The 144,179-nt window shown below is 43.1% G+C and overlaps 1 protein-coding gene across 2 annotated transcripts; it reads left to right on the top strand.

Annotated features, from left to right (window-relative positions):
• Positions 1-27,573: 27,573 nt before the first annotated feature.
• Positions 27,574-90,538, top strand: RIPK3 (receptor interacting serine/threonine kinase 3). Of its 2 annotated transcripts, XM_040416790.1 has the most exons (16): positions 27,574-27,653; positions 28,555-28,626; positions 35,111-35,272; positions 40,043-40,364; positions 43,286-43,419; positions 58,659-58,708; positions 68,186-68,344; positions 68,489-68,571; positions 72,502-72,640; positions 72,944-73,026; positions 73,130-73,166; positions 76,177-76,265; positions 76,381-76,417; positions 82,822-82,862; positions 86,575-86,602; positions 89,617-90,537. In XM_040416790.1, exons 3-16 carry the CDS (start codon positions 35,139-35,141, stop codon positions 89,991-89,993), a joined length of 1,713 nt encoding a protein of 570 aa, XP_040272724.1. In that variant the 5' UTR covers positions 27,574-27,653; positions 28,555-28,626; positions 35,111-35,138; the 3' UTR covers positions 89,994-90,537. The 2 variants fall into 2 exon arrangements, with proteins under 2 accessions (XP_040272724.1, XP_040272725.1); XM_040416791.1 differs by lacking the exons at positions 27,574-27,653; positions 28,555-28,626 and adding an exon at positions 34,222-34,337 and having other exon boundaries at positions 89,617-90,538.
• The last annotated feature ends 53,641 nt before the right edge of the window (positions 90,539-144,179 follow it).

Genomic DNA, 144,179 nt, shown 5'->3' with positions numbered 1-144,179 from the left:
AATATCTCATAGTTCACAAGGCTGCCATTGACTTCCCTTGTATTAAATTGTATTTGAGCACCCGGATTTGCCAAGCATAGCAATGCTTGAGTCAAACAGGTATTCTGCTGAACATGCTCGCTCATCACTACTGACAGGGAGTGTTCCACAGGATTGGCGCATAGCAAATGTGGTACAAATATACAAAAAGGGTCTAAGAACAGAGCTCAGAAACTAGCAGCTGGAAAGTTAAACATCTGTCTTGTGTAAACTGTTTGAAGGTTTTCTAAGAGATCCTATCGTGGAGTACCTCAATGAAAATAAGCAAATAACGCCATATCAGCATGGCTTCATGAGGGATCGGTAATGTTAAACTAATTTAATCAGTTTCTATGAGGAGGTAAGTTCTAGACTAGTGATGGGAAGTTCGGCTCTTTTAGGTGAATCGGTTCATTTGAATCAGCTCATTCAAATGAACCGATTCATGAATCGGATCTTCGGTTCACTTGGTGAGTCAGACTGCTGAGCTGACTCGCAAGTGCCAACCCCACCCCTCCCCGCCACCAACCAATCACCGACCAGAGCTGAGGGGGCGAGGCCAGCACAGCACAGTCTAGCAGCTCTGACTCGACTCCTCTCTGAGTACTAGTACAGGGTCAGGGAGTCTAAATGAATCGAATGAGTCACAAGAATCTAAAGATCCGACTCAGTCAGTGACTCATTCGATTCATTGAGTTAAAAGAGCCGAGAGTCAGACTGTAGAACAGGTTACATTACACTGAGGCTGTCGGCTCTCGGCGCAGCAGTGATAAGGTTAAGGGACAGGAGCAGAGAGATAAGAGAAGGGACAGATGACACAGAGTTTAGATTACAGGTTGAATTAAATTAACCCTTTAGAATCAAATTGGCTTCTCAGGAGATATATATGTTAAAGGCATATATAGGCAGTACTACTGAATGAGATGCCTTTAACATATATATCTCCTGAGAAGCCAATTTGATTCTAAAGGGTTAATTTAATTCATCCTGTAATCTAAACTCTGTGTCCTCTGTCCCTTCTCTTATCTCTCTGCTCCTTATCTCTGCTGCAACAAGAGCCGACAGCCTCAGTGTAACCTGTTCTAGCCTCTGACTCACGGCTCTTTTAAAGAGGACCTTTCAACGATTCTTACCCTATGAACTAACTATACAGACATGTGGAGCGGCGCCCGGGGATCTCACTGCACTTACTATTATCCCCGGGCGCCGCTCCGTTCTCCCGTTATGCCCTCCGGTATCTCCGCTCACTAAGTTATAGTAGGCGGAGATACCAGTCCCTAAGTTATGGTAGGCGGAGTCTGCCCTAGCACTGGCCAATCGCAGCGCAGAGCTCACAGCCTGGGAGGTTATTTTCTCCCAGGCTGTGAGCTCTGCAATGCGATTGGCCAGCGCTAGGGCAGACTCCGCCTACCATAACTTAGGGAACGGAGATACCGGAGGACATAGCAGGAGAACGGAGCGGCGCCCAGGGATAATAGTAAGTGCAGAGAGATCCCCGGGCGCCGCTCCACATGTCTATATAGTTAGTTCATAGGGTAAGAATCGGTGAAAGGTCCTCTTTAACTCAATGAATCGAATGAGTCACTAACTGAGTCGGATCTTTAGATTCTTGTGACTCATTCGATTCATTTAGACTCCCTGACCCTGCACTACTCCGAGGGAGGACTCGAGTCAGAGCTGCTACTGTGCTGTGCTGGCCTCGCCCCCTCAGCTCTGGTCGGTGATTGGTTGGTGGGCAGGGAGTGGAGGGGCTGGCAGAAGCAGCTTCCACTCAGCCTAAGATCATATTACTGACTCCTCCCTCAGGCTCCTGCTGCCAGCGTGAGTTGAGCTGAGCGTCTCTGTCTGCAGTGTCTGTGTGCTGGGACTGAGAAGAGCCGTTTCAAACGGATCGGATCATTCAAGTGAATCGACTCCTCCGGTTCACTGAACTGAATCGATTCAAATGAACGATTCGTTCATGAACCGGACATCACTATTCTAGACTGGACAGTGGTGAATCAATGGATGTCATATATCTGGACTTCTCCAAAGCATTTGACACTGTACCACATAAAAGGTTAGTATATAAAATGAGAATGCTCGGACTGGGAGAAAACATCTGTATGTGGGTAAGTAACTGGCTCAATGATAGAAAACAGAGGGTGGTTATTAACGGTACACACTCAGATTGGGTCACTGTCACTAGTGGGGTACCTCAGGGGTCAGTATTGGGCCCAATTCTCTTCAATATATTTATTAATGATCTTGTAGAAGGCTTGCATAGTAAAATATCAATTTTTGCAGATAACACTAAACTGTGTAAAGTAATTAACACTGAAGAGGACAGTATACTACTACAGAGGGATCTGGATAGATTGGAGGCTTGGGCAGATAAGTGGCAGATGAGGTTTAACACTGACTAAGGTTATGCACATGGGAAGGAATAATGCAAGTCACCCGTACATACTAAATGGTAAAACATTGGGTGACATTGACATGGAAAAGGAGTTAGGAATTTTAGTGAACAGCAAAGTAAAGCAGTAAAAAACCAGTGTCAGGCAGCTGCTGCCAAGGCCAATAAGATAATGGGTTGCATCAAAAGGGGCATAGATGCCAATGATGAGAACATAGTTCTACCACTTTACAAATCACTAGTCAGACCACACATGGAGTACTGTGTACAGTTCTGGGCTCCTGTGAACAAGACAGACATAGCAGAGCTGGAGAGGGTTCAGAGAAGGGCAACTAAAGTAATAACTGGAATGGGGGAACTACAGTACCCTGAAAGATTATCAAAATTAGGGTTATTCACTTTAGAAAAAAGACGACGGGAGATCTAATAACTATGTATAAATATATCAGGGGTCAGTACAGAGATCTATCCCATCATCTATTTATCCCCAGGACTGTGACTGTGACGAGGGGACATCCTCTGCGTCTGGAGGAAAGAAGGTTTGTACACAAACATAGAAGAGGATTCTTTACGGTAAGAGCAGTGAGACTATGGAACTCTTCCTGAGGAGATGGGTAGTTGATCCAGGGAGTTATTCTGATTGCCTGATTGGAGTTGGGAAGGAATTTTTTCCCCCTTAAGTGGGGAAATTGGCTTCTACCTCACAGGGTTTTTTTTTTCCCTCTGGATCGGCTTGCAGGATAACAGGCTGAATTGGATGGACAGATGAAATATGTTACTAAAATCTGTAAAGTGTGGGTTGCATTTGTATTCATCCTCCCTGAGTCAATACTTTGTAGGACCACCCTTCACTGCAATTACAGCTACAAGTCTTTTGGGGTATGTCTCTATCAGCTTTGCACATCTAGAGGCTAAAATTTTTGCCCATTCTTCTTTGCGAAATAGCTCAAGCTCAGTCAGATTGGATGGAGAACGTCTGTGAACAGCAATTTTCAAGTCTTGCCACAGATTGTGAATGGGATTTAGGTCTGGACTTTAACTGAGCCATTCTAACACATGAATATGATTTGATCTAAACCATTCCATTGTAGCTCTGGCTGAATGTTTAGGGTAGCTGTCCTACTGGAAGGTGAACCCCCGCCCGAGTCTCAAGTCTTTTGCAGCCTCTAATGGGGTTTTCTCCAGGATTGCCCTGTATTTAGCTCCAGCCATCTTCCTATCAACTTCCCATCACCAGCTTGCTGCTGAAGAAAAGCATCCCCACAACATAATGCATACGGTATGTTCAGTGTGATGTGCAGTGTGAGTATTCTGCCACACATAGTGGGTCATTTACTATGAAATATACGGCAGTTCTCTAGCGTATATCTGTCGCACATTGCAGCACAAAGGTTATTTGCGCCGCAATCTGGTCAGACAACATAAATGCCAAAACGGAAAGCATGTACCTAGTGGTGAGGTTGTTTAGGCACTTAAGAGGAAATGTATTATGTCTTTATAACAGTTTTCTAGTGTAGAGAAGTTGCAAATTTTGTCACACATTACACCTACGTGTTATCCAGTGACAAATGGGGCGCAATTGTTAGGTTGGCCCCCCAACGCATGTAGGTCAAGGGAATTTTGCCTGTCCTAATAATGTTTGGCAGACTTTCAAATCCTAAAGTAGGACATGGAAGACCTGGTTGGAAGTTAGGAGATGCCCTGGGAAACTCAAGTGTTGTGGAAACTACTGGGAGAAATGAGAGGAAGGGGCATCTAAAGATAGCCCCGCTACAACAGCAACGGCAGTATTTTCCTTTAATAACTTTAAAGATAAGGAAGACTCAATTTCGACATTCACAGTATGGGGGAGTAATGAAGGGATGGACTTGAGAAATGGACAAATTACAGACCTATCGATTTGAACTGCGTGAAAAGGATATTCCAAGAATCAGAAAAGATACTTACAGTGGAAATAAAAAGTCTACACACCCGTTACAATATTAGGTTTTTGTGATGTAAAAAAAAAATGAAACCAAGTAGAATTATTTCGGAACGCTTTCCACCTTTAGCACTTATAGTTTGTTCAATGAAATCGAAAAACAAACTGAAATCTTTTAAAGTAGAAAAACAAAAATAAAGAACTAAAATAATGTGGTTGCCTAAATATGCACACCCTTAAACTAAAGCTACTTTGATACTAACGTTGATTGTATCTGTCCAAATCCCGGCAACAATGCCGCAAAAATTATAGTCAATGGGGCCAGGCACTGCTCTGGCCCTTTCCAGCTATGCCATACGACTCGTTGATGTGGAGGTATGCTTTGGGCCATTGTCTTGCTTAAAGGTGAAATTCCTCTTCATCTTCAGTATTTTAGCAAAGGCTTGAAGGTTTTGTGCCAAAATTGACTGAGATTTGAAACTGATAGTTCCCGCCCCCTTGACTAAATCCCCAGTTCCAGCTGCAGAAAAGCAGCCCCAAAGCATAATGCTACTTCCACCATGCTTTACTGCTGGTATGGTGTTTTTTTAGTGGTGTGCAATGTTTGCTTTGTGCCAAACATCAATTTTGGAATGGTGTCTAAAAAGTTCAACCTTGGTTTCATCAGACCATAACACGTTTTTAAACATGTTTTTTGCAGAGATGATCTAGGTTTTGGCAAAAAAATAGCCACGCTTGGATGTTTTACTTTGTAAGAAAAGGCTTCTGTCCTGGCACCCTACCCCACAGCCCCATACAGCTACATACCTCCCAACTTTTGAAAAGAAGGAAGAGGGACACTATGTGTGGCACACAAAGCGCACCGCTGTAATTTCTTTCCGCACTAGGCCACGCCTCTAACTCCACCCAAAACATAAGTCAACATCTAATCCCACCCAGTCCCCTAAATACCCCCACATAGTAATTATTCCCCCTTTATGCCACCACATAGTTGTTGTGCCAGCATTGTGCCTCCTTTACAGTAGTTATGCCCAGATATGTGCCCCCTCTCAGTAGTTATGGCCAGATATGTGCTCCTTCACAGTAGTTATGGCCTGATATGTGCCCCTTCACAGTTGTTATGGCCAGATAGGTGCCCCCTCATTGTAGTGATACCCAGATATGTGCCTCCTTCACAGTAGTTATGACTAGAGTTGAGCGGACACCTGGATATTCGGGTTCAACGGGTTCGGCCGAACTTGAGAAAAAAGTTCGAGTTCGGGACCCGAACTTGACCCGAACTTGACCCCGAACCCAAACCCCATTGAAGTCAACGGGGACCCGAACTTTTGAGCACTAAAATGGCTGTAAAAATGTCATGGAAAGGGCTAGAGGGCTGCAAATGTCATCAAAATGTGGTTAAGAGCATGGCAAGTGCTCTGCAAACAAATGTGGATATGGAAATGGCTTAAAATAACATAAAATATGTAAAAATAAAAAATAATAATCTTGATCTAGGAGGACCAGGTCCATATAGAGTAGGAGGTTGAGGAGGCGGTGGATGTGGCGGTGTAGGTGGAAGTGGCGGTGGAGGAGAAGGAGGTAGCCTACACTGCTTTTTGGTTTAAATTTATATTTTTTAAATTAGGGTACACCCCAAAACATTGGGAAATATAACCCTCCAGTCGTGCTAAACACACATTCAGACAATACACTGGCTGCAGGGCAGGCCAGCACCTCCAAGGGTTAAAGGGCAAGCTCAGGCCATGTGCCCAATTTGGAAACCCAGAAGTTGCAGGGGCTGACCCCTGTCAGTCAGTTCGTGTAGGCGTGTGCACACTTACTGCCCCACCATATTGCACGTCCCCGTGATGTTCACGACCCAAAAATTGGTGAATTTCACCAGAATATACAGTATAACTGACAATAATTTTTTTTTGTTTAACTTGTCTACTAGGTATAGCAGTGGTACTATACACCCAAAAATGTGTTAATTTCACCAGAAAATGTAACTGACAATTTTTTTATTTATTTTTTGCCGGTCCACTAGGTATAGCAGTGGTACTATACACACCAAAATAGGTGAATTTCACCCTAAAATGTAAATGTCAATTTTTTTTTTTAACCGGCCTACTAGGTATAGCAGTGGTTCTATACACCCACAAATTGGTGAAATTCACCCGAAAATGTTAATGACAATTTTTTTTTTTTTTTAAACGGCCTACTAGGTATAGCAGTGGTACTATACACCCAAAAATTGGTGAATTTCACACAAAAATGTTAATGGCAATTTTGAAATGCTGCCTCCTGCTAAGACGTTCCATATCAGCTTGTGGTGCTGGTTGTTGTGGTGTGCTGACAAAGCTTTTCCACATTTCGGCCATGCTAACCCTGCCTTCTGAGGTGCTGGCGGTGCCCCAGCTACGTTGGCGACCTCTTCCTCGTCCTCTGCCTTCGCCTTGTGCTTCCACTGTCAGGTGGGAATGCCACCAGCAGTGCGTCTACCAGCATGCGCTTGTACTCGCGCATCTTACGATTATGCTCCAGTGAGGAAATTAAGGACGGTACGTTGTCCTTGTAACGGGGATCCAGCAGCGTGGCCACCCAGTAATCAGTACAAGTTAGAATGTGGGCAACTCGGCGGTCATTGCGGAGACACTTCAGCATGTAATCGCTCATGTGTGCCAGGCTGCCCAGAGGCAACGAAAAGCTGTCCTCTGTGCGAGGTGTATCATCTGTGTCCTCTGTATTCCCCATCCACGCATCAGTGATGGCCATGAGCTTGTCTGGGTGCCACCCTGCTGTGAACATGGTTCCTCCTCCTCCTTCATTCTCCTCCTCCTCATCCTCCACCTCGTCATCCTCCAGAACTGTGCCTTGGCTGGACAATTGTGGACCTTGGATTTGTGGCTGCAGGAACCCACCCTCGGAGCCACTTGGGAATGACTGTCCGGAAACCCTACGAAATGATCCCTCTTCCTCCTCGTGTGCCACATCCTCCTCCATCATCGCCAGGAGCGTTTTTTCAAGGAGGCATAGAAGTAAGATAGTAACGCTGAGAACGGCATTATCGGCACTGGCCATGTTGGTGGAGTACTCGAAACAGCGCAACAAGGAACACAGGTCTTGCATGGAGGCCCAGTCATTGGTGGTGAAGTGGTGCTGTTCCGCCGAGCGACTCACCCGTGCGTGCTGCATCTGAAACTTCACTATCACCTGCTGCTGCTCGCACAGTCTGGCCAGCATGTGCAAGGTGGAGTTCGCAAGTTGCATATGAGGCGGTGAGCGGGAAGGCCGAAGTTACACTGTAGCGCTGACAGGCGAGCAGCAGCAGGGTGAGAACGCCGAAAGCGCGCACAGACGGCCCACACTTTATGCAGCAGCTCTGACATATCGGGGTAATTTTTAAGGAATCTCTGCACCACCAAATTCAGCACATGCGCCAGGCAAGGGATGTGCGTCAAACCGGCTAGTCCCAGAGCTGCTACGAGATTTTGCCCATTATCGCACACCACCAGGACGGGCTTGAGGCTGACTGGCACAAACCACTCATCGGTCTGTTGTTCAATGCCCGTCCACAGCTCCTGTGCGGTGTGGGGTTTGTCCCCCAAACAGATAAGTTTTAAAACTGCCTGCTGTCGTTTACCCCTGGCTGTGCTGAAGTTGGTGGTGAAAGTGTTACGCTGACCGGATGAGGAGCTGGTAGAGGATGAGGAAGCAGAGTAGGAGGAGGAAGCAACAGGAGGCAAACTAAAGCGCCCTGCAATCCTCGGTGGTGGAAGGACATGCGCCAAACTGCTATCCGTCTCAGGCCCAGCCGCCACTGCATTTACCCAGTGTGCTGTTATGGAGATATAACGGCCCTGACCGTGCTTACTGGTCCACGTATCTGTAGTCAAGTGCACCTTGCCACAGATGGCGTTGCGCAGTGCACACCTGATTTTGTCCACTACTTGGTTGTACAGGGAAGGGATGGCTCGCCTTGAAAAGTAATGGCGGCTGGGCACGACCAGTGGCGGATTACAATAGGGACGTTTGGGTCGGCAGCCCCGAGCCCAGCGCCGCTGGGGGGCCCAACGCCAACCCGAACGCCCACATACTGCGCCGGGGCACGGGAGCACATAGCCCCCTGTCCCGTCGCCGATCACCGCCATAGACTTCAGGCCTTGTAGGCCTGAGGCCTATGCGGTAGTGAAATCCCGGCGCAGGCGTGCGTGATGACGTCATCGCGCGCCTGTGACGGGATGCAGCACTGTGACGCGCATGACTCATCCCGCCTTCCTCTGCGAGCAAGCGCCTGGCCCTGGACATAGGTGAGTATTTATATTTTCATTTTTTGTTCTCATTTTATTTTTTTATTTCATGTGCCTACTTGGGGGGGGGGGGGCAGTATGGGGGCAGTGGTGGGGTGGGGCCGTGGGGGCAAATTGCTGTGTGGGGGCAAATTATTATGAGAGGGACTACACTATGTGGGGGCAAATTACTGTGTGTTGGCAAATTATTATGAGAGGGACTACACTATGTGGGGGGCAAATTGCTGTGTGGGGGCAAATTATTATGAGAGGGACTACACTATGTGGGGGCAAATTACTAGATGGGGCAGTGTGGGGGCAAATTGCTGTGTGGGGGCAAATTGCTGTGGGGGCAAATTATTATGAGAGGGACTACACTATGTGGGGGCAAATTGCTGTGTGGGGGCAAATTATTATGAGAGGGACTACACTATGTGGGGGCAAATTATTATGAGAGGGACTACACTATGTGGGGGCAAATTGCTATGTGGGGGCAGTGTGGGGGCAAATTATTATGAGAGAGACTACACTATGTGGGGGCAAATTATTATGAGAAGGACTACTATGTGGGGGCATAGTGTGGGGGAAAATTGCTATGTGGGGGCAAATTACTGTGTGGGGGAAAATTACTATGTGGGGGCAGTGTGGGGGCAAATTACTATGTGGTGGCAGTGTGGGGAAAATTACTGTGTGGGGGCAAACTACTATATGGGGGCAGTTTGGGGGAAATTACTGTGTGGGGGCAAATTACTATGGGGGATTACTATGTGGGGGCAGTGTGGTGGAAATTACTATATGGGGGTGTTGCTATTGGGGAGGCACTGTAGGGGCAATTCTATTATTTCTGGGGACACTATACAGGGATTATTGCCTGGAGCACAATAGAGGGTGTTATTATTACTGGGGGCACTCTAGGGGACATTATAGCTGCTGTGGACACTATAGGGACATTTGGGGTAATTTATCAAACTGGTGTAACGCAGAACTGGCTTAGTCGCCCATAGCAGCCAATCAGATTCCACCTTTCATATTTGACAGCTCTTTTGGAAATCCAGTTCTACTTTACACGAGTTTGATAAATTACCCCTATTATGTCTATTAAGGTCACTATTTTTTTCAGCAGTATAGTTCCTGGGGCATTGGGGAGCACAACGGGCACAGTATTGGGGATGGCAGGATGACACTGTGGAGGTTGACGGAAAAATTGAGAAATCTAACGTGTCTGTATTACAAACTGTAGAGACGAGATGCGGCTGAAAGAATTTGCCATGGTGGTCTGGGTCAAATGGAGGAGAAGAGGAAAGAGAAGGTCTACATGACAGGAGATGTCACTGGATGTAAGAGGTATGTGGTGCTGTATTATCCTCCATGTCTTTTTTATTATAATTATATGTATTTTAAATTTGGCGACCAAATTTTTCAGTTTAGGACCCAATTTGGGGTATTCTTTTTTTAGTCTGAAGATGTCATATGGCCTAAGAAGAGACTGTGGCGCCCATGAAGCACCGCAGCCTCTTCATACAAAAAAAAAAATAAACTAAAATGGAGGGGGGGGGGGGGGGGGGGGGCGGCCCAAGTTGGGTAGACAGCCCCGGGCCTATCATGCACTTAATCCGCCCCTGGGCACGACGTACTGTGTGACAGCCACCGCCATAAGGCCTTTAAAACTATCCCGTCTCCACCAGACGGAATGACAGCATTTCAAAGGCCAGTAATTTAGAAATGCTTGCATTCAGGGCTAGGGATCGCAGGTGGGTAGGGGGGGTACTTCCTCTTCTTCTCCAGCATTTGGGAGATGGAGATCTGAACACTTCCGTGGGACATTGTGGAGATGCTTGGTGACTCAGGTGTTGGTGTTGCTGGCAGATCCTCTGTTTGCGGGGTGGCAGTTGGCACTGTCACTCCAGAGGTGGATGAAGAGGCCGAGAGGCAGCAGAAGAGGAAGCAGGAGGAGCCAGAGACCTTTCTTAGTTTTTGAGGTGTCTACTCCACTGCAGCTCGTGCTTTGCACTTAAATACCTGGTCATGCAGGTTATGCTCAGGTTGAGAACGTTTATGCCTCGCTTCAGGCTCTGATTGCACAGCGTGCAAACCACTCGTGTGTTGTCGTCAGCACATTGTCTGAAGAACTGCCACGCCAGGGAACTCCTTGGAGATGGCATTGGTGTGCTCAGTCCCTTGCTGCGGTGGGCAGTAGGAGGCATACTGTCTAGAGGACAGCCACTCCGCTTTTGCACCCTGCTCCCTCTTCTGCTGTGCTGGTGGCTCTGTGCGACCACCGCCTCTTCCTCCGAACTACATAGGTCACTCGCATGACCTTGATTCCATGTGGGGTCGAGGACCTCATCGTCCTCCACATCATCTTCCACCCAGTCTTCACCCCTGCCTTCCTTGTCAGTCTGCACACTTTCGAAAGCCCCAGCAGTTGACACCTGTGTTTTGTCATCATCCGAGATGTGCTGCGATGGTCCTCCCATGTACTCATCTTGAAAGATAAGTGGTTGGACATCGGTGCACTCAATCTCTTCCACTTCTGGGGCAGAGCTAGGTGGATGGCACTGGGAAACCCTGCTAACAGAGTCATCAAAAAGCAGAAGAGACTGCTGCATGACTTGGGGCTCAGACTGCTTGGCTGATTTGCAAGGGGGTGAGGTTAAAGACTGATGGACATCGGCTGCAGGTGCCAACTGTGGTCTTTCAGCAGGAGACTGGGTGGGAGACAATGTGAAGGAACTGGATCCACTGTCAGCAACCCAATCTACTATCGCCTGTACTTGTTCAGGCCTCAAGATTCGTAGAGCAGCATTAGGCCCGACCAAATACCGCTGCAGGTTTTGTTGCCTACTCGCACCTGAGGAAGGGGTTTCACTTGTGCATGTAGCTGGCACAGATCGACCACATCCCCTCTCCCTGCAACAGGAGCTCCACCAGCAGCACCACGACCTGGGCCACGTCATTTGACACTCTCCTCATATTTTTCGAATTTAGGATCTTGCCCTAAATGGGTGTTTAATTAATAGTAGAATAGAACGACAGTATGTAAAGGGTGTATCTCACACGGCCTGAACCAGACTAGGCCTCAATTAAAGATTTTTTTCCCCAAAATGGCTGTATTTCAAATGCCTGAATCAAACCCCTGTATGTAGAGGGTGTATCCCACACGGTCTGAACCAGTGTAGGCCTGAATAAAATATTTCTTTGCCAAAAATGGCTGTATTTCAAATGGCTGTATTTCAAATTCCTGAATGAAACCCCTGTATGTAGAGGGTGTATCTCACACGGCCTGAACCAGTGTAGGCCTGAATTCAATATTGGTGCACCAAATGGCTGTATTTCAAATGCCTGAATCAAACCCCTGTATGTAGAGGGTGTATCTCACACGCTCTGAACCAGTGTAGGCCTGAATTCAATATTTATTTGCCAAAAATGGCTGTATTTCAAATGGCTGTATTTCAAATGCCTGAATCAAACCCCTGTATGTAGAGGGTGTATCTCACAGGCCCTGAACCAGTGTAGGCCTATATTTAATATTTCTTTGCCCAAAATCGCTGTATTTCAAATGGCTGTATTTCAAATGCCTGAATCAAACCCCTGTATGTAGAGGGTGTATCTTACACGGCCTGAACCAGTGTAGGCATGAATTCAATATTAGTGCACCAAATGGCTGTATTTCAAATGCCTGAATCAAACCCCTGTATGTAGAGGGTGTATCTCACACTGTCTGAACCAGTGTAGGCCTGAATTAAATATTTCTTTGCCAAAAATGGCAGTATTTCAAATGGATGTATTTCAAATGCCTGAATCAAACCCCTGTATGTAGAGGGTGTATCTCACAGGGCCTGAACCAGTGTAGGCCTGAATTAAATATTTCTTTGCCCAACAAGCCTGTATTTCAAATGGCTGTATTTCAAATGCCTGAATCAAACCCCTGTATGTAAAGGGAGTATCTCACACTGTCTGAACCAGTGTAGGCCTGAATTAAATATTTCTTTGCCCAACAAGGCTGTATTTCAAATGGCTGTATTTCAAATGCCTGAATCAAACCCCTGTATGTAGAGGGTGTATCTCACAGGGCCTGAACCAGTGTAGGCCTAAATTAAATATTTCTTTGCCCAAAATAGCTGTATTTCATATGGCTGTATTTCAAATGCCTGAATCAAACCCCTGTATGTAGAGGGTGTATCTCACACGGCCTGAACCAGTGTAGGCCTGAATTAAATATTTCTTTGCCCAAAATGGCTGTATTTCAAATGGCTGTATTTCAAATGCCTGAATCAAACCCCTGTATGTAGAGGGTGTATCTCACACGGTCTGAACCAGTGTAGGCCTGAATTAAAGATTTCTTTGACCAAAATGGCTGTATTATAAATGGCTGTATTTCAAATGCCTAATTCAAACTCCTGTATGTAGAGGGGGTATCTCACACGGTCTGAACCAGTGTAGACCTGAATTAAATATTTCTTTGCCCAACAAGCCTGTATTTCAAATGGCTGTATTTCAAATGCCTGAATCAAACCCCTGTATGTAGAGGGTGTATCTCACACGGTCTGAACCAGTGTAGGCCTGAATTAAATATTTCTTTGCCCAAAATGGCTGTATTTCGAATGGCTGTATTTCAAATGCCTGAATCAAACCCCTGTATGTAGAGGGTGTATCTCACACGGTCTGAACCAGTGTAGGCCTGAATTAAATATTTCTTTGCCCAACAAGCCTGTATTTCAAATGGCTGTATTTCAAATGCCTGAATCAAACCCCTGTATGTAGAGGGTGTATCTCACACGGTCTGAACCAGTGTAGGCCTGAATTAAAGATTTTTTTGCCCAACAAGGCTGTATTTCAAATGGCTGTATTTCAAATGCCTGAATCAAACCCCTGTATGTAGAGGGTGTATCTCACAGGGCCTGAACCAGTGTAGGCCTAAATTAAATATTTCTTTGCCCAAAATAGCTGTATTTCATATGGCTGTATTTCAAATGCCTGAATCAAACCCCTGTATGTAGAGGGTGTATCTCACACGGCCTGAACCAGTGTAGGCCTGAATTAAATATTTCTTTGCCCAAAATGGCTGTATTTCAAATGGCTGTATTTCAAATGCCTGAATCAAACCCCTGTATGTAGAGGGTGTATCTCACACGGTCTGAACCAGTGTAGGCCTGAATTAAAGATTTCTTTGACCAAAATGGCTGTATTATAAATGGCTGTATTTCAAATGCCTAATTCAAACTCCTGTATGTAGAGGGGGTATCTCACACGGTCTGAACCAGTGTAGGCCTGAATTAAATATTTCTTTGCCCAACAAGCCTGTATTTCAAATGGCTGTATTTCAAATGCCTGAATCAAACCCCTGTATGTAGAGGGTGTATCTCACACGGTCTGAACCAGTGTAGGCCTGAATTAAATATTTCTTTGCCCAAAATGGCTGTATTTCGAATGGCTGTATTTCAAATGCCTGAATCAAACCCCTGTATGTAGAGGGTGTATCTCACACGGTCTGAACCAGTGTAGGCCTGAATTAAATATTTCTTTGCCCAACAAGCCTGTATTTCAAATGGCTGTATTTCAAATGCCTGAATCAAACCCCTGTATGTAGAGGGTGTATCTCACACGGTCTGAACCAGTGTAGGCCTGAATTAAAGATTTCTTTGACCAAAATGGCTGTATTACAAATGACTGTATTTCAAATGCCTAATTCAAACTCCTGTATGTAGAGGGGGTATCTCACACGGTCTGAACCAGTGTAGGCCTGAATTAAATATTTTTTTGCCCAACAAGCCTGTATTTCAAATGGCTGTATTTCAAATGCCTGAATCAAACCCCTGTATGTAGAGGGTGTATCTCACACGGCCTGAACCAGTGTAGGCCTGAATTAAATATTTCTTTGCCCAAAATGGCTGTATTTCAAATGGCTGTATTTCAAATGCCTGAATCAAACCCCTGTATGTAGAGGGTGTATCTCACACGGTCTGAACCAGTGTAGGCCTGAATTAAATATTTCTTTGCCCAACAAGCCTGTATTTCAAATGGCTGTATTTCAAATGCCTGAATCAAACCCCTGTATGTAGAGGGTGTATCTCACATGGTCTGAACCAGTGTAGGCCTGAATTAAAGATTTCTTTGACCAAAATGGCTGTATTACAAATGGCTGTATTTCAAATGCCTAATTCAAACTCCTGTATGTAGAGGGTGTATCTCACACAGCCTGAACCAGTGTAGGCCTGAATTCAATATTGGTGCACCAAATGGCGGTATTTCAAATCTCTGAATCTAACCCAAATGTATTAAGGGTGTATCTCACAATGACATCTGCATCAAAGGCTGCCAACTACATTTTTTGGGCCCAAACGAGTGTTTGTTTAACAACTGAATTTGACAGCAGTATATAAGCCTGTAATTTCACACGTGCTGATGCTGCAAGGCCTGAAAATAGTGTTTTTTGAAAAAAAAAAGTGTGTTTTTAAAACCCCAGAAAATGATGGGTGTATTTCTAGCTTAAATTGCACACTGACTAATCCAGATGTTGTAGATTATCAAAAAAGTGTTTTGTTTTTTTAACAGAATATGAAAGCTCTATATATTAAACTTGAATTTAACACTTGCAGATCAGGAAAATACAGTTTTTTGGCAAAAAAGTGTGTTTATAAAACCCCAGAAAATGATGGGTGTATTTCTACCTTAAATTGCACACTGACTAATCCAGATGTTGTAGTTTGCCAAAAAAAAATGGTGATTTGCAATGTCCCAAAAGCTCAGATGTAGTGCTGGTGCACTGAGCTTGCATAAAATGGCTGCCGCCGCTGCCCGCCTGACTAACAGAATTATAAAGTTGTTGTTTTTTTGGTCAATGGGCTCAACACAACTATTTCTCTGTAGATCGCTGAGTTAGATTCTCTCCCTGAAATCACAAGTCCAGCAGCATCCTCTCCCTACACTTGTAACAGCAGAGTGACGTGCGGCGCTATGTGACTCAAGCTTATATAGAGCCTGGGTCACATGCTGCACTGGCCAATCACAGCCATGCCATTAGTAGGCATGGCTGTGATGGCTTCTAAGGTCAGACAGTTAACCGCTTGTTGATTGGCTGCTCTGCAGCCTTTCAAAAAGCGCCAAGAAAGCGCCGAACACCGAACCCGAACTGAAATGTTCGGGTTCGGGTCCGGGGTCCAAAAATCCTAAAGTTCGGTACGAACCCGAACTTTACTATTCGGGTTCACTCAACCCTAGCTATGACCAGATATGTGCTCCCTCTCAATAGTTATGGCCAGATTCGTGCTCCCTCACAGTAGTTATGGCCAGATAGGTGCCCCCTCATTGTAGTTATACCCAGATACGTGCCTCCTTCACAGTAGTTCTGACCAGATATGTATATATAGTGTTTGTCGGGCACTCGCAACAATGGTTCACTCAGAGAGCAGGAGCTTTAAATATAAAATCCTATTTTATTGTTTTATAAACATATATGTTAGGTTTGGCGATTACAAAAAATATATTTAAATATACATAAAATATACATAAAAACACTAAATAAAAGATAATAAGTAATATATATAACTTTATAAAACTTTAAAACTTCTATGACACACTGTTGGTATACTCCTATAATATACAATTGATAAAGTTCCTATGATACACTGTTGGTAAGAGTTGGTAGTATATTTTTCTTTTGACCAACTATTAGTAAAAATTGCTAGTGTACTATGTTTTGGACACTAGATGGCGCTTGTGTTCTACTTTCAGTTTCAGCTGCAATGTGTTTATCGGCTGCAATGTATTTCTTATCAGCAAGATGGCGATAGTCCTTGCAGTAATAGGTAATTGCTTGCAAAGTTCAGCTGTGTACAGATCCATCTTGTAGATCAGGGCTGGCCAACCTGCGGCTCTCCAGCTGTTGTAAAACTACAATTCCCACCATGCCTGGCTGTAGGCTGGTAGTTGTAGGCTGTCTGGGAATGCTGGGAGTTGTAGTTTTGCAACAGCTGGAGAGCCGCATGTTGGCCAGCCCTGTTGTAGATGATTACTTGCAGAGTTTAGCTGTGTACAGATCCAACTTGTAGATGATTACTTGCAGAGTTTAGCTGGAAATGTTATATGCATATCAAGTGTTACTCAAGATTGTTCAAAAGTCAAAACGTTGATTTATCCTCTATACAGAGGTGCACATATGCATTTTATATGGATCTGTCCATGGAGGTAAATGATTTAAGTGCACAGTCTCATGTGCTTTATAGCCTTTTAAAAGTCGTGGCGTCCCACATGTTAATATAATTTTAAATACCTCTTGTTGCCCTTGATGGCTTTGTCTTGATACCAGGTTTATTACTTCTCATTCCCAATAGGTCGGCTTGGCTTCAGGTCTCTATTGGTCTCTATTATTATATGTTCATCTCCCCAAACGTGTTTTGAAGTAACTTACTTCTTCCTCAGTGGTAGTTATGGCCAAATAGGTGCCCCCTCACAGTAGTTATGGCCAGATAGATGCCCCCTCACAGAAGTTATACCCAGATATGTGCCTACTTCACAGTAGTTTTGACCACAGTAGTTTTGACCATATACAGTCAGGTCCATAAATATTGGGACATCGACACAATTCTAAGATTTTTGGCTCTATACACCACCACAATGGATTTGAAATGAAACGAACAAGATGTGCTTTAACTGCAGACTGTCAGCTTTAATTTGAGGGTATTTACATCCAAATCAGGTGAACGGTGTAGGAATTACAACAGTTTGCATATGTGCCTCCCACTTGTTAATGGACCAAAAGTAATGGGACAGAATAATAATCATAAATCAAACTTTCACTTTTTAATAGACATCACCAGACGCTGGATTTCATCCCTGGTGATGTTCTGCCAGGTCTCTACTGCAACTGTCTTCAGTTCCTGCTTGTTCTTGGGGCATTTTCCCTTCAGTTTTCTCTTCAGCAAGTGAAATGCATGATCAATCGGATTCAGGTCAGGTGATTGACTTGGCCATTGTATAACATTCCACTTCTTTCCTTTAAAAAACTCTTTGGTTGCTTTTGCAGTATGCTTTGGGTCATTGTCCATCTGCACTGTGAAGCACCGTCCAATGAGTTCTGAAGCATTTGGCTGAATATGAGCAGATAATATTGCCCAAAACACTTCAGAATTCATCCTGCTGCTTTTGTCAGCAGTCACATCATCAATAAATACAAGAGAACCAGTTCCATTGGCAGCCATACATGCCCACGCCATGACACTACCACAACCATGCTTCACTGATGTGGTGGTATGCTTAGGATCATGAGCAGTTCCTTTCCTTCTCCATACTCTTCTCTTCCCATCACTCTGGTACAAGTTGATCTTGGTCTCATCTGTCCATAGGATGTTGTTCCAGAACTGCGAAGGCTTTTTAAGATGTCGTTTGGCAAACTCTAATCTGGCCTTCCTGTTTTTGAGGCTCACCAATGGTTTACATCTTGTGGTGAACCCTCTGTATTCACTCTGCTGAAGTCTTCTCTTGATTGTTGACTTTGACACACATACACCTAACTCCTGGAGAGTGTTCTTGATCTGGCCAACTGTTGTGAAGGGTGTTTTCTTCACCAGGGAAAGAATTCTTCGGCCATCCACCACAGTTGTTTTCCGTGGTCTTTCAGGTCTTTTGGTGTTGCTGAGCTCACCGGTGCGTTCCTTCTTTTTAAGAATGTTCCAAACAGTTGTTTTGGCCACGCCTAATGTTTTTGCTATATCTCTGATGGGTTTGTTGTGTTTTTTCAGCCTAATGATGGCTTGCTTCACTGATAGTGACAGCTCTTTGGATCTCATCTTGAGAGTTGACAGCAACAGATTCCAAATGCAAATAGCACACTTGAAATGAACTCTGGACCTTTTATCTGCTCATTCTAATTGGGATAATGAGGGAATAACACACACCTGGCCATGGAACAGCCAAGAAGCCAATTGTCCCATTACTTTTGGTCCCTTAACAAGTGGGAGGCACATATGCAAAATGTTGTAATTCCTACACCGTTCACGTGATTTGGATGTAAATACCCTCAAATTAAAGCTGACAGTCTGCAGGTAAAGCACACCTTGTTCGTTTCATTTCAAATCCATTGTGGTGGTGTATAGAGCCAAAAATGTTAGAATTGTGTCGATGTCCCAATATTTATGGACCTGACTGTATGTGTCCCCTCACAGTAGTTATGCCCACATATGTGCCCCTTACAGTAGCGATGCCCAGATATGTGCCCCCTCTCAGTAGTTATGGCCAGATATGTGCCCCCTCACAGTAGTTATGGCCAGATAGGTGCCCCCTCATGGTATTTATGGCCAGATAGGTGCCCCCTCACAGTAGTTATGGTCAGATAGGTGCCCCCTCACAGTAGTTATACCCAGATATGTGCCTCCTTCACAGTAGTTATGACCAGATACAGTCAGGTCCATAAATATTGGGACATTGACACAATTCTAACATTTTTGGCTCTATACACCACCACAATGGATTTTAAATGAAACAAACAAGATTTACATCCAAATCAGGTGAACGGTGTAGGAATTACAAAATTTTGCATATGTGCCTCCCACTTGTTAAGGGACCGAAAGTAATGGGACAATTGGCTTCTCAGCTCTTCCATGGCCAGGTGTGTGTTATTCTATCATTATCCCAATTACAATGAGCAGATAAAAGGTCCAGAGTTCATTTTAAGTGTGCTATTTGCATTTGGAATCTGTTGCTGTCAACTCTGAAGATGAGATCCAAAGAGCTGTCACTATCAGTGAAGCAAGCCATCATTAGGCTGAAAAAACAAAACAAACCCATCAGAGAGATAGCAAAAACATTAGGCGTGGCCAAAACAACAGTTTGGAACATTCTTAAAAAGAAGGAACACACCGGTGAGCTCAGCAACACCAAAAGACCCTGGAAGACCACAGAAAACAACTGTGGTGGATGAACAAAGAATTCTTTCCCTGGTGAAGAAAACACCCTTCGCAACAGTTGGCCAGATCAAGAACATTCTCCAGAGGTAGGTGTATGTGTGTCAAAGTCAACAATCAAGAGAAGACTTCAGCAGAGTGAATACAGAGGGTTCACCACAAGATATAAACTGTTTTGTAAGCCTCAAAAACAGGAAGGCCAGATTAGAGTTTGCCAAACAACATCTAAAAAAGCCTTCACAGTTCTGGAACAACATCCTATGGACAGATGAGACCAAGATCAACTTGTACCAGAGTGATGGGAAGAGAAGAGTATGGAGAAGGAAAGGAACTGCTCATGATCCTAAGCATACCACCTCATCAGTGAAGCATGGTGGTGGTAGTGTCATGGCGTGGACATGTATGGCTGCCAATAGAACTGGTTCTCTTGTATTTATTGATGATGTGACTGCTGACAAAAGCAGCAGCATGAATTCTGAAGTGTTTTGGGCAATATTATCTGCTCATATTCAGCCAAATGCTTCAGAACTCATTGGATGTCGCTTCACAGTGCAGATGGACAATGACCCAAAGCATACTGCGAAAGCAACCAAAGAGTTTAAGGGAAAGAAGTGGAATGTCATGCAATGGCCAAGTCAATCACCTGACCTGAATCCGAATGAGCATGCATTTTACTTGCTGAAGACAAAACTGAAGGGAAAATGCCCCAAGAACAAGCAGGAACTGAAGACAGTTGCAGTAGAGGCCTGGCAGAGCATCACCAGGGATGAAACCCAGCGTCTGGTGATGTCTATGCGTTCCAGACTTCAGGCTGTAATTGACTGAAAAGGATTTGCAACCAAGTATTAAAAAGTGAAAGTTTGATTTATGATTATTATTCTGTCCCATTACTTTTGGTCCCCTAACAAGTGGGAGGCACATATGCAAACTGTTGTAATTCCTGCACCGTTCACCTGATTTGGATGTAAATACCCTCAAATTAAAGCTGACAGTCTGCAGTTAAAGCATATCTTGTTTGTTTCATTTCAAATCCATTGTGGTGGTGTATAGAGCCAAAAATGTTAGAATTGTGTCAATGTCCCAATATTTATGGACCTGACTGTATGTGCCTACTTCACAGTAGTTTTGACCATATATGTGCCCCCTCTCAGTAGTTATGCCCTGATATGTTCCCCCTCACAGTAGCGATGCCCAGATATATGCCCCCCTGTCAGTAGTTATGGCCAGATAGGTGCCTCCTCACAGTACCTATGCCCAGATATGTGCCTCCTCCACAGTAGTTATGGCCAGATAGGTTCCCTCTGTGGGGATTCGCTCTGGTAGGCAGGGTAAGCGGACACAGTACAGAGGCAAATTACCAGTTCTTAAATCAAACTTCAGTGTTTATTCACACACAAGGCAAGTTCACAAAACAAAACATCACTTTGCAGTCTTGGTGTTAATTCACACACAATGGCAAGTTCATACAGCAAAAATCACCTTGTAGTTTTTTCGGTGTTGGTTCACATCTTGCTGCTAGAGATGGGAAGTTCGGATCTTTTTCATGAATCGGTTCATTTGAATCAGTTCACTCAAAAGAACCGATTCATGAATCGGATCTTCGGTTCACTTCCTGAGCCAGCAGAAGCAAGTGAACTGCAGATCAATGCGCATGCTCAGCTCATTGAATCTTCGGTTCACTTGCTGAGTCGGCTCTCAAATGAACCGAAGGTCAGGAGGGACTGGCTCCTGGCAAACACAGCTCTGCTGCAGTGAATGCCGTGGAGCAGACTGTGATGTAGTGGCTATAGTTATTGCAGGGACTCAGATAATTGTCTGAGAGTTTATTAGTTAAAAGAATCATGTCACCGAGTCCCTACCAGGCTTCCTGCTCTGCTACACTGCTGCATGCACCCTGTATACACACAGCTCTGCTACATGCTATACTAGCTCTGCTACATGCTACACACAGCTCTGCTACATGCTACACACAGCTCTGCTACATGCTATACTAGCTCTGCTACATGCTACACACAGCTCTGCTACATGCTACACACAGCTCTGCTACATGCTATAGTAGCTCTGCTACATGCTACACACAGCTCTGCTACATGCTACACACAGCTCTGCTACACTGCTGCATGCACCCTGTATACACACAGCTCTGCTACATGCTATACTATCTCTGCTACATGCTACACACAGCTCTGCTACATGCTATACTAGCTCTGCTACATGCTACACACAGCTCTGCTACATGCTATACTAGCTCTGCTACATGCTACACACAGCTCTGCTACATGCTATACTAGCTCTGCTACATGCTACACACAGCCCTGCTACATGCTACACACAGCTCTGCTACATGCTCCCCCCCCCCCCCCGGCGGACTTGTGGAGACAGGGAGCCGCAGAGCAGGGAGCCTGGCAGGGACTCGGTGACTCACGGTTCTTTTAACTCAAAGAATCAAATGAGTCTGTGACTCATTTGATTCTTTTAACTAATAGACTCAGACGATTCTCTGAGTCCCTGCGACTCCCCCTGTGCTGTGAGTCAGTGCTGGTGGCCTCTGATTGGTTGGAGGGCGGGGAGGGGCGGGGCTAGCGTCCACTGTCGGCTCCTATTACACTGCCTGCTGCTGCCTCTATGCTAATCTGACTGAGCTGTTTCTTTCGGATCAGTTCAGTCAGAGGAACCAACTCCTCCGGTTCAGTTAACTGAATCGGTTCAAATGAACGATTCGTTCATGATCCGGACATCACTACTTGCTGCCTCAAACAGTCCATAGCATGCTTTAGGGGGCCTGTTTCCCTGACACACGGGTCTCAGCCCTCCAACTCGGCAAAAGCCTCAGATCCCAACACAGAAATGGATTGCTGCTAAGCCCGGCTATCTTTAAAGAGGACCTTTCACCGATTCTTACCCTATGAACTAACTATACAGACATGTGGAGCGGCACCCGGGGATCTCACTGCACTTACTATTATCCCCGGGCGCCGCTCCGTTCTCCCGCTATGCCCTCCGGTATCTCTGTTCCCTAAGTTATAGTAGGCGGAGATACCAGTCCCTAAGTTATGGTAGGCGGAGTCTGCCCTAGCGCTGGCCAATCGCAGCGCAGAGCTCACAGCCTGGGAGGTTATTTTTTCCCAGGCTGTGAGCTCTGCAATGCGATTGGCCAGCGCTAGGGCAGACTCCGCCTACCATAACTTAGGGAACGGAGATACCGGAGGGCATAGCAGGAGAACGGAGCGGCGCCCGGGGATAATAGTAAGTGCAGAGAGATCCCCGGGTGCCGCTCCACATGTATGTATACTTAGTTCATAGGGTAAGAATCGGTGAAAGGTCCTCTTTAAGGACAGCTAGGTGTTGCCAAAACCCGGACCGGTACTTGAGATCCAGTCCGGTGTTTGACCCTACCTGGCTGCAATTCAGCCCAGCAGCACACGCTGGGAGGAAAATACCTGTCTTCCCAAACCACATCCTTCCCTGTGACACACCCCTCACAGTAGTTATGCCCAGTTATGTGCCCCTTCACAGTAGTTATGCCTAGTTATGTGCTCCCTCACAGTAGTTATGCCCAGTTATGTGCCCCCTCACAGTAATATGCCCAGCTGTGCCCCCTCACAGTAGTTATGCCCAGATATGTTCCCCCTGACAGTAATATGCCCAGTTGTGCCCCCTCATGGTAATATGCCTAGCTGTAACCCCTCATTGTAATATGCCCTGCTGTGCCCCTCACTGTAATATGCCCAGTAAAATGCTCCCTTTACAGGCAGTAAAAAAAATTAAAATAAACTCCACATTCTGACCTTGTTCCCCAGCAGCAACAACACAAACAGCAGGACACACGGAACTGCCGACCGGCCCTGCCCCCTGCCAGACCTGCAGTGTGGAGCGTTGGTAGGGGGAAGAATGATGGAGCAGGGAGCCGTCGGACGGCTCTTGCTTCATCATAGGCAGCTGTCTCTCATTAGATATTAGATATTAGTAATTAGAATATTTTTTAAAGGATAAACCCTTTAATAAGCCATTGAGAAATTTGAGGTGGAAGAGGGAGACCTGGTTGTGAGCCATGCATGATTAAATATGTGGAGTTTACTTGATATTAGTTTGGACATTTTTAATAATTCTTTGCACTCTGGAGAGGTACATTTGAGGTGTTTGTAAGGGTCAGCAAGGTCTTCTTGGAGGAGATTTGGTGGCTGCACAGCAGGATAGGAAGGGGCATAGCTAGAAGACCTGATTAAAGAGGCAGGGGCGTTTCTAGGTTAAAACATTCGGGGCCTGGGCCCCTGATGTTTTATCCCAGGCCCCAAATGTCCTGCCTGCCAGCTAGATACAACTGTATTGCCATCCTCAGGATGGCAATACAATTGAATATAATGCACTGGAAGAGCTGAAGGACCTTTGGTGACATCACAGGTCATGTGACCAGCAAAACAGGCAGTAGTTGGGAAGAACCTGCGATAATGTCACCATCATGTGACCAGTGCAGGAGAGGACGGCAGTGAAGAGGAGAAGAAGCTGTAGTGATGTCTGCTACATGAGGAGAGGTAAGTGAAGGGAGGGGCAGGGTAATGCTGGGAGTTGTGGTTATTTAACTGGGGCTGTATATTAGGGCTGAAGGGAGGGATGTTATTTATATGGAACTGTGTGTTGGAGGTGGCTGGGGAGGGGGTCATGTTATTTACATGGGACTGTATGTTGATGGTGGCTGTAGGAGGGAGTGATGTTATTTACATGGGACTGTATGTTGATGGCTAGTGTTGAGCGAACTTGTGGTTTAAGTTCGGCGTCTAAAGTTCGGCTTTGGGTTATCGAAGAATCCCGATATGGATTCCGAATTCCGTTGTGGTCCATTGTAACAGAATCAATAATGGGATTCTTCGATAACCCAAATCCGAACTTTAGACGCCGAACTTAAAACACAAGCTCGCTCAACACTATTGATGGCGGCTGTGGGAGGGAGTGATGTTACTTACATGAGACTGAATGTTGGAGAGGGCTGGGGCAGGGTGATATTATTTACATGGGACTGTATGTTGAAGGCAGCTGTGGGAGGGGATTATGTTATTTACATGGGACTGTATGTTGGAGGTGGCTGAGAGAGGCTGTGATGTTATTTACATGGGACTGTTTGTTGATGGTGGCTGTGGGAGGGAGATTATGTTATTTACATGGGACTGAATGTTACAGGGGTCTGAGGGAGGGAGTGATGTTATTTACATGGGATTGAATGTTGAGGGGGCAATGTTATTTACATGGGACTGTATGTTTAAGGTGGCTGGTGGGGGGATATATGTTATTTACATGGGACTGAATGTTGAAGGGGTGATGTTTACATGGGATTGCATGTTGGGGGTGGCTGGGAGGAGGTGATGTTATTTACATGGGACTGTATTTTGGAGGGGGCTGTAGATAGAGAGGGATGTTATTTACATGGGGCTGTATATTGGAGGGGGCTGGAAAGATGGTGTTATGTTATTTACATGGGACTATATGGCGGAGGGAGAGAAATAGTGTTATTTACATATATTGGAGGGGCTGAAGGGAGGAGAGTGAAGCTATTTACATAGGACTGTATTTTGGAGGGGGCAGGAGAGATGGTGTGATGTTATTTGCATGGGACTGTATGGTGGAGGGAGGAATATAACTACAGGGGGCACTGCAAATCCACGAGACACTATAGGCATTCTTATTACTACTGGGGGCTCTATAGGAGGGACTTATAGATCTGCCTTATTTCTACTAAGAGCAATATGGGGGGCCTTATTACTACTGGGGATTCTGTGAGGATTTTATTAATACTGAAGGGCTCTTCTACTAATGGGGGCACTCTTGGGGAGCATTATCACAGTTGGGGCACTGTAGGGGGCAGTATTACTAATAAGGGCATTCTAGAAGGGAATTACTATTGGTGGGACTACGTGGAGCACTATTACTATGGCGGCACTAATATTTCTTCAGTATAGTATTAGGGGGTATTGGGGGGCACAGCGAGCAGCAGGGTAACACTGTGGGGACTCCAGGTTGGGAGATAATAATAGAAAAGTGAGGAAGCTAAGATGTCCGTGTGTCACACTCTACAGAGACGAGGCGGCTGAAAGAAGTTGTACGGACCAAATGGAGAAGATGATGACAGAGAAGATCTACATCAGAGGAGACGTCACCTGGGAGGCCCCGGATGTGACAGGTATATATAGCAAGTACAGGAAAGTGCGGTGTGTGGGGGGAGGGGGGTTTGGCGACTTAGAGAACTGGGCCATATTCATTGGGGCTTGGGCCCCAGATCTTTTGAGACCTTAGCAACGCCCCAAAGAGGTATAGGTAACTAGCAGGTGACCAGTGACTTACCAAAATGGACTGGACGTGGGCAGTCAGTTTTATGACCCGACAGTGAGACACGGGGTCCTGCCAGTAACATAGTCTAGTTGAGCTGCTGTCATTTGTCCTGGCCTCTCTTACAGGGGTTCTCCACCTTTTGAACAAAGTTAGGGTCCTTCCTCCCCGCTGGACCTATGAAGGGAAGTATATTTATCTTCTCCCTGCTGCTTGGTTATGGCTCCTTCCATTCGTGGTACTGCAGTATGTCAAATTCTGCAATGGAATGGAAAGGAGTCAGAACTGAGTGGTGAGGAGCAGGTAAGTATATTTCCCTCCACAGGTCTAGACGTAAGGGAAACCCAACATTTGTTTAAAATTTGGAGAACCCCTTTAAGGGAGACCAGGACAAACCACAATATGTCAGGTCGAGCGTGGGGAACAAACATTTGATCAAAGGGTGGAGAACCCCTTTACTGTATAGAGGGATTGTAAATGAGTTAAGAAAGTAGCTTGTGCCACTGCCTTTCTGCCAAATCTTGTGTGCAGGTGTTATTCTGTCCTGACTGTTGGGAATATTACAGGAAGTTTACCATGTGTTACTTATTACTTATCAACAGTGTATTTTAAAAATATTGTGGAATTTCCTTTTTTACATCCACCCTCCAAAAACATTTATGGAAACTAAATGCTAACTTAGGGCTCTTTCACACCTGCATTCTTTTCTTCCGGCATAGAGTTCCGTCGTCGGGGCTCTATGCCGGAAGAATCCTTATCAGTTTTATCCTAATGCATTCTGAATGGAGAGAAATCCGTTCAGGATGCATCAGGATGTCTTCAGTTCCGGACCGGAACGTTTCTTGGCCGGAGAAAATACCGCAGCATGCTGCGCTTTTTGCTCCGGCCAAAAATCCTGAAGACTTGCCGCAAGGCCGGATCCGGAATTAATGCTCATTGAAAGGCATTAATCCGGATCCGGCCTTAAGCTAAACGTCATTTCGGCGCATTGCCGCATCCGACGTTTAGCTTTTTCTGAATGGTTACCATGGCTGCCGGGACGCTAAAGTCCTGGCAGCCATGGTAAAGTGTAGTGGGGAGCGGGGGAGCAGTATACTTACCGTCCGTGTGGCTCCCGGGGCGCTTCAGAGTGACGTCAGGGTGCCCCACGCTCATGGATGACGTGTCGCATGGATCACGTCATCCATGCGCATGGGGCGCTCTGACGTCATTCTGGAGCGCCCCGGGAGCCGCGCGGACTGTAAGTATACCGCTCCCCACTACTACTATGGCAACCACGACTTTAATAGCGTCCTGGCTGCCATAGTAACACTGAACGCATTTTGAAGACGGATCCGTCTTCAAATGCTTTCAGTTCACTTGCGTTTTACCGGATGCGGCGTGTAATTCCGGCAAGTGGAGTACACGCCGGATCCGGACAACGCAAGTGTGAAAGAGACCTTATATGTACCCCAAAATGGTACTAAACAACCAAATTGTGCTGCAAAAAACAAGTCATCACATGGCCATCATATGATTTTAAAAAGTTTTAAAAATAGAAATCTTGTGGACCTCAAGGTCAAATATAACATGTTCCTCAAGGGGTTGACAGCAGCTTTTTGTAGCATTTCTAGAGTGAGGAGTTTCAACGGTACAATTGTGGTAAAGGAGAAAAATGAAGATGATTTAGCCTTCAGTGATTGAGCAGTACATGATCTACATGCATTCAACACACATCTTGAAGAATCTCTTGCCTAGTCACTCCCCTTGTGGGAGGGGGGGGGGTGGCAGGACGTTGCATCACATTAACCAGAAGCTTCCCTGTATATGTGTGTGAAGTAGGCAGCAAGGTAAGTACTGTATGCCAGACATTTGTTGTAAGGTGGTGACATGTTTCTTTGCTCGAGGACATCTGCTCTATGTAGTCCAAGCGGCGTAGAATCAAGCAGGGGCCATCAGCAATCACTAGCTTCCAAGAAACTGTGTGAGACATTCCATTTCCTGTTTAGTCAGCACATGCTGTGTCTGAATAAAGTTCTCTGCACTGTGTGGTTTGTACATGAACATGTCTGCTAAACTGTAAGCACAACAAGCATATCAGAGAGCGAGACAAATATGTCTGCTTGGTTTTGTTAGTGCTTTACTTCTCTGTATGAAGTTCATTGTGAATCACTGAACATACATATATGTTTTATACAGGGGAAACTTGAAAAATTTGAATATTGTGCAAAGTTCATTTATTTCAGTAATGCAATGTAAAAGGTGAAACTAACACATGAGACTCATCACATGCAAAGTGAGATATTTCAAGCCTTTATTTGTTATAATTTGGATGATTATGGCTTATAGCTTATGAAACCCCAAAGTCACAATCTCAGGTACCCTTTGCTCAGGGGGTATGGATTCATTAGCTGACTAGAGGGTGACACTTTGAGCCTAGAATATTGAACCTTTTCACAATATTCTAATTTTAAGTTGCATTAATGCAATTCCTTTAAATTTGCATTACTTTTGCACAATATTCTAATTTTGAGTATTAATGCAATTCCTTTTGAAATAAATGAACTTTTGCACGAGATTCTAATTTGTCGAGTTTCACCTGTAGATGGGGTCTCGCTCAGGCATAGGCATGGTAATTATACTGTATATGGGTCATGCTCAGATATTTGTAAAAGTCCCCAGGAGGCACCTTGCACATAAAACTGCTGAAATTGTGCCAATCATGTTCATTTTTTTCTTTCTATCTTACAGGTCTTCCACCCAAACACCTATATGTATATGCATAAATACATAACCTGCAACTTTCTCACAACAAACTGTACTGTAAGTAAGCACTGAGACTGGCCACTTAAAAATCTTAAGCTACTATACATAAGATCTCCATCCAACAGGTATTTCTTCTTACTCCACCAAAGACATAAGCAGTCCGCTTAATGACAGGATATTTGTTACTAATGCCAACTAACTGGTTTGACTTTGGGGTAACCCTAAGGGGACTTTCCTGGTGATTCCCTGGTACTCATCCTTTAACTCCTGTACATGGATCTGGAATTCGTTGCAAGGGATCAACCAGACCGCTACCTCGTGGGATAGTCCCAGTATAGTTGGCAGCTGTCCCACTATAGTCAGGCACCAGAAACTTGGGGTGCAGAAACCGCACCAAAACTGCAAGAAAATTGCAGCAGCAGTCTAAACAGTCACTTAGACTTGAATGCTGGTTTCAGAGATCCAGACAGCACACTGGTAGCATAGATAAAGGCAGACACAGAATGGACTTGTAGACAATCCAATATCTGGCAGAAGCCTAATGCTCATGTATGGGATGAAATCCTGATGTTGCACATAGCAGAGAGTGCACGCCAAATAAGGGTGCCCTAGCCGAAGGCTGTTCAAGTTGGCCCTATATCAATTAATATGGCAGTGGAAACAACGGAGCAGAACGAGCTCCATAGAGACTACCCTCTGCGGTCTCTGCTATGTGCATCCAATAGTATGAATCTGCCGGCACTCGACCACGGCGTTCGCGCTGCAGCGGGAAGGAGTGAAACTCCACGTATAATTCAAGAGAAGATCCTGGCAGCCGTCAATTGTTATTCGAAATCTGTGCCACTCTGTGGATGACACTGTTAGGCTCCATTCAGACGTCCGTAACAGCGGCAATGTGCGGGTCCGCATTGTTTTTCGGGAACGGAATTGCGGACCCGGAAGTGCGGATCCGCATTTCCGTATACAGCAGCACGTCGTGCTGCCCTATAGAAATGAACGGGTCCGCAATTTCGTTACGCAAATTTCGGATGTGTGAATGGGGCCTTATAGGGAGAGGGATCCCGGTATGACACTGATATGGGGTGGATCTGTGGATGACACATAGCATAAGATGCTATAAACGGTATGTGTCATCCACAGATCCCCAGGCAGCTAGGACATGTTGAAATCTGAGTGATTGGGGTTTTTCTTCCCCATTGCGGTTTTAGGTATTGGGTAAAGTATCGCAGCATTTCTAAGCATACTTGTGCAAATGTATCGTTGTTATAGCTGCCATTTGTCATAGTAATATGTCTTATGACGCGTTTGGGCTCAACAGTCTTTATCAATAAAGTTGCATGCAGGTATTCAGTATCTTTCTTATATAACAATTACAAGTGATACACTGGTGACGTCAGACGCCCAGCTACGGAGGCAAGTGAAATAACACCAATCAGCAGCTTGGTTTCATTATGCATGCAAAAAACACAAATCCTGACAATTCCATGAACAAATAAGTAAATAAACTAAAATCAAATAAATGGGGATACTGTATCTTTCATCCGCAGGATCAGCGAGAGGATGTCTATAAAATAATATAATACAATGATAAGAATTAGCGATCGAAACATTGTTACAAACGCATAATCTCATAATCACGATTCAAACCTCTAGGGTGTATGGTAGTGGTAACAATAAATTCTTTGCTCTAATCGTGGACTTATGTTTCCCTATCCTATCCTTAACTGCCTGTATAGTTTTGCCTATGTATGCTAAACCACAATGGCCTTTTATCATGTAAATAACGTTAGTGGATTCACATGTAAAGAAGCCCCTAGTGTCACGGCCTTTGGTGTGCGCTGTGACACTTATGCCATGCTTGCTGTTGCCTGTGGCAACGTGTTGCTGTTTCAGCATGCGGGGGCAGTGTCATGGCCTTTGTGGTGTGTGCCGTGACATGGTTGCCTTGCATGTTGTTGCCTGCGGCAACGTGTAGCTTTTTATGCTGGTGTGTGCACTTCCCCTTTCAGTTGTTTCCTCCTCTGTCCGGTGCTGGAGGGTGGTACTCCAGCCATGGTGTGTGTTGGAGTTATGCTCCTGGTCTTCATGTTCCATGGGCCTCCTAGTGGGACATCGAGGTCTCCAGCGATGTCTCCTCTCCCTTACATGTGTTGTATGTTGGGTGTGGGGTTATGATTTGGTGTGTTGTAATGTCTAGCCTGGTGTTCCTTGTCTGGTATGTTTGGTGATATCTTCGAGCATGGTTGCTAGACTTCCTAGCCTGTATGCAGTGCCACCTGGGGCTGCCATGCACCTTGAGGCATGGGGGTCCTGGCGGAGTCTGGTGTGCTGGATACCTGTATGAGTTGCTGGTACGGTGTCCTGTTTGGTGTTAGGGCTCCGGTACCTATTCACGGGTTCCAGTCGTGGTGGCAGCAGCAGGTAGGTGTGTTGTCTTGTTTTCTTACCTGCCGATTCTCTAGCTTCATTTGGTCTTGGAAGAGCTGGAGTGTGGTTCGTGTGTCCTGTTCGTCCATCATCCTCAGAAGTTAAGTGTTCCGCTTGTTGTGTTTTGTATCCCCCCCCCCCTCCCCCCCCCGGTTGTTTACTAGGCCTCAGCGAGACGCTAGTTCCTTCACCAGGGAAGGAATGGGTGGTCTCTGCCCTGTCATTATCTTTAGGGCATTTAAAGGGTCACCAGGGTTTTCTAGGTTCCTGTGTATGGGTATCTCTACCATCGAGAGGTGCCCATACGGATAGGAGTTAGGGCCAGGAGCAGGGTTTCTATGGGTGGTGACCCTTTTCCTTCCCTAGCGGTGAGGCCTAGTGTCTTTCCCCTTCCTTCTTGTTGTCTTTTGGTGTTCTCCCCTACTACATCCGTGACACCTAGCTTTAAAGGCTTGTCCCGTATGTGGATGGTAAAATTCTGTGCCCTTGATGATATTAGAAACATACATAGAATGTGTCAGCAGATAAGAACCATTTGGCCCATCTAGTCTGCCCAATATACTGAATACTATGAATAGCCCCTGGCCCTATCTTATATGAAGGATGGCCTTATGCCTATCCCATGCATGCTTAAACTCCTTCACTGTATTTGCAGCTACCACTCAGGAAGGCTATTCCATGCATCCACTACTCTCTCAGTAAAGTAATACTTCCTGATATTACTTTCAAACCTTTGCCCCTCTAATTTAAAACTATGTCCTCTTGTAGCAGTTTTTCTTCTTTTAAATTGGAAACAATGGATGCAGGGCAATGTGCCCGTCCTTACTGTTCCCAATGTACTCTGTCTCATAGTCACTCTAGGACTGCCTAGATCCGCACGTACCAATTTGTCACGAAAACTAGTTTTTGTTTTTGTTGCAAATCAGGGGAGGATTTTTTTATTCCTCAAACCCCGGGTATGCTTCAGTCAGTATATGCCAGTATTTTCTCACTATTGTGTCAAAACCTTGTGGTTAAGCATACATAGGCGAAACTATACAGGCAGTTAAGGACAGGATAGGGAAACATAAGTCCACGATTAGAACAAAGAATTTATTGTTACCACTACCATACCATTTTGACAAATGCAGACACAGTATCACAATTAAGATTCCAAGTATTAGAACAAATCAAGAGACCTAGGAGAGGTGGTGACATCAAAAAACTCCTTTTACGGAGAGAAGCATACTGGATTCATACCTTAGACACCTTACACCCTAGAGGTTTGAATCGTGATTATGAGATTATGCGTTTGTAACAATGTTTCGATCCCTGATTCTTATTATCCGGCGGATGAAAGATACGGTATCTCCATTTATTTGATTTTAGTTTATTTACTTATTTGTTCATGGAATTGTCAGGATTTGTGTTTTTTGCATGCATATAATGAAACCAAGCTGCTGATTGGTGTTATTTCACTTGCCTCCGTAGCTGGGCGTCTGACGTCACCAGTGTATCACTTGTAATTGTTATATAAGAAAGATACTGAATACCTGCATGCAACTTTATTGATAAAGACTGTTGAGCCCAAACGCGTCATAAGACATATTACTATGACAAATGGCAGCTATAACAACGATACATTTGCACAAGTATGCTTAGAAATGCTGCGATACTTTACCCAATACCTAAAACCGCAATGGGGAAGAAAAACCCCAATCACTCAGATTTCAACATGTCCTAGCTGCCTGGGGATCTGTGGATGACACATACCGTTTATAGCATCTTATGCTATGTGTCATCCACAGATCCACCCCATATCAGTGTCATACCGGGATCCCTCTCCCTATAAGGCCCCATTCACACATCCGAAATTTGCGTAACGAAATTGCGGACCCGTTCATTTCTATAGGGCAGCACGACGTGCTGCTGTATACGGAAATGCGGATCCGCACTTCCGGGTCCGCAATTCCGTTCCCGAAAAACAATGCGGACCCGCACATTGCCGCTGTTACGGACGTCTGAATGGAGCCTAACAGTGTCATCCACAGAGTGGCACAGATCCCCCCCCCCCATAACCGTGTCATCTACAGATTTCCCCCCCCCCCCCCGTAACAGTGTCATGACATCCACAGACCCCCGATCCCCCTCCCTATAACACTATAAGAGTATCATCCACAGATCCCTCCCCCCTATAACAGTGTAATGACTCATGACATCCACAGACCACAGATCACCCTCCCCACCGCTCACATTTGAACATGATTTCTCTAAACGGTAAAGTAGTAAACACTGTAATCATCCAGGCTGCACTGACATTAAAGAGCACGCTCGTCCTCTGGCTGGCCCTGTCTGCGTTCAAAATCTGGCGCCTGCGCCGTACCTGTCCTCAGTCGGTGCAGGCGCACTGAGAGGAGGATGCTCGCTCGGCCGCTCCATCCTCAATGCGCCTGCGCCAATGATGTCACATCTACACCTGGCGCAGGCGCACTGAGGATGGAGCGGCCGAGCGAGCATCCTCCTCTCAGTGCGCCTGCGCCGACTGAGGACAGGTACGGCGCAGGCGCCAGATTTTGAACGCAGACAGGGCCAGCCAGAGGACGAGCGCGTTCGCTGGCCCTGTCAATCAACATGAGGAGGGGGCGTCTTTATGAAAGGAGGATGCGGCTGCTACCAGCAAGTAAACGCCCTACTTGCTGGTAGAGAGCTCATTTACATATTATAAAAGTCAGTTTTTTTAAGAAACTGCCCAACCAAAATGAGTAAGAGCACTATATATTGATATATCGCATTATAAGGAATTTAAGTTGCCAAAAAAAAAAAATGACTTTAGTGGGGTGACAGAAGCCCTTTAAGCAGCTGCTGCCAGTAGTTGAATGAATCAGAATCAGCTAGTCTCGACTAGCGGCGTGCCGATTTATGCACAGCACTGCCACTGAGTCTGACTCAACTGGTCAGGTCCTGGGGCCGGGACCGGAAGCGGGGCTGGGGACGCGGCGCGGCGGTGGGTGGAGACTAGAGAGTGAGACCGCAACGGCATTGAGTCCGAGACTCAGTCAGATCCGATCATCAGATGTGAAGATGATGTCCGGTAGGGCTGCCTAGTGCCTACGCAGTGCGCAGCACAGACCAACTAGTATCAAAATGAATGGGGGACATTTTAGTTGGGGGGGGGGCACATGGGGGGGCACAGCTTGATGTAGGGGGGGCCGTGGCCCCATCTGGCCCCCCCTGGCGACGCCACTGTTTGTTAACTCAAACACAAAACTGACACTGGCGGTACAGGATAACATGGGCAAGATGGAAACAGAACTTGGAGTACAGCAGGAACACAAGCAGGAAATAACGCAGGATAAATGCAGGTAAATCACAATAGCACTAGACAAACACTTTTGCTGGTCACCAGGGAACCTAAAGCTCAGGCACCGTCTGGGTGGAGAGTGGTACTCAGGTACCCCTAGCCATTTGCTGGGGAGGGATTTGAAAGCACACACAAGCCCTAAGGGGACAGAGACTGGAGTACTAGGTGGAAGCATGGGGACAGCAGCATGGTGAGTAGTGGGGCACCTCTGCCCACAGGGGAGAGCAGGGCAATGGCAGCCATGGGCAGTTGTCCTAACAGTACTGATTGCATATTTATTTTAATGGGAAGTGGGAAATAAACCATTGTCAGACCCGCATGGGAACATTTTATCAGGCATCCAACATGTCAGGGGAGATTTCGGGGAACAGTCTGGTGGCACCACAGTAGGTCTTATGCTGATCCTACAAAAATTATCAGGAAAAGCCAACTTCTATCTAACATGTATGGTCAGCTTTATCAGACAAGCTAAACACTTAAATGGATTGGCCCAAAAATAACAGTGATTACCTGTCTAATAGGTGATAAATGTATGACTGTGAGGGGTCCATTTACTGTCTATGAGACTGATTGATAGAGATATACACGTATACCACTCAGATATCTCTCTCAGTCCCATGTCCCACTATCCATTAAACCAGGGGACTCAGGACCACCGTTCTTTTGATTGGTGGGGGTCCTGAGTCCCCTGTAACTGAAAGTAAAATGTAAAATAAAACAATTATTAATTCAAAGATCTTTCATCGCCTCTACTGTTGCTTTTGCTTTCTTCAGATTAAATGGAATGAATCTCTCTTGAGGAATGAATAAGGAAACAGTTGTACCAGTCACATTGCTAACTGATTGGGTCCAAATTGACCAGGGACACTTTGGATCTGTATACAGAGCAAAGCATAAAGTTTTTAAGGTTGATGTGGCAGTTAAGAAACTTAAAGGGTAAGTTTAATTTGCTTGGCCTGAGTGTTATGTTCATCATAGATTAGGTGCTTAATACAGTAATCAATATAATCAAATACATTAAAATTTGATTTGACAGTTTTATGTTGTTTATACATGTTATGTTACCTGCTGAAAGGGATGTCCACTAAGTAGGTCAGGCAGCAACCTACTGATCACAGAGGGGAGCCACCAGAATTACCACTTGACAATTGCACACTTTTCCTTAAACAGTGCTACAGCCAATGAACTTAAAGGGAATTATTAATAAAAACCAGATACTGAAACATAGCTTAGAATTTATCAAGGGCTTTATGTTAAAATACTGGTGTACAAAAGTCATAAAGTTTTGGTGCAAGCACTACATGCGCAAAAAAAATTTGACTTTTGGCTGCTTGCCACTTAACCAACCAGTTAGCAGAGTTTAGCTGACCTGGCAGTTTTACTAATATGCATGTTAGAAACTAGCATAAATTATAGAGCAAATCTACAGGTGTCAGTCTATTATTAGTGTATTAAAACTCCAAGATTTCGCGATTTTTAATGTAGATCGTGACATGGAAAAATAAAAAGCACTGAAAGTTCTTAAAAATATCTCTAACATAAAAAACTGATTTAATCAATAAGTCATGATACATTCTCTTTAAAAGGTCATCACTTATGTAGTTCTAATGAGTTGTGATCAGGGTACATCACATCCATATGCCTTAACAGGGCATGTAGAAAGGGTTTTCCGGTTTAAAAATATATAAAGGGTGGTCTATGTTTATTGTTCTGAAGCGGCGATGTGCCATACACCCACGTGACCACCAATATTTTATGCAGGGGGAACGTGGGTGTATGGCACATCACTGCTGCAGTGATTGCTTTAATAAAGCGTTTAGAAATATTTTTTAAAAAGGCACAAAAACCCTACCACATTCAAAATAATATCTTATGGCAAACAACGAAAAAAACACAGATAATTGGTATCCTCAGGATAGCTCATCAACATCGGATAGGTGGAGATCCCGATTGTCAGACATCATCTATTTGAGGAGAATAAGTGCTGCGGCCTCATCACCAGTTACTAAGCACAGTGCCATCCAGTCTCTGTGTTTGGTACTGCAGCCCAAACCCATTCACTTGAATAGGACTGAGCTGCGCCTAGGCCAGTGAGGTTACATTCATTGGTCAAGTGGCCTAAGTGCAGTGTCACCAGAGTGCCACAGTTGATCAGAAATATCAATATCAAAATCTCAGACAACTCCTTAAAATTATCATATTATTTACTCTCTAAGCGTCATGTAACCACAAGGGTCTGTGTGAGCTGCCGGGTCTCAGCGGACCCAGATCAGTTCTGCAGTTAGGCTGTACAGCCTTGTACTACCTTTCTGAGGGCTGTATTCCCCCTGTAACTGGGGCTAACTTGTTAGCACAAATCACCAATAAAAAAAAGTAAAGTTAAATGTCCATCAGATGAGTTGTTGGGTGGAGAGAATAGGAGTGGTAATTCTCACAGAGGCAATCCTTCTCCAGCTCTCCGTTTGGTTGCTTATAGTTGTGTCGGGAGGCGGCATGATGGTGTGAGGTCTTCTGTCTGGTGGTGGTTTGGGTTGGGTATGTAGTTTTGGCGTGTAAACCAGGGAACCCTGTAAAAAAAAGTTCTGGCGAGACACAATCCCAATGATGAGGCCAGTTTAACAGAAAAAAAACTCTCCTTCTTCCTGGCTGTGACACTCTCAGCTGTGATTGGAAACAGGCCAGTCTCCTCCTCCCTGTACCGATGCTATTCATTAGCATACCAGCCGGGGAAACTGCAGGGGGGACACAGCGGGCGAACGGAGCAGCGCCCAGACAAACTAGTAAGCAATATTACATCCGTGCACAGTGCCCTACATAACCTGTTAGTTATTTCATGTCTGGACCCATGAAAGGTCCTCTTTAAGCAAGTTATTTCCACAGGCTCTTTATCACGCACCACTCCTCAAAGGCCAATATGCTCCTAAATAATCCTCAATTGCTTCCTCAAAGGCTGGTTTATTGTACTGCTCTGACTCTCATGTGGGCTGATGATTCCTCAAGCTGCTCTTTGCTTCTTGTCTTAAAGTGGACCTGTCACCAAAAAATGCAATGCAATCTGATAGCACCATGTTGTAGAGCAGGAGAAGCTGAGCAGATTGATATATATTTTTGTGGGAAAAGATTCTGTAAAACGTGTAATTTATACATTTATATCTCAGTTTTTTTCCACCATATGTGAACAGCATCGTTACAGGAAGGAGGTGTTATCAGTGATTGATAGCATTGTTTGTATAAGTGTACATAGAGAGAGAGCTGTCAGTCACTGATAACTCCTCTGTCACAGCCTTTGGTTTGCGCTGTGACACTGTTGCCACACTTGCGGTTGCCCGTAGCAATGTGTTGCTGTGAGAGCATGCGGTGGCAGTGTCTCGGCCTTCTGGGTGATTGCCGGGGCATGCTGTTGCCGGTGGTAACGTGTGGTTTGGCATGCTTGTGTGTGAACTTCCCCTTTAATTTGTAGCCTCCCTCTGTCTGGTGCTGTAAGGGTTAACTCCCTGACTGGGTGTGGTCATTTGGCTTTTATCTTCTGTGGTTTCCTGGCTGGAGTTATTTGTACTTCAGCTGTCTTGGTGCTGGAGCTCTGCTCCAGTCCAGGGTGTTCCATCTGTCCAGTGAGGGCCACCCTTGTGGTCATAGATGTTGATGTTCTTTTGGTGTCTCCTTCCCTTCTTACGTTTTGGTTTGCGTGGGTTATGTTCAGGGTGTTGTATGTCTTGTGTGGTGTTACATGGCTGGTGATGTTTGGTGTCCATCATGTTTGCTAGACATTCCCCTGTCTCAGGTTTATTGCAGCTATGGGTGTCCTGGGTTCCTGTGTGGTTTGTGGTGTGTGCTGTGTCCATTAATATTGGTGTGGACAGCAGCACTTGTGCACAGGTTCCAGTCAGTGTGTCTGTGGCAGGTAAGTGTGTTATGGGTTTCGCTTACCTGCCATCTCCATATGCTGTATGTGTTCCCCTCTCCTTGCAGCCTGACCTCAGATAGAGACTCCTGTACCTCCATGACTGGGATCAACAGGTAGTCTCTTCCCGGCTCCTTGGTGAGGGATTACCAGGGGGCGACTTAGGGTCTCTAGGAATCCAGAGTATGAGTCGTCCTACCATCGGGGTCCGCTTATACGGTGAGGAGTCAGGGAGAGGATTAGGGATGTTGTAGGAGGTGACCTGCTCCCTTATTACTCCTTTTGGCCAGGCTGATCCCCTTTTTACCCTTTGACACCGCACGGTGGGGGGTTTCCCCCACTCCCCATCGTGACATCCATCAGGATGTTTTCAGTTCAGTCTTTTTGACTGATCAGGACAGAGATAATACCGCAGAATGCTACGGTTTTATCTCCGGCCAAAAAAAAACTGAAGACTTGCCTGAATTTCCATAGGAATGTATTAGTGCCGGATCCGGCATTCAAAATACCGGAATGCCAGATCCGTCCTTCCGGTCTGCGCATGTGAAAAAAAAATCAAAACGGATCCGTTTGTCCGTATAACAAACGGACGGACAGATCAGTTTTTGCAATGCATTTGTAAGACGGATCAGGATCCTGATCCGTCTTAAAATGCAATCAGTTGGCATACGTTTTGCCGGATTCCTCTGCCGAAAGTGTGAAAGTAGCCTAAGGGGATGGTGGATCAGCCCCCACCTGGCAACTGTTACCTAGGCCTGTTAACTCTTCTACAGCCTGTAGAAGGGAAATGCCTCACACCATTTTTCCCACACATATTAATCCTTTTAGCAGTGGGCTACAAGCATGCTGCATTTGCATGACTTTATTGGGTACATAAAGTGTAATAATAAAAATAAAGACAACATAATAAAAAAAGGTAAATGAAAAAAAAAAAGGCCACCACATGCTACACCGCAGCTTCAAGCCCCGCCCTAGCGACTATAACCAATAAGTGCCATATATCGAAAAGAACATTATGGAAAGTGGACATAATAAAATAAATAAATAAACTATTACACATTGCACTGTTAAAAAAAAAAGTGAAAAACAGACTATTTTTCCTCTTTTGTTTACATTTTGCCTTTTTATAAAAAAAATTGTAAAATAAAAACATAACATAAGAGCTCTATGTATCACCCCAAAAAAATGAGAAAAAATGATTTACATAATCAAATGAAAAAAAGAAGTTATGACTTTCAAAGTTGCATGAACTAATAAAATTGAAAATGCACCTTGTCAGGAAGAGGGGTAAATGACCTGATCTTGAACTGGTTAAGGAGACCAGCTTTGTATTGAGACTTACTGGCAATATTCCATGGGAGAATAATATGCAAACAAGTATCTCCCAAAGAAAGAGAACCATCTTGTTAGTGCCACCTTCTGGAAATGGCTCCCTAGAGCCAATGTGTGATCTTTTAACAAGTATTTGTGCATGGCAAGGAAACACAGCCAATCTATTTGACTCATAGGGAGCCAATTCCAGAAGGTGGCACCAGTGACATGATTCTCTCTCTCTGGGAAATATCTACCTCTTTGCATACTTCAATTTGTGTAAAATGAAAGGCAAATAGAGTTACAGTATGGGCCCATACCATTCTATCCCTAATATGACTGTGTGCATGATGCCTAAGACCCACAAAAACAGAACACGCAGATTAAACTACAGAGATAGGTGATATCCATACAATGACTATAGACAAATTCAATTTTATTGGAAAGAATAATGTAGTGCTGGTATCATCTTTCTGCTTTGTAATTGGTTACAGGAATATATCACAGGGCCTTACAGATCTCTGTTCTGAGGCAGAGAAGATGAATTCTGCCTCAGCCAGCCCTTTCATAATCCGCCTGTATGGGATCTTGAAGGAAAAAACGCATGGAATTCCTGGTATCGTGATGGAATATATGGAGAATGGCAGTTTATATACACTAATGGAGAGAGTTAATCCCATTCCTTGGGCCTTGAAATTTCGTTTCATTCATGAAGTGACATTAGGAATGAACTGGCTGCATAATCTGTCCACTCCTCTGCTACACTTGGACCTCAAAACAAAGAACGTTCTAGTAGATGAGGGGCTCCACATAAAGGTTATTAACCATTTCACTAACTAGAAATGCTTGTTATAGAAAACTTAAAGGGAACCTGTCACCAGTTTTATGGTGTCCTAACTAAGGGCAACATAAATTAGTGACTGATTCTCTTAGCAAAATGCTGGGTCACTTTCTTTAATTGACCCAGTCAAACTGCCAACATCTTGTATTGAAAAGCTCCAGCTGATAATGATGAGTCATGAATATTTATGAGCTCCTGACTCTCCCCGCCCACCTGCTGCTGAATGACAGTTTGTTTCCATATGAACCAGCAGCAGGTGGGCAGGGGAGTGGCTATAGCTGTTAATTAAATAAACGCTGGACTCAATGACATCACGCTGGACTCAAATCAGCTCATTAGCATGTGGCATGTGGCATCTTTGTGTGTATATTATGAGGTAACCTTCTGTCACACCAGTAAGTGAATACATCTAAGGTACTTTTTAGTAGTTAATGATTGTATATAATTAGTTAGATTATAATCAAATATCCACATGACAGGTTCCCTTTAAGCTATGGTGGGCATTAGGGATGAGCGAATCTACTTTGGATGAAACATCTTCGGATGAAACTTTGTTTCAATACTGTACGGAGCAAACATTTCCAAGTGGTACCTTGGAACCGAACCAGAGTTCGGGAAATGTTTTTTTACAGTACAAATTAATTTATGAAGTTATTGCGCGAAGTCTCACGAGACTTCGCAAAGCAATAACTTCGGCTCATCGGAGCCTATACATTCTAATACTGTACGGAGCTCCTGCTCCGTACAGTATTAGAACAAAGTTTTATGCGAATGAACTTCAGATGTTTCATCCGAAGTCTATTCGCTCATCCCTAGTGGGCATTGAACTGTTCAAAGACATAAAATTTTTGTGTTAACATGATCTTTCATAAATCTAATCTCATGCCTGTGGTGTTACATTCGATTAAGTGCTGAACCTGAGCAGAGGGTTATCAAATTTGTACAAGGCTAGGCATTATAACCTAAGGCTGGTCCTATAGCTGTCAGACAAGGGCTTCTGCGACCTCTGTTCATACATATGCCTGCTCAGTTCGGCCTGAGGGCACAGAACCAGCCTTTCTCCTTGAGAACAAAAGGATTGGAAAGCTGAAACTCAAATGAATCACAGAAAAAACAAAGATAAAAACATCCTGCACTGTATAATATATAAATGTGCGGATGTCCCTGGCCATATTATTGAAGAAAATCACAGAAAAAGGGTAATAATGCACTTAGTAAAGTAGATGCAAGCATTATATATGGACAAAGTCCTCACTCTGATATGATAATATCTGAGACACTTAGCCAATATATTTTGACCAAAACACATCTGAGCCCGCCTACCAAGCGCCAAGGTGGTTTCAGGTCAGACGGGTCCTACGCTAAACCTACCTTAGCCATTGGGCTTCTATGTTCAGGATTTCTGTGATTTTCTTCAATAATATGGCCAGGGATATCCGCACATTTATATATCATACCGTGCAGGATGTTTTTATCTTTGTTTTTTTTCTGTGATTTTTTTGTTTATGTAGTATATGCTTGAGGGAGTGGCACCTTCAAGTGTGAATGTGCACCTATTTTATCTTGGGAGTAGCATTCCTCTGCACTTTTGCCCTTCCTATCCAATAGAGCGCCTTGATTAGGTGGTACATATACTGTAGGTGTGCTTGCTCCTCCTCCCATTGGTTGCTTGATGCACATGGAGGTGACTAGGAGCAGCACACCATATGTGCGGCGACTGCGCTCCTGAACATAGAAGCCCAATGGCTTAGGTAGGTTTAGCGTAGGACCCGCCTGACCTGAGACCACCTTGGCGCTTGGTAGGTGGGCACAGATGTGTTTTAATGAAAATATATTGGCTAAGTGTCTCAGATTTTATCATATCAGAGTGAGGACTTTGTCCATATATAATGCTTGCATCTATATTATTAAGTGCATTATTACCTTATTTCTGTGATTTTCTTGAAACTCAATTGACCCATTCTCATCTTCCATCGAAGTTAAGTCAGGAGGTGCTCATACAGTTGACCGAACCTGGTCTAATGTTGTCCAGGATTTTTACTAACACCCCGCACTCTGACTGATCAGCTATTCCAAGTAGCTCTGAGGCCAGCAGTAGGCGCCAGACATACACGGCATCATCCCTTGAGCTGGTTACTGAAGCTATTGAAGTGATTGGTAGCAGTGCTGCAGTAACCAGCTTTTTTTACCCTGACTCTCCGATTTATGAGGCCATTCTGAACTTTAATGGCGTTGACGTAAGCAGCTATCACACACAACTGGGAAGCAAAGGAATGGTTCACTCTTACCATGTCAAATGCCCCACATGGAGCAGAATAATATTAAAGCAATAAAATGCTAAACTTTAATTATGGATACATAAGTCACTTTGGCCGAGTCCCGATTTTCCCATTATGCAGAATCTCCAACACAACACATTTGGAAGCGGTATTAGGGTACGGCCACATGGTCAGATTTCTGCATGCAGTTTTGTAAGCCAAAATCAGGAGTGGCTCAAAAAGAAGAGAACGTATACAGGACAGATACAACTTCTCTTTTAGTTAATTCACTCCTGATTTTGGCTTCCAAAACTGCATACAGAAACCTGACCGTTTAGCCATGCCCTCACAACCAGAAAATGTCAGAGATCTCAGCTTTTTATACTGTACTGTATAATAAAGCCTAAGATGGAAGGGGCATGTTCATTGATTTCTAAATGATCTTCTAGAAAAAATGGTTTCCTAAGCCATTTTGAAATGTTTTTCTACATCAGATAATCTCTTTAGGGTATTTCTCCTTGGCATTATAGACATCATCAATCTCTGAAGATAAATAATTGTGTGCAAAAAAACAATGAATCAGTTGTGTTCTATGTTATGTTCCTGTTAAAACCTTCCATTTCTGGTTGCAATTTCAGATCTCAGACTTTGGCTTGTCCAAGTATACAAGTGGACCTGAAGACTGTAATGGGGTTGGGGGTACCCTGGAGTACATGCCCCCTGAAGCATTCCAAGAAGGGTACCAGCCAAGCACATCAACCGATGTTTACAGGTAAGTAAGCATGATTAATTTTTTTATCATATACTAGCTGAAGGACCTGGCTTCGCATGGGTATATTTCATCTATTTCATTTAATGTTTGTGTGTGTCATTAAAATATATCGACAGTATCCACTATAACAGTGACATCTACAGTACCCTGCTCCTTAACAGTGACCTCCACAGCCCCCACCCCTTAACACTGCCCCCCCCCCCCACAGTGCCCCGTCTCCTTAAAATGGGACCTCCACAGCAGCCCACCCCCTTAACTATGACCTTTACAGCAGCCTGCCCCTTTAACAGTGAGTTCCACAGCACCCCACCCCCTTGACACTGAACATAGGTTATAGTCCCCTTAACTGTGATCTCTACCATTCCTGGCCCCCTTAACAGAGACCTCCAAAGCGACTGCCGCTTTAACAGTGACCTCACAGTACCCCGCTGCCCCTTTAATAGAGGCCACCATAGTACCCTCCTCCCTTTACAGTGACCTCCACAGTGCCAGCTCCTTTACCAGTGACCTCCACAGCAGCCTGCCCCCTTAACAGTAACATTCAGAACGCCATCCGCTTTAACAGTGAACTCCACAGCGACCGCCCCTTTATTAGTGATCTCCACAGTACCCCGTCTCCTTAACAGTGACCTCCACAGAGCTCCATTCCCTTAAAATGTGACCTCCACAACACCCCGCCCCCTTAACAGTGACCTCTAGAGCACCCCACCCCTTAACATTGACCTTCATAGCGGACCGTTTCCTTAACTGTGACCTCCACCGTTTCCTGCCCCCTTAACAGAGACCTCCACAGCGCCCGCCCCTTTAACAGTGACCTCCACAGCATCCTGCCCCCTTAACAGTAACCTCCACAGCAGCTGCCCCTTTTTTAGTGACCTCCACAGTACCCCGTCTCCATAAAGGGGTTCTCCAGGAGTTAAAAAAAATTTAAATACTTAAAAAACAATTCTAATAAATATATTCAAAAGTACCTTTCATTACTTAGAATGGCTTTGTCTAGGGAGCAATCATTAGGAGAAATACAATGGCTGCTGTCCTATCAGTAAACACAAAACCTGTCCTAACAAGTTACTTCACCACAATGAGCCATAGTGCTGCCTCATCCTCCTCTCTGCTCTGCTTGTCAGGAATCATGATCCTGAATACAGGTGAATCTCTGTAGTAATGGAGATGATGAGGAGACATGAGGAGGGTGAGGCGTGGCTAATGAGCAGCAGCTCTTGTTTACAGTCTCCATTACCACAGCAACAGATTACCACATCTTGTCCATCCTCTCTATACCTCATGAACTAAATTCCCAAGATTCAGCTAAAGTTCTTACCATCTGTATTCAGTATCATACTCCCTGACAAGCAGAGAGGAGGAGGGGGCAGCTCTTTACCTCAGTGTTGTAAAGTAACTTGTCCTCGTGTGATCAGGACAGGTTTTGTGTGAACTAATGGGACAGCGGCCATTTTGTTTCTCCTGATGATTGCTTCCCAGACAAAACGAGCCATTATGAATAATGAAAGATATTTGAGAATATATTTATAATAAAGTAATATTTAAGTATTTAAATTTTTTTAATTCCCAGAGTACCCCTTTAACAGTGATTTCCACAACACTCCTCCCCTTAACAGTGGCCTCTACAGCAATCTGCCCCTTAACACTGACCTCCATAGCAGACCGTCCCCTTAACTGTGACCTCCACAGCAGCCTGCCCCTAGGGTGGCCAGAGGTCCGGTTTTAGGGCGGACAGTCTAGTCCTGGACAGACACAGGGATGTCCTTTTGAACAGCTTACTCTCAGACAGCAGCACTGTGCTGTCTGAGCGTGAGCTGCAGAGAGAAAGTCACCCTCCCTCCCACCCCTGCAGCTGATAGAAGTTAATTTTTACCTTCATTTTTTCAATCCCTGCCGGCTGCGGAGTGTACGGGGGTGTGGCCTAACCGGGTCAGGGGCGTGGTTTAGCAGGATCAGGGGTGGGGTTTTAAGTCCATCATTTGAGGGTGGCCTGAATGGCCACCCTACCTGCCCCTGAACTGTGACCTCCACAGCACCACTCCCTTAACAGTGTCATTCACAGCGCCCTGCCCCTTTAAAGCTAACCTACAGCAGTGAAGAAAAATGGCTCCGTTGTTATGGAAACCTGGTTTAAAACAGTGTGTATGTGGAGACTAAGGGCCTGCAAGCTTCTATTGGCTGATAAGGCTCATGTGACCAGGCTTCTATTGGCTAATGCTTTTTTTGTAATATCTCAGGAACGGTACGTGCTAGAGAGCTGAAACCAGTCTAAAACCTTCCTAGACACCTGATGTACCTGTGTGCCAAATTGCGTGATTGTAAATGCAATGGTGCGGATTCCTTTAGCGGACATACACACACACACATACATACACTCAGCTTTATATATTAGATAAATGAGATTCTGCCATTGTGGGGACACTTCAACATTTACCATTAATGATGTGTTAACTTTTTTGCACTAACTGTGACTGTTAAAAAAAATTATAAATTGGTCCAATATGTACAGACATTATGACAGCACAAGCCGGAGGACCTTACTTGGGCTACTTACTATAAAATTGGGAATCGGTTATTGCAATGCTGGAGTTGACCACCACAAAAAGACCTCCTCCCCACAGTTACACTCCTTAAATGTGGCAATCAGTATTCTAGATATTCTCAAGATGGCTTTATTTCTGTCTGATAACTGACTGTAAACGAACTCATGACTGTCATGACCTTTTAGTCCATGTTCTAAAATCACTGCAGGCTCCCTTCCTGCCTATGTATGAGGTGACAGAATCCATCTTTACATTTTTATCTTGCCGTTGTGAGGCAGTGACAGGCCTCATATATGAGGGAAGATATGTGTCTCCTAGAATGGTGCAGGAAACCTATTAGAGGAGATGCATATCATGGTTTGCTGTATTTCACCTGAGACGTGTCACCAATGTGCCCGGCCTTGGTGGAGTAAAAGCCAGTAGCTAGTGTGTCCACGGGGATAGATAGTGGACACTGTTGGTACTTAGTATAGCTGGTATCAGCTAATCCGGGTCTGGTATTTATTGGGAATAAGCAAAGAGTTGGGTGGGTGCTTATTCCCCACGATCCACTCTGGGTTTTGCAGGTGGCCCGTGTCCATGGTTCTGATTGAAAAGTCAGCGGCCTCTTTCACACGAGAGTGTCGTATTGGCTCCGGATGCGTTTAGGGTGTGTTCATTGAAACTTGCATCATTTTGAAAGCAAGTTCAGTCAGTTTTGTCTGCGATTGCGTTCAGTTGTTCAGTTTATTCCGCGCGGATGAAATGCGTTTTGATGCGTTTTTCACACACGTCATAAAAAACTGAAGGTTTACAAACAACATCTCTTAGCAACCATCAGTGAAAAACGCATCGCACCCGCACTTGTTTGCGGATGCAATGCATTTTTCACTGAAGCCTCATTCACTTCTATGGGGCCAGGGCTGCGTAAAAAACGCAGCATATAGAACTCGCTCGTGTGAAGCAACACTGGCCTGTGGACGGTTCTATGTGAGACCCGAGCCTGTATCACTCTGTTCTTGTCTTATAGACTGACTACCTGACCCAGCTGCGATCCGGCTGTACTGCGCTGTAAGTTGGCTGGAGTTGTCAATAAACCGGATTGAAGTGACTTTGTTGGGTCCCTGCCTTTCTTCAACACTGGTCGTAGGAGCTGACGGCTTTACACCGTATACAATCTTTTATTTGTGGTTCAGATACACAAAGCTAATTTAAAGGATCACTTAATGATATTCCAGGGAAAAGGGCAAAAATGTGCTCCTCTTTTTTACTTGAGGCCCTGGCAAAAAAAATGGGAGCTGCACAGATAGATGGAACACCTAAAACAACATGACAGTAGTGTGGAAATAGTTTGTATGTATCTATCCTGCAGTTCAGGCCTGTTCATATGAAGCAAGCTGGCATCTGAACAAAAACAAACATACAGTTGCAAGAAAAAGTATGTGAACCCTTTGGAATGATATGGATTTCTGCACAAATTGGGCATAAAATGTGATCTGATCTTCATCTAAGTCACAACAATAGACAATCACAGTCTGCTTAAACTAATAGCACACAAATAATTAAATGTTACCATGTTTTTATTGAATACAGCATGTAAACATTCACAGTGCAGGTGGAAAAAGTATGTGAACCCTTGGATTTAATAACTGGTTGAACCTCCTTTGGCAGCAATAACTTTGACCAAACGTTTCCTGTAGTTGCAGATCAGACGTGCACAACAGTCAGGAGTAATTCTTGATCCTTCCTCTTTACAGAACTGTTTCAGTTCAGCAATATTCTTGGGATGTCTGGTGTGAATCGCTTTCATGAGGTCATGCATGCCACAGTATCTCAATCAGGTTGAGGTCAGGACTCTGACTGGGCCACTCCAGAAGGCGGATTTTCTTCTGTTTAAGCCATTCTGTTGTTGATTTACTTCTATGCTTTTTGTCATTGTCCTGTTGCAACACCCGTCTTCTGTTGAGCTTCAGCTGGTGGACAGATGGCCTTAAGTTCTCATGCAAAATGTCTTGATAAACTTGGGAATTAATTTTTCCTTTGATGATAGCAATCCGTCCAGGCCCTGACGCAGCAAAGCAGCACCAAACCATGATGCCCCCACCACCATACTTCACAGTTGGGATGAGGTTTTGATGTTGGTGTGCTGTGCCTCTTTTTCTCCACATATAGTGTTGTGTGTTTCTTCCAAACAACTCAACTTTGGTTTCATCTGTCCCCAGAATATTTTGCCAGTACTGCTGTGGAACATCCAGGTGCTCTTGTGCAAACTGTAAACGTGCAGCAATGTTTTTTTCGGACAGCAGTGGCTTCCTCTGTGGTATCCTCCCATGAAATCCATTCTTGTTTAGTGTTTTACGTATCATAGATTCGCTAACAGGGATGTTAGCATATGCCAGAGACATTTGTAAGTCTTTAGCTGACACTCTAGGATTCTTCTTCACCTCATTGAGCAGTCTGCGCTGTGCTCTTGCAGTCATCTTTACAGGACAGCCACTCCTAGGGAGAGTAGCATCAGTGCTGAATTTTCTCCATTTATAGACAATTTGTCTTACCGTGGACTGATGAACAGCAAGGCTTTTGGAGATACTTTTATAACCCTTTCCAGCTTTATGCAAGTCAACAATTCTTAATCGTAAGTCTTCTGAGAGCTCTTTTGTGCGAGGCATCATTCACATCAGGCAATGCTTCTTGTGAAAAGAAAACCCAGAACTCATGTGTTTTTATAGGACAGGGCAGCTGTAACCAACACCTCCGATCTCATCTCATTGATTGGACTCCAGTTGGCTGACACCTCACTCCAATTTGCTCTTGGAGATGTCATTAGTCTAGGGGTTCACATACTTTTTCCACCTGCACTGTGAATGTTTACATGGTGTTTTCAATAAAAACATGGTGGCATTTAATTCTTTGTGTGTTATTACTTTAAGCAGACTGTGATTGTCTATTGTTGTGACTTAGATCAAGATCAGATCACATTTTATTTTTTTATTTTCAATCATTTTTATTGAATATTTTCAACATAAGCGATGAGAAAAACACCATCAGATACATAGTAGGTAGTTGGTCATATATACAGGTACACATAGATGGCGATGCATTACATTCCACAGTAGGTAAATTAATACAAGTAAACAAGTATTAAGTATTAAAGAATAACAGTAACAGAAAGTAACAGAAAATAACAGAAAATAATCATTGCCTTGATACGAAATAACATTACAGTCATACAATGTTCAGACAGCACTATAGCGATAAGTCATAGGGTTGGCCTGGGGACCTGGGCATGAACCACATCCACGACTCCCATTGATACAAGAACCTATCCACTCTATGTTCCTTATAAGCCATAGCTTTTTCATACGCACAGTTGTTATGGACTCTGGCTAAAATTTCAGCCTCAGACGGGACAGTTGCTGATTTCCAATATTTAGTTAGCGCTAATTTTGTGACCAGCAGCAAATGCGCCACCGGGATTCTGCACTTAGGTGGTACTTCTCGTATACCCCTGAAAAACAGAGCCATGTTCACGCTTTTATTGACCGTAATACCACAAAACTTAGAGGCTATCACGAACATGTCTGACCAGATTTTTAATATCAAAGGGCACTCCCAAAGGATGTGCAGCAATGTACCAGGGCAACCGCATCCACGCCAACAGAGATGAGACGTGCCAGGGTAGATTTTGCTCAGTCTGTCAGGGGTATAGTACCATCTCAAACACGACTTAACGGCTGCCTCATACAAAGTTGTGCTACGAAATGTCTTGGAGATGAATCTGAATGTTTCAATCCAGTCTAACTCAGGTATAGTTACTTTTAGTTCCCTATCCCACGCTTGAAGTGGCGCAGATTTGGAAAAGGTGGATTTCAAGCCAAGAGCTTGGTACAGCGATCCAATCCCCTCTTTGCGGTCAGGACGTGTTGGCCGGGCCCATACCTCAAAAATCCCCTTATGTGCAATCACTTGGTAAGGTGATTTCGATTGTAGGAGGTGCCGAACTTGCAAGAATTTAAAGAAATCTCCCCTGGGTATTGTAAATTCCTCCTGGAGCTCGCTAAAGGATTTTAAGGAGCCATTACTGTAAAGCTGACTAAAAGTGTTGATACCTAAGGGGCCCCATGATGATAGGTCTAACTCAGGAATATGTAATTACACTAACTGCAAAGGCGCCGTTTCCAACAATGAGAGTGGAGTCGGAGTACAGTTTTTGTGAAATAGACACCAATGGTATAGTGAGGTTTTCATCACAAGAGGTAAAGGCAGAACCCTAGATTTGGAGACGCTTAAGCTATCAATCAGAAGGGCTTTGAGATGGCCACTTGGGGCTGATGTAGATTCTATTTGTACCCATGGAGTTTGAACATCCAGTGTCCACCATTTCTTCAGCACCTGGATTTGAGTGGCCAGGAAGTAATCCCTAAGATCTGGAAGGTTAAGACCTCCATTAGTTTCACTTTTTGTGAGAGTACTCGTAGCAATTCGAGGCCTACTTCCAGACCACACAAAGCTGCTGAGCAGGCCTTGTGCCTTCTTGAAAAAGAAGTTGGGAACTTTTATGGGGACCATTCTAAAGATAAACAGAAGCTTTGGCAAGACAAACATTTGGAAGGTCGCAATGCGTCCAACCCAGGATATTTCATACTTGCTATATGAGGCTAAGTCTTGCTTAATCATCTCCAGCAGGGGAAGATAGTTAACCCTGAACAGATTGGGAAGGGTCGGAGGTAAATTTATACCCAGGTATTTAATGCTATCCTGTCTCCAATCGAACGGGAAGGCGATCTTTAGGGAGTCTACCAGGTTGCTTACCATATTTAAAGAGAGAATTTGGGATTTGGTATCATTGACTTTGACTTTATAGTATGATAATCGACCATATACTTTAATAATAGAAAGTGCTACCGGAAGGGCAATTTGAGGCGATGAGAGTGTCATGAGCACATCATCTGCATACATAGAGATGCAGTGCTTGCACCTCCCAATCTGAATTCCAGGAATATCTGGGCTGAGTCTAATGGCCTGAGCCAGAGGTTCCATCGCCAGGATGAATATCAAGGGAGAAAGGGGACACCCTTGACGTGTGCCATTAGTCAAGGGAAATGACCCAGATAATGCCCCGTTAATGAATACTTTAGCTGAGGGATTGGAATAAAGGGCTCTCACTGCCTCTATGAACGCCTCCCCCGTCCCATTATTTTCAACACAGAGAAGGCGAACGACCAGTTCAGTCGGTCAAACGCCTTCTCTGCGTCTAGGGCCACCAGCAGCGCACTAATCCCTTTACGGTTAATAGTATCTATGATGTTCAGAATCCTGCGGGAGTTATCAGTAATCTGCCTACCTTTGACAAATCCTGTCTAATCAGCAGATGTAAGGGTGGTATAATGTCTGATAATCTAGTTGCTAAAATCTTAGCATAAATCTTCAAGTCTGTGTTCAACAGGGATATAGGTCTAAAATGTTGGGGTCTATCTGGCGTTTTACCTGGTTTTAGCAGTGCTACTATAGTAGCAGATAGCATCTCGGCTGGAAGTGAACCCTCTGTAAATGCTTTATTAAAGACTGGCAAAAGGTGGGGAATGAGCTGGTCTTGAAAGGTATTGTAGTAAATATTGGTCAGACCATCTGGGCCAGGGGACTTGTGAGGATGAAGTGAGGATACGGCTTTAGCGATCTCAAAGGTACTGATAGGGTTGGACAATATATTCCTTTGATGGTTGTTTAGGGCTGGGAGGTTTAATTTCTCTAGATAAGAGCTAATCTCAAGGGGCGATATGGATTCTATCTCAGGGGAATCTTTTAGATTGTATAGGGCCGAATAATATTCTACAAATTGATCTGCCATAGCCTTAGGGTCATAAATCTTATGCCCTTTGGTCGGGTGAACCAGGTGAGGGATTCTGGCTTTGGCGGCTCTCATTTTTAGGCGGCGGGCCAATAGTTTCCCTGCTTTGTTATCCTGTGAGTAGTAGCGGGCCTTGGAGGCCCTCAGGTTTTTTTCAAATGTAAAAAGAAGACACTCCCTAAGTTGCGTTCTCAGGGCATGTATTTGGGCCACCCTTTCTGCAGATAGGGAGGATTTATTTAGTGATTCTAGGGAGGTAAGTTGGGAAAGTATGGCATTTAGTTTCTGTTCTCTTCGTTTTTTCGCCTGGTGTCCCAGTTTGATGAAAATGCCTCGGATGTAGGCCTTATGGGCATTCCATAGGCTACATGGATTGGAGACAGAGCCCACGTTCAGCTCAAAATAGTTAGTTAGTGCTCTATTGATTTCTGCCTTATATCCTGGGTTGGAGATAATGTAAGGGCTACATCGCCAGAGGGTTTCTCGTACATTATATGTTTCCTGAATTGACAGGGAGATAGCAGCATGATCAGACCATTTTATTACTTCCACCGTGGACTGCGTGGCCAGCTGTAGGAGTGATCTGCTGACCAAAAAAAGGTCTATGCTGGAGTAGGAATTGTGCACAGTTGAGAAAAAGGAGTAATCCCTTTCAGATGCATGCTGAATTCTCCAAATGTCGTACAGCTCTTCATGTCTCAAAAGAGGATTCAGAGTGGGATAAGAACTTCTATTTTTGGCCGAGGAATCCATCTCAGCGTCGGGCACTAGATTGAAGTCTCCACAAATCACCAAATGACCTTGTCGTAGTTTCTCTGTTTTCGCTAATACTTTATTAAGGAAGTGTAGCTGATGCCTAATTGGAGCGTAAACTGCCACTATAGTATACACTATATTGTTCAGAGTGCATGTTAGGATAATGAATCTGCCGTTTTTGTCTATGAACGTACTACTTATTGAAAAGGCAACAGTGTTCTTAAAGGGCTTCTGTCACCCCACTAAATTTTTTATTTTTTTTGCTTACTTATAATCCCCACACTGCGATTTATGCCTACATAATCAAATTAATCATTTTGGTCCTGTAGATTTTGTTTAAAACATGCTTTTAAAATATGCAAATTACCTTGCTACCAGCAAGTAGGGCGGCTACTTGCTGGTAGCAGCCGCATCCTCCGATCCTAAAGACGCCCCCTCCGCATTGTGATTGACAGGGCCAGGGAACGGAATCGTTCTCTGCTGGCTTTGCCTGTTAGCATTCAAAATCTGGCGCCTGCGCCGCGGCCGTACCTGTCTTCAATCGGCGCAGGCGCACTGAGAGGCGGCCGCTCGCTCGGCCGCTCCATCCTCAATGCGCCTGCACCGGGTGTAGATGTGACGTCATCGGTGCAGGCGCATTGAGGATGGAGCGGCAGAGCAAGCGGCCGCCTCTCAGTGCGCCTGCGCCGATTGAAGACAGGTACGGCCGCGGCGCAGGCGCCAGATTTTGAATGCTAACCTGTACACACAAAATATCTGCATTGAGGTCAAGTGCTTCTGACCACATAAAGGACCTTTTCTGGGGGCTATTTAGCCCTTTTGCGTTCAGAGAGACTAATTTAAGAACCATGGGAAATAGTCAAAAGGCTGAGGACACACGCTGCAATCATTTTGGGTACAATAGAAGGCCCACTCCCAGCTCCCTCTCCACCCCATCCGTCATTATTGTCTGATATATGACTATATAGGCAAATGACAAACAATAAAGAAGAACAAATACATAACAGAAAAAGAAAAAAAATTAAGACAGACATCATTCAAACCGGAGTGAGTAGTTACCCGCAGAGGTGTATATCCGGTTTTAGGACTGAAAGGGGAACTAGTCCTGTTTGATGCCAAGCACTGGAGTGCACTCCTGTGCACAAATTAATACAGATAACATTAATGCTTGGTGCCCCTCTTAGCACCGACAGTGCGCCATTCTGCATTTAAGTGACGTGGAGGCAATGAGAGGAGATCATCTTCCGAGGGTAAAGGAAAGTTCCATGAGCTCAATAGGCGACGACCCTCGTCCACAGATGCGATGCTGTGTTGCTTGCCATTGTGGGTGAGCAGGAGCTTCACAGGGAACCCCCATTTATAAGCGATACTATGCTCCCTAAAAACGGTGGTGATAGGAGCCAGTAGGCGCCTTTGCCGCAGTGTGGCCGCCGATAAATCAGCATACAATTTCACGGGCTGGAAAGGCGCGGGCATCTCAGACAGCTGACGGGCCGCATTTAGTACAGCCTCCTTCGTGCGGAAAAAATGTATGCGAGCCAGAGTGTCTCTGGGAGTGTTCTCCGGTAGGTGCCGGGGTCTAGGGATCCGGTGTGCTCTATCTATTATCAAGTCCTGATCCGCACATGAGGGCAGCAGCTTTTTCATCAGGGATTTTAGATAGTCCGTCAGCTCAGAGGGACTAATGTCCTCAGGTATGCCTCGAAATGTAATGTTACTTGATGATAATAGATAGAGCACACCGGATCCAGAGACCTAGAGCGATCCTCTAGGTCATTTATCTTGGCTTGGATGCGGTCAATGTCCGCTTGCATGGCTTCCTGATTGTCTATCAGCTGGTTGTGCGAGGTCGCAAACTCCCCCATCTTGACCTCCACATGTGCAACTCTCGACTCCAGGCCCGCGACAGACGATTTCAGCGGGGTAATCAGGGAGGAGAAATCGGAATGAAGCGATCAGCATCTCCTTCAAGAGGTTACCCGACGCAGGCTGATCAGAGGTGGGTAGCCTTTGTAAGATGTCGGTAACAGAGTGGGCTTCTGGGCCCTCAGCGCTCACCTCCACATCTGCCGCCGGTTGGAGTTTAGGCCTCAGCTGCTCCGGGCTTCTCGCGTCTGAACAGAGTGGCGGCTGTGCTTGTGCGACCCCGGAGAGGGGCGATGAGCCAGCGGAGCTGTCCGTCGATGTGGTCTGGTGCTCAGGTAAGTGTAGGCTGGAACTGCTCCTCATCGGCTGTGGCGATCCTCGCCGACAGGTTGGAGAGGATGTAGGTTCCTTCTCAGCCTCATGAGGCAAAGATGGCGGAGCCGCTGGACTCTGCTGAGAGGCATCCGCATCTTTTTCAAAGTAGAAATCCAACTTGCTTTGCTTGGCGGGCACTCTCTTGCCCCTGGGCATCTTGCAATGGTCTCAGGCACTTTGAGGTGTATGGCACCGGGCGCTTTAGAGGGTATACCTTGCTAAAATAGTCGCTTTGTGCAGGAGCAGCAAGTTCAAGCGGCCATCACGCTCGGCTGCCAAACCACGCCCCCTCAGATCACATTTTATAACCAATTTGTGCTGAAATCCATATCATTCCAAAGGGTTCACACTTTTTCTTGCAACTGTATATATGCACCAATGTTTCAGCTCACCACAGACACTATATACAACCAATCTATCCTCCCAAGTCAGTGGTGCTCGGTGCCTCTGCTCTGGCCACGGTAGGGCGTTACATAGGAGAATTTCAGAAGATCTAGCAGACATCACTAATATTGGTTGCATCAAAACAAGGACATAATGGAAATATCTCACAGTTAAGGCTCATTCAGATGGCCATATGCTATCCTTAAATGTGGATCCGTTTTTTTGCGGGTTAGATGCTGTTCTATTCACTTCTATGGGGCCTTTTCTTCCATTGCATGGCTCAGCAAAACAAATGAAACATGTCCTTTACTTGTCAGTGAAAATCAGGACATGGCCCCATTGAAGTCTATGGGGCATCAAAAAAAACGAATACAATCCGTTTTTTTGCGGACAGCATACGGCTGTCTGAATGAGCCCTTACGTGTATATGGTTGTGAAAAGGTATCTAGAACAAAACAAAGAGGAAATGGCAGAATAAACTACAAGCAAGAGAAGCATTATTGATTTTGCAGCTGGAAACACGTACACTTAAAGGTCTTAACCATCGTACAGATATTACTTATTTTTATTAGACAATGTTTAAAGGCTATAGACACCTTTGTGCACTAAAAAACAATAACCCCATATCTTACCGTAATGCAGCACATAATAAAATTGCACTTGTTCGTTTACTGGTATCAGCTTTGCTTCACATGCTCTCAGAAATGCTCTTCTATGACTTTTGCTCACTGCGGTCATCTCCTGTGAGGCTCTGTGAGCGTTCCTGTGGATTTCACATGACCAGCACAAGCTCTGGTGCCCCGCCCCCACATCCTGTTACACAGCTAGCAGCTACTTACATATAGGCTGCTGGAACTTGCAAGTAACTTGGTAGTAAGATTTCATTCCAATCCACAACATGGTGAGTCTTGCAATATGCTACAACCTGTAATCAGCAGATCTATTTCTCACTTTCCATTCTGTAGAAAGTCCATTATTTGTAGACACAATAGATATTTCTTCTGATAACATTAGTGCAGCGGTCTACAGTCAGAACCATGGCGTTTTTTTTTTTACAAAGGTGTCCATATCCTTTAAAGAGTTTTTTTTTTTTTTACTGATGACCTATCCTCTAGATAAGTCATCAGTATCTGATCGGTGGGGGTCCTCCACCCACCAGTCAGCTATTTGAGCTTCTCTCTGCTTTTCTTAGGCCAGTGATGTCACGTTCATCGATCACATGACCTAGGAGCAGCTCAGCCCCATACAATTGAATGGGGCTGAGCGTGATACAAAGCACAGCTGCTATACAATGTACAGTGCTATGCTTGGTGACCTGCAGGAAGCCTAAAACAGACCCCCACCGATCAGATACTGTTGACCTGTACTGTTGAACTGTGAATGTCCTCCATGTATGAGGTTAAAGCGAACCTTTCACCAGGATTTCACCTAATAAACTATTACCAGTACCTTATAGATTATGCTCATTCTGTTTAAATGCATTTTTGTCCCGCTTTCCTGGGATGTATATTGATGGAAAAAACGACTTATAAAGTCCTTGTCTCCAGCTCCTGCAGTCACGGTGGAAGTCAAGGGGGTAGCCCTTCCCTCACTCCGGGCTGTAACTCCCCTGCCCTAACCCCTCCTCTAACTAGTGTAACTGACACCCGGCTCAGTCGCCGGGACCGCGCTTGTACTGGCGGCGCATGCGCCTTTGGTCTCAGTAGCAGCGCGATCCCGTCTATCGCGCGGACTGAAGCGCGATCCTGTAAGTGAATTGCGCATGCACAGTCCGTCCCCGATGCCTCCCTGTCTTCTGTTCTTCAGGCGCGCGCCTGAATAGAAGACAGGGAGGCATCGGGGACGGACGGCGCATGCGCAATTCACTTACAGGATTGCGCTTCAGTCCGCGCGGTAGACGGGATCGCGCTGCTACTGAGACCAACGGCGCATGCGCCGCCAGTACAAGCGCGGTCCCGGCGACTGAGCCGGGTGTCAGTTACACTAGTTAGAGGAGGGGTTAGGGCAGGGGAGTTACAGCCCGGAGTGAGGGAAGGGCTACCCCCTTGACTTCCACCGTGACTGCAGGAGCTGGAGACAAGGACTTTATAAGTCGTTTTTTTCATCAATATACATCCCAGGAAAGCGGGACAAAAATGCATTTAAACAGAATGAGCATAATCTATAAGGTACTGGTAATAGTTTATTAGGTGAAATCCTGGTGAAAGGTTCGCTTTAATGTTTTATTGTGATGATGTGTAACACCTAGCACACTAGTTCAGGGATACTCAACCTGCGGCCCTCTAGCTGTCGCAAGACTACAACTCCCAGCATGCCTGGACAGCCTACAACTATCAAACTACAGGAGGGCATGGTGGGAATTGTAGTTTTACAACAGCTGGTGGGCCACAGGTTCAGCATTCCTGATCTACTTGCTTAATTCAGCCAAACATTTGCTCAAGAACCATGGAGTCAGTTTAAACTCTCTGGTAAGCCATTTTAGTTTAATTGAATTAGAAGTCTATTGAAGAGAAATAATTTGGTAGATTTACTAATCAAAATTTGCCCGATTTCTGGTACAATTTGCACCAAAAAACCTGGCCTACATGCTTTGCACAAAATGTTTTGTTTTAGATGCTTTTAGTGACTTGTCTGACAAGGAGCATGGCTTCATGGAAAAAGGTGTGTCCAAAAATGTACCATCGTGCACCCAAAAAATTTGGCTATTACTGTCTTCAAAAAGCTTTCTCCCTAAGAGACTAGAGAGTGGCAGGAGAGATGCAGACAGAGCCTTATCTGTGTGTGTAGTATGGTGTTATATCCTAACTTTTCTAGACATCCGACAGTTCAGTAATAGCTGCCATTAAAGTTCCTATCCTCTAATGAAAATGAAATGACTCTACTTGTTCTGTCCCAGTCAAACAGCAAAAATTACATATGAGCTACAGAAAGCATCAAGCGTCAGCCTGTCTACTCTTTTTAAAAATATTTTTAGAATAAAAACCTGCTTAAAAAGAGTCTAACTTAAAAAATATTTGTAAAATACATTAGAAAGTATTAAAGTCAAATAAGTTATACCCCCATTCTGAACCCCCTCCACTCCAGCATCACCATTCAGATTGTCCTTATCACTGCAGTTATAACATCATGTTTTTGTCTGCAGCGATGAAGCCCTACATACCGCATGTGCGCAATACAGCTAATTACTGTACCCAGCGGCATACTGCATGAAACAGCTGAGGCCAGTGATAGGCTGAAGCCGTTGTGCGATATACGGGCAGCCACTGCTGCAGCCATGAAAAAAAAAGCCTATGGGGAGGATTGGATCAGTGGTGCTGGAACCTAGGGGGGTTTGGAATGGGGAATAGAACTTTCTTTTCATTATTTTTATATATTGCCATGTCTTTTATATGTATTTTTACACGGACAACCCCTTTACATACTGCGAAATATTCTGATACTACATTCCATGGAAATATTCATTTAAATATTTTTTTCTTTTTCAGCTTTGCCATCTTAACTGCAGTGGTGCTTAGAGGAGAAAGTCCTTATCCTGGTAGGAATTTATAATGTAAGGGAGTTTTATAAGGGTGCTCTTTAAAGAGACACTAAACCTAAAGTACATCACAACTACATAGCTGAATGCGAGGTACTGTCACCTGTAAGGTGCCAATTCCACTGAGTAGCAATGACTGCTATTCATCAGTCTCTTGAACCCAAAATTCCCAGTTTATCTCACATATGGCCTGGGCTACTAATCTCCAGAAATATTTGCATATACATAGCTACTGCTTTTATAAGCTGTGCCTCTGTAAGCACTGTACTTTATGTTTACTGCTTCTAAGTAGGGCAGGGAGAGAAAGTGTTAATTGTGGAATGCATGGAATGTAAAAAAAGATAATTATTAAACCTTATACACCACAATAGTGGCATCAAAGTTACAAATTATTGCACACGTGATATTTTTGGCATAATTTGTGACTTTTTCACTTCTCTTAAGGGCTCGTTCACACAAACGTTTTTTGCGTTCCGTATACGGGCCGCTTAATGCGTTCCGTATACTGTCCGTATATGGAACCATTCATTTCTATGGGTCCGCAAAAAAAGCAGAATGTACTCCGTGAGCATTCCGTTTCCGTATTTCTGCATTTCCGTTCCGCTACATTTTGAGTTTTGTCCTATTATTGTCCGCAAATCACGTTCCGTGGCTCCATTCAAGTCAATGGGTCCGCAAAAAAAACGGAAGACATACGGAAATGCATCCGTATGTCTTCCATATCCGTTCCGTTTTTGTGGTACCATCTATTGAAAATTTTATACCCAGCCCAATTTTTTCTATGTAATTACTGTATACTGTATATGCCATATGGAAGAACGGAAAAACGGAACAGAAACGGAAACGCAACGGAAACAAAAAACGGAACAATGAATACGTGAAAAACGGCTCGCAAAGCACTGAAAAATACATACGGTCATGTGAAAGAGGCCTAACACTTTTCAAAACAGCACGGGGCTTAGCCAGAGGCGGCATAAATGAAGGTACAAATCTAGGACAGCTCCCGGCTGGAGCAAATTTGAATTTCTAACACATGTAGTGCTGGGAGCTGCACCAAATTGATTAGAAGGTCTGTGCCTCGTACATTTGGCCATAGACATTACACTAAAACTAGTGTTTTACTACCAGTCTTAATAAATGTATCTGTCCCAATATTGTTGCTTACAGACATTAACGTGTGCATCTTGCAGTAAAATCAGTAAAGTGTTACTTTACTTACCATTTCCAGCTTAAATGAGGATCGAGAGACAGAATTAGCATTTTAGGCGGTACGTCACCCATAGAGTCTTGTGTATGGGTTATATTTATTACTAGAGATAAGCGAATTTCGAAAAAATTTGATTTGGTCAGTTCGCCGAATTTTCTGAAATGATTTGATCTGAATTTATTTGTGGCGAATCATGTTAAAAAAACTGCTATTTCCTGGCTGCATGGAGCCTATAAAGTGGTGTAGAACACTGTGTCCTGCAGTAACACGCATAGGGAGTCTGCTGTAGTAGTGAAACAGTACTATGAGTCAGTATGACACGTAGATGACAGCCGTCATTCTTAGAATCACTTCACACTTTACTCATTTGGTCAATTACGGGGCTAAAACTGACCAAATAAAGTGTGAACTCAGCCTTACAGGTCAATGTTAGCGCCAGGTATAAAGAACCATGCAGAGGCCCAAGATCCTACTATAGCGTGAAAGAGTGCACTCCTTTTACACCGTCATCAGCTGATTCCACATAGATGTCCACAGAACCTATTCTATTAAATGCTTATACAAGTAGAGCCCCCCTGACAGAGTGGAGAGGGTGTCAGCAGTAAGTTTGTGTTGACGTCACTGATTATTTTGCCCTTCCTCTGATCCGTTAGAACAATAACCCCCAAAAAACTGATCCTGTCTGTGAATGGAATCTTTGCATGTCTTCTGTGTTTTTGTACCCACTCCTGCTTTTGGCTACCAAATCATAAGCCAATTCTGATGCAAAATAGGGACCATGTCATATAGGCCTTACAGCTGCTACATAGACAGGATCCGTTGTGCGTCTAATTTTTACTTCCTTCTGACAGATCAGAAGAAGGGTCAAATAAATGATGATGTCAACCAGGCCAAAAAGGCAAATAGTGGCCCAGTCTTGGAGTGGTGAGGTGGCAGCAGCAAGAGGAGACCACGTAGTTGCCCAGTGACATAGTGGTGAGGTGGCAGCAGCATGAGGAGACCACAGAGTGGCCCAGTGACATAATGGTGAGGCGGCCACAGCATGAGGAGACCACAGAGGGGCCCAGTGACATAGTGGTGAGGTGGCAGCAGCATGTGGAGACCACAGAGTGATGAGGTGGCAGCAGTATGAGGAGACCACAGAGTAGTGATGTAGCAGCACCATGAGGAGACTACAGAGTGGCCCATTGACATAGTGGTGAGGTAGCAGCAGCATGAGGAGACCACAGAGTGGCTCAATGACATAGTGGTGAGCTGGCAGCAGCATGAGGAGACCACAGAGTGGTGAGGTGGCAGCACCATGAGGAGACCACATAGTGGTCCAGTGACATAGTGGTGAGATGGCAGCAGCATGATGAGACCACAGAGTGGCCTAGTGACATAGTGGTGAGGTGGCAGCAGCATGAGGAGACCACAGAGTGGCCCAGTGACATAGTGGGGAGGTGGGGGGTCAATACCAGTACCAGCTCAAGATGGTGCGTGGCTGTAGTAGCACCTGGCAGAAGGTGTGGTATCAGGCGGGTGGCAGCATCAGAATAGTAGCTGAAGCAGGTAGCCAGAAGAAACAGGTCTCTTTTGTCAAAGTGTAGGTGTGGCACCATGGATGATCTAGTCTGATGCATCAGGCACTGGTGTTTGAAAATCCTGGCTGATTCAATGCATGATTCATCTTCACAAAGGTCTGTTTCTCCACATTTTGGGTGGACAGGCGAGTTCTCCTTGGGGTAACTATGGCCACTGCTGCACTAAACACCCGCTCTGATGCCACACTGCTGGCCGGGCAGGAAAGCTTCTCCAGAGTAAACTCGACCAGTTGCAGCCACAAATCAAGTTTGGCTGCCTAGTAGTCAAGGGGATGTTCAATGTGGGGTGGCAGGGTGCACTCCAAGTATGCCACAACCTGCTGGTTCAGGTTCTGCTCTGTGTCTACCTGCTGCTGGCTCAGCCCTTTTTGCCGCAGCGCCGACACCATGTTCTTCTTGTTGTCGGTCACCATGGTCTGGTTGCTAATCCAGACACTACCTGCTGCCACCCCCCCCCCTTCTTCTGCTGACTGCGATAGAAACATTTTGGCTACTGCCCATTCCCTTTGAAGGGCCTGTCATCTGTCTGACAAACTTAATAAAATAATATAAGAATTAAATTAAAATTAAAATAATACCCCCCAAAAAAGTCTGTAGTACAATGTTACTTCACTGCTGAACAGCAATTAAGACATATATTGTTTATTTTCTTTAAAAAATAACAATCACAATTCACTGCAGAAGGTCAATTAAAAAGTATTCTTTTTCCTATAACTACACCCAAAAAAAAAATATATACAATCACAATTCACAGCAGAACGGCCCGTATGGCTTTTTCAGTGTTTTGCGGGCCGTTTTTAACGGATCGGTTTTTCCGTTTTTTGTTTCAGTAGTGTTTCCGGTTCCATTCCATTTTTCCGTTTGACATATACAGTATACAGTAATTACATAGAAAAAATTGGGCTGGGCATAAAATTTTCAATAGATGGTTCCGCAAAAACGGAACGGATATGGAAGACATACTGAGTACATTCCGTATGTGTTCAGTTTTTTTGCGGACCCATTTGAATGGAGCCACGGAACGTGATTTGCGGGCAATAATAGGACATGTTCTATCTTTGAACTGAACGGAAAAACGGAAATACAGAAACGGAAGGCATGCAGAGTACATTCTGTTTTTTTTGCGGAACCATTGAAATGAATGGTTCCGTATACGTGTGAACGGGCCCTTTGCACACGACCGTATGGCTTTTTCAGTGTTTTGCGGTCTGCAAAAAACGGATCTGCTAAAAATACGGATGATATCCATGTGCATTCCGTTTTCTGCGGAACGGAACATCTGGCCCCTAATAGAACAGTACTATGCTTGTCCGTTATGCGGACAATAATAGGACATGTTCTATCTTTGAACGAAATGGAAATACGGAAACAGAATGCATACGGAGTACATTCCGGGTTTTTTTGTGGACCCATTGAAATGAATGCTTGCATATGCAGTCCATATACGGAACGCAAAAAACGGCCGGTAAACAGGAAAAAAAATGGTCGTGTAAAAGAGGCCCTAGGCCTCTTTCACACGACCGTATGGCTTTTTCTGTGTTTTGTGGTCCATTTTTCAAGTTTCGGTTCCGTTTCTGTTCCATTTTTCCGTATGGCCTATACAGCATACAGTAATTACATAGAAAAAATTGGGCTGGGCATAAAAATTTCAATAGATGGTTCCGCAAAAACGGAACGGATACGAAAGACATACGGATGCATTTCCGTATGTGTTCAGTATTTTTTGCGGACCCATTGACTTCAATAGAGCCACGGAACGTGATTTGCGGGCAATAATAGGACATGTTCTATCTTTCAACGGAACAGAAATACGGAAGCGGAATGCATACGGACCAGATACGGAACACAAAAACCGTCCCGCAAACGAAAAAAAAAGAGGTTGCAGGCATATTACTTCTATCAAGCGGTACATTATTCATTATAATACACACCTCAGCTGCTACAGAACCTACCGTATTTTTGTCAAATTTATTTTGAATGAAAAGAAAAGCAAGTAACAAGCTTTAGCAATGTGGAATCAAAAAATCACATGAGTATACGAATCAAATAAGGTGCAAGAATAATTGTCACATAAGTGCACATCTATTACAAAAAAAAAAATAGAGACTGTATCTTAATATATCATTCTAAGAGACACTTTGTGCAATTAAAATCATATAAATTAAATGTCAAGAGACTCACTCTGGGTACCGAACTGAGAAAGGTAAAAGAGTGGATAGCTAGGCAGTGCTACTGCACACATTATTAGATATGTGTACTGAGGGAGCTGTCGAAGGTCAGCCAAGACCACCATATTTCTTTCAAACCGCATATGTCCACAACTTTGTGTAGCCATGGAGAGATGGAGAATCACTAGCCCAGTTCAGTGTAGTTGATAAAGGGGAGATATTGCTTATTAATATCACTAATTGTTATCAATAGCAATATCTGAAGTTACTGGTATAAAAAGGGCGAAATATTACCAACTATCAGATGACAATGGTCAATATTAACCTTTTCCCCCTAGCTTGTGGGATTGTTCTCAGTTTATACCACAGCTACAGTATGTTGCCTTGATATCTCCAGGAAACACACACAACTCTTGCAGATATAACATAAAAGACACCTTTACTTAACTACAATGTACAAATACTTTCGATATCGAGGTCATATTAGTATACATACACCATGTAACTGGCCTATAGTCTAACAATATACACAAGGTGGTCCCACGTCTTCCATCTAAGACTTCACAGAAAGCTGGTCTGGGTGAGGAATGCCCCAGAGGCTAGATGGATTTCTACTATATTAACACCTGCCTACCCTAAATTCATTATACCTGTGATGTAAGCACAGGAAGGGGCGGGGTCAAGACTATGGAACCACATGGCAGTGTTTTTATTCACTCAACCATCTTCCTAATTTAAAAACCAAAACAGGACTGAATCTCAACCCTGTATCTGTAGCCAAAGCCTTTGCAGCCTGTACCATATGAAAGAAAATAGAAGAAGAGTGGAGGGCTCCAGGCCTTGAGTTTGGAGATTTAGAAAAATCCAGAAAGGGTCAAAGTTTGGTTACAAATCTGCCCAATGGTCTAGTATACTCTCTCCTAATAATGTTGTATTTTAGGAGACTGCCACCATCTGTGAAAGTCAAAGACGTTAGATTGACAGCACCAACAAGTATTAGTTATGTAACCACTCAGGGGACCTTAAGTATACCACCAGGTAATGACTTCATAGTTAGTTGGTCTCTAGAACAGGGCTCGACAAATCCCAGGCGCCAGGTCGCCATGGCGACCAGGAATTTAGTCCTGGCGCTTGGGTATTTGTCAGCCCGTTTTCAAAGGTGCCCGGGCGATGGGTGCGGAGCTGCCGTTCTGTCCGGAGGCAGCTCCGTTTGAAGCAGCTCCGTCACAGCACACAATAGCAGAGACGCTGGCAGCAGGGAGGGGAGGGGCTCGGGAGGAATGTAATCTGATCCTAGAGTGGAAGCTGCTTCTGCCAGCCCCTCCCCTCCCCGCCCACCAACCAATCAGAGCTTAGGCAAGGCAAGCACCAGCAGCTCTGGGTTTGAGTCACTGACACAAGTACAGGGAGTCTAGAATGAATCGAATGAGTCTCAGGTTGAAAGAATTTAAAGATCCGACTTAGTTAGAGACTCATTCGATTCTTTGAGTTAAAAGAACTGAGGCTGTCGGCTGATGCTTTTGTTGCAGCAGTGATAAGATTAAGGGACAGGAGCAGAGAGATAAGAGAAGTGACAGATGACACAGAGTTTAGATTACAGGTTGAATTAACCCTTTAGGATCAAATTGGCTTCTCAAGGAGATCTATATGTTAAAGGCATCCCTTCTTCTGTCTCATTTAGTAGCTATAGAACTAAGGGTACTTTCACACTTGCGGCAGGATGGATCCGGCAGGCTGTTCACCCTGTCGGATCCGTCCTTCCGCTGTTTCGCCGGACCGCAGCTCTGTCCCCATTGACTATAATGGGGGTGGAGCTCCGGCGCAGCACGGCAGTGCATGGTGAAAGGCCGCCGGACTAAAAGTACTGCAAGTCCAACTTTTTAGTCCGGCGGCCTCTCACCGCGAACTGCCGTGCTGCGCCGGAGCTCCACCCCCGTCCCCATTATAGTTAATAGGGTCCGGGGACGGAGCGGCGGTATATGTAACATGGTATACAGCATTATTGGGGGGACTCTATGGATAAGTGGGGGGGGGGGCACTATGGGGGCACCTACTAGGGGCTTTATGACGCGGCTCCGCCTGGCTCCTAACTTTTTTAGCTGGCTCCTAGATTCCAAGGAAATTTGTCAAGCCCTGCTCTAGAAGTTTAATAGACTAGCAAACACCATGGGAGTGTATTCTGATTGTAACAAGTTATTCCCTATCCACAGGATAGGGGATAACTATTAGATCGATGGGGGTCCAATCACTGGGACCTCCACCGATCACAAGAACAGGGTCCCTGTTCACCACTGGGCCACCAGAAATGAATGGAGCAGCAGATCAGGCATGCACACTGCCACTCCATTCATCTGTATGGGACTTCCAGAAATAACCTACAATTAATGGTGTGGGCCCAGTTCCTGAGCTGTCGCCATGGTGCTGGCCATTAACTCACTGCACTCTGTGCCGTAATAGAAGGGCTAAGAGCCTGATGCATATTTGCAACCTTTCTTAGCAATCCTTTCTTATGAACACAACCCCAGTCCATATGCCTATTAGGGAATATAAACATCACTGAGCGAGATACTCTTTTTTTTTTTTTTTTATATATTTTTATTAGTATATAAAAAGAATACACAAGGAAAGAATTTGAGTAAACACTCAATATGGTTAATACCTTTTTTCCTTTTCCCTCTTCCCCCAACCCAACCCGCCTCCCCCCCAACCCAGCCCTGTGATGCGTCCACCCTCCCCTCCCCCTCCTGACCCCCTTCAACAGAGAAGAAAGGGGCAGGAGACAGGACGAGAAAAAAAAGAAAGGGGGAAAAAAAGGGGGAATTTTATATAAAACATTACAGTCGATCAGATCTTCCAGCCATCCCATATCTTAATCCACTTCTCGTCTACATCTCTCTGCCTATAGAGAATCTGTTCATAATTTTTTACCTTATTGACTAAGTTTATCCAGGTGTTTAGCTCTGGAGTATGACGAGCTAAACTGATCAAGATTCTAGCTAACAACAATATCCTTCCTAAGAGAATCTTTTGGTATTTATGGCTGCTTATTGTGGAGAGATCATTCAGCAAGAACAATTGTGGCTCAAAGGGGATTCGTATTTTAAGTTTGTAAATTAGAAAGTTATTGATGCTATTCCAATATTCTCTAAGTTCTGGACAAGTCCAGATCACATGGAGGTAATCCGCACTTAAGGTATCACATCTAGGGCACTTAGATGTATCTCTTAGCCCACATTTGTTTAACCATATAGGGGTAACATATAATCTGTGACAGATATTAAACTGCACTAGAACATGGTTGAAATTTTGAGATAGTGAACCTAGATTAGTAAAAATATTCCCCCACCCTTCTAATTGTATATTTGGACAATCCAACTCCCAGGCCCTTTGTCCTGGTGATTGTGTATCACAAAACCGTGCCTTTAGTAATAGTTTATATATATTTGAAATCTTAATTCTTAGGGGTGTCGTCCGTGTCCAATCATTTAAAAAACAAGAACTATCTATATCCAGTATTAATTTATCATCCAAACTAGATAGTGCCGACCGCAGCTGCAAATACCTAAACCAAGAGAGGTTTTCTACATTATGTGATAACTCCGTGAACGACTTAATCTCTCTATCCTTGACTACTTGTGAAATGTAGAGAATCCTATTCTTTTGCCAAAATTTATCCGTTGCAATACCATCTAGAATCTGTAGATGTGCATTATGCCAAAGAGGCGTGAATATAAGTGAACCCTTTACACTCAACCATATTTTAGTAGTAGCCCAGATTTTAGAAAGTATCTTTATAACTCCGTTGACTAAACAATAGTCCAGATTCCAAGAGAGTGAATATATTGTTATGTAAATAACTCCCTACTAGGCTCCTTAAAAGTGCACTATTTTTCCATTCATAACACATCAATAACTGAGCGGCAATAAAATAACCTTTGAAGTAGGGGAGGTTTAGACCCCCATATTCCAGTGGTTTATATAGATGTTCCAATTTTAGCCTGACTCGTTTTCTTCCCCACACTAAATCATTAATTATTCTTTCCATGAGTTTAAAGTATTTATCTTCTATCCAGATAGGTGTATTCCTGAGCACAAACAGGAATTGTGGTAGAATCACCATTTACTGAGCGAGATACTCTAGAATAGTGTTCCTCAACTACAGTGCTCAGGGCCCACCTGCCGATCATGATTTGAGAATAACCCACAGAATGAATATCTGTGGTATTCCTGATGCATGGACACTAATTATATCACCTGCTCAATACTAAGGAAAACATGTTCGGCAGGTGGTCCCTGAGGACTGGAGTTGAGGACACTGATCTAGCAGACTTGAGATGTTCATGTATTCATTTGGCTAGACAGAAATGAGAAGAGGTTAGGGAAAATATACAACATTTTGGGCTGACCTAAATGTAATATACATGTACACCTAAATACTGACTGTGAAATGTATTTTTGTAATGACAGGTACTCTAAAAAATTAGAAAAACTGACCACATTTATATTTCCTCTCTGTCAGTTGACAAATCTGTCTTGATACGTGAACATGTTTCTCATGGCCAGCGCCCATGCCTTCGGGAATTGGAAATGGAGAAGTCAGTGAGCTATCTAAATGAGGCAATTCAGTTCACCAAACACTGCTGGGATAATGACAAGTCCAAGAGGCCTCCGTTTAGTGGTAAGTAGAACCTGATAAGACCATGAACCATGCTTACTACGAGTGTCTCTCAGCCTGAAATAAACCAGCGATTGTAGACAGCAGGGACACCTGTCATGTGTGAATGTTCTCTAAGAGGAATTTATTTTTTTCTACCACTAACAGAATGTTGTAACAAATGGGAGAAATTTTTCAGTGCACATGAAAAAGATATTAGACAAGCGGTTAGACAAGTACAAGACAAGATGGTAAGTATGTCTCACAGAATAATATGACAGAGATCCTGTCACTAGTGTTCTAACTCAACAACTCTGCAGCAAATGTGAGGTTCGTGAGACAATATGGCTATGATTGTCTATACTGACCAGTGTTATTCACTCTTGACTATCAGACAGCATTGAACTAAACTGAAAAGGTATGTATGATAAATCCAGATGAGGTTGTGTTTCAGGGCCCCACTTTTCCCGACATATATGTCCCCAGTTTTATTGCCCCCCTATATGTAAATAGGGCAGTGGTTTGCAAAGGCAGCATCTACAGTCATATTGATACCTCTGATGCTGTCCAATAAGCTCAGACAGTGTCGGTATGGCTTTCTCTAAAATATTCTATTAAAGGGTTTTTCAAGAGTAGAATATTGATAACCTGTCGTCAGGATAATATAGTAAGGCAGCTCTCACCTGCGTTGGTTGTGAGCACCCTTTGTGCACGGATGCCGCACCTGGATGCGGTAAAGTCCAGAAATTTGAAAGAAGAATATCCAGCTCAATTCAGGTGAAATTATAAGCTGCTTCCATTTCATATTCATGCTTGTCATGAGGAAGGACCCATATATCTAAGAGGTCTGAAGCGCGTAGATGTATACTTGCATTACGGATTTTAACGCTGGAATAAAGGTCATTTATAATTTCACCTGAATTGAGCTGGATATTCTTCTTTAAAATTTCTGTCGTCAGGATAGGTCAACAATATCTGATCAGTGGTGGTCCAACTTCCGGTACCCATGCAGATCAGTTGTTTGTAGAGGCTACGGTGCTCCGGTAAGTGCTGCGGCCTCCTCAGCACTCCAATTACAATTAATAATTTCTCTAGGACCAGAAAAGGACGAGCACCCTACAAAATCACCAAGTTGGATGAGTGCTGTGGCTGATATATTTATAGAAATACCAAGCACAGCCACTATATTATGTATTGCACCATGCTTGGAAAGCTGCTGGAAGCCTGTAGCGCTCACCTGTAGCTTTGGTGAGCGTAGCGGCTCCCTGAAACAGTTGATCGATGAAGGTGCTAGGACTTGGAACCCTGCCGTTGTGATAATAATGACCTATCCTGAAAATAGGTCATAATTATCTTTTCCAGAATAACCCCTTTAAGTGTCTTAGGGTGGGTTCACATCATGTTTATGCCTCCATTTGACGTATATATTAGAAAAAAAGATACAAAAACGTAGCACACCCCATTCTTCTATCCTGCAGAGTCCAGTAAAAAAAAAAAAAAGGTAAAAAAAGTATACTTTTCTTTTTTACAATGGAACTCTATGGTGCACAGATGCCACTGTATGGCATAAGTATGAGGCATCCGTTTAATGGATACCTTTTTTGTATAGGTTAAACTTATGGGAAGAACGTGATGTGAACCCAACCGTAGACACTTTTTGCACTTCGAGCAGCAAGTGGGTGTGGCTTATCAACAAGTGGGCATGGCTTTCCAGAAAGGGACATGACTTGAGATGCATTACTGTGCATCAAAATGCACTACAATTTTGTTGAAAACATCTGGCTGGAAGTAAGGGTAGGTTCACACTTGCATTTACCTGATCTGGCAGGCTGTCCTGGCAGAGAACAGTCTGACAGAGTTCATGAGATCCGGCCTAGCTGGATACCTCCATTCAATGCTGGATTCAGATCCCATTATAGTAAATGGGGTCTGGCGGTGAACAGCAGTATCCAGCTAGCCCAAATCTAGTGGATGCCGGCAGGTGTTCTCTGCTGGAACAGCCTACCAGATCAGGTAAATGCAAACGTGAACCTACCCTTAGCCAACTAATAGGTGGTATAAACTTTGACTAGACAGTCTAAAAATGCAGTAGATTTATCATCCAGAATCAGCCACTGTGATAAATCTGGTGCATCTCTAGACTCTTTATTCTAAGAGTGGTATTATACTGCCCATTAGACAAAAATCGTTCTATTCATTATCGGCAGCACATCACTGGTTACATAGGGAACAAGCACTCCTATGAACACTTGTTACTGATGATTTGCTGATAATCATGGGGTCTAATAGGGGCTTTAGTGAGTGCACATTGCTGTTTTGCTGCTTTTTAAAAATGCATCAAAAACGCTTAGAATTTTTAAAAAATATGTGCATCTTTACTGCAGTTTCCAATGCGGTTTTTACAGGCAAAACAAACTGATTTAACATGTGTCACCTGTAAAGTTGCAACTGTGGTAACAGTGCATGCATTTTCTATGTGTATTTTAATATGTTTTTGATGGGTTATTAAAAGCCTATCTTGCACTTATATCGCTAGGATATGCCACCAATGTCTGATAAGTGTGGGTCCCAGAGGTGGGATACACACCTATCGGACATTGTTGACATATGCTAGCAATATGCCACCAAAGTGCGAGAAAGGCAAAAGCAAAACCCTTTTAACCACCTAACTGTTTTGCCCGAGCTCAGCTTGGGCAGTGGGAAAAGTATGACTAAGAACATCATCATTCGAAACGCGTAAATCAACTGGGGAAGAGTGGGAACTTGTGCCACTGTGTTTGTATATACTTTGAACAAATTTTGGTGAATAAAAATCAGGACCGGAAAAAACTTCTACAATTGGTGCTGGAGCCTCTTTTTTTTTCTTCAGTGTGAAAAGTACTTAACTGTTCTGCCCGAGCTGAGCTTGGGCAGAAGTGGAAGGGGGGGGGGGGGCAGCTTTAGATGCTGATATCTTCTCAATGGTAGCAGCTAGAAGCCTGCAAATGGTCTTTTTTTTAAAGCATTCCAGGCTTTCATACAAGACCAATATGACAGCAGTCCAAGCAACAGAGAAAATATCACTGTTAGAAATCAAGTGGTTTACTTTCACATTCAGCTGTATTCCCAGCATCCCAATTTCTAACAGTGATATCTTCCCATGTACTGAAGATAATGCTCTGGCACTGTTTGAAAGATTGGAATGCCAGCTTTCAAACAATACAAAACCAACCCAGAGATATGAGCAGCTAAAGCAGCTGCCCCCCCCCCCCCTTCCCTGTCAGTCTGGAGGAGGAGGGGGAGTAGCAGTTGCAGAGCTGACAGGCTGCAGGAGAAAAAAATAAAGTAAATATATATGGTATTATTATTGTACAGACCCACATAATAAAATTAAAAGTTAACACACTATATATACCCCAAATATGGTTTTCTAAAAAAAACTCACAACTAATCCCACAAAATAAAAATACAAAATAGAATAAAAAAAGTTATGACTGCTAGAACACAAAGGGGGATTAATTATGTCACTGAGGGGTTAGAAATGCAATTGTGTCCCCTGAGTTGTTTGGCAACAATATTTACTGCAGACACACATTAAAAATCTACAATAAAAAGAGACAATTTTGGGAGGGTTTTTCCAATTTTAAAAGGACTGTTAGGAGGTTAAATAGCAACAAAAATGCAATGTTATAAACCTGCCCTAATGCTGCTTCAACAATGCAAATGAGTAAACTCTCATTTGCCAGCTAATCTGCAGCACAGTTACACTGGGCCCAAAAATCATCCTGGGAAATAGGGCCTTAAATGTATACTGTCTAAATCAAAGACAGGATAAGTCTTCCCCAAATACTTTGTGAATTAAGTAGGTGGCAAACCCCAGTAGTCAGTTGGGCCATGCTTTCATTTGTGGAGTGTTGCACAATGATGTGAAATACATTGCCTTACTACCCTATTTGTCACGGTTGAAATTGGAAAAAGACATAAATAGTAGTTTCTTAATATTATGTAGTACTTACCTCTTCAGTAAAAAGTGTTGTGCAAATCAAGGAATAGATAATGCAGTCTCATGCTGAATATTATTTCTTTTGCGCCATTTGCCTAACATTGGTCGTTTAGATAATTTATTAGGTTTTATCTGGATAATTAACTATGCTTATTTTGTGTGTGATATGGAATTGATTTAGCATTTTCCTGTTCCTAAGGATTCTCCTGTGTCTTCTGGTAATACAAACGATATTTCATATAAAAAGGACACAGCGTCTGTAAATACTAAAGAAATGTCGGACATGGTTCACAGATTACATACTCTGAGATTTTCTCAAGCCTCACCTGCATTATCGGGTAAATAGCCATTAATCTATTTACGTGGTTTATCCACAATTATCATGCATCTAAGTGATGGTTCCTAGGGCACCCTAGTCCCATGCGTCTCCTGTGTTTAGCCACAGTGGGAAGGATTTGTATGCAACTTTACACAACTCTTCACTGTGGCCAAAAACTGGAGTCAGACACATATCAATCTAACATTTGTCACCTATCCAGTGTACAGGTTATAAATGTGATAGTGGGAAAACCACTTCCATATTTCTCAAGACATAATTTTTCATATAAGAGATTCTTTATATTTCCCTTTTTGCCATTCAGAGTCTGTGCCCCACAAAATGCCACATCAGCCTCCAAGGGTTCGTCCAGAAATTCCACAACAAGGTCACCCACGAGGAGCTCTGGTATGACAGCAATATCACTTTCAACTTATATATATACACATACATACCGTACATACAATATACTAGCTTGCATTAATGCTTATTTATTCATTTTGTCACACAGGGATCTCATTACAGACCTAAATCTATGTATTACCCAGGTAAACATCTTTATCACTTAGTAGTATGGCAGTTTGCAGGTATGACATGCTTATTACATATTATTACACTGCAATGTGAGAATCAGGGTTGCCAAGCAGAATTTTCCTTTTTTTTTGGTCAACTTCTCCCAAAATCACGAACAGCCAACATTTTTTACATACAAATTGGAAAACCATAATAAATTATAAAGACTATAAATAATACAGGTCTATAGCACAATATACTGATAAGAACTCATTACCAGCATTTAGGGCTCATGCACACGACCGTTGTTTTGCGGTACGTTTTTCACGGATCCGTTGTTCCGTATCTGAGTTTTTTTTTTCTCTGATTTAAGTTCTCTTCTGTTCCGTTATTCCACAAAACATATCCGTATGGTTTCCGTAAGCGATCCGTTTTTGCGGGTCGGAAACGGAAACAGTAACTTATTAATCACCAAACACATGAGCAATATAGGCTGCGCATAGCATTTCTACAGTATGGATTCGCAAAATACGGATGACATATGGATGTGTTCCGTGTGCGTTTCGTATTTTTTGCGGACCCATTGACTTGAATGGGGCCTCGGACAATGATTTGCAGACAATAATAGGACATGCACTACTTTTTTACGGAACGGAAATACGGAAACGGAATGCACACAGAGTATCTTCCGTTGTTTTTGCGGACCCATTGAAGTGAATATTTCCGCATACAGTCCGCAAAAAAAACGGAACAGAAGTGGAAAGAAAATATGTTTGTGTGCAAGAGCCCTTACTGTGAGCTGAAAACTGATGATAATCTATTCAAGTACCAGCATCTTCAAAATAATCACAGAAGCATATATATATATATATATATATATATATATTTATTTTTTTGACGGACATAATAAAAAAGTTCAGTTTTTACGGACTGTTCAGAAATTTCTGGACGATTGACAACCCTGGTGAGAAGGGGTTAAGAGAATGGGATGAATGAAAAGGTGAAATGGGATCATACATGTTGGGTTGGGTTCGCTTCGAGACTCTTTGAGCTCATTCACACAGTCAAACCTGTGGTCAGTATTTCCAGGACTAATGGGGTCATTTATTAAACTGGTGTAAAGTAGAACTGGTTTAGTTGCCCATAGCAACCAATCAAATTCCACTATTTATTTTCCAAAGAAGCTATCAAAAATGAAAGGTGGAATCCAGGGGCGGACTGGGAACCTAAAGTCGCCCTGGAAAAAAAAAACTAAAAGTGGCCCCATGTTATAGGCAGGTCTTGTCATAAGGCGGGGCAACACAAGTAGGCGGCGTCAGCAATACTATAGTGCAAAATACCACAGTGTAGCACAATATATTGCCCCAAAAGTTGTCCCCCTGTGGTGGCTAGGGATGAGCAAATCAGAAGTCGATTCACATAAAACTTCGCATCAGAAGTCGATTCACATAAAACTTTGCTCAAATTTTTTTTTTTATGTATTGGCTCCGATAAGCCGAAGTTATTACTTTGCGAAGTCTTACTTTGCGAAGTCTTGCGAGACTTCGGGTAATAACTTCAGAAATGTATTTCTACTGTTAAAAATGTTTTACCGAACTCGGTTTTGGTTCCAAGTGATACTGGGCATCGACCCACCGGGAAATTTCCCTGTAAGATCTATGGCTAATCCGCCTCTGGTGGAATCTGATTGGTTGCTATGGGCAATTAAGCCAGTTCTACTTTACATCAGTTTGATAAATAACCCCAATAAATCTCTACCAGAGGAAGAAGAAAAATCTTTCCTAGTCTCTTTTTGGGAAGAAAAGTATAGATAGAATACACAGCTTAATTATAGCCATGGGACAGACAATGAGCCGTATGTTATATAGGCTACTTTGCTCATAAAGAACACATTAAAGAAGTAAACCTGAAACAATATAAACAAGCCATAATACCAGTCCAGAAAAGCTTATGTAGTGTCACATTAGAATAGTCCTGTCCATAGGTCCTATTATTTGGGCGTATATGAATCTCGGCATTATGAACTACTAAAGATATGATAGAAATGCTTCACATATTTCACTCTGAACTTTTCTGATGACCACTTGTGCAACAGAATAAGGCTCTGTTCACATCACATTTTAACCATCCCTATGGTTGCTAGAAAGCGGGATTGCCATTTCTCCTATTCCTGTGTATAGCCTCAGTGGAAAGGAGTGTATGGAAAGATGACTGCGCTCGCAATAGTTTTACCAACAGTCCTGAATTTGCTGGGACTGTCCATAATTTTCAGAGACAGTCCATGCAAATTTTGGCTGTCCTAGGCCAAAAATGGGTGGAGTTTGTGTACTCACTGCCCATAAGCAGGTGGTGATGCACTATTTTGGGCATTCCCAGGACAGGGTCTGTTTGTTTCTAATTCACCAACTTCAGTGGCATACAACTCCTCTCCACCATGACCGCCCACAGGAGAAGGAATGGGGGATTGGGTTCTCCATCCTTGCCATCTGTGAATCCCATCAGTTGGGTCTATCTATTATTCTATGAATAGGTGATACTCCTACATAGTGCAAAAAAAGCACTTTAGGGGAATTTTGCAGCAAAGTGAGTGAGATTTAACTTAATCTCATACACATGTTGCAGAAAAAAAATCTGTACCAGAAGTTGACCTGCAGTGCTGATTTTAGATCTCCAGCATGTCAATTTATGCTGCAGATTTTCCCAAAAGATTTCACTCTTTGCTTTGCCTATGATGAAATCCACTGCTAATCCACTTCAATATGGTGGATTTCTCACAGATTTTTTGTCACTGATTTTTTTTTTGTCTTGTGTGGTCATACCCTAATATCACTACTTGCTATTAGTACTGATGTAGAGCTAAACTTGATGGTTAATGAGTTAAGTAAACAACGGCAAGAAAATGTTAATTTACTTTTTCAATGGATTTAAATGGCTTTTGTCACGATAACACTGTGACGTGTTATCACAGTAAATTTTAGCTCAGCTACATCTGTACTTAATTCTAATACTCAAGTGATTCTTTAAATTTTCATATTTGTCCTTCAGAGTCGGTGCCTATAAGGAGTTCTTCACAAAGTCAACATCTAAGAGGTCCTCAAGTAACTTTACCGCCCGGTTACCCACCAGGAGTTATGGTATAGAATATCCTTGTTATATATGTATACAGTCTTTATATTGCAGTGGCATTTGTATACTCTATATGTTAGCATTAAAGTTCACTAATGCATACATATTCTTTTTATCATCCAGGGACCTAACTATGGACATCCTTCTCAATATTCCACAGGTAAATTTCTTCTTCAGAAAGCACATGAATGGGACGGCTTGAAATTACACCTGCTCGCTGCTGCACTGTCGACGGCGAGCAGGTAAACAATGAAGGGAAGGCTGCACTCGCACGGAGCGCGGCCTTCTCTTCAACCAACTGATCGGCGGGGGTGCCGGGTGTCAGACCCACGCTTCTCGGATATTGATGACTTATCCAATATTAACCCCTTCACGCATTTTCACGTTCATGTACGTTAGGGAATGTGGCTTCTTGCCGGGCCCCTGCTGTATCCGCCGACATCGCTGTATGCAGTGGTGCCGGAGGATTAACCCTTTCACATGCCACAGTCAGCGCTCTGACTCCATAGGCCCCCTGTGCTGTGGTGACCGGGGGCCGATGGTTGACAGGCATCAGGGCCTGCCAGCTACGGAAGCCTAGGAGATCCAGCCTGTGGGCTGGATCTCCTAGGCAACTGTCAGCGTCTTACTGTGTAAGATGCTGACAGTTCAATTCAGTACAATATAGAATGTATTGTACTGAATTGAAACAGGGATCAAACCCTGAACAGGTAAAGTCCCACAGTGGGACAAATATAAAAAGTAAAAAAATGTGTGTTTTTTAACAAAAAAAAAATAAAAGTTTCAAGTAAGAAAAAAAAGCCCCCTCACCATAAAAATATGTTTTAAAAAAAAAAAAACATACATATTAGATAGCCACATCTGTAATGACCAGCTATATAAAATCATAATCTACCACCTCAGGTGAACACCATAAAAAAATAAAAACTGCAAAAAATGCAATTTTTTGTCACCTTTCATCACAAAAAGTGTAATTCCAAGTGATCAAAAAGACACATGTACCCCACAATAGTACCGATCAAACCATCATCTCTTCCTGCAAAAAATTAGCCCATACATAAGACAATCGACCAAAAGATAAAAAAAAAATATGCTTTCAGAAAATGGAGACACTAAAACATGATTCTTTTGTCTTCAAAAATTCTTTTATAGTGTAAAATTGAAATAAAATGTAAAAAAAAGTAGACATTAAGTATCACCACGTAAAAATATCACATGATCTACCCCCTCATGTGAACACCATAAAAAAAAAACCTGTGCAATAAATGCCATTTTTTGTCACCTTTCATCACAAAAAGTGTAATACCAAGCGATCTAAAAGTCATATGCAACCCAAAATGGTACCAATCAAACCATCATCTCTTCCTGCAAAAAAAATAAAAAATATGGTTTTCAGAAAATAGAGATGCTAAAAACATGATTTTTTTTTTCAAAAATGTTTTTATTGTGTAAAACTGAAATATATAAATAAAAGTAGACATATTAGATATTGTCACGTTCATAACAACCTGCTCTATAAAAATATCATGATTTAACCCCTAAGGTGAATTCCAGAAAAAAATAAAATAAAAACTCTGCCAAAAGAACCAATTTTTGGTCACTTTGCCACATAAAGTGTAATATTGAGTGATCAAAAAAATCATATGTACCCAAAAATGCTTCCTATAAAACTTTTTCCACAAAAAATGAGCCCCTACACAAGACAGAAAAATTAAAAAAATATATAGCTTTCAGAAAATGGTGACACAAAAAAACAAAAGATTTTTTTCCACAAATGCTTTTATTGTATAAAACTGAAATAAAAATAAATAAATAAACATATTAGGTATTGCTACTTCCGTAATGACCTGCTCTATAAAAATATCACATGATCTACCCCCTCAGTTGAACGCTGTTAAAAAAAAAAACTGTTCCAAAATAGCTATTTTTGTGGTCACCTTGCCCCAAAAAAGTGTCATAAAAATTGATCAAAAATTATATGTACCCAAAAATTGTACCAATAGAAATATCAACTCTTCCTGCAAAAAAGAGCCCCTGCACAAGAGGATTGGCAGAAAAATAAAAGAAATGTAGCTTTTAGAAAATGAAGACACAAAAACATTATTTTTGTTTTCAAAAATGCTTTATTATGTAAAACTGAAACAACAAAAATACACTTATTTGGTATTTTCGCGTCTGTATCAACCTGCTCTATAAAAGCAACACATGATCTATCCTGTCAAGAGAACTCCATAAAAAAACAAAAAATAAAAACTGTGCCACAACAGCTTGTTTTGGTTACCTTACCTCACAAAAAGCATAATATTGAGCAATCAAAAATCATATATACCCAAAAATAGTACCAATGAAACGGTCACCTCATCCCATAGTTTACAAAGTGGGGTCACTTTTTGGGAGTTTCCAATCTAGGGGTGCATAAGGGGGTCTTCAATGACATGTCAACTTAAAATTATCCCAGCGACATCTGCCCTCCAAAATTCATATGGCACTCCTTTCCCTCTGCGCCCTTCCGTGTGCCCATACAGCAGTTTACCACCACATGTAAACTAATGAATCAGGGTAATAAATATTGAGTTTTCGTTGGCTGTAAACCCTTGCTGTGTTATAGGGAAAAATAGACTAAAATGGAAAATATGTTCTTGTGGAACACCTAAAGGGTTAAAAAAGTTTGTAAAATTAGTTTTGAATAACTTGAAGGGTGTAGTTTCTAAAATGGGGTCATTTATGGGTGGTTTCTACTATGTAAGCCCCACAAAGTGATTTGCTTCTAAAATTCTAAAAGCCTTCTAACGTCCTAAAAAATAAAATGACATTTACAAAATGATGCCAACATGAAGTAGACATCTTGGAAATGTACAGTAGCAACTATTTTATTAGGTATCACAATCTGCTTTAAAAGCAGAGACATTAAAATTTAAAAAATTTAGAATTTTTCTAAATTTTCTGTAAATTTTGGAATTTTTTATAAATAAAGGTGAAACATATTGACTCCAATTTACCACCAACATGAAGTACAATATGTCACAAGAAAACAGTCTCAGAATTGCTTGTATAAGTAAATGCATCCCAGAGTTATTACCACATAAAGTGATACATGTAAAGTGAAGATTTGCAAAATGTGGCTTGGTCCTTATGGTGCTACTGGCTTGGTCTTGAAGGGGGTTAAAATCCCTTTAAGAGAGATAATGCAAAAATACAATGGAATAAATCATATTTTTTCTTTACTTTTTTGTTCCATTTGGGAAACATTAACAATAATTTTATCCTTTGTATTCAAAAGTCCAAGTAAAGGAGTTAAAGAAACTGTGTCATCAGAAAATGACCTATCGTTTAAATTAAGTTTTTATGTTAAACATATTTTTTAAGAATCTTAACAAAATCCTATAATCATGCAATTTTCACACTGGCCACTACCTGGTCTGTAAAGATCACTTTACTGCAGTTATCTGCTAATCATGACATGCGTGATTTACAATGACAAATATCAACCATATAACGTTTACACATGATCCACCATTTACAATCGGTGATATCACAACTTATCAGCTCTCTCCTGACCCATGCACAGGTCACAGAGCATGCCTAGAAAACTCTCCTATAGAAGGCAATGAGTCCCCACCTGACTATTTTGTCTATGGCCCATGGTTGCTGCTGTAAAGCATATGTCTAAATGGCTCAGGCAAGATGGTCGCCCTCATAATCATGTTAAGGAAATAGAATTAAAAAAATCTTAAATCGGACAATAAAAACAGAATTGAAAAAAAAGGATATGCGTCATTATCTGTTTATAACTGGCAGATACAAATTTTACTGACACATTCCCTTTAAATGACATGAGGAGGCTCCTGCTGGTAATGGCAGGACTCATTCCTGAGCTATCACTACATTATAATACTACAGCTGTTCATTGGGTATGACGCTTACTTACACTATCACATCTCTAGTTGGGAAGGGCTTAAAGGGGTTGTCCTATGAAAACGACCTTGTTCTTTTTGTATGACCTATTAAGGCATATGTTTAGCATATGCGTGTATCGACAGCGACAAATTGATACGCTGCAAATTTTCACAGTGGGTTCGCACAGGTATAAATTTGCAGTATCCATATAAAATGAATATGGCGCAGTGTAAACTGATTGGTTTCGTTCTACATTGCACAAAGCTGCATTGAATGCAATATATTTAAAATGAAGCCCTGTCATTAAATATAACTGGTGATGTCTTGTGAAACATCACAGCTTCAGCACCAGTTTTGCTGTTTTGGACTTAAAGGGGTATTCCCATCACAGACAGTGGGGGCATATATCGCTAGGATATGCCCCCATTGTCAGAAAGGAGCGTGGAGAGTTGTGGCTGGAGGACCCTGGGTTTCCCGGGGTCCGGCCACCACCAAGCGCTGCTCCCATACGAGTGAATGGGAGCGCACTGCACATGCGCGACCCCCGCTCCCAATCATTTCTATGGGGCCAACGGAAATAGCCGAGCCGGCGCTCAGCTATTTTCAGCGTCCCCATAGAAATTAATGGAGGACGGCTGCGCATGCGCAGTGCGCCCTCGACTACTTTCCGAGGTGGGACCCGCACATATCAGACAATGGGGCCATATCCTAGGGAAATGCCCCCATTGTATGTGATGGCAAAATCCCTTTAATTTTAAGTTCATTTTTACTCAGTGGTATAGAGCTCATAACCTGTTGCTACAGCAAACTGCCAATATGCTGCTTTTGACAGATCTGGTGTTATTATGTGACCTTCATTGAGTACTTTGAAGGCATGCTGATCAGTCAACAGAAGCTGCATACAATAAAATCAAGCCGTAAAGTAGGTAAAAACTTAAAAAATAGCGCTGAGAACATATTATTCTAGATTTTAATGCTAATATTAAAGGGGTTAGCTCACCACATACATTTTTTTATATAATTAAGAAGCAGCGAGAGGATCCAGGTACCTGGTAAATACCTACGAGGGGGCGCTGTGCTGGTCCTGTAAGACCGAGCCATCCCAAAGTATAACAGGGTAATCTAGGGCATTTACCCATAGTGCTACGACACGGTACTAATGCCCACATTGTGCCCCCTCACAGTACTTGTGCCCACATTGTGCCTCCTTTACAGCTGAAATGCCAACATTGTGGCCCCTCACAGTACTAATGCCCACATTGTGCCTCCTTTACAGCTGAAATGCCCACAGTGTGCCTCCTCACAGTAGTTATGCCCATCTTGTGGCCCCTTTACATTAGTTATGTCCATTTTGGTGCCCCTTCACATTAGTTATGCCCACCTTTGTGCCACTTCACAGTAGTTATGTTCTCCTTGTGGCCCCTCACTGTAATTATGCCCATCTTTGTGCTTGTCACAGTAGTTATGCCCATCTTTGTGCTTCCTCACAGTAGTTATGCCCACCTTTGTGCCCTCACAGTAGTTATGCCCATATTTCTGCCCCCTCACTGTAGTTATGCCCACTTTTGTGCCCCTTACTGTAGTTATGCCCACTTTTGTGTCCCCTTACTGTAGTTTTGTCCTCCTTGTTGCCCTCAGTGCCTTCTCCAGCTCCATGAAAAAAAAAAAAACTGAAATACTTACCTGCTTCCCTGACCTGACAACGCGCTTCCACACACAGCGCTGCTGGCTGGGGGAGCACCAGATATCAGCAGAACAGTGAATCCGGGAGCGGAGGGCCAGCCTCTGCACCTGGGGCCCTGTCTGCCCCCCTCCTCGCTACGCCACTGCCTTCTGCAATTCCTGGACTAAGGGGTGCAGGAATTTACGGAAGATACAGATGGCCAATCCGTCTCTAAGTATGAAGGATGCTTTTGTAATATTCCTTTCCACAACAACAAAGCCTTTCTGCCATAAACGAGCACAACACCTTGCTGTCTGAGTCCAGCGCACAGCCTTGTGAGTTCTAGACCTTCTCTGATTTCTGTGTGTGTTTTTCTGTCAGGAGTACTTTGGTAGTATGGCTGCTTTCTGGGCAGTTGTAGGGTCAGACATTAGGGTTCTCTGAACTAGGGCCTAGTTGTGCAGAAGATAGAACAGACAGATCTTTCAACCAGGCTGTTTCAGACTAGACTCCTTCAACACTAAGTCTAGTCTATATTCTGACAACTTAACATATTTGGCCAAGTTGTATGACATATGTTGTCCATTCAGTGCCATTAAGTGCATGTATATAACAAATCACAACATGTAACTCAAGAAACATTGCATTAAGTCAATCAATAGAAATTAACCCTTGCAGTAGTCCCCTGGAGTACTGCACTTGCATGGCAACTGGATGTCTACTTCATAAATGATGTTTCATCTAAGGAAGAGTGGCAAACTACAGGGGAACCCATGTGATTGGCAGTTGGGACAGTATGCCGTAGCAGGAAATGCTGCATAGTCAGATGACAAAGGGACAGAGCAGACATTGGACTCATTTTTAAAATGGTGTCTTCAGGGAAATTTGTGTCACTCCTAAGTATACAAACATTTAAACTTCTTTTCACATGACTGGATAACCCAAACGTAGACAGTCTCTGAATATATGAACACTTATGGAAAAATCTGTTTGCTTTATTGCAGGTCCTCCTCTAAATTGGAATCAACTGTTTCCACCTTATTATGTAAGTTACCAAAGCAATCCAAAAAAATAGGACTTTAAAGTTTCAGATCTGATCAATAACAGTCATGTGTTTTTGCTTGCAATGTGTAAGATTTGCTTTTACTAATACTACTGCCGGGCATTGTATTGTCTTATGGGGCCCAGACCTTCAAGCCCCTTCATTCATTTGACTATCTTTACTCAAATCTCATACTGATAGCTAAGTTAACAGTCACAGTTAAGCTGCAGTTACATGAGTCAATAATCGTCCAGATTATCGGGAACGACCGTTCTTGCGAACAGTCGTTCCACAAAATCTGCCATGTAATTGCGCCGCCGATCAACCAAAGAACGAGCGAAGCACAAGCACCACCGATCGAAGTTTCTGGGCAGCAGATCGTGTGGTCTAAACAGCGATCTGCTGCTCAGAAATCATTAATCTGTATGAGGACGAGAGATTGCACTAGTGATCCACAACAACTTTCCACAACAACAAAGAGCAGTCTCTTTCAATGAAGGAGCAGCCGACTGTCGGCAAAGAAAGCAATTATATAGGCTGTTTGAGCTAATTATCAATCTCAGAAAAGCCATCCAGTAGCCTAAATTAAAAGTTCATGTTATAGTCATCCCTTTCTCCAGCGCCAAATACCTACACTCCACCAACATTGTGACATGCACAGTGATGTGTAGGTGTACAGAACGTCACTGCTTCAGCCAATCACTCAGCGTTAGACCACAGAGGACAATGATTGGTTGCATTGGTCACGTGCTGTATACCGCAACGTCTCCACCGTCGTTTACAAACAAGCAGTGGCAGTAGAACCAGACGAGGGCCACAGAGAACAGCGCTGGAGAAAGGGGTCAGTATAACATGATTTATTTATTTTTTAGGCTACTGGAGGGCTTGTCCAAGATTGTTAATTATCTGATAATTATTATAAAGTGATATGCAGGTGGCTAATCCATCTCTTCGCCATAGTATTCACTGTTATATTTATATGTGTCACTTTTATGCAGGATTACATACATACAGTATAAGTCATTAGTACAATATAAATAATTTTTAGATAATTTTAGGATTAGGAATATTTTAGTATAAAATACATTGCAATTTATTTACTAGGACATGTACATCTGCCATTATAGACTGAAAGTGAAGGTACAGTTTGGTACCACTTCATATGTTTGAGAATTAAATGGTTGCCCAGCCAGATAAAAAAAAAAAAAGTCTTAGAATCCCTTTTTTTAAAGTAATACCTCACGATTCCCCCGTCACTGCCTACCAGATCCCCTGTTAGTCTCTGTACAGTACAAAAGCTCTGAATAATACTTGGTGGAATCTTCAACTGGTGATGATGATGGTCATGACCAGGATAACTCTATCACTCAAAATTTCCCTTATTATATGCTTTTTGGAAAGTAGGGAATTCACCCTGAAAAGAATGACACTATACCAGCATCTTAACCTGTTATATCCTGCTTTGCCCTTTTCCTCTCTATGCATTTCCTCCTTTAAGACTATAGGATTCCGCTTGGGATATAATCATTTTGCAGACAGAGCACAAACAGTGCTATTGAACACATGAGCAGTCCACCAACTAAATCCAATAGAACACACTATATGTAATATTAATGCAATAGAACTTTGGAGCACAGTTAAAGTGTTATTCTCATCTTAAAAACGGCATATTGCAAGGATAATGTCATGGGGCGCCAAAGGCGCACTCGGTCTCCCATCAGCTGCAGACCTGCTGCTTAGCTTCAGGAGCGAGGATCTGCGTTTGGCCTCGTTCCCAGGGCGGCTTTGCTAGCTGGGAGGCTCCCTGCTCCTAGGTCTGCCTTGAGCGCCGAGCTGATCACTCGGTGCTCGACTTGTGTGTCTGTCGGTCATGTGACGCTGGCCACGTCACATGACCCTCAGACCCCACTATAATACAGGCAGCCTGCTGGCCACAGGTTGCCTGTTAATTCTAGGTTCCTGGCTGTTTGTTGGACTACTGAATACTCACCTGATCCTGTTCCCTGACAATCCTTTGCCTGCTCCTCCTGTACTGCGCATCCCTCCTGGTATTGTGACCTCGGCTCCCACCTGACTACTCTTTGCGGACTCCTCTGGTACTTCTCTACTCTCCTGGTATTTGACCTCGGCTTCTCCTGACAATTCTTTGCTTAACCCTTTGTACTGCGTAGCTCTCTTGGTTCTGACCCGGTCCGTTCACGTTCCGTATTTTGTCTTGTCTGTCTTCCCCGCACATATCCTAAGTAAGGGACTGTCATTCAGTTGTCCCCTGTCATCAGGACTCGTGAGGCAAGTAGGCAGGGCCAGGGGTGAGGGTGGAGCGCAGTGGTCACTATCCTTCCCCCTGTTGTGTGTGGACGTGAGCGTTACAGATAAGCAATAATTTTTATTATCGGTGGGGGTCTAACCTCTGGGACAAACCACTGATTCAGAGCATTGTTTTTTCCCTACACAGTAGTGGCCTGGCCACTGTCCGAAACTGTAGTATAGTCCTATTCAAGTACTGCAAGGCTACATGCTGTCATATGGCCATTTTCAGAACCATTGCAGTCTATGGGGCTATTCACATAGGCGTTTTTACTAATGGCCAGTAAATAGCAGCCGTGTAAAAATAGGACATATCCTATTTTGGCCATTTTCCCGGCCAGTCAGACCTCATTGAAATCACTGGGACCATTTTCAATGGCTGCTTAGACCGTAGTGCACCCATCTAATGGCCGTTAAAAACTGGTACAATAGTGCAATATGGCCTTTTAGAGGTTAAAGAAAAATCACTCACCTCATCCACTTGCACATGCAGTGACAGTCACTCCTCTCTTGATTCTGATCAGTATACATTATGTCCCCCAAAAGTAATAATGTCCTCCATGGTGGCCCTAGCAGTAATAATGTCCCCCATAGTGGCCCCTAGTTGTAATATTGTCCCCCCATAGTGGCCCTTGGCTGTAATGTTTGTTTTTATCAAAAAATAAAAATCACTCACCTTATCCACTTGCACATGCAGGGACAGTTATTCCTCTCTTGATACTAAAGGACCTGCCAAAGGACCTGTGCTCAAGTGTGATGACGTCACCATGTGATCATGCTGGGAGCACGTGGTGACGTCATCACACTTGAACGCAGCTCCTTCGGCAGGTCCTTCAGAATCAAGTAAGGAGCGACTGTCCCTGCATGTGCAAATGGATGAGGCAAATTATTTCTATTTTCTGCTAAAAATAAACATTACATCTGAGGACCACTATGGGTGACATTATTACAACTAGGGGCCACTATGGGGGACATTATTACTGCTGGGGCCACCATGGGGGACATTATTACTTTTGGGGAACATAATGTATACTGCAGGGGTTGGGATTTAACAGCCATGAAAAAAGGATGCAAAATGGTCATTAAAAACAGACAGAAATGGATGCACAAATGGTTGAAAAATGGCCATGAAAAATTTTTAACGTTTTTTTTTCTTCACTGTCGTGTGCAAGCAGCCTAAATCTGTAAGAAAAAAAAATGTTGTTAGATTTGTTGTGTAGACTGGAACAGAATAAGCAAGGTCTTCAGCAGAGGTCTCAGTCATGGGGTTGGCAGGGGACTGCAACTGCCCAATGGTGAGATATCCTACCAATATGCCATCACCTTGAGAGTGCCCCTTTAAGTATACAGTAATAGTCAATGTGTGCAAATAGCATAAGGTATTAACCCTTTTTGTTCTTGTTTTCAGAATTTTGTTCAACCTGCTACATCTAACCGTAAGTATATTTACCAAACTATACCCGGACCTAAAATAGACCTTATAATAATAAAATAATAATTTTATATTTATACAGTGCCAAAACGGTATATTAAATTCAAAATGATCAAAAAATAAGACAAAAGGAAAGAGCCCAATGCCCATGAGGGGGGGGGGGGGGGCAGCTACTGTATTTTGTTACCAAGGGGAATATAACTAAAGCTACATGAATTATTCACCCTGTCAGTATCTGAACTAACACATATGCTGCACCAAGAATAAAGATATTTCCAAAGTCAGTTTGTGTGTGGGACATGGGCTATAGTCTTGTGAGATAGATCTCTTTTCAAAGAAATTTATTTGTTAGGAGCCTAATAGGCTGTGAGTTCCACAGTATGAGTGCAGCATGAGAGAAGTCAGGCGAGAAGATGTCCTAAGGTAGGATGAAAGTCATAAGTCATTAGCTACGTGAAGAGCATGGCTTGGTTTGTAGATGGAGATGAGAACAAAGATGCATGATGGTGCAGCATTGCTTGAGTTTTTAATTTACTTATACAGAAAACAGTGTAATGAGCGACAGAGAGCACAGTTGTTAGTATAACCGCTAAACAGTCTGGCTGCTGTGTTCATAATGGTTTTAAGTTTTAAAAAGCCCTAAGCAGATGTCTCCAAATCACATTGTAAATATTTTTGATCATTCAACAACCCCTCTTGCCATTTTCAATCAAATTTGACAAAGTTTTGAGGTTAAACATAAGGTCCATTGAGAAGTTCATGCTTCTGAATTTACAATGTACCAATGTAGAGATGAGTGAATTTCTGGAAATTCTTTTCACATCGACAAATAAAAAAAAATAATTATATTCCGATTCTACCCCAATCAAATATGCGCCAATTGCTCTTAAAATTGGTATATAACAGTCTCTGGTTTCCTAGGACTCATATGTTTATAAAAAGATTCAGAGAATAAATATTAGTTCTAGAAGCTGAAAGACCAAGTCATAATACTTCACTGGAAATGAAATGTGCAAGCCAATTCTCTTTTCAAAACGACAATAGAACTGGCTGGGTATCTCAAAAGAAAAATTGCTCTAGTTAACTGAGTGCCCTTTGAGGTACTTAGAGATGTTCTTTCTCATTAGGGAGACCAACAAGTATGCATGAGGAGTATTGTAGTCCAGCCAACACTGCTCTGCCTTTCTGGGAAACATATATGCAAATCGTAGTAGCTTATGCAGTGTCCAGTTTTGGGGTGGCCCCAACGCTGTGCTGGGTCCCACAGACACGGTTGAGGTGTCACCACGTGCACCCCAATGGGAATTAAGTCCAAAGAGTGAGGGTCTGCAGTAAACCATTGTGCTTCTTTACTGGAGGAACTCAAGTGCAAAACAATACAGGCGATGCATAGGGCTGGCTTCTCCAGTCTCCTCCCTGGCAGAAGAAGGGTTTCATCCCGAGAAAAGGCCTGAGCTAGCTGTCCCTCTCTCTCAGAAGGTTGGTACACTGGCCAAAGGCTGGAGGCCCAGGGTCTGTGGTTCAGTAGTCTGGCTGGCTTCTTGGTCACAGGGCTGGTGACCCATGGTCTGTATGTAGCTCAGCATCCCTATCTCAGCGTCTTCTTCTGGTCACCCATACAGACTGGCATGACTCTTCTTCTATCCACTGATCCCTAATTGCAGAATACTAGGTGCTTTGACTGCTTTCCTTATATAAAGTTCCTAGCTGAACAAGAACCTTCTATTGGGAGAGGTGGAGTGGAGACACAAACAGTTACAATGTTACAATTCTGGTGTCTCATAGACTTGCATTAGACCTCTAATAATACTTAATGGCAAAGACATAGCAATTTTTCCAGACAAAAACAAGCCTTCAGACATAATAACATCTACACCTGACATTTAAAAGGTCAGTCTGGTTTTGTTGGTAAACAAGTCAGACTTTTTCCTTCTAAAACATGCTCTTCTTCAACTCTTATGGTAACTATGGAAAAGTACCAGTTTCTCTTTATTAACTAGAAAGTCCCAAAAGTCACTCAGTGTTCATTAACCCTTTCCACAGTGCAGTGCAAATGAACAGGATATACAGTATATCACAACATACATATACAGTAAAATGCAGTTACACAGTATTAAGCAGTATAAGTCAGTGCAAGTTAATCCTTTAAAGTGAAATAAAGTAAGTTCATGACTTTGCGTAGGGGAAACAGGCAAATGTCCAGACTGCTCCAAGTCACTACACTTACATTTGCTGACTTCGTATAGTCTTAGTGTTCTTTTCTTTTTGGAAGGAAAGCTAATTTGTATACCTTTTGGGTTTGTGGGAAAGATATTCAAAGTGTAATACTGAGATACCCAGTACTCTTGTCCTTTTGGTAGGAGAACTGGCTTGCACAACTCAGTCAGAGAAGTGTAATCCTGAGACACTCAGTATTCTTGTCCTATTAGAAAAATAATTAACTTGCTTGTCTCATCTCAGTGGATTATTATGTGTTCTCTCTTTCTCTGTGCAATTCACCCAACATGAATCACAAGAAATTCTGGTTTGTTAGAATCTGAATTTTTGTGGGAAATTTGACCAAATTCAGAATCGGTAGAACTGATTTGCTCATCACTAAACCAAGGTATTCAGATGAAATCCAACCCTGGTTGTGCACATCCCCTTTGCTACTGAATGTCAAGAGTTGATGTATATCTCCCCTCTTAATAGGAATTGTGTTGTTCGCAAGCAAGTAGTTGGCAAATTTGTACAAAGATAATGTAAAGAGTATTTAGAGGAAAACAAATACCAGGCCCTTCTATCCTTAGTGACTAAACTTGACACCATAATGGGGAATGGGGGGTCCATTGTAATCCTTTTCACAGCCCCCCCCCCCCTCTATTCTATGCACACCAGTGCACTTCAGTATTCTATAACCCACCCATTAGCAGCATCGATGTGCTTGAGGACAGCAATTCCATTACCTTTCCACATATATAATAAGAAAACCCTCTGTGCTTTTGTATTGTGAACACAATGACTCATTTCTCATTTCAGCAACTACAATAAATATTTCCGGTTGTACGAATTTTCAAATTGGAGATAATGCCATCATGAATGTGAAAGACCCACGATATTCTAGTCCACTTCGAAACATGAGCTACAGGCAACCAGTCTCCACCATGAGAAATCACTATCTTGCAACGATGAGACCAGAAACAAGACAGACTACTCAAGGAGATTACAACACGTCGGCAAGAGAAGCATTTCCAGATCAGCCTTTCAACCAGGAGACTCTAGTTAAGAGTGATCAAGAATCCCACATCCGTCCAATACAAACCTCACCTGAAGGACATTTCAGTAAAGCACGCAACCCACAACAAGTAGCTCAAGGCAGCATGTCCACCACAGAAAAGCCCACAACAGAACAATGACTTTTTTCATGGTTTTGTGACTTTGGGGGGAGAGGGTTTGTTTTTTTACCTTTTAGGGTACCTGTACATGTTGCAGAATACTAGTGGTTTTTGTGCATGGATTCCTGTGTGGAAAAAAGCACCATATAGTACAGTACCGGTAAAGTATATTAGATTAAACAAATCAGAATGCAGGTATCTAAATCCACAGCATTTCAATTATGTTTGCAGTTTTAGTTGTGGATTTCACCCTTTTCAAATGATTGTGAGATCTACAAAATTGTGTTTTTTGGCACAGTTTGAGTGCAGAAACACACAGAAATTTGCATGGAAATTTGTGTGGATCTTCTGCATATTCACCTGCACCCATGTGCATATTCACCTGCACCCTTAGGGTGCTATCACAAGTAGGGATGAGCCAATCGACTTCGGATTAAAACATATGAAGTCGATTCGCATAAAACTTTGTTTTAATACTATACGGAGCTAGCGCTCCGTACAGTATTAGGGCTTGTTCACACGGCCATAGTGCACCCGTGGCCGTATTGAGGGACACATATGGCGGTTCCACAATACACGCGTCACCAGCCGTGTGCATTCCGCATCACGGATGCAGACCCATTCGATTCGCATAAAACTTTGTTTCAATCGTGTAATAACTTCATAAATTGATTTCTACTGTAAAAAAAACATTTCCCGAACACTGGTTCGGTTCCAATATACCACTTGGAACCGAACCTGAGTTTGGGAGATGTTTGTTTACAGTAGAAATCAATTTATTAAGTTTTTACGCAATTGAAACAAAGTTTTATGCAAATCGACTTCAGATGTTCCATCCAAAGTAGATTCGCTCATCCCTAATCACAAGTGTGGCCGAACCATAGCTACCACTAATTGCCTGGCCACACTTTTGCTGTGCATCTAGAAAACAAGGCAGGGACAGGTGTGGCTCAGCAATTAGGCCTGCACATGAGTGCTGGTAAATGCACATAACAGCCGCACGAATTTCCGTATGGATTTATGTGCATTTCAGCACCATATCCACACAAAAATCTGCAATTACTATCAGCAAATATTGGTGCGGATTTGATGCATGTTGTTGCAGATCTCCCTCTTTATTGGAAAAAGGTGAAATCTGCAGTTAAAACCGCCGACCTTATTGACATGCTGAGGATTTTGAAATCTGCATGGCAAGTCAGTTTCCGCACAGAAAAAATCTGCAAAGTGTACTTGAGATTTGTGTAATCCCATACACTTTGCTGGTACCGTAATACTCAGCGTTCTTTCTGCACATGAATCCATGCTGAAAAAACGCACCTTTTCTGCAAGGTGTACCTGAAAACGGCTACGGGGCTGTCTTGCAGAAATTCTGCACAAAAACAAATGTGTTACTTGCGGTTTTTAGTGTGGATTTGATGAAGATTTTCCACAGATCTAACCCTTGCATTGAAAGGGATGAAATTGGCTTCTAAAATCGGACAAAGAAATGACATGCTGCGGACTTCAAAATCTGCACAGCATGTCAATTTCCACATGGAAAAAACTAAGTGTACATGAGATTTATCGAATCGTATTTGTTTTGTTGGTACTGTATTACACTGTGTATTTTTCTGCACAAGAATCTGCACATAAAAAAACGTTGCGTAATCGGCACCGTGTTCCGATAACCCAAGGGTACAGCCACATGGTCAGGTTTGTGCATGCAGTTTTAGAAGTCAAAATCAGGAGTGGATCATAAAAGAGAAAGTATAAAAGACAGATACAGTCAGAAAACTGACTGTGTGGTCGTACCATAAGGCCTCATGCACACAAACGTATTTTCATTCCATGTCTGTCCCGTTCTTCTTGGGGAGCATATACGGAACCATTCATGTCAATGGGTCCGCAAACAAAAACGTAAGGTACTCTGTGTGCATTCCGTTTCCATATTTCCGTTCCACAAAAAAATAGTAATGTCCTATTATTGTCCGCATTACGGACAAGGATACTGTTCTATTATGGGCCAGCTGTTCTGTTCCGCAAAATACGGTATGCACACGGATGTAATCCGTATTTTTTGCGGATCCGTTTTTGCAGACCGCAAAATACATACAGTCGTGTGCATGAGGCCTAAGGCTGGGTTTCCACGTTCAGGTTTTTTTATGCAGTTTTTAAAGCCAAAACCAGAAGCGTGTTCAAAACGAGGAGAGGACTCACTCCATACCCATACCTCTACTCCATTTAGGATCCACTACTGGCTTTGGGTTCAAAAACTGCATAAAAAAACAGCCAGAGGCCAATTTCATGCAGTCAGTATTCGGTCAGTATTTTGTATGAGCATTTGTAAGCAAAAACCAGGACCTGTGGGAAAAAGTATAATTGAAAGATTTGTGCCTTCTCTGTGTTTTGGACCCACTCCTAATTTTGGCTTACTAAGAATGATGAAATATACTGATCAAATGCAGACTGTATGAAAGTGGCCTAACGTAAGGTTTAGTTTTAGGGGCTGATGTATCAAGTTTCTACGCCAGCTTTCTGGCATACAAAAGTCTCACAGTTTGACACAAGTGCCAAATTGCACCTCATTCGTTTTTTAAAGATGAACCAAATTTAGCAAACATGAGTAACAGGACCTTTTGCAATCGCATACTTAAAGGGGTTGTCAAAATTATTGTTTTGATCCTTGTATGTTTCCAACTAAGCAAATGTAAGAGATTTTCAAATTCACTTACTTCATCTACAGTGTTCCTGTTCTCCTGGTTAGCTGAGGGTCACATGACCTGTGATGTCATCTTCTTTCCCTGGAGGGAGCTGGTCTGCCTCTGTGCACAGAACCTCACTGTGAAGGCTGTGCTGGTTGGAGCAAAAAGCCACACCCCTTTACTGCCCTCTGCTGGCTGAGCTGGCTGTCCTGGGTCTCCCCTCCCACTGGATTCTTTAACTACTTCACATCCGGGCCATTTCCCCCTTCCTGACAGTGCCATTTTTTGCAAATCTGACATGTGTTGTTTTATGTGGTAATAACTTTAAAACCCTTTTACTTATTCAGGCTGTTCTGAGATTGTTTTCTCGTCACATATTGTACTTCTTGACAGTGGTAAAATTGAGTAAAAAAATGAAATTTTTTATTATAAAAAAAATACAAAATTTACCCCAAATTTTGAAAAATTTGCTAATTTCTAAATTTCAATTTCTCTACTTTTATAACAGATAGTGTGGGGATTTGCTCTGGTAGACAGGCTTGCGGACGCAGTATAGAGGCAACGACAACGTCTTTAACTTAAACAGTTCAGTGTTTTATTCACACATAAGGAAAGTGACAAAAGTCAGTTTCAAGAAAAAAACTGTCACCTTGAGTCTGGTGTTCGTTCACTCCCGGCAGCAACACATAAGTCCTTGGGTGAAACAGAAATACACATGCTTTCATCCAAACAAGATAGCAGGCCTTAATCCCGGCCCAAACTCTCAGGCCCCAACACAGAGACTGGCAAAGCTCCATTGTCAGATGGAGGATAATCCACACCAGCTGAGACTGCTGGCTGGGTTTTATATCCCTAACCAAAACCCTGCCTGGAACGTAGGGAACAGCCACCCACCCTGCACTTTGGCTGCTCCCGGTAAGAGCCGGCCCGGATCGGCTTTACAGCCACACTAAATAACCAATAGTGTCAGTCAGCACTAGCTGCTGCTGACACTTAAAATTACCAGCTCTTACCTCACCGAGGCCAGGAACCTCGGTGACACATATCTTCCGTCAATTACGGCCCCTTGCGCTTTCCTACAATAGTAATACCTCCAAAAATAGTTATTACTTTACATTCCCCATATGGGTCACGGCGGACGTGCACTCAGACTCACAGATAACCCACCAACCAGGCTCTGGGCGAGAGACAGGGGAAGGGTCACCTCCTAGCTAATCCCTGACCTCTTTCCCTGCACTGCTCAACCCACATGCAGATCTTAATGGTAGGTCTGATGTGTCCCCGTGCCTGGGCTGAATCAACCCTAAATTCCCTGAGATAGTGAAGAGGGGAAATAGGAGCAGCCTGCTCGCACAGAACCTAGATGGGAGAGATGACACAAAACAACCAAACTAGAAATCACACTTATCTTTCTGAGCTGGAACAGACAACCTTCCTTCCTAGCTTCCAAGACCACAATGATACCTATAATCCGCTCAGAGCACTGGACTGGAGTGCCATTTAAACTAATGACCCCACCCAGTGCACCTGATGAGAGGCGGATCCAGCACGGCTCCAAAACAAATACTAAACTCGTGCTGCTATCCTGGCCGACCTCCGTACATCGTCAGAGCGATGCATGACAATATGTCTACTTCATGTTTGGATCATTTTGTGAATGTAATTTTATTTTTTGGGGACGTCAGAAGGCTTAGAAGTTTAGAAGTACATCTTAAAACTTTTCAGAAAATTTCCAAAACCCACTTTTTAAGGACCAATTCAGGACTGAAGTCACTTTGTGAGGCTTACATAATAGAAACCACCCAAAAATGACCTCATTTTAGAAACTACATGCCTCAAGGTATTCAAAACTTATTTTACAAACGTTTTTAACCCTATATGTGTTCCACAAGAATTAATGGGAAATGGAGATGAAATTTTACTTTTCTGGCAGGTTTTCCATTTTAATCATTTTTTCCGCTAATAAAGCAAGGGTTAACAGCCAAACAAAACTCTATATTTATTGCCCTGATTCTGTAGTTTACAGAAACACCCCATATGTGGTCGTAAACTGCCGTATGGCCACATGGCAGGCCGCAGAAGGAAAGGAACGCCATGTGATTTTTGGAAGGCAGATTTTGCTGGACTGTTTTTTTTTTTTTTTACACCATGTCCCATTTGAAGCCCCCCATGCATCCCTAGAGTAGAAACTCCAAAAAAGTTACCTATTTTGGAAAATACACCCCTCGAGGTATTCAAAACTGATTTAGCAAAATTTGGTAACCCTTTAGGTGTTCCACAAGAGTTAATAGAATATGGAGATAAAATTTCAGAATTTCAATTTTTCGGCCAATTTTCCATTTTAATAATTTTTTTCCAGTAACAAAGCAAGGGTTAACAGCCAAACAAAACTCAATATTTATTGCCCTGATTCTGTAGTTTACAGAAACACCCCAAATGTGGTCATAAACTGCTGTACGGGCACACGGCAGGGCGCAGAAGGAAAGGAGCGCCATGTGGTTTTTGGAAGGCAGATTTTGCTGGACTGGTTTTTTGACACCATGTCCCATTTGAAGACCCCCTGATGCACCCCTAGAGTAGAAACTCCAAAAAAGTGACCCCATTTTGGAAACTACGGGATAAGGTTGCAGTTTTGTTGGTACTATTTTAGGGTACATATGATTTTTGGTTGCTCTATATTACACTTTTTGTGAGGCAAGGTAACAAAAAATGGCACCGTTTTTATTTTTTGTTATTTACAATGTTCATCTGACAGTTTATATTATGTGCTATTTTTATAGAGCAGGTTGTTACGGATGCAACAATACCAAATAATTTTTTTTAGTGTCTCCACATTCTGAAAGCCATATATTTTTTTTTTGTTTTTTGGGCAATTGTCTTAGGTAGGGTCTCATTTTCTTCGGTATGAGAAGATGGTTTGATTGGTACTATTTTAGGATGCACATGACTTTTTGATCGATGTAAGGTGACAAAAATGGCTTTTTTGACACACTTTTTAAAAAATGATTTACGGTTTTCACCTGAGGGATTAGGTAATGCGATATTTTTATACAGCAGGTTCTTACGGACGAGGCGATACCTAATATCTATGCTTTTTTTATTATTATTTACGTTTTACACAATAATATTTTTGAAACAAAAAAAAATCATTTTAGTGTCTCCATAGTCTGAGAGCCATAGTTTTTTTTTATTTTCTGGGCGATTGTCTTAGGTAGGGTATAATTTTTGCGGGATGAGATGACGGTTTGATTGGTACTATTTTGGGGTGCATATGACTTTTTGATCACTTGCTATTACACTTTTTGTGATGTAAGGTGACAAAAAATGGCTTTTTTAACACCGTTTTTATTTTTTACGGTGTTCACCTGAGAGGTTAGGTCATGTGATATTTTTATAGAGCAGGTACTTACAGATGTGGCGATACCTAATATGTTTACTTTTTTATTTACTTAAAATTTTGGGTGATTGTCTTAGGTAGGGGCTCATTTTTTGCGGGATGAGGTGACTGTTAGATTGGTACTATTTTGGGGGGCATACGCCTTTTTGATCGGTGGGTGTTGCACTTTTAGTGATGTAAGGTGACAAAAAAAGTGTTTTTTAGCACAGTTTTTATTTAATTTTTTTGATGGTGTTCACCTTAAGGGTTAGGTCATGTGATATTTTTATACATCTGGTCGTTACATACATAGCAATACCTAATATGTATACTTTCTTTTATTTAAGTTTTACATAATATTTTTGAAGTGTCTCCATAGTCTGAGAGTCTTTTATATTTTTTGGTAGGTAGAGTCTTAGGTAGAGTATCATTTTTTGCGGAATGAGATGACGGTTAGATTGATCGCTTGCTATTACACTTTTTGTGATGTAAAGTGACAGAAAATTGCTTTTTTTACACCATTTTTGTTTGATTTTTTTTGCGGTGTTCATCTGAGGGGTTATGTCATGTGGTATTTTTATAGAGAAGGTTCTTACAGACGCGGCGATACCTAATATGTCAACTTTTATTTATTTATTTCACTTTAACACAATAATAGCATTTTTGAAACAAAAAATTATGTTTTTAATGTCTCCATGTTCTGAGAGCTATATATTTTTTTATTTTTTTTGAGTGATTTTCTTATGTTGGGGCTCATTTTTTGCAGAATGAGGTGACTGCTCTATGGGTACTATTTTGTGGGCGCTTAAAATTATTAATTTATTCTGATAATGTTAAAAATGTTGTGGCTACCCGCTAACAATACAATTCAGGCTAGGTGCAGTGGGGTAGTGGACTGTTGGTATGATATTCAGCCACTAACTCCACTAGTACCAATAATACTTCTGTGTGCAGTACTGGATATAATCTCCACCAGAATAACTGCTCTCAGAATAGATACACTTTATGTTTGTGGTGTGTATCTTGAGTAAATAGGTCAAACAGAGCTAATGACAGCACTCACAAAGTGAGGGAGTGATTGCTTGGATGTGCGTTTGTAGCTAGCAATCATGCCCCTAACAGCTGTCACGCTCTGAGACCTAGTATAAGGCTCTATAGTGCATAGTCCCTGCCTAATGCAGCGTCCAATCAACGCGTTTCTATCATCAGGAGCAGAGTGACTTGGCTCCCATTGCGTCTCGCCTATGTGTTTCTACGGAATGGCACACGTGCGGCCTTCCATGAGTTTGTGTCACAGTTAAACAACAATGATCTTGGTCTGTTCTTTACCAGTGACATTCATGACACCCATTTGACATTCCTGGATTTGTCAATCACTATTGACAAATCGAGAAAGATTGTTACTTACTAATATGTACCGCAAACCTACGGCCACCAACAACCTACTCAGATAGGAAGGCGCTCATCCAAATAGGCTCAAACGTGGTATACCTAAAAGCCAATATTTACGAGCTAGGCGTAATTGCACACGCCTCAGTGAATAATTGAAATTACCTCTTGCTCCCTGAAAACCGTGACTCTAATGACGACACAATCCGGATCATAGGGACCTATGATGTGGCACACTGGGAAATTCGTGACCTACTAAATGAACATTGGGGACTGTTGAAATCAGACCCAATAGTAGGTCACCTAGTGGGAGACCATCCCCTGGTAACATACAGAAGGGGAAGCAATCTGAGAGACAAGCTGGTACATAGCCTATACAATCCCTCCCATGGTTGAGTAACAAACCTATGGGCACCTTTAAGTGCGGTAACTGTATAGCTTGTAAAGCGATCAAGAAAGGCAATGTGGTCAGATGTACTGTTACAGGACGCACATATAACATCAGATCCTTCATAAATTGTAGGACAGTTGGTGTTGTGTATGTTGCCACATGTATTTGCCTTAAACAATATGTGGGCAAAATTAAAAGAGAGTTTTGGAGGCGTATAGGGGAACACCTTTCCAATATTAGCAAACAGGATGACACACCAATTGCGCAACATGTCATGGAATGTCATTCGGGAGTGAACAACTGCATCACATTTCAAGGCATCGAACATGTGAGGGGTTCCCCCAGAGGGGGTGATGAGGACAACCTACTGTTGCGCAAGGAAGCGCAGTGAACCTTCACATTACAGACACTCAGACCAAGCGGCTTGAATGACTTTATTTCATATACCAGCTTCATCTAAGCTTAGATATTAAATATGCTGCTCCTTAGTGGCAGCTAGATACAATATATGAACCATGCTGTTTTTATGCCAAAATAATCTGCTGCATATATGCTCCAACATTTTTAGCCTGATGTTATCAACAATACCTATGTGCTGTATATATCGCAAATAGAACATTACATATAGTGTCATTACTAATCGTTTCCCTGTTAGGGAGACTGATTTCCATCTTTCATTGATATACAGGGCCGTCTTTAACGCGGGGCAAAAGGGGCAGCTGCCCCGGGCCCAGTTGCTCCTGGGGGGCCCAATGCAACTGCCTCTTGAGCCCCGCTGGCCACTGGAGGACCTTTCATGGGTCCATACTTTATTAACTAAGTAGCAGTACATGTAGGGCATACATGGGGGATGTCCCTGCACTTACTATTATTTCTGGGCGCCGCTCCGTTGCGCCGCTGTGGCCCCCAATACATTCTCCTGTGCTGTATGCTAAGTAACAGCATTGGAACACCAGGGAGGAGACATCAGCTTTCTCTGTGGGCGTTCCTTTTCCCTGGCTGTAGCGCTGTCCAATCGCAGCGCAGAACGTCACATCCAGGGAGAAAAAAAACTCACCTTCGCCCAGGGAGAAAATCTGATGTCTCCTCCGTGGTGTTCCGATGCTGTTACTTAGCATACAGCGTGGGAGCATGTAACGAGGCCACAGCGGTGCAACGGAGTGGTGCCTAGAAATAATAGTAAGTGCAGGGACATCCCCCATGTATGCCCTACGTGTGCTGCTACTTAGTTAATAAAGTACGGACCCATGAATTCGGCAGCGGCACTTGTGTTCTCCCTCTTGCCCAGGGTCCAATCGATATTAAAGACGGCCCTGTTGATATACCTTTGTTTAGATCCCTTTCCTTACTGTAGCCCATAATCCACAGATAGGATCTATATTTCTGTTTACTAAGCAGCTATTATAGCCAATCAACTATTACCCACGTCAGCGCTATGCACAATATGAAGGACGGCATGAGGGGAGGTTTTATTCTGCCTCGTCCAATCTCTGCTGCCTGTAGCTCCGCCTAGTGGGAGTGGCCCCATCTATGTAAAGAGCGCTCTCGGCGGCCGTCATAGAGCCGGAGGCTGTGCGATTACCTGGCTGTACGAGTGGCTCCTCCAGCGTGCAGCATTATTCCCTGTTTCTCTCATATGCAGTCACTCTAAAACACATAGGCGACACGCAATGGGAGCCAAGTCACTCTGCTCCTGATGATAGACTGCCCCTACTGGTCAGCATAGAAAGACGTCGAGTGGACGCTGCATTAGGCAGGGACTATGCACTATATGGGTTATTTGTTCAGTCGTAGGAGTAGGAGATTATATTCAGTACTGCACACAGAAGTATTATTGGTACTAGTGGAGTTAGTGGCTGAATATCATACCAACAGTCCACTACCCCACTGCACCTAGCCTGAATTGTATTGTTGGCGGGTAGCCACAACATTTTTAACATTATCAGAATAAATTATTAATTTTAAGCGTTCTTGTCAGGCAGTAAACAGTATTTCCATTATGAGTTCGCAAACACATTGCTAATATAGAGTTATTCCTACTATTTTGTGGGACATACGCCTTTTTGATCACTTGGTGTTGCACTTTTTGTGATGTAAGGTGATAAAAATGGCTTTTTTGACACAGTTTTTATTTTTTATGGTGTTTATCGGACAGGGTGGATCATGTGACATATTTATAGAGCCACAAGAGAAAATATGAGATCTGCACACCCTAGATGGTGGGTGCTCGTAGAGGACAGGCGTCAATTGATTCACAGGAGAAATCCACGGCACACCATATGCATTTCATCAATTAGTGGTTTTTAATTCATAGTAGTTTATACATCATTTTTTGTTCCATCCAGAGCAATTATTCGAGCAATATAATTAGTTAAGCAGTACAACCCCCACTGCTTAACTAATTATATTGCTCGAATAATTGCTCTGGATTGAACAAAAAATGATGTATAAACTACTATGAATTAAAAACCACTAATTGATGAAATGCATATGGTGTGCCGTGGATTTCTCCTGTGATATTTATAGAGCCGGCCATCACGGACACGGCAATACCAAATATGTCTATTTTATTTATTTTTTCCTATTTTTAATATTTTTTTTATTACTTAATTGGGGGATTTTTTTTTTTACATGTGAAACTTTTTTTTATTTTTATAAAACACTTTATTTTATTTTATTTTTAATTTTACACTTTGTGTCCCCCATAAGGTCATACAAGACTTCTGGGGGACATCTGACTTAATTATTTTTAATTTTATTTTTTTCACTTTCATAGTAGCCCCAGTTACAGGGGAAATACACCCCCAGAGAGGCTGTACAGCACTATACTGTGCTGTACAGCCTCAGTGCAGGGCTGATCGAGGTCTGTGAAAGACCCGACAGCTCCTGCACTCTCCCGACCCCGGCGGTCACATGACCACTGGGCCGGAACAGGAAGCGCATAGCACTCGGTGAGCGCTGTGTATGCAGCGATCTAGAAGGCAGGGACACCTGGGAACTGACCCTGCCTTCTCTCTGGGTTGCCCTGCTATCACTGTTAGCGGGCCCCCCGCTCTGCAGCTGCACGATTGGCGTCCAGCTGCGATCTCTGAATGGACGTTCCAGAACGTCCATTCAGAGTTAAACATCCACCCATAGGACGTTTATATCCAATGGGCAGATGTGAGGTGGTTAAGCAGAGTTTTATTGTGTCATTTATAAAAACAAATATAACAAGTTAAAATTAAAAGGAATATCTCAGGTATTTGAAGGGACAATACCATAAAAAGAAATTGTGGCATATATTTACAGCCTATATGTGAATATTCTGTGTAAATGTATATTTTTTTGGGATATTTTTCTTAAGTCACTAGATGTATTCTACTTCCTGTCCTGGCTATTTAACTTCCTCCTTTGTTTGGACTGTTAGCAATTCAAACAGTCAACCTTTTCAGCCGGACCATTCACTCCAGCCAGAGAGGGAAGGGGGGGGGGGAGTGACTCTTTATCTAGGTCTACCAAGAGAAAAATACCATTACACTAACAAATAATCTTCCCCTCACTGCAGCAGTAAACTGACAATAGGTTATGTTTTTGACTGACTGCTACAGAAGGAAAATATTTTGTATGTAATTTTGAATGGTAAAAAAAGTTTGGTATGATTATTGAGTTTATAAAAAAAATCCCCTTTCTGACACGTGTCCTTTCAAGTATATAGAAGAGAGGTACAGTGTTCTCTGTAGTAATTTTTTTTTTTTGCTTTTATAAACTTCCCTTGAATCATCCATAGAGGAGTTATACACTTTTTTTTAGGCTGGGTTCACAAGTGACTGAATAGCTGTGAATTTGCGACAACTGATTTTTATGCAGCAAATCTGCAGTATTGTACGGTACTAGCAAAGTGAATGTGGGTTGTTTTTCATTGTTGTTTGTTACTTTTTGGTCTAATTTTGAGTGTTTTTGGCAGTCTTTATTTTTTATTCAAAATTACTCTTTGTTTTTTCGTCCTTTTTTCCTGGTTTGACAGTTTTTTATTTTAGGCCGATTTTGGGGATGTGGTTAAAGGTCCCTTTACATGGGACGATGTACCAGCAGATTTTCAGTGGAGGAGACTACTGTATTTACATGCAGTGATCTCCTCTATTGTATGGGGAGGAGTGATCACAAATGCCATCGCTCTTCCCCTTACAGACTCATTGTTTCCCAGCAGCAGATCGTGTTTACACAGTACGATCTGCCGTCGGGAAACGAGGATTTTTGTGTTGACACAAACGATCCAATTACCCGATGAATAAGAATTTTGCTCGTTCATCGGTTAATCAGCGGTGCATTTACACCGCCAGATAATCTCTAAGGGTCCATTCACACGTCCGCAAGTGTTTTGCGGTTTGAAAATTGCGGATCCGCAAAACATGGACACCAGCCATGTGCGCACATGGCTGGCACTCTCATAGAAAATGCCTATTCTTGCCCGTGGCTGCGGACAACAATAGAACATGAATGAGGAAGAAACCGGCACTCCAATTTGCTGAATGATGTTTTCTTTATTGGTCACTCATATATGCAGTGACGCGCGTTTCGGCGCATACATGCATGCGCCTTTGTCAAACAGTGAGTGGACACCCGCTGACCGAGCAGCCACTTAAACACAGTGCCGCCCGAAATCCCTGTACAAACAATAGGATATGTTCTATTTTTTTGCGGGGCCGTGGAACGGAAGTGCGGATGCGGACAGCACACTGTGTGCTATCCGCATCTTTTCCGGCCCCATTGAAAATGAAAGGGTCCGCACCAGTTCCGCAAAATTGCGGAAAGGATGCGGACCAATTTTGCGGACGTGTGAATGGACCCTAACAAGTTTTACTATAAACGCTTATTAGCGATGATCTAGGCCAACCTATGGTACAGGTGCCAGAGGAGGCACACAGAGCCCTCTCTGTGGGCACCTGCGCCCTGGAAAAAGTATTTTCCTGCCATTTCCTGTCTTTTCCTGCCATTCATCAGCGCAGGACGCACTATGAATGGCACAAGCAGCGCATTGAATGAAGGCAGGCTATGTCACGGCCTTTGCTGTGTCTGCCGTGACACTTGTGCCATGCTTGCGGTTGCCGGTGGCAACGTGTTGCTGTTATGGCATGTGGTGGCAGTGTCTCGGCTTTGGCTGTGTGCGCCGTGACATGGTTGCCGGTGGCAACGTGTTGCGTGTTGGCTGGTGTGTGCACTTCCCTTTAAGTTGTAGCCTTCCCCTGTCTGGTGCTGGAAGGGTTAACTCCCTGACTGGGTGTGGTCACTTGGGTTTCACTCCTGTGGCTTCCTGGCTGGAGTCAGTTATACTTGAGCTGTTGTTGGTGCTAGAGCTCTGCTCCAGTCCAGGGTGATCTATCTGCCCAGTCCTTGAGGGCCACCTTGTAGGACATTGATGTCATCTGCAATGTAATTCCTTTGTCTCCCTTATCCTCTATGTACCCAACCTCACTTGTTTTATGTTTGGTGTGGGTTTATGTTCAGGGTTTGTTGTACGTCTTGTTTGTTGTTACATGTCTGGCCTGTTGTTGGTGTTAGTCCCTGCATGTGTGCAAGACGTTTTCCCTGTGTTTGTTGTACCTCCGTAAGGGGGCTGGTTTCCCGGAGGGGTGAACCATAAGTCTGTATGCAGTGCTGCCTGGGGCTGCCATGCACTGTGTGAGCATGGGGGGCTCTGGCAGAGTTGGTATGCTGGATTCCTGTGTGGTTGTTTGTACTGTGACCTGCTGTGTGTTCGGGCTCCTGTACTGATGCACGGGTTCCAGTTGTGGAGGCTTCGGCAGGCAAGTGAGTTGTCTTGTTGTTCTTACTGCCTATCCTCTAGCTGTGTATGGGCTTCCCTTTTCCCTGCTGCTAGGCCATTTGAGACTCCTGTTCATCCATGTCTGGAAAGAACAGGTCGTCTCTCCCCTGCTCCTATGTGAGGGATTATCAGGGCGTCTCAGGGCCATAGGTATCCTGGTATGAGCCTTCATACCATCAAGGTCCGCTCATATGGTTAGGAGTTAGGGTGAGGATTAGGGACGCAATAGGAGGTGACCTGCTCCATCTCCCGGCGTCCTGGCCTAGCTGCTTTCTCATTATACCCTTTATTCCTTTACATTGTACGGTGGGGGGTTTTCCCCACCGTGACAGGCTATTATAGCTAAATTATAAAATACATGGGAGATATACTATATTGGAATGTAGCATTCAGGTTAAATTGCTGTATTACACTTTGCGATAAATAAGTGGGTTTTCGGTTACAGTTTGGCCACTCGGTCTGTAAAAGGTTCACCATCACTATAGGCTATTCTCAGCCTGTGTAAAGGGCCCTTTAGTTGGCGTGTATGTTTTTCGACTGATTTATGTAAGTGCGCCTTACGATAAGCAGACAGTGGTTAGGGCAAGCAGCGAAGGATCAAAGACCGTAAACAGGCAAGGTTCGGTACACAAGCAGTCAGACAGAAATCAGTACACTTTCAGTATGGCTAGACAGACTAAAATACCTAAAGCTCAAGCACACACACCCCCCCCCCCCTTCCCAGACTGACCAAGCCTAATTTTGCAAATCTGACGTGTCACTTTATGTGGTAATAACTTTGGAATGCTTTTACTTATCCAAGCCATTCTGAGAATGTTTTTTCTTGACACATTGTATTTCATGTACTGACATTTGGAAAAATCCACTATTTTTTTAATTTGAATCTCTCTGCTTTTAAGACAGTGATACATCATAAAATAGTTATTGATTAACATTCACAATATGTCTACTTTGTGTTGTCATCATTTTGGTAATGTTAATTTATCTTTTTAGGATGTTAGAAGGTTTCGAATTTTAGAAACAATTTTTACAATTTTCAATACAATTTCCAAATTAGTAGTCTTTTCATGTTTTACTACTTTTGCACAATAAAATCACTTTTTTATAAAAAAAAACATCTGTTCTATTTTAAATTGCCATATACTAACATCCAACTAACATTTTTATTTTTCTGCCAACGTACATGTCTGAGGGCTTGCCTTTTGCAGGACAGACAGTACTTTTTATTTGTACAATTTTGGGGTACATAAGACTTTTTGATGATTTGATATAAAGTTTTTTGTAAGGCAAGGTAACAAAAAAACTGTTTTGGTGTAATTTTTTTTCATTTATTTACATCGTTCACCTGATTTGGTAGATCATGTAATATTTTTTATACAGCTGATTGTTCCAAACACGGCAATACCAAATTTTTGTTTTATACAAAATAAATAAATAAATAAAAAATCCTGTTTTTGTGTTGCAATTTCCTTAATGCCATATTTTAAAAAGAATTTAGCGTTGGTCTTGTGTGAGGGGCAAATTTTTTTGCGGGATGAGGTAACTTTTTCATTGGTAGAACGTCCATTCAGAGATAAGTTCCAGATGTTTATAGAATATGGGCGGTCGGATACTGGTTAAATACCCAAGAATGACCAGCCATTGGCTGGCAGACATTGCAGCAATTGGACACTGGCCCTTTAAGAGCCAGAAGATACACATATTCCCTGGAAAGAGCCTGGCAACCCGAAACTGGCTGCGGCCTCCTGTGTGGGAGACTGAACTACAGCCAGGATATGTGAGTGATAGCAGGATGGTGATGGGCACAGAGCGCTGCTGTGACATCAACTCTTCTTGTGTTTTTGACCTTGTTTGTTAAACTGCTTAGTGACTTTTCACCTGTATTTGCCTCTCTATACCTTTGTCTCTCTCTTATGATTCAGCTTGTTTCAGTTACTGCTACTAGATACTGTTTTAACTTTAGCATTTTATTGCTCTGCTTTTGACCCTGTCTAGTATGACTATTTGACCTGTCCACTGCACCTGCCAGAAGTTACTGGATAAACACAAAGGATTAGATACCAACCACAGGGGCCTCTCAGGGTTTACTAGGTTTCAGGGCAGGGCTCGAGTCCTGCAGGAACGTGTGGGAACGGCGTTCCTGCACTTTTTTCATAGCAGGAACGCCGTTCCCTTTCAGGGCCATCTTTAACGCCGGGCAAAAGGACCAGGAAGCGGTGAAGGCTTTGTACTCAGCGCTTCCTTGTCCTCGGCTGTCTGCTGTGCAGGGCTGCGCATAGGCATGAGGGCTGAGGAGCTCTGTGACGTCACGCTGTGTGCAGTCTTCACAGCACAGCCGACAGCAGGAGGATGCAGATCGCGTAGGAGGAGAGGAGCGGTGGCGTCTAGGAGAAGGAGAGGGTAAGTGGGTTGTTTATTTTATATTTTATGAGGCTGATGGAGAGGCACTGACTGGGGGCTGATGGAGAGGCACTGGGGGCTGGTGAGAGGCACTGGGGGCTGATGGAGAGGCACTGGGGACTAGTGAGAGGCACTGGGGGGTGGTGAAAGGCACTGCGGCTGATGGAGAGGCACTGGGGGCTGATGGAGACATACTGGGGGCTGGTGAGAGTCACTGGGGTTTGATGGAGAGGCACTGGGGGCTGATGGAGAGGCACTGGGGCTAATAGAGGGGCACTGGGGGCTGGTGGAGAGGGACTCTGGGGGCTGGTGGAGAGGGACTGGGGGCTGGTGGAGAGGCACTGGGGGCTGGTGAGAGGCACTGGGGGCTGATGGAGAGGCACTGGGGGCTGATGGAGAGGCACTGGGGGCTGATGGAGAGGCTACTGGGGGCTGCTATGAGGCTACTGGGGCCTGATATATGGCTACTGGGGGCTGCTATAATGCTAATGGGGGCTGCTATAAGGCTACTGGGGGCTGCTATGAGGCTACTGGGGGCTGCTATGAGGCATGGGGCTCTTATCTGAGGTCTGATTGGGAGTCATTCATATTGGGGTCTGAGCTGAGGTGTGATCTGAGGTCTTATTGGGGTCTTATTAACATTGGGGATCTTATTGGGGCTGTTAGCTAAGGTCTGATTAACATTGGGGGTCTGATTGGTGGTCTGACCTGAGGTGTAAAGAAAAATATTATTTACTTATTGTCTCCCTCTAAAACCTAGGTCCGTCTTATGGGCCGGTGCATCTTATAGGGCGAAAAATGCGGTACTTGCTTGCTCCTTCTCCCGACCTCCCCTGCCCTTTGTGTACGCCGCCGCACTGTGACATCACGCGGAGGCACTGCAATGCTAGGGTGAGCCCTGATCTCCTTCCTGTACCACAGAGCGGTGCCCACGTCCAGCCCTGAGCCCAGCTGCCCCGAGCACTGATCCGGAACAGCTTGGAGAAAAAAGGTCTCACAGTCTCCCACACTCCTTCTGCCCGGCCAAGCCAGCCAGCACCCCTGAGGCCAAGCCTGCCAGCACCCCTGAGGCTAAGCCAGCCAGCACCCCTGAGGCCAAGCCAGCCAGCACCCCTGAGTCTTCAGAACTGTAAGTAAATTATATATAAGGGGAGCTTATAATATGAAAGAGACGAATTACGCCTGAACAGACATATAGCGCAAATTCCAGTTTTTGTTTACCTTTTGATCACAACGTGTACATTTGGCTCAGTCCTTAAGGGGTTAAAAACACAGTCACTAAAGGGTGGCAAACAGAATCACAAACCATATGTAATTAAGGACTAGAGATGGCCTTGCGGTTCGCCCAGCGGTCGTTTTGCGGCAAACTTCGCGTGTTCGCGATTCGCCAAACATGCGAACATATGGAGATATTCGCGGCTGCCATATTCTTTTACATTGGGAAGAACTTTGACCCATGACACATCCATTAGGTGGTACAGGACAGCCAATTGAGACATTTCAGCACATGGACATACCCCCTACCTTATAAATAAACCTGATCTGGCCGCTATTTTACATTCAGTGTTTTGCCAGTGTAGGGAGAGGTTGCTGTGTGGAGCAGGGACAGGCTGTTAGGGACACCAAATGCTAGCTAATAGGGCCACAAAAGTCTTTTTAAGGACTGGTATAGGTGTGCTATCGATAGGTGTGATACACAGAGGGGTGCGATATACTTATAATATACTTTTATAATGAGTCAAAAACACATACATCTATACAGTGATCACCTGGAAGTCAGGGGCCTGGGGCTAGGGGCTTACTAGGGCCATTTTTATATAGGGTAAGGTTCCGGACGGGGTCGCTCTTATCAGGGCGGGTGGTCTGTGGTTAGGCTATCAGGGCCAGAATAGCACCCCCTTGTAGGGCAATATCAGGGACAGTTCTTTGCCCACCCTGTCCTTCAATACCACATCATCATCTAGCCCAGGGATAGATGTTTTTTGCTTTCCCTCCGGGATGTGCACTGGAACCCCCCGAATTGTGGTAGGACATATGGTTTCTGATTTGGGGCCGCCGAGCACCTGATTTAGTGCCGCCGAGCACTTTTTATTGCCTACCACATGTATACTTTTTGCTTAACTTTAATAATTGAATTTATTTTCATTTTGAGGGATATCTTTTCCATTCACACGTCCGCAAAATGGGTCCGCATCTGTTCCGCAATTTTGCAGAACGGGTTCAGACCCATTAATTTTCAATGGGGCCGGAATGTGCTGTCCGCATCCACATTTGCAGATCTGCATCCGCATTTGCGGATCCGCACTTCTGCATCCGTGCTTCCGTTTTCGCAAAAAAATAGAACATGTCCTATACTTGTCCGTAATTGCAGACAAGATTAGGCATTTTCTATTATAGTGCCGGCGATGTGCGGTCCGCAAATTGCGGAATGCACATTGCCGGTGTCCGTGTTTTGCGAAAACACAAAACACTTACAGACGTGTGAATGGACCCTCATAGTAACATTATTAAAGGTTAAGTTTTTTCTTTATGTATATTCTAATGGATTGCCTTCCTTGTACAATGTTATAATATACTTTCTATGTTAGAAAGTATATTATAGTGCATTTGTATTGTGTGGCAGTTGTGTGCAGTTCTGCTGCGATACTGCAGGTATATAGAGGGACAAGCGTTATTGGGAAAAATAATTTCTACTGGTGTGATTTACCAGTCGTCCCCCAAAAAACTGATTAAAGCGGGGTGTTATACACTCACCTAAAGAATTATTAGGAACACCTGTTCTATTTCTCATTAATGCGATTATCTAGTCAACCAATCACATGGCAGTTGCTTCAATGCATGTAGGGTTGTGGTCCTGGTCAAGACAATCTCCTGAACTTCAAACTGAATGTCAGAATGGGAAAGAAAGGTGATTTAAGCAATTTTGAGCGTGGCATGGTTGTTGGTGCCAGACGGGCCGGTCTGAGTATTTCACAATCTGCTCAGTTACTGGGATTTTCACGCACAACCATTTCTAGGGTTTACAAAGAATGGTGTGAAAAGGGAAAAACATCCAGTATGCGGCAGTCCTGTGGGCGAAAATGCCTTGTTGATGCTAGAGGTCAGAGGAGAATGGGCCGACTGATTCAAGCTGATAGAAGAGCAACGTTGACTGAAATAACCACTCGTTACAACCGAGGTATGCAGCAAAGCATTTGTGAAGCCACAACACGCACAACCTTGAGGCGGATGGGCTACAACAGCAGAAGACCCCACCGAGTACCACTCATCTCCACTACAAATAGGAAAAAGAGGCTACAATTTGCACGAGCTCACCAAAATTGGACTGTTGAAGACTGGAAAAATGGTTTCTTGAACATGACAATGAGTTCACTGTACTAAAATGGCCCCCACAGTCACCAGATCTCAACCCAATAGAGCATCTTTGGGATGTGGTGGAACGGGAGCTTCGTGCCCTGGATGTGCATCCCTCAAATCTCCATCAACTGCAAGATGCTAGCCTAGCAATATGGGCCAACATTTCTAAAGAATGCCATCAGCACCTTGTGAAATCAATGCCACGTAGAATTACGGCAGTTCTGAAGGCAAAAGGGGGTCCAACACCGTATTAGTATGGTGTTCCTAATAATTCTTTAGGTAAGTGTATATCAATATACAGGGTGGGCCATTTATATGGATACACCTTAATAAAATGGGAATGGTTGGTGATATTAACTTCCTGTTTGTGACACATTAGTATATGTGAGGGGGGAAACTTTTCAAGATGGGTGGTGACCATGGCGGCCATTTTGAAGTCGGCCATTTTGAATCCAACTTTAGTTTTTTCAATAGGAAGAGGGTCATGTGACACATCAAACTTATTGGGAATTTCACAAGAAAAACAATGGTGTGCTTGGTTTTAACGTAACTTTATTCTTTCATGAGTTATTTACAAGTTTCTGACCACTTATAAAATATGTCCAATGTGCTGCCCATTGTGTTGGATTGTGAATGAAACCCTCTTCTCCCACTCGTCACACACTGATAGCAACACCGCAGGAGAAATGCTACCACAGGCTTCCAGTATCCGTAGTTTCAGGTGCTGCACATCTCGTATCTTCACAGCATAGACAATTGCCTTCAGATGACCCCAAAGATAAAAGTCTAAGGGGGTCAGATTGGGAGACCTTGGCCCACGACGACCAATCCACTTTCCAGGAAACTGTTCATCTAGCTGGCACATTCCCTGAGTTTTTCCAGCAAGATGGTGCACCACCACATTATGGGTGTCAGGTACGAGCATTCCTAGATGAACAGTTTCCTGGAAAGTGGATTGGTCATCATGGGCCAGTTGATTGGCCCCCAAGGTCTCCCGATCTGACCCCCTTAGACTTTTATCTTTGGGGTCATCTGAAGGCAATTGTCTATGCTGTGAAGACACGAGATGTGCAGCACCTGAAACTACGGATACTGGAAGCCTGTGCTAGCATTTCTCCTGCGGTGTTGCTATCAGTGTGTGAAGAGTGGGAGAAGAGGGTTGCATTGAAAATCCAACACAATGGGCAGCACATTAAACACATTTTATAAGTGGTCAGAAACTTGTAAATAACTCATGAAAGAATAAAGTTACATTAAAACCAAGCACACCATTGTTTTTCTTGTGAAATTCCCAATAAGTTTGATGTGTCACATGACCCTCTTCCTATTGAAAAAACAAAAGTTGGATTCAAAATGGCCGACTTCAAAATGGCCACCATAGGCACCACCCATCTTGAAAAGTTTCCCCCCTCACATATACTAATGTGCCACAAACAGGAAGTTAATATCACCAACCATTCCCATTTTATTAAGGTGTATCCATATAAATGGCCCACCCTGTACTTTCTTTATAGTGCATTTGGGTACTGTATAGTGCATTTGTGCATGCACATACACGAAAATTATATTGCCGATATTTCAAATTGAAAAAAAAAATGAATGGAGATCGCAAATTCGAATAATACATCTGGTATGTCACTGTCCATGTTGTGGGACTATTTGTGCACTTCCAGTAATTATTTCTTAGCTGCAAATATGAGCTGAAGGTTTTTCAGGTTCACCTGCCATTAAAATTAATGTGACCCGCTGCGAACTTGCGGTTCGCGAACATTTGATCGCGTTTGCGCGATCGTGTTCACAAACCATCCCGGCAGATGTTCGTCCATCACTATTAAGGACACAACTTCTAGAATAAAAGGGAATAATGTAGGAATATTTCCGTCATGTGTCCTTAAGGGGTTAAAATAACTGATATCTCTAAGCTGCCCCCCCCTAGGGAAATGGGAGACAGATCTGGGTCGAACTTTTTCCAAAGATCAGTGGTGCACTGCATTCCGATTGACCCATTCAGTCTTCCGCTGTGTGAGCCACCAAGAAGCAATCTTCAAAACAAGCCTGCGGTGGTATTACACGCTGTCTAGACTGCATTTGATGTTTCCCTCAGCCATCCCTGCCTGCTGGAGACAGTGTGGAAGCAGAGGCTCTCTCCTTCAGACCCTCTGTGCCTGCCCTGAGATCATTGACCTTTGGAGGGAAGTTCAGGACCTCTTAAATACCCTTCTCCCTACTCCCATAGTTGTGTCCCCAGAGGTAGCCCTCCTCTTTATTAACATTGATGCCCTGCCATATACCCACAGATCGATAACGGCCCACATACTCATGGTCACTAAGCTGGTTATCACTAGGCACTGGAAAACCCCGGACACCCCTTTTCTCCGTGAGGTAGGGGCGTTGGTGAACTCCACTTGCATGCACGAAAAAATTTGGTACACCCGATTGCCCTCAATGTCAAAGTTCAATGCATTATGGTCGGTATGGATATCCAGTTCATGGTACGAGTCTTAGTCAATATCTGGGAGATATCACCCTCAGGGGAACCATAAGGAATAGATTTTATCACCTTCACTCATTTCAACTGACCGCTGTTACTTTGCCCTGAGGGGCTTCCCTTTTAGCTGTCCTGTACCCTGGTGCTGTTTTTGTTGTTCTTTATGCTTGTTTGTTTGTTTTCATATCTACAGATATGATACCGGTAGCCACTCAGTGTGGACTTATGATCTCAATTCTGTATTGTGGAGCTCTCCACATCTTCACTATGTGCATGGCATGTGTGCCAGTTTTTCTACTGATGTCATATTGTAATACTGAAACTGGATTGTATTTGGTAATGTCTTGAAACTTTAATAAAATATGCGTGATTAAAAAAATATAACTGATATCTGTGTCACATCCATTGGACCGGAGACTCATATATGAGACTAATTGTTAGATCATTTAAGTTTAAAAAATAATAATTTTTAGAATAATGATAGATTTTTATTTCATACAATTGTGCTGATTTGTGCCTTACCCTGCACCTCAGTCACTGGACCACCCAACCACTGCCACCAGAGACAACAGAGAAAAATAGTTTTTCACAATAAGAGGTAATAACAGAACGGATGGGGAATTATTTACCTAAAGAGGTCATTTTATCAGAATATTATTATTTTTTTTAAATGAAAATGATTTTACACAATTTTTTTTAAATTGTTTTTATTTGTACAGAAATGAGTAAATGAAAAAGCAGCATTACGGATTTCTTCACAAAGGCATCCAATAAAAAATCACATGCTTATTCTGCAAGTTGCTCCACTCAGTCTGACCCTTTGCTTCAGCAGGTGGTGTCCGCTACATAAACTACACCAGTAAATCGGCTGTAGTGGACATGGTTACTGATGTGGCTGAAGATGCGGATGTCAGTGATAACATTCTTCCAGAATGTTGGGACCAGAATCAGTGGCTAGAATAAAAAAAAGTACCCTTGGCTGTTTGTAGACAATGATCTTTTAGGGTGCAAAGTGTGTCGGGAGGTTAAACACCTTGGAGTGTCTGTTTCACAAGTTGTATCCATTTCTAAAGAATGGAGCACTGGTACAATTACTCCATATGGCAAAAGAAAAAATTGTTATGTTGACCTCACTACGTAAAAAAATCCACATACATAAGATTTCAGAAGCACATGTAAAGGCAGGAGATATCCATGCAGTATCCAGAAAAGAGATTCTGCAATCCAATATTGCAGAACAGCAGAAGCATAAGTTTGCGTCCACCACTAAGGTATTTCGCACTGCCTACTTTTGTGCAAAAAAAAAATTGCCCTTTCACAGACTTCAGAGATCTTAGCTTGCAAGTTGCAAATGGAGCTGACTTAGGATGTATTCTCCATAGTGAGTACACAGCAGCACAAATAATAGATTGCATTGCTAGTGAAATGAGAAAAAAGCTTTGCAAAGCAATTGTTGACCAGGCTCCAAAAATTTCTGTTTATATTGATGAGTCTACAACAGTTTCTACCCATTCAGTGTTAATTGTTTATATTCGTGCCTCTGTTAACGGAAGTCACTTTCTTTCTCGATTTGCTTCATTTGCCTAAAGCAGATGCACAGTCTATTGAAGCCACTCTTCTAGCTTGTCTTTCTAAATTTGGGTTCAGTAATGACTTTCTTGCCGAAAACTGGATTGGAGCTTGCAGTGATGGTGCAAGTGTAATGCTTGGAAGAAAGTCGGGTGTTCTGGAATGACTCAGTCAGAAATATCCACAGATTGTGAAATGGCACTGCTTGTGTCATAGGCTTGAATTGTGCATTTCAGATACAATTGATTCTATTCCTGGTCTTCATCATTTTTTGAGAAGTTGTATGCTGTGTATCATCAGTCACCAAAAAAATCTAGCAGAGCTCTCAGAATGTGCAAAAGAATTAGAAGTACAAATTCTTAAAATTGGAAAATATTTTTCAGTTAGATGGGTTGCTTCAAGCCAGAGAGTTATACGAGCAGTTTGGGAGTCATATCTTGTGCTACACAGTCATTTCCTGAAAGTAAGCGTAAGCTCCGCTCATAACAGTAAGCAGAAATCTGTATTTAGTGGCCTTAACAAGGTCTTGACATCAGAAGACTATTTGTTAAACCTTGCAGGGGTTGCAGATGCTGTTCAGGAAATGGGACTGTTATCGGAAGCTCTACAAAGAGATGACATCACACTTTCACGAGCTTATCAGCTGATCAATCGTTCAGTTCGTGCAGTTGAAAAAATGAAAGACATGCCTGGCAAACATCTGAAAGAAGTCATGGAATCGCTGGAGAAAGGGAATTTCAAAGGTGTGACCATCAATACAGAGAGTTCAAAAGGCCAAGTGAGGATAAATCTCCCTCAACTTTATCAAAGTTTGGTGGATAATTTACGCTCCAGACTCTTTGCTTCAACTGCTTCATCACAGTCAGGTGAATTTAAAACTCTTGTCTCTGAAATTGACATCCTGAATTCACAACGCTGGCCAATCATTGTGGACAGTCTGTGGTTTGAAGGTGAAGTGAAGCTGGAGCAGCTATGCAAAAGATTCTGTCTCAGCTATGCATCCATCTGTGAAGAGACTTCATTGATAATGGTGGTGCAGAGATTCCTGAACATCTGAAACCAGTGGTGACAGCAGTTAACAGTCTTCCAGTGACATCCGGTGATTGTGAAAGGGGCTTCAGTACAATGAATTTGGTGATGTCACCCATTAGGAGTGGGCTTGGCATTGAACGCCTGTCTTCTCTTTTGTTTATTAGTCTCATTGGGCCTCCTGTGCATTTATGGGATCCTTTACCATACGTCACAAAATGGCTGACCACACATCGCAGCGCAGATGATACTAAATCTCGAAAAGCTGATAATCTGGTGGCCACCCGACAGTTTAGGGAGGGTGGGCAGGGACTGGTGGTCCCCTCCCCCACCTTTGTTATGGGTTACCCCTGGCCCCTGTTTAGCGGATGCAGGCTAGGGTTAATATGGGGTTAATGCTGGGATCTTGTTTAAGGGGGGAGGAGGCGGGCGTCTAGCAGGACATATAAGCCCCTGTCCCGCCTCTTCTCTCCCTCTTTGAGCGGAAGCGCTGTGTCCCTCCCTTGAAGTTGGCAGTTAGGTTTATACTTTTCAATTTCGGGGCTTCATATGTGGTTGCGGTTGGAATCTTTTATGTGGGCAAGGTACATGCCTGGTTGAATTTGTAAGTCACAGCTGGCAGCAGGTTAATACAACGGAGAGGTGTTGGAGGCAAATGGGAGGAACTGCCTGCTGGGAGACCAGCGGCTGGGGCAGATCGCACGGTTCTGATATTTATGGTTTTGTCGTTTGAATAATTAGCTGTGACCAATTACCACCCAACAATAAAGTGGTTAAAAGGAGAGCAGTGTCAGTGTCCTTATTTGAAGGGGTTTCTTGGTATTGGTAAGGGGCCAGAAGGAGAATGGAGTTCAACCCCCCTTCCCTTTTTCCTGGTTATACCGACAGTCTTGCACGGCAAGGGCAACGTTATTCCAGTTTGTGGGATATTTTCTAATGGGCTGTGTTACTGTGTGTTTAGTTTTTATACACTATTTGTTTTAGAAATTCCCTGCGAGGGAAAGATCATCACCCATTATGGTGATTATTCTGTTAGTAAGGCAAACAAGTTAACAAGTTAAAGGGGTTATCCGAGTAATTTTTTTGTTCTTTCTATGTCCCTAACTAAGCAAATGTAACAGCTTTCCAATTAACTCACTTTATCTCCAGTGCCTGGTTTCTCAAATTAAACTGAGGGTCACATGACCTGTGATGTCAGCTTCTCTCCCTGCTCTGATAAAGGTCGTTTACAAGCCTGTAAACCAGACGTCACTCTGCTGGCCACGCCCCCTTCACTGCCGTCTGCTCTCTCGCCTAAGATTCTTAACCCCTTCAGCTGCACATACTGGCTAGCTGCAGCAGTAACAATTCTGGGCACAGGATCTGACAGACTATAGAGAGGATTGCACAAGAAGGTAGGGGGAAGATCCTGTGTGTATTAGCAGTGTCATTATCCACCTGCCATCTGGGCCATTTGCCCCCTTCCTGACCAGGCCAAATTTTGCAAAACTGACATATCTCACTTTATGTGGTAATAACTCTGGAACGCCTTTATTTAACCAAGTCATTCAGAGATTGTTTTCTCGTGACACATGGTACTTCATAATAGTCATAAATTTGAGTCAAAATATTTCACCTTTATTTATGAAAAAATCCCAAATGTACCCAAAAATGTGAAAAATTCGCAATTTTCTAAATTTAAATTTCTCTGCTTTTAAAACAGAAAGTGATACCTCATAAAATATTTATTACTTAACATTCCCCATATGTCTACTTTATGTTGGCATCATTTTGGAAATGTCATTTTTTTTTTTTTAGGACGTTAGAAGGCTTAGAAGTTTAGAAGCAATTCTTCAAATTTTTAAGAAAATTGCCAAAACCCACTTTTTAAGGACCAGTTCAGGTCTGAAGTCACTTTGTGGGGCCTACATAGTGGATACCCCCATAAATGACCCCATTGTAGAAACTACACCCCTCAAGATATTCAAAACCGATTTTACAAACTTTGTTAACCCTTTAGGCGTTCCACAAGAATTAAAGGAAAATGGAGATCAAATTTTTAAATTTCACTTTTTTGGCAGATTTTCCATTTTAATCAATTTTTTTCTTTAACACATCGATGGTTAACAGCCAAACAAAACTCAATATTTATTACCCAGATTCTGCGGTTTACAGAAACACCCCACATGTGGTCATAAACTGCTGTATGGGCACACGGCAGGGCGCAGAAGAAAAGGAACTCCACATAGTTTTTAGATGCCATGTCCCATTTGAAGCCCCCTGATGCACCCTTACAGTAGAAACTCCCAAGAAGTGACCCCATTTTGGAAACTAGGGGATAAGGTGCCAGTTTTATTAGTACTATTTTTGGGTACATATGATTTTTTGATCATTATAACACTTATTATAACACTTTATGGGGCAAGGTGACCAAAAAATTGGTTGTTTTAGCACAGTTTCTATTTATTTATTTTTACAGCGTTCACCTGAGGGGTTCAGTCAAGTGACATTTTTATAGAGCAGATTGTTACGGACGTGGCGATACCTAATGTGTATACTTTTTCTCATTTATTAAAGTTTTACACAATAATAGCATTTTTGAAACAAAAAAATTATGTTTTAATGTGTCCATGTTCTGAGAGCTATAGTTTTTTTATTTTTTGAGAGATTTTCTTATGTAGGGGCTGATTTTTTGCGGGATGAGGTGACGATTTTATTGGTACTATTTTGTGGGACATACGCATTTTTGATCACTTGGTGTTGCACCTTTTGTGATGCAAGGTGACAAAAATTGCTTGTTTTGACACAGTTTTTTTTTGTTTTTTTTTACGGTGTTCACCTGAGGGGTTAGCTCATGTGATATTTTTATAGAGCTGGTTTTTACGGACGCGGCAATACCTAATATGTATCCTTTTTTTATTTGTTTCACTTTAACACAATAATAGCATTTTAGAAACCCAAAAAATGATGTTTTAGTGTCTCCATGTTCTAAGAGCTATAGTTTTTTTTATTTTTTGAGAGATTTTCTTATGTAGGGGCTCATTTTTTGCGGGATGAGGTGACGGTTTTATTGGTACCATTTTGTGGGACATACGCATTTTTGATCACTTGGTGTTGCACCTTTTGTGATGCAAGGTGACAAAAATAGCTTGTTTTGACACCGTTTTTTTTTTTTTTTTTTTTACGGTGTTCACCTGAGGGGTTATCTCATGTGATATTTTTATAGAGCTGGTTTTTACGGACGCGGCAATACCTAATATGTATACTTTTTTTTATTTGTATCACTTTAACACAATAATAGCATTTTTGAAACCCAAAAAATGATGTTTTAGTGTCTCCATGTTCTAAGAGCTATAGTTTTTTTATTTTTTGAGAGATTTTCTTATGTAGGGGCTCATTTTTTGTGGGTTGAGGTGACGGTTTTATTGGTACCATTTTGTGGGACATACGCATTTTTGATCACTTGGTGTTGCACCTTTTGTGATGCAAGGTGACAAAAATTGCTTGTTTTGACACAGTTTTTTTTTTTTTTTTTACGGTGTTCACCTGAGGGGTTAGGTCATGTGATATTTTTATAGAGCTGGTTTTTACGGACGCGGCAATACCAAATATGTCTATTTTATTTTATTTTTTCTACTTTTAACATTTTTTTTTCATTCCTTACTTGGGGACTTTTTTTTTTTACATGTGAAACTTTTTTTAATTTTTTTATTTTCAACCTTTTATTTTTATTTTTTTTATTTTACACTTTTCGTCCCCCATAAGGTCATACAAGACCTCTGGGGGACATTTACTTCACTTTTTCTTTTTTTTTTCACAGTTGATTTCTCCTGTAACTGGGGCTGACATAGTAGCCCCAGTTACAGAAGAAATGCACCCCCCAGAGAGGCTGTACAGCAGCAATCCAGCGCTGTACAGCCTCAGAGCAGGGCTGATCGAGGTCTCTGAGAGACCTCACACAGCCCCTGCACTCTTCGGTCACGGCGGTCACATGACCGCCGGGCCGGAACAGGAAGCGCATAGCGCTTCCTGCTCTGCATACACAGCGCTCGGTGAGCGCTGTGTATGCAGCGATCTACAAGGCAGGGACACCTGGGCACTGTCCCTGCCTTGTCTTAGGGTTGCCCTGCTGTCACTGACAGCGGGCAACCCGATCAGCAGCTGCACGATTAGCGTGCAGCTGCTATTTCTGAAAGGACGTTTTAAAACGTGCTTTCAGAAATAGAGGTCCACCCATAGGACGTTTATATCCTATGGGCGGACGGAAAGTGGTTAAACAAGTGGGACTTGTAGTTCTACACTTACAAGTTGCTGTTGATTCTCCCAGCACTCAGGGCAGCTCTTGTATCCACTCCCTTAGCAGTGTCATTATACAGCTGGGACTTGTAGTCCTACACATACAACATGCTGCAGAGTCTCCCAGCAGGCAGACATGTCACTCAGGGCAGCTCTTGTATTCACTCCCTTAGCAGAGCAGGGGGAGGGGCAGAGAGTGTTTTTATTGCATGTAAACAAAGGGCCAGAAAAGAACCAGGGAAATGAGGAAATATATATATATTTTTATGCATAAAACTTGCTTAGCTTAGTTATATATTGCTGCCCATCAGATTTTCAGTGCTATTTTTTTTTTTTTATAACTCGGACAACCCCTTTAACTCCCTCACAAACAACACTATTCACTTTATCACAGTTGTTAGAACTGTTCTATATTCATTTGTTTATTGCATAGCTAATTTTATTTGTTCCAACTGTTCTATATATATTTGTTTATTGCATGTGAATTTTGCAGTTGTTTGTGTAAACTGGCACTTTACAATAAATGTTGCACTGAATTTTCAGCAAAATATATATATATATATATATATATATATATATATATATTATTACTATTATTATTTTTTTTTGGGGGGGGGGGGGGTGGCAGTGGATCTTGGGTGAGTTCCCACACTTTTTTTCCCAGGACTTGACCCCTGTTTCAGGGTCTATGTAGTTATAGGGTTGTTGCAGGGCATGTTCACTAGTAATTGTTGAAGCGGGTTGCTAATACCAAGTCTGGCAGTGAGTACACATTTTGCTAGACAGGTTACGTCTATCCTGTTAGTTTCATCACACCGCCTTGTCTTTCAGTGATGCCAAACATACGGGAGAATACAGAACTACATACCTATTACATACAACGACATCTCTTCTGATGTAGATGATCTCTGTCCTCATCTTCTCCATTTGGCGAGACTGCCATGACGATTTCTTTCAGTCTCGTCTCATTTTGGAAGAGTTTGTCACAGACACATCTTGGATTCATAACTTTTCCATCCTCCTCCTCACCTTCTCAACATAATCTTTGTACTCCATTCTGCTGCCAAAACCACCACCCTCCATGCAATACTGTGACCCTTGCGCTCCTCTGTGCCCCCAAATACTATACTGCAGAAAAATAGTGGCATACAGATAGTCCCCTTGAAAAATACAATTACCATGCCAAATCAAACATGCCACGAAGAGTATCCTCAACAGTTATAGTACTCCCTTACAGAACACCCAGTAGAAATAATAAAGCCCCCTGTAGTATTAATAATGGCCCTCTATAGTGACCCAGTAATGCCCCTATAGTGCCACTGTATTAAAAATGTCCCAGTAGTGACCCCTACAGTGCCCCCAGTAATGCCTCAATAGTGCCCTCAGTATTAAAAGTATCTCATATAAGTGTCCCCTGTAATGCTCCCTATAGTACCCCCAGTAATGCTCCATAGTGCCCCAGTATCAAAACAAATGCTCCCAATAGTGCCCCCAGTAATGCCTCCTATAGTGCCCTCAGTAGTGCTTCCTAATGTTGTAATTGTTTTGCACCATTTATACACTGCCTCATAGTGCAATTCCCAGATGGAGTATCTACAATTGTTTATCATATATTGTCATGTCATATTATGTTATTTATCTGGCGTATGCTTCACAATAATAAGGTAACTAGAAGATTTGCAGGTTACAGCATTTACAGTCAGCAGAGTGATCAGCACTACAGCTATACAGACTCCACTAGAGGTGAGAGGATAACAAGTTAAGACACCCGTCACCACAGTTCAGGGCAGGCACATGCAAAAGCCAGCGTTTTACAAATGGACACCTATAGACACACGTACTAGCTTACTGCTGTTAGCTAAGGGAAATCAGGAGAGACAGAAGGCCTACTCCAGAGTGCTATTAGCTGCCATCTTGCCACCATACCTCATCATCTGGAGATGGAGACATTGCACCTCGTACAGACTACAGCTGGATGTACTGTAATTCATCCTTTGCACTCAGTAAAGGAAAATGTTTGTGGTACTTCTACTTCTGCCTCTTGCTCTGACATCACCCTTTCACTGCACCGAACCTCAGGAAGCGACGGCATGAGGGAGTACATTGGGACACATCTCATCAGGGCCACTACCACTCCTGTCCTCTGCATCGGCTCCTCAGGTGCTCGCTGCAATAGGCTTCAGGCCTGGTGGTCTGAAGCCTATTGGGGAGAATAGTGATGCAGGGAGTCATCAACTCCCATGCACCGTTGCAGTATTCAAATGTGTCCCAGCCCTGAGGACAGTGATATGGTCAAATTCAGGACAGCATCTGCAGCCACCGATCAGGTACATAAGCAATTAATGCTGGGAGTGTAAGATCATTACGTACCCGGTGGGCAGCTATCAGGAGGGCTTGGATGGACCCCTGGGTGTCAGCCCACCTGGAATCTTCCTAGTAGGGTCCATGGCCTGTCCGATGCGGCGTAAGTAACATAAAAAACAGTTGCTGGTGTTTCCAGGTATTGGGAATACAGATAAGACATAGGGATGAGGGAAACCACCGATTTGATTCATTAGCAAGAGTTCTTCACCTGCGAAGGCAAGTCCCCACAGGTGAAGTAGCACCCACCTGCTTGTTCATTGACAGGGCCAGGCACCGAAGCTCAAATTTGACTTCAGGAGCAGCAACTGCACATGTGCTGCCTTTGGGTAACAGCGCAAGTGCAGTCGCTGCTCCCAAAGTCAAGACTGTTCACATACTTGCCCTAGTTTCATGCAACAATACCAATCCGTTAGAATACAATTTTTTTTATCATGCACATGCAATCTTGATGGCATTTTATGCTATTTGCAACTATATTTGGAAAAACAAACGCTAAGAAAGTTGCAAATCTGTAATTAAAAATATTTTTGGAAAAAGTGTAGACTCATGTAGGTAAAGCAGAGACCCAGGGGATATTAGGAGCCATTAGGCAAAGACATAGTGAAATCAATAAGTTAAAGTATAATTGTATCACTCTTCTGATTTTGGCAAATAACTATTGCTCTATTTAAAAAAGTCAGTACATCGTGCACTGACGGCTGGCTGTCTGCTTTGTGCTTGAAACCCTCCCTTCAGGACATCAGTAATGGAACATCAGCTATTTATGGTGTTTTTTTGTAACAAAAATGTTCTTTAACTTTTGATGAATTATTAACAGCTATTGAACATTATATAAAAAATTATTATCTTTGTTCCTAATCTGCACAGTACACAGCTTTATCCACTGTGTAATGGACAATGCTAGTAACTGCAGCGCTGCTTCCACTGAAGTGAATGGGAGCAGCCCTGCATTTACCAGCTCTGTCCAATATGTCACCAGATATTGATATCCTATCTTGAGGACAGGCCATCAATATAAAAATCTCAGAAGACCCCTTTAGTTTCAAAGATCATTTATTGGGTTCAGAAGACCCCTTTAATTGACAGTGCCAGCAAAAAATTTGCAAAAAAATTAATATTTGTGGACTTTTGTATAGGTGCTTGTTGTTCTTCTATACAACTTAATAAAAAAGAACTGGCTGTGCAGAAGACAATGCGGACATTTACTAAGCATGTTGCTCCAGAATTATGGCGTAAAATGCGCCAAAAAGAATGGTGTTTTGATTTGTGCCAAATATATCAACTGCTTTCTCCCGAATTTTCACCATAAAGAAGGCATCACACCAGAAATGAGTTCTAAATGTCAAGTGTGCGGGGCTATCAAATTGCCGCATATTACGCCTCATTTATCATCGTCTTCTCAGCAGAAACGGCTCAAAAAGTTACAGACAATTAAGCCGGCTTATATGGTGGTGTTTTGTGTAAAAAGTCGCATTTATGAAAAGAAAAACCAACTTGTCGTGGGAACAAGTGATAGGTAAGTAACAGGATGCGTTCATTTTTCTCTAATATAAATGAGCTAAACTGAAAAACCGCAGGGTTTTGTTAGTAAATTAAAGGGATTCTGTCATCAGATTTTACCCCCGGCCTGATGAGCATGCGCACTTCACTCAACGAAGCCGCTGCCAGGAGTCCGCGGCGCATCAGGCTGAGCCTAGTGCGCAGGCGCGGGATCTGGCAGAGGGACGGATAGGATTGCGGAGGCGGCGCTGAGCTAGGGAAGGCGGCGCTGGGCACCGGACGGCGAGGGGTGCGGCCGGGCACCTTGTATTAACGGACCTTCCCTTGGGCACCTTAAGTTAGTGATTGACAGGTTATAAAAACCTGTTTTTTGGGCAAATAGTGCCACAGTGAAGTATAATAAGGCCAGCTTAGGATTCTTCTTATTAGTCTGGACATGAGCATAGGTTTAGGTTACAGAGGTAAAATCTCATGACAGAATCCCTTTAACATTCAACAAAAACAAAACAATTATGAAAGCGTCCCGAGTCTGATACAAAAGTCGCAATTTCCCAGTGGAAATGTCAAAAATATGCTTCAAAAGTTGCAAACATGTTTCAAATGTCACATGTATGGTCTTGCAAGGGTTGGCGGAAATGACACATTTCAGTTTAAAAAAGCCACATTGTAGTGCTATTGGCATTAAAATATCACAAATAGAAATAGGCAGATAAGCAGGTTTATATTTTAAAAAGTCACATTTTAAAAGTGCTGTGTGCCTTTATATATATGAGATAAAAGAAATCACCACTTTTGATTTGTAATGTTCGTATTTTTTTTGGTGCAAATTACTTCATTATTGATAATTATCCCCCAATTTGTTTCAGATTTGGTGATGGTCAACTTACATCTTCTCATGTTACAGGCTGAGTTTTGCTGCGTGTCTTGTCCAGCTTCAGGAAGCTGAAGTCCTCTGCTTTAGGGCTCATGCACAAGACCGTAGTGCGGCCGTTCCGTGCATTGGGGACCGCAATTTGCGGTCTCCAATGCACAGCAACATCCATGTGGCTAATAGCACCCAATCAACTTGAATAGGTCCGTGATCTGTCCGCACCGCAAAAAAGTAGTGCATGCGCTGTAGTGCTTCCGTGGGCTTCCGATCTGTGCCTCCGTTCTGCATCTCCCGGATCGAAGGCTCATTCGAGTGAATGGGTCCGCGATCTGTGATGCGGGATGCACACCGCCGATTCCCGTGTATTGCAGACCCGCCGTGTTCATGAGCCCCTCTCATGGGGGCAGAAGTACTACTGGATACATGCTTTGCATCACTTTTACCAACTATTTTACACACTTTTCTAAGTGTTTTACTCCTTGCCCAAAAAGGTAGCATAGCTTAGTGAGAAAGGGGTGTGGCTGGACAGGGGGCATGGCCTAATTGCAGACCGGATTGCCAAAAATTGTGCCTAAATTTTGGCTCATTCTTTTGAGTAAAAGTACACCAACTTATAGGTGTTGTAAACTAAGACTGGACAGTTTTATGGCACACAGACACATTCTTTTAGGCGCATAGACATAATTTTTTGGCTCACAAACAAGTTTCTTGTGCACGTACAAGTTTTTGGCACACAGACAAATCTAGCATATAACTGGGGTAAGACCCATGCACCATAATAAATAGTAAATTTGTCTAATATTAAGACTGTGATTCTTATTAGAATCATAGACAGTGTAAAGTGTGCCACCATTAGTAAATCTGCCCCATTATGTTTTCATCCTGGAGTAGGCCTCATGGCATATGGCTATACATGGCTGTATGGGCCCTTCCTGTACCTTCGTACACCTCTAATTTTATATGGAGGCATAGAATGCAACAGAAAGATAAATGTACAACACTCCAGAGGATTCTGCGTGTACAGAGGTGCTACCCTATGCAGCACTGTATGGCAGCACATTAAGCAAAAATCCTAATTATAATGCTGTATATTTTAATACAGAACAGATAAAAATGGTTTCTATCATTTACACATCATTTTAGTTACAGTACTTATATAAGATGCCAACAATAATGTAACTGATATTACAAATAATACATTAAAAGTGATGTTGGAAATGTTCTTTTCTCCAGATGATCTGCATTGTATTGCAGCATGGAGTACAGTGTATTGTACTACTTCTGTCAAAGCAATCTCAGTCTCACCACACTTTGTTTGAACTAAGCCCTTAACTATGGAAACTTCAGAGTGATCAGGAAGGACGTGATGGTGTAACGTTGCGCTCTCCCTCCTCCCCTAATGCCGGCGTATCTCCGGATCATCTACTGAAAGTTCTCTCTGGATTGCAGTCTTTGAAATCATCGCTGCATCGCTGACCCTTGCACTGCTTCCCGGACGCTGAGCTGCATTGCGGATCGCGGACAGAGGTTTGCTTATTTACCTGGGGGGTGAGAGCGCTGTGTTCTGGGCGCTGCCCCCGTGATTGTCTGCTGTGGCGGCCCGCTCCGTGTCTCTCTCCGGTTTCGGCTTTACATGGTTGGTCTGCGGCTGTTTCCTGTCTAGTTGTCTCCCTGTGGATGCGTTGCCTGGCTGTCCCTCTGTCCTCCTGTTGCTGGATCGATATACCTGTGTGGATTCCAGATTTTCCCTGTGCATTTTGTCTCGTGGTCTCGAGTAGTCTCTCTGCGGTCCTGTGCTGAGGTTTTGGACTTGTACAGCGAGTTGAGAGTGGAGCCAGAACCTGAAGATCCTGGTTTGGTGAGATCCATCCTTGTCCTCCGCCCTTTGTTTGGACTGATTTATTTTTCCCTTTGCTCCATGGACTTTGTGTTCCCTCTTTTTCCCCACCATTTAACACCAGCTTTAATTTTTTCACCCCCTAACTAACTTCTAACCATCCACCGTTTTTTTTGGAAGTGGGGGGGGGGGGGAGAAAAAAAAAAGGGAGATAATAAAAAGTAAACTGTGATCAGTAAAAACAAAAGTATACGGATAACGAAATAAAAGAAATAGGAGGAGGGAAAAAAAGGGGGAGAGAAAAAAAAAAAAGGGGGCGAAGAATTTAATTGAAAAAGAACAGGAAGGAAAGAAGAAAGGAAAAAGAACAAGGGGGGGAGAGAAAAGATGGCTCCTAAACAAAATAGACGATCAACGGATTTGACGCTGTTCAAGTCTGGACAGAAACCAATAGAGTCTGCTAAAATAGACCAATTTTTGAGATCACCGAATTTAAACACCAGATCTGGACCAAAGGGGAGGCAAGATATCAATGCAAAAAAAAAAAAATTCCAAGTCTAGATCGGAGGATCCACTTGAGGGGAACCCTGATATTGGAGACGGGGAGAAGCAAGTGGAAAACTCCTCCCCATTAGAGGAGATCTTATCGATTGTTAAAAAATAATGGAAAAGCAATACAAAATATTGCTGTTCAATTAGGGTCAGTACAGTCAGATGTACTTATGAATGATTATAAAAGATGATTTGATAAAGATCTGTGATAGAATTAAGGAATTGGAAATCACAGTGAATGGTCTGGAACAAGAAGTAAAAGTGTTAAAGGCGGAGAATAGTACAGTAAAAAAGGACTATAACTATCTGAGAAAAAAAACTGTGGACCTTGAGGATAGGTCAAGAAGATGTAATGTATGAATTATGGGTTTAACAGAAACTTCCGAACGATACAATCTATAATTTTTTATAAATTTGGGAAGGAACATTTTTCAGCTCTGTTTCTAATTGAAAGGGCCCACCGAATTCCCGGTGGCAAACTGATTCCGGAGAAGCCGCCAAGGACAGTAATAATTAAGATGCTAGCTGCTTGTGACAGACATGATCCTGAGGCGCACACGAGATCCATCTCCGATCTCCTACAATGGGTGTAAACTTTCCTTTTTTCCTGATTTTTCAAAAGAAGTTCAAGATAAGAGACGTACTTTTTTAGATGTCAAAAAACGTCTTCAGGGCAAGGACATTAAGTACTCTTTTTTGTATCCAGCCAAATTAAGGGTTATATATAATGAAACAGTATTCTTTTTTGACACTCCAGATATGGCCACCAATTGGTTAGATAGGAATAATGTCTAAAATATGTTGTTTTTTCCTTTGATACTCTTGCTTTTTGGTATTTTTGGTAGATGGAAGTTCGGCTGGGGGAGTGGGGGAGGGATATGTGGTTTCTGGGTGGGGGGAGGTGGATGGAGTAGGAGGGTCAGGTGGGGTGAGGGTTAGGGTGGGGGGGCTAGAGGGAATGGTGGGCTGCGATGCGTCTTACGTTGAGGTGGGAAACGGAGTTAGGCTTGAGGAGAGTGGTACCGGGGTACTTTAGGATTAATTAATGATTATAAGAATACTTACATGGAATGTTCGGGGTCTAGGGGAGAAGGTAAAAAGACAGGCGGTATTAGATTTGATAAGGAGACATTTGCCAGCCATTGTTTGTTTGGTTGAAACTAATTTTTCACAGGAAAGGATACCCCGACTTGGGGGGGAGGTGGGCTACACAGGTTTACAATTCCACATATACTACCTACTCCAGAGGAGTTACAGTATTAATTCACAAACAGATTAATTTCTTATGCCTGGCATCCTCTATGGATAAACAGGGGAGATATATTTTTTTTCATGGCAGACTTGATGGGAAGCTATGTATTCTGGCTTTTATTTATATCCCCCCTCCGTTTTCTAGGCAAGTTCTGAACTGTTTGATGGCCTTTGTCGATCAGTGGCCTGATTGCTTGGTGATAGTCAATGGGGATTTCAATTGTTTGATGAATCCAGAGGTAGATAGGATTTCTACTGGAGGGAATGGGTGTTCCCTGGTCCAGGGGTCCCCCCCTGGCTCGTTTTTGCCAGGAGGTGGGCCTTGTGGATGTCTGGGAATATCTATTTAAAGAAAAAAGAGCCTTTTCCTGTGTCAGTAAATCTGGAAGCTCTATGTCTAGAATTGATCTGACCTTGATAAATAGAGGTTATCTAAATTGTGTTAAGCGGATGAAATATGAGGCCAGATCCGTTTCAGATCATGTTCCCTTCTTAATAGAGCTGTGTATGATTGGGAATGATTCTAGAGCGAAACCCCCATTTAGATTGAATCCCCATTGGCTATTAATAATTGATAATCATAATCAGATAGAAAAGGAGATTATTTCCTTTTGGGATAGGAATTATGCCTCAGCTCAATATATCTGGGATGCGTTTAAAGCATTTATGAGAGGGATTTTTATCAGCACAATTGCAAATCTGAGCAAACGCTATGCTATGAAGGAGAAATAACTAGAGGAAGCAGCCGCTGTAGGAATGGCTAGGTATGCCAAGGGAAGAACAGAGGAAGGCAGAGAGATTATGCAGAGGACAAGCCAGGCTCTTACTGACTTTCTTCTGGATAAAGCACAACAGAAGCTGTTCTTTAGAGGACAAAAATATTTTTCAGAGGCAGGTCGCCCGGGCAAGATGCTGGCTAGAGTAATAGAAAGCCAGGATCCAAAGAAAGAGATCCGTAGTATCCGTAGGCCCGATGGTACTATTGTGGAACATCAGGAGGGAATAATAGAAGTATTTATAAAATATTTTTCTGAACTGTATGACTCAGAGAGTGTCCTCTCATAGGCTGCGATGGACTCGTACTTGGACTTTGTTGCCCTTCCGGTTCTTACAGATGGGCAAAAGGAACGCTTGGAGATGGACTTGTGCCCCAAAGAGATAGAGGATGCAATGAAGGCCTGTTCAGGTAACTCTTCCCCCGGATTGGATGGACTCCCGTATGAGTTTTATCGTAAATACGGGGAGGTTGTCTTTCCCCATCTGTGGAGAACACTCTCTGATTCAATAAAAGAAGGAGTCCTCCCAGAAACGATGACAGAGACCGTGATAACAGTTATATTAAAGAAGGGAAAAGACCCTAATGAGTTTGGATCGAATAGACTTATTTCTTAACACAGATGTTAAACTTTATTCTAAAATCTTAGCTACGAGGCTATCATCAATTATACATCCAGACTAAAATGGCTTTATTCCTAATAAGGGGACTCATTATAATTTACATAGTCTTTTTTCTAATATACAGACCTCTGGAGGGCCTTCACGATCTATTTTGTCTATAGATGCGTCTAGGGCTTTTGATAGAGTTGAGTGGGGATTTCTATGGAGAGTGCTACATAGGATGGGCTTTGGCCCTAGGTTTATTAATATGGTTAAACTTCTTTACAGATCTCCTACCGCACGACTCAACATAAATGGAGATCTTACAAGAGGTTTCTCCATGACTAGAGGCACCCGTCAGGGATGTCCACTCACTCCTCTTCTGTTTGATATCTATATTGAACCTTTGGCTGCCAGGGTTTGGGGTATTGGGGTATTGGGAATGGAAGATCGCATTTCTCTATACGCTGATGATATTTTATTTTATGTCCAACGGACAAACTCTACTTTGTTAACTATTATGCAAACGATAAACTTTTTTGGAGAAGCCTCAGGTCTGGAGGTAAATTGGGACAAAACCACGATTATGCCACTAGATATAACAACTATGCCCTTAGATAAATTTGCATTCCCCAATGATAGTCCTCTGAACACCCTGAAAATTGCTGACTCCTTTGAGTATTTTGGTATCACAGTCTCCCCTAGGGTGGATAATTTTATTCCGCTTAACTTGATGCCATTGATAAATAAGTTAAGGTTAAAAATAACAACGTGGCTTCGTTTATCTTTATCAAAGGCTGATATCTGAATATCTCTAGTTAAGATGGTGATTCTCCCTCAGTTACTCTATCTCTTTAGGAACTCTCCAGTTTGGATCCCGGATAGGTACTTTAAGGTGATTGAAAGAATTATTAATGATCTACTCTGGGGAGGAAATGGGTTAGACTTAAGCTAGAGCATTGGTATAAGCCCCTGGAGAGTGGAGGAGTTAACCTCCCCTGTTTCAAGGGATATTTCTTAGCTGCACAGTTTTGTTTTCTTAGTGAATGGAAAGATAGCCCACTTTGTAGGGACTTAGTTAACAGATCTTCATATGATAATTTTTTTACCCTTCTGGAGTGTGATCAACTGACCAACTCCGATAGGGAATTTAGATCAGCCAGGAATCTTTTTGTGAAGTCATGGCAGGCTATTAGACTATGGTGTGGAGGGAAAGCCTCACTAGGATGTACTCCTTTATAGTATAATCAGCATTTCAAAACTTTAGATGCACTAGCTAAGGAACAATATTGGAAAAAAAGTAATATTATATATTTGACACCGGTAGTAAGTAATGGAGATATTATTTCTTTTATAGAATTATCACAGAGAGAAAAAGCACAGAAATTATTATGGTTTTGGTATTTACAGTTAAGATCGGCACTTTTGAGTATACAGGAAAAAAATAGGCTTCAAATACACACTTCAACACAATTTAATTAGTGGATAGGGAATTTGGACCAGAAGATGAAGATTTCTCACCTTTATAAAAATTTATTAATAACTCGATTTGGAGGTGCTTCCTCTCCTGGTCAGAGGACTTGGAAAAATGAGTGTCCAATGATTTATTTGGATGACCAGGAGAAGGTAACTCTGAATTTAAAATTGGTTTCACAAAATTTTAATCATGTGGTGGTTCAGTTTAATCTACATAGACTTTATGTTACACCTTTCTGGCTTAATAGATGTGGAATTAGGAAAGACGCTAACTGTCCCAGGTGCGATTTCCCCGAAGCGGACTATCTTCACATGTTTTGGTCCTGTGCAGAGTTGAAACGTTATTGGGGAGTTATTCATAAATAAATTGAGGGAAAACTGAAGGTGCGGATCCCTTTTTCCGCTGAATGTTGGGTACTGGGTGAGCTGACCAAGGTGAGCTGTCAGCAACATAAAAAAAATCTTTTATTCAAGATAATGTTTTTGGCACGTCTTTTGATAGCACGGTCTCTTGGTTTTCGCGAAAGAGTCCCACTATGAATACATGGTTAAATCTGGTGAACACTACTAAGAGATATGAATATGTTTTGTATAAGCAGAGAAATACAGAGAAAAAATGGATTGGTATTTGGTGAGACTGGAATTCATAGAACTTCCGACCCCCACTCGTCACCATACTCCTCGGACTTAGAACCGAGGAGTGGTGGTGAATGAAGACGCATTGCCGGGGGGGGGGGGGGGTTTAAAAGAAAAAACATGATGATAAATGTTAGGAATGATATTTTTATATAACGTCTATTGTTGGATGATTAATAAAGTGTTTATAAAAAAAAATGGAGGGGCTGTTTCAAAAATTGGATAACCCCTTTAATATGATGTTGTGTACTTGATTTACCTTTCATTTGAACTGAATTCACTTTGCACTTGTCATTTCTAGATATTCATACCATGAGAGAAAAGCTTCTGAGAAGAATTTTAAAAGGGACTGGAATGTTTCATCTAATGAACTGCCTCCTGCTAAAATGAAAAGAGCCTTTCATTTTGATGCTTTTTCACATATATAGCCAGAACCAAGCACACTTCTGGATTGATGAATGTGATGAGAAGAGAGCTATGTGCTGGGTGGGCCACACTGATAAGAGCTATGCTTTAAAGCATAGATTCACCTTTTCCAAAATATGCAATTATTTGACAAAATGACACACATAGCAATTTCTTAATATGTTTTTTGGTTCTGAATTTATAATGACATTCTTATAATAGAGGTGCAAGGGAACTTAAAAGTTCTCTTTATAGCCTTGCTAGAGATCAGCAAATTGATTCTAAACTAATAAAGTTCATTTCCCAACTCGCTAAAACTTTGATTTACAATAAATCCAAAGTTTTAGGGATTCATCCTGCATGAATCAATAAAAATGGTGTCTGGCATATTATACCGTATATCAAAATACAGGAAAAATAAGAAAATGAAGAAGGAGGATCACGTGACCCCGTCCAGCTCGCTTGCCTATAATGGGCTTGCAGTCAGCCTCAGCCAATCATGATGTTAGTGCAGGTTCCATTGGCACTACACTGCGTGCAGAATTATTAGGCAAATGAGTATTTTGACCACATCATCCTCCTTATGCATGTTGTCTTACTCCAAGCTGTATAGGCTCGAAAGCCTACTACCAATTAAGCATATTAGGTGATGTGCATCTCTGTAATGAGAAGGGGTGTGGTCTAATGACATCAACACCCTATATCAGGTGTGCATAATTATTAGGCAACTTCCTTTCCTTTGGCAAAATGGGTCAAAATGGGACTTGACAGGCTCAGAAAAGTCAAAAATAGTGAGATATCTTGCAGAGGGATGCAGCACTCTTAAAATTGCAAAGCTTCTGAAGCATGATCATCGAACAATCAAGCGTTTCATTCAAAATAGTCAACAGGGTCGCAAGAAGCGTGTGGAAAAACCAAGGCGCAAAATAACTGCCCATGAACTGAGAAAAGTCAAGCGTGCAGCTGCCAAGATGCCACTTGCCACCAGTTTGGCCATATTTCAGAGCTGCAACATCACTGGAGTGCCCAAAAGCACAAGGTGTGCAATACTCAGAGACATGGCCAAGGTAAGAAAGGCTGAAAGACGACCACCACTGAATAAGACACACAAGCTGAAACGTCAAGACTGGGCCAAGAAATATCTCAAGACTGATTTTTCTAAGGTTTTATGGACTGATGAAATGAGAGTGAGTCTTGATGGGCCAGATGGATGGGCCCGTGGCTGGATTGGTAAAGGGCAGAGAGCTCCAGTCCGACTCAGACGCCAGCAAGGTGGAGGTGGAGTACTGGTTTGGGCTGGTATCATCAAAGATGAGCTTGTGGGGCCTTTTCGGGTTGAGGATGGAGTCAAGCTCAACTCCCAGTCCTACTGCCAGTTTCTGGAAGACACCTTCTTCAAGCAGTGGTACAGGAAGAAGTCTGCATCCTTCAAGAAAAACATGATTTTCATGCAGGACAATGCTCCATCACACGCGTCCAAGTACTCCACAGCGTGGCTGGCAAGAAAGGGTATAAAAGAAGAAAATCTAATGACATGGCCTCCTTGTTCACCTGATCTGAACCCCATTGAGAACCTGTGGTCCATATTCAAACGTGAGATTTACAAGGAGGGAAAACAGTACACCTCTCTGAACAGTGTCTGGGAGGCTGTGGTTGCTGCTGCACGCAATGTTGATGGTGAACAGATCAAAACACTGACAGAATCCATGGATGGCAGGCTTTTGAGTGTCCTTGCAAAGAAAGGTGGCTATATTGGTCACTGATTTGTTTTTGTTTTGTTTTTGAATGTCAGAAATGTATATTTGTGAATGTTGAGATGTTATATTGGTTTCACTGGTAAAAATAAATAATTGAAATGGGTATATATTTGTTTTTTGTCAAGTTACCTAATAATTATGCACAGTAATAGTCACCTGCACACACAGATATCCCCCTAAAATAGCTAAAACTAAAAACAAACTAAAAACTACTTCCAAAAATATTCAGCTTTGATATTAATGAGTTTTTTGGGTTCATTGAGAACATGGTTGTTGTTCAATAATAAAATTAATCCTCAAAAATACAACTTGCCTAATAATTCTGCACTCCCTGTATATAGGATCCCATGCCTGGATCTGCCATGTTGTTGTGGGCTTCTACACTGGAGGGATAGAACTTCTTTTAAGGTCCCTTTACACTGCCCAATGTTCAGGCAGTGTATCACTCATTAGTAATAATCTGCTTGTCTAAGGGTGCCACCAATTACACAATGAGTTTAGTTCATTCATCGGGTAATAGGATAATTCATGCCGACACCTAAATCATCATTAGATAGCGGCAGATTGTGCACTCTGCTGCGGTAAACAATGATTCTTTATTGGGACGAGCAATGGCATTAGGGTCAGAAAGGTTAGTTCACAGTAAAAATTATAATTACTGAAAAAATGATAGGTTTTAGAAACAGGACAGAAGTTAGTGTGTCATTGTGTAACCTCAAACAGGCTGGGAGCCATTTTATTGAGAGGGAACCTGTCACCTCTACTATGCTACCCTCACTGAGCGTTTCTAAATGTTCATTGTGTTACCCTAAACATATAAATTACACTTTTAATTTCACTTGCAGACGAATTGAATAAGTATTATGCATTTTTGTACTTCCCGCCTTTTATGCCAATTAACATAAAAGAGTCATATCTTACTTGTGTGACCAGAGAAGAGTCATATTTTCAAGCTCTGACTCATCTCAGGTTAATTTGCATATGTATCAAATCGTTTTTTTACACAATAAAAGCACACAGAGCTATGGGGTTTTGAGGATGTGCTAGCGGCCATCTAGCAACCCATGTCCTCAGCTCTATACCCAAAATCCCGGTGACAGGTTCCCTTTAAAGATACAGTACTCAATTATTATTAATGTGTATTACCCCAACACCCCAAATTTCATCACATAATTCACAATCACAGACAGTCACGCTGCCTCGGGGAGGCCGCCAGCCTTTTTACTGGGTGCTGTATCATAGTTATATTATAGGGTTATAGGGTACTCAGCAAGGGAGTACATTGAAATTGAGGGGCCCCATAGCGAATCTCAGAACTGGGCTCCCCACCCAAATATAAAATACAATTATTGTACTAGTGTATGCGTATATATACGTGTGTTTGGACCCCAGAACCCAGGGGAAAACGCTGGTACCTGAACTATTTACATCACTTGAAGTGAGGAGTGCTGCCCTGCCATCTTTTGTGTGTATATATATATATATATATATATATATATATATTCAAATACGCATGGGGGAGGAGTTTTGCTGTATGGCTCTATATATACAGGGTGGGCCATTTATATGAATACACCTTAATAAAATGGGAATGGTTGGTGATATTAACTTCCTGTTTGTGGCACATTAGTATATGTGAGGGGGGAAACTTTTCAAGATGGGTGGTGACCATGGCAGCCATTTTGAAGTCGACTTTTTTGAATCCAATTTTTGTTTTTTCAATAGGAAGAGGGTCATGTGACACATCAAACTTATTGGGAATTTCACAAGAAAAACAATGGTGTGCTTGGTTTTAACGTAACTTTATTCTTTCATTAGTTATTTACAAGTTTCTGACCACTTATAAAATGTGTTCAATGTGCTGCCCATTGTGTTGGATTGTCAATGCAACCCTCTTCTCCCACTCTTCACACACTGATAGCAACACCGCAGGAGAAATGCTAGCACAGGCTTCCAGTATCCGTAGTTTCAGGTGCTGCACATCTCGTATCTTCACAGCATAGACAATTGCCTTCAGATGACCCCAAAGATAAAAGTCTAAGGGGGTCAGATTGGGAGACCTTGGGGGCCATTCAACTGGCCCACGACGACCAATCCACTTTCCAGGAAACTGTTCATCTAGGAATGCTCGGCCCTGACACCCATAATGTGGTGGTGCACCATCTTGCTGGAAAAACTCAGGGAACGTGCCAGCTTCAGTGCATAAAGAGGGAAACACATCATCATGTAGCAATTTGGCATATCCAGTGGCCTTTAGGTTTCCATTGATGAAGAATGGCCCCACTATCTTTGTACCCCATATACCACACCATACCATAAATTTTTTTGTTCCAACAGTCTTGGAGGGATCTATCCAATGTGGGTTAGTGTCAGACCAATAGCGGTGGTTTTGTTTGTTAACTTCACCATTCACATAAAAGTTTGCCTCATCACTGAACAAAATCTTCTGCGTATACTGAGGGTCCTGTTCCAATTTTTGTTTTGCCCATTCTGCAAATTCAGTGCGCCGATCTGGGTCATCCTCGTTGAGATGCTGCAGTAGCTGGAGTTTGTAAGGGTGCCATTTGTAGCTAATATCCGCTGAAGGGATGTTCGACTAATGCCACTCTCCAGTGACATGCGGCGAGTGCTACGCTGTGGGCTCTTGCTGAATGAAGCTAGGACAGCCACTGATGTTTCTTCATTAGAGACAGATTTCATGCATCCACATTTTGGCAAATCCAACACTGAACCAGTTTCACGAAACTTAGCAAGCAGTTTGCTAACTGTAGCATGGGAGATGGGTGGTCTCGTAGGGTGTCTTGCATTGAAATCTGCTGCAATGACCTGGTTACTGCGTTCACCCGACATCAACACAATTTCTATCCGCTCCTCACGTGTTAACCTCGGCGACATGTCAATGGCTGTAAACAAAGAGAAACTTGTAAATAACTCATGAAAGAATAAAGTTACGTTAAAACCAAGCACACCATTGTTTTTCTTGTGAAATTCCCAATAAGTTTGATGTGTCACATGACCCTCTTCCTATTGAAAAAACAAAAGTTGGATTCAAAATGGCCGACTTCAAAATGGCCGCCATGGTCACCACCCATCTTGAAAAGTTTCCCCCCTCACATATACTAATGTGCCACAAACAGGAAGTTAATATCACCAACCATTCCCATTTTATTAAGGTGTATCCATATAAATGGCCCACCCTGTATATTTAAAAAAATATATTTTATATATATATATATATATATATATATATATATATAGAGAGAGAGAGAGAGATGAAAGTTCAGGGCAACACTCCTGGTAATGAGTGTTTGGGTGCCAGCGGTGAAAACACCTTACCAAGGTGTATGATGTAGAATAAATTAATGACACCACGGCACATCCGTTGGTGAAGAAAAAGTGGAATCCTTTATTCACCTATGCGACATTTCGGTCTGCTTACTGGGACCATTCTCAAGCAATACAACATTGTGAAGACTGTGAGTATTTATGAAGTCATAACCAATTAGCATACATAAGTGACAATTAACAAAACATACAAAAAAAGGTGTCTAAATACATCTCATATAAATATAAAAGTGGCCAGCCTGGAAGATAACTAGAATCAAAACCATAAATTGGTATATTCAGAGCTTCCAGGTATACACATTCAGTAGTATTACAGTAAGTTACAAAAGTGACAATCAACAGCGAATCATCATCACCTGCAAATGTGTAGACATAACAGGACCGAACGTGGAGTCAGGCATGCTCAATGGTGGGAGGATACAATATTGCGAGTTGCACCGCATGAATACGGCGTCCCGGAACTGCAGCTGCGTATGTCCGTGATGTCACTCTAAACGACTCACGTGATCTCTCAGTGAGGCATCACCTGACACGCAGCATAGCACGTCACTTTCATGAGAGAATTGTGTAGATACATGCGTCCTAACAGAAAATTCTGAAAATAAGAAAGTAATTAAGGATAAAACACCCAGGGTATAACGTCGGATGACGTGCCATCTTACGATGCACTGTCCTCCGGCGTGTGCGGGCAAAAAGGGGGAGGGGACAGCGGCAGCCATCGCCCTCCCACTACGCTCGTCACAATTTAACCCTTGTCGAAAATCCTTCACAGTAACTATACAAATGCGCATGTAGCAGTAATTAATATATGTAAATGAATACGCAGTGGTCAAGGGATGAGCCGCGCATGTCCAAAAAAGCATCCCGCCTCCCGTTGAGCAAAACCCTTCCAACTGAAGGTCCTGTAAGTGAAACAATAAAAGAAATATATTATCCAAATATATTCATTAAAAACAAAAGAACAAATTTTTCAACACATACACCGGCAGGAAAAGAACTGAGGGAAATCATATGAAAAGCCATGGCCTATATTCTACATTCAAGCCCATCGGTCTAATGGTTTGTAGCTTGAAAATCCATTCGGACTCGCGTTTTTTGAGCATTTTTATGCGGTCACCACCAGTCCGCGGTAACGGAACATGATCAAGGATCATAAACTTAAGATCTCCTTCGACATGTTCCATATTCGCGAAGTGGTGTGAAAGTCACATGTGGTTTCGCCCACGTATAATAATTTACAGGGGCACCATAAAACGTAAATCACAAAACACGAATCACAAGTCAAATAAAATTTAAGGGGGTAAGAGATCCCTGTTTTTGGATGGATAAATTCACGTCCCTTCACCATGTATTTGCAATTTACACAGTGAAGGCATGGATAACTACCACTGTTTTTCGGGGCCAAAAATGATTGGCGTATGCTTTTTTGTGAGCCAATATATATATATATATATATATCCAAGTAAAATCAACGCAGCACTCCTCTTGTAAAAAAACGCAGTGTCTTTATTCACACATGTGACACAAAATAGGCAACGTTTCAATCCCTTTCCGGGATCCTTCTCAAGCCAAGTGCCTTGCCGGCACTTGGCTTGAGAAGGATCCCGGAAGGGATTGAAACGTTGCCTATTTTGTGTCACATGTGTGAATAAAGACACTGCGTTTTTTTACAAGAGGAGTGCTGCGTTGATTTTACTTGGATATACACACCTGATGTCAAGGGGGAGATGCGTGCACCGGTTAAACTACTAAAGTGAGTGCTGCCGGATTTAATATACTATATATATATATATATATATATACACACCCACATATATAACCGACAGAGGCAATGGTTCATAGCTCCCTCCTCTAAGGCACTACAGCACAGCATGTGTGAATGACTGAGTGATTATTACACTAAGGCCTCTTGCACACGACCATATGCCCTCTGAGACATAGGGTCCGTGAACGGGCCATATGTCCCAGAGTGACATTGATCGTGCGCATGGGAGCACACAGCATTATAGATTACTATGATGCTGTGCACGTCCGGCTGCCCGCGGGGCTATTATCCCGCACTTATATGATCTTATAACTGCGGGACAATAGCCCCGCGGGCTGCCCGTTGTGCACAGCATCATTGTAATCTATGATGCTGTGTGCTCCCATGCGCACGATCAATGCCGCTTCGGGACATATGGCCCGCTCACGACCGTATGTCTCGGAGGGAGTATGGTCGTGTGCAAGGGCCCTAAGAGTCAGTCACTCACACACAATGTGATCAAGATTGCTGCAGTAGACCTCCAGCCTTTGCTACTCGCTGAGTTCGTCAACGTGGTGGTCACAGAGGCAGACACTGGGAGGGCAATATAGAAACTTCTCTTGGCACCTGCTTCACATCCCTGCAGTGGGGCTGGCAACCAGGAAGCACGCACCTGCCGTGCCACAGTTCAGATAGGATGATGCTCCCCAGTGGCGTGCCTAGGGTGTTTGGCACCCGGGGTGGGTCTTTTCTCTGGCACCCCTCCCCCAATACTTAAAAAAAATGTACCCCCTTACAGTAGCTTTGCCCTCATTGTACAACCTTCACAGTAGTTTTGTACAGATGTGTGCCCCCTCACAGTAGTTAAACCCGCATAGTGCCCCCTCATAGTAGTTATGCCCTCTCTGTGCTTCTTTTAATAGTTTAATACCCTCTTTGTTCCCCCTTCACAGTAATAATCCCCTTTGCGCCTCCTTCACTTTAATGATCCCCATTGTGCCTCCTTCACAGTAATAATACCCATTGTGCCGCCTTCACAGTAATAATCCCCATTGTGTCCCCTTCATAGTAATAATCCGCATTGTGTCCCATTCATAGTAATAATGCCTATTGTGCCCCTTCACAGTAATAATCCCCATTGTGCCCCCTTCATAGTAATAATCCCCATTGTGTCCCCTTAATAGTAATAATCCCCATTGTGCCTCCTTCACAGTAATAATCCCAATTGTGCCCCTTCACAGTAATAATCTCCATTGTGCCCCCTTCACAGTAATAATCCCCATTGTACCGCCTTCATAGTAATAATCCCCATTCTGTCCCCTTCACAGTAATAATACCCATTGTTGCCCCTTCACAGTAATAATACCCATTGCGCCCCCTTCATAATAATAATCCCCATTGTGTCCCCTTCATAGTAATAATCCCCATTGTGTCCCCTTCATAGTAGTAATGCCTATTGTGCCCCCTTCACAGTAATAATACCCATTATGCCCCTTAATAGTAGTAATGCCCTCTGTGCCCCCTCCATAGTAGAAATCCTCATTGTGCCCCCTACATAGTAATATTGCCCACTGTGCCCCCTTCACAGTAATAATGCCCTCTGTGCCTCCTTCATTGTAGTAATGCCCTCTGGCTCTGTGCCCCCTCCATAGTAAAAATGCCCATTGTGCCCCCTTCACATTAGTAATGCCCCCTGTGCCTCCTCCATAGTAGTAATGCCATCTGTGCCCCCTCCATAGTAGTAATGCCCTCTGTTCCCCCTCCATAGTAATAAAGTCCTCTGTGCCCCCTCCATAGTAATAAAGTCCTCTGTGCCCCCTCTGTATTTGAAAAAAACATCTATTGACCTTGTCCCATTCCTGAAGCTCACATACCTCTCTTCCCTGCAGGCACAGATGGCTCTGCAGCACTGTGTGGGCGAAGCTTATGCAGATTTCCGTGCTGCAGGCTCACACATGCCGGCAGCACGATCTGTGCCTGCAGGCTGAATGGTGGAGCGGGGAGAAGTCTTCCTACTTCACCATTCAGAGCCCCGCCGGCCTGAAGGAGGGGAGGAACACGGGGAGCTGAATGGTTAGTGACAGGACCGCAGCTCCCAGTGCTTCAGCAATGAGTGCTTCCATCTGTATTTATGGAAGCGCTCATTGATTCTGGCCCCCCCCCCTAAGAGCTGGCACTCGGGGCAGAGCGCTCCCCCCCCAGTATGCCACTGATGCTCCCTTCCTCTGCTGCTGTGTAAACCGGCTTGTAAGTCGTAAGACTAGAAAGTGAGGGGGTGGGGCCATTCAGCCCTGCCGGGCCCCCCAACCTCACGGGCTCCATAGCGATCGCATGGTCTGCCGCCATTGACTGTACGCCACTGGGACTCAGCTGTTTTTTGTTACAAAAATATTTCACTGTTAAATTTTAAGAATGCACAGCTGGTCGGCAGCCTGAGGTATTGGGTGTTGTGTGTCATGGTGTGTTAAAAAGTTGTTTGCAATGTTAATTAAAAAAAATTATCATTTAATCGGATTGTGCTTTTAGACGTATTGGGGGGGAAGGGTTATAAATCTGCCAGTAAACAGGGAGACTACCTGTATGTGACAGTGATCCTGCCAAGCCCCTTTGTGAGGTAAGGGCCTTTGTGTGTATAAATGTATGCATACAATGCATTTGTCTTCATACCCTTTCACCTTTTTCACATTTTGTTATGTGTGATAAAACAGAAAGAAAATCATGTTTTCCCCATCACCTGCACTCAATCAATAAAAAAAACAAAAACATAGTTTTAGAAATATTTGCTAATTTATTGAAAATCAAAAATATTACATTGACATAAGTATTCAGATCCAGATACATACAGTTGTGTTCAAAATTATTCAACCCCCAATGCTGTAAAGGGTTTTAGGGACTTTAGTGTACATTTGTAATTGTGTTCAGAATGAAATCTTACAAGGACTTTTTAAAGAACCAAATGCAACTAAAATGACATCAATTGTTTTTGTAATACAGTATTAAATGTTTTTTTTTGTGATTTCTTCATTGACACAATTATTCAACCCCTTAAAGACTACCACTCTTAAGAACAGAGGTTCATTCAACTGTTTTCGATCAGGTATTGAAAACACCTGTGGATGTCAAGGAGCAGCAATCAAGCATAATAAGCACCAATTAGGCAGATTTAAAAGGACTGTGATACTCAGCTCCTTCTAGACATTTACTGGTGTGTTTACAAACATGGTGAAGTCAAGAGAATGGTCCAGGAAGACAAGAGAAGAGGTGATTTCTCTTCACAGGAAGGGCAATGGCTATAAGAAGATTGCAAAGATGTTAAACATACCAAGAGACACCATAGGAACCATCATTCGCAAATTCAAGGCAAAGGGCACTGTTGAAACGCTACCTGGTCGTGGCAGAAAGAAGATGCTGACTTCGACTGCTGTGCGCTACCTGAAGCGCAAAGTGGAGAAAAGTCCCCGTGTGACTGCTGAGGAACTGAAAAAAGATTTGTCAGATGTGGGTACTGAAGTTTCAGCTCAGACAATAAGGCGCACACTGCGTAATGAAGGCCTCCATGCCAGAACTCCCAGGCGCACCCCCTTGCTGTCTCCAAAGAATAAGAAGAGTCGACTGCAGTATGCCAAAAGTCATGTGGACAAACCACAAAAGTTTTGGGATAGTGTTCTGAGGACTGATGAAACAAAATTAGAACTGTTTGGACCCATGGATCAACGCTATGTTTGGAGGAGGAATAACAAGGCCTATGAAGAAAAGAACACCTTGCCTACTGTGAAGCATGGCGGGGGGGTCAATCATGCTTTGGGGCTGTTTTGCTTCTACAGGTACAGGGAAGCTTCAGCGTGTGCAAGGTACCATGAATTCTCTTCAGTGCCAGGAGATATTGGATGAAAATGTGATGCAGTCCGTCACAAACCTGAGGCTTGGGAGACGTTGGACCTTTCAACAGGACAATGATCCCAAGCATACCTCCAAGTCCACTAGAGCATGGTTGCAGATTAAAGGCTGGAACATTTTGAAGTGGCCATCGCAGTCACCAGACTAAAATCCGATTGAGAACCTCTGGTGGGACTTAAAGAAAGCAGTTGCAGCGCGCAAGCCTAAGAATGTGACTGAACTGGAGGCTTTTGCCCATGAAGAATGGGCGAAGATACCCGTAGATCGCTACAAGACACTTGTGTCAAGCTATGCTTCACGTTTAAAAGCTGTTATAACTGGAAAAGGATGTTGTACTAAGTACTAAGATTGAATGTCACTTGGGGGTTGAATAAAACTGATAATGATGTGAGCACAGAAAAGACATTTGTGGTTATTTCATTATAAATGTTATGTTTTATTTGTCTGACTTACAAGTGCCTCTTTGATTTAATTGTAAACAAGATGACTGAAATGATCAAAATCAATGTCAAACTGGCCAAAACACTCAATTTCAGTGGGGGTTGAATAATTTTGAACACAACTGTAGTTGAAGTGCCTTTAATAGTGATTACAGTCTTCAGTCTTCTTGGGGATGATATCAGAAGGTTTGCACATCTAGATTTGAGGATTTTCTGCCATTTTTATCTTCAGATCCTCTCAAGCTGTAAGGCTGGTTGGCAGTGACTGGGGCCCACCAGTAAAATCATTCTGGGGGCTCAGTGTACAGCTACTTGAAAATATTACCTGCTCACAGTGGCAGCAGCAGCAAGACGTTGAAGGTGACTGATTGTGGGAGTCCCTGCAGTGACTTTGAAAAGGTAGTCCCCAAGGGAAAGAGGATACTAGCTGGCTGGCCTCTGTAGGTAGACATCATGTCAGCCACTTGAGATGCATAGGTAATAATAAACTGGGAAGTTGATTAAATAATCTACTCAGTTTTTATATGGACATAGCCTAATTAAGATTCTGTACTCTGCCTCTGTATGCAGTGCTTCAATTTACTGGACCGTGTGCCACTTGTGCAGTGGGTAAGGGACTGGGGGCCCACACTTGCTCAGTGCCCACCGGAGGATTCACCTGATCCCCTGTGGGCCAGTCCGAGCCTGCTGGTTGGGGACTGTCGGTGGACAGCCATTTTCAGGTTTTACCAGAGATGTTCAATTGGGTCAAGTCATGGCTTTAGACTGGCCACCTAAGGACATTCACAAATTTGTCCTGTGCCATGACTGTGTGACTAGGTTAATTTTCTTGTTGGAAGGTAAATCTTTGGCCCAGTCTGGGGTCTAGAGCACTCTGGTTATTAAAAATATCTCTATAATATGCTCTATTCAGCTTAACTTCAACTCTGACTAGTCTCCCTTTCCCAGCTGATGAAAAACACCCCCACAGCATGATGCTGCCACCACCATACTTCACTGTAGGGATGGTATTAGGCAGGTGATGAGCAGCACCTAGTTTCCTATAGACATAACGCTTAGAACAAAGGCCAAAAAGTTTGATCATGGTTTCATCAGAACAGAGAATCTTGTTTTTCACAGTCTGAGAGTCCTATGGGTGCTTTATTTTTTATTTATTTTTTGCAAAGTCCAAGCAGGCTTTCATGTGTCTTTTACTGAGGAAGCATTTTCTGGCCATTCTGCCATAAAGCTCACATGACCACTGAGCCTCTACAGTGACATGTCATTCTTGAGCACTCAGACCAATGATTGCAGCAGTCTCATGAGTGGGACTAGCACCTCATCACTTCCAGTCCTTTGGATACAGGAACTGCAGCACAGAATTGGCAGGACCTTCATAAGGTGAGAGTCTCTTTTTTTAGGTTTTAGGCCCTCCCCTTCCCTGGTTAATTTCAGTTTTCTGTTGAACCCGCTTTAAGCATTTTTTTTCACTACATTGTGTAGTGTATATATCCCCTTCTTTGTGCCCATATAACAGATGCAACACCCACACCTCCCATAGTTCATCAGAACAGGAGTTCGATCACCATAGCCTTCAGCTGCCAAGTGCACATGCAGTGGCCGGGTTTGGGATGGCGCCAACGCTACGATGGGTCCTCCGGACACCGTTGAGCTGTTACCACGTGTAGCTGCTCTCGAGAAGGGATGGTATGGCATGGTGCACCCCAATGGAAAATAAGTCCAGCGAGTCAGGGTCTGCAGTAAACCAGGGTGCTTCTTTACTGGAGGGATTCAGGTGCAAAACAATACAGGCGAGGCGTAGGACTGGCTTCTCCAGTCTCCGTCCTCGTGGAAGAAAGGTTTCATGCTGAGGAAAGGCCTGAGATAGCTGTCCCTTTCTCTCTTCAGAAGGCTGGTACCCTAGTCCAGTGGTCGGCAAAATGCGGCTCGCGAGCCACAAGCGGCTCTTTAGACCCTTCAATGCGGCTCTTTGGTGCGGGCTCCCACGGCGAAAC

The sequence above is a fragment of the Bufo bufo genome, chromosome 2 (assembly GCF_905171765.1).
Source record: "Bufo bufo chromosome 2, aBufBuf1.1, whole genome shotgun sequence".
NCBI classification, from domain to species: Eukaryota; Metazoa; Chordata; class Amphibia; order Anura; family Bufonidae; genus Bufo; species Bufo bufo.
Note: the sequence above shows the minus strand (reverse complement) of the source record. Positions and strands in the feature narration are given on the sequence as shown.

Bases quoted from the DNA above. Each gene is read 5' to 3' on its own strand.
- RIPK3 (XM_040416791.1), top strand. From the start codon at position 35,139: ATGAATAAGGAAACAGTTGTACCAGTCACATTGCTAACTGATTGGGTC. The intron at 58,709-68,185 runs GTAGGAATTTAT...CCTCTCTGTCAG, and splicing joins AGGAGAAAGTCCTTATCCTG to TTGACAAATCTGTCTTGATA. The intron at 73,027-73,129 runs GTATGACAGCAA...TTTGTCACACAG, and splicing joins GTCACCCACGAGGAGCTCTG to GGATCTCATTACAGACCTAA.